Raw genomic sequence first — 144179 nt, 5'->3', positions numbered from 1 at the left:
CTTCAGCGTATACAGGATATTTGGAGTGAGTCAAGTGAGGGCTGGAATACTGATGTCTCAATGGATCCATTGGCCTGGTGCCATACAAAAACTCAGAGCAGCAGAGACATTAACTCAAGAACCCAGGGAGGGAAGCGCCCTGAAGCTCTGAGAACCCAGGGGAAGCGAGGACTGATCCTGCCCGTCCCATGCCAGGGGATGTCCCACTAAAGCACAACAGCACGTTCACAGTGTGAGCGAAGGTGCTGCTCACCAGGTGTTTTAATGTCTACTGCAGACATAGCTCACGGTCCTCCTAAAAATGCCAAGCTGAGTTATAGATGCAAAGAAGCCACTACTAAGTCCTCATTTAGATCAGCTACTAATGCAGATCAGCACATGTGAAGCTAAAAATCCATATTTACTTGTATTCCTCTTAGCTGTGGTTTCAAAGGAGAAAACAGCTTCAACTGCAGACTAAGAACTCCAGTGAAATTCACTGGAGTTTACTTCGCGTTTCACTCCACATTTACTTGTTTCAACCACCTCTGTTCTCACGATCCGTAAAGAACTATGGGTAACACCACTATATGCTTTTCAGAGTTTGAAAAATAAGTCTCTGAAAATGTGCAAAAAAGGATAAAAGTAACTTTTATCCTATTTAAGGCAGACTAAACATCCCCTTCCTCCTAGGATCTCTTATTATTTCTTTGGTTAAGTTTCAATTTTACATGCATACAGGCCAGTCCCAATCATCACATTGATGCTAATAAAAAAATTCCTATTAATTTCAAAATGACAGGGTATTCTCCTACTACATAGACTGTATGACCCTTTCCTGACAGGCTAATATAGTAATAATTCCTTACTTGGCTCCAACATTGTGCTCAGACGTTCCCTTGGAAATATTTTGTTCCTTTCTGTTGTTTCTTACCGCGGATTGAGATTCTTTGTGTGGCAATGGTTCCTTGAATTGGTTTTCCACAGCCTCACTTCTTTTGTGTCCTTCCCAGTTTTCCTTTCCGTAGATACCGAAGTGCACCATTTCAGTGAATCATGCTTTCTTCTAATAAAATATTATCCAAGTTCAATGCCAAAGGCCAGATTTCTATAAAAGAGATTCAGAGCAAGCAATAAGTACAGCAAAAAAATGATTTTTTGTTGTTCTGTGGTTCTTCCCCTGCCCTCTCATTTTTGGGGAGTCAGAGACTCCTTAGAAGACCAGTAGCACTAGAGGAACTGAGCAACTCGTTACAGCTGTAATATTTTATATCTTTAGCCTCATTTAAGAGCTACCTTTTCCGCTGGAGTCCATTAGCTAAGTTGTCTCGGGATTGCTGTTGTCCTTACGTTCCTGGGCAGGGCCGTCAGGAGCCAGTTGAGTTCCTGGGTCAATGAAATCTCTGTCCTCTTATTCCTCTGACCTTTCCCACCCCCAGTTCCTAAAGCATCTTGACAGGGAGCCCAGCGGCAGCTGCAAGGGGTCAGAGCAGAGGGGAAGGAGCCGGGGGGCCCCGGGGTAAAAGACTTTTCCTGAGCCCTCCAGGCCCCCGGGAAATCGCTCTGGTTATTCCTCTCCCCCTCCCACCTCCCCTCTTGGCAAGAAGGAGATCCAGCGCCCACTAAAGCCTTGACCAAATCCTCGGGGCAGTTCCGAGGCAGAGCAAAGCTGAACTGGGCTCCCCGGCAGCAGCGTGGAGAGCTTGGAATCAGGGATACAGTTACTGGCTATGAATAGCCATTATCCCAAAACTCCAGTAAGAGGATAAAAGTCTCTATAACTTAACAGCGACACAAAGAAGAGTTGCTGTATATGGTCCGCCGTGCCAGCAAGTAACAAAACTCATTTGTTCTGGCGTTGCACAGAGCTGCGTAACGGGCTTCGGATATAATTACTGCCTCAATGGACAACGTCTTCAGATCTTCACGGTATCAACAATGTCTCTCGTGTGTTGGTACAACGCCTCACACAGAGGAACAACTGGGAATTGCCAGCGTAAAGTGATAATAACGGCTGTCCACACATTTCATTTGATAGGGTACATTCCTTTCTGTAATATTACTGAAAATCACTAAAATATAAATGAAATAAAACCTGATCTTTTACTTACTGCTATTAACGGCCAGTCAAGCTGTCCTTGATAGCCACATATAAAAACATTCAAGAAATATCTTGAAATGGCTTGCTCTGTGATAAACTGCTATGCTATAAATGAGACTTCTGTAGATGTTACCTAAATTAGTCGTGTCCAAATACCTTTGTGATATTTAATCATAATAATAAAAGTTAGAGTGCTTTTGTTTTTCCATCAGAAACTGGTCTTATATGTTTTGCTAGTCCCACTCTATACTGGCAACGTGGTGTCGCGGTGTATAATTTCATAGACACAAAGACACTTCACTACCATAGCTTTCATTATTAAACAATATATTTTAATTGTCACCACCTTTCTCATATAGACATGGGCCAAATCTATCCTTATTGGCTTCAACTGAGCTACACAAGGGATGAATTTGGCTCAATATATATATATAAAAATACAGCGAGTCAAGTAATAAAAAGAAATGTTTGGGTTTCTTTTTTTATAGCAGTCAACGTTTTTTGCCATAAGAACACACATGCCTGGCCAGTAAAATTCCATGATAAAGGACTAAAGTGTTTAAGACTTCATATGCAGAATAGCCCATGGTGTTTAATTACAATAGCAAAAGATGCCATGTTATAAAAGCATTTCTTACCTGGAGAAGGGATCCATGCTCTCCAATGAAGCTTAATTACCCAAGACATGCTGAGTTTTTCCCTCCTGGCAATAACCTCTAACACCAATAACTCTGCTATTTCTTTTGACATCTGAATAGCTGAATATTGTTAATTTTTGTTCTAATTTCCTTATTTGGATTACAGCCTTCCAGTGTTTTACTTCCGATGAAAGTTTTGAACATTATAAGAGCCTCATTCCTGGGACATTCCTCTTTTTTTCTTCCACTTTTCCCCTCGGAATTTTGCTCTCAGCCCTGCTCTGGCACTCCTGCTCCCCCATCTCTTTACGCCTTCCCAGCAGACTTGGCTCCAGATGTACATTTATGCATTTCCCCTCTTGCGATTCTTTCCTGCTCCACTAGAAAGGTTTCAGCTTCGTCTCAGGCCCAGAAGATCCACATTTCTGCAGCATGAATTTACTTAAGACATTAAAGAAAATGCCTTGCCCGACTGTAAGTCCCAGGCACTCCTGAGTCCTTGGTTTTACAGCTCTCACACACACACCGGGCACACAGCAGTAACTCTGAACCGAGCAGCGGAGCTTACACGGGGTCATTCTTTTACTTGTGCGAAAAACCCATCCAACTGACATTATTTTGGGGAACCTGAGTCTTCATTATTTATTGAGTTATATTAGATTTATAGCTCAGATTTGTGCCGAACTTTTATTAATTCATAAGGAGAAGACTGAATATTTATATCGAAAAGCCTGCTTTTTTTCGAAGTGGGGAGGAAACCTCTCCCTTGGAAAACGATGTGATATTGAGCCATGATTTAGAATCATCACCTGCGTTATCCTCCTCATCCTCACGCCTGCATCCTCGGCTTTTGATGAAGTCAATTTCCTGAGTGCATGTGAAAGCCTGTGGCTGCAGCCTGGAACAATCCTACCTCAGTGCTCCCCTTATGTTGTTGATCCTTTAATTTCCTCCAGCCGACTCCTGCAGGGGACTAGTTCGAAGTTTTATGCTACTCTTTTGGACTAATCATTTACGACTGACTTAAAAAAAAAGAAGAAAAAAAAAAATCACTTACATACAGCTACCGCTAGATAGAAGGGTTACTAATTGGGATGTACTTCTAGCCAAATGGCAACCCAGGTTTAACAGCAATTCCCAGGAACCTAAAAATTCTGCCCAAAGCTTCATAACCAGACCAGCTATTTAGAATCTTATCCCCAAATTACGGTTGCAATCCATAAAATACCTCTGCAGTGCAAATTTTCACACCTTGAAAAACCAGGCTAGCAGAAAGTCATATAAAACTGATTAATAGAAGAAATCACGATATCAAGAGAAAGATCTCCTGTTCCGACTGGTTACGAAAATTACACACAGGACTCTCATCATGGGCCCCAGTTCTATGTGTTAAACACACAAAATTGAAGAGTATCTGAAATTACAGATCTGAAATAAAGACGCATGCTGGATTAGAAGTTTAATAATAAGTGCCTTGGGGACTAACTGGTGACTAATGACAAAACAGGAAATAAGATGAAATACAGAAGGGACGTACACTAATTTCTCCATGATTATTGAAGTTAATACTCAGGAAAATGGAGATCAAAACAATGATTTTATTATATAAGAAAAGCAATATTCATTTAACACTACTTTTGTAATAAAAACTATTAAATTCCAACCTAAATTTGAGAATCTGATGCTCATCTCTGAGACAACAACCCTATTATTTTGTTTTATCATGTTAATTATGTTACCACAGATGCCCATCCTTACAAATACGTTATTTTTAAATAGTGTAGCTTTTTTGAGCTGTGCTAATGAGGAATGTCATGACAGCAGTCACCCAGGCTTAAATACACAGACACGAACGGTCAATTTTAATAATTATCTTTGTATTTGTATACATTGTATACAGGTGATAAAATTATTCTTGAAGAATTTTTTTATTACGTTAAAGGGTAAATTTATACAACAGTTTGATATATTTTACACACCATCTACCACTACAAACTATTGTTAAACCTTAAAATCAATACAAGTACGTTACTTCAAGTGAAACCAAAGTCACACCGTGTTTTCAAGAACAGAAATGGGTTCTGCTGCTCTTTCTCTCTGCATCTGTTAGTCTGGCTCAGATTCCCTCACACGCTGTGGCTAAAAGCTGGTAATTCAACCATTTCACACGCTTATGATAAAAATCTGAGATTCAATTAAAAAATTATTCGGGCATACTAAAGCAAATGTATTCCAAAATACTTTAGGAAACAGAAAGGAGGAGATAGACAGTCTGAAGCGATCATTTACGTGAACGGTTATGTATGGCTGAAACAGAAAAATCTCAAGCAGCAGCCGATTTATACGCTGCTAATTCCTTCCTTAGACGATCAGACTTAGACTGGTCTGATTTCAGCAGGAAAATCTCTGCATAGAGATCAACACTGGTCTCAAGCATAAGATCCTAATTATTTGAAAGGCATTTGTTTTCATAGCTTTTTTTTTTTATGTGTCCAAGTCGATGGCATTTTAATGCCTTATTAAATGGTTGTTTTACAGCAGCCCGTCTGTTCAGTCTCTGTGCCCATGTCTGTACTTTGTGCTGCAGGATTTTACTTTTCATGCTAGCCAAAAAATATTTTCCAAATTCCCTATAAAAGTTTTCGATATTTCCTAAGACAAATACAGTGTTTTTTTACATACTCTAAAATGACATTGATACGGTAGATATGACATGTATGCCCCTCCATTTACGGTGTGCTTGCAAAAAAGGTGAAGGTTTGTGTTCGTTAAAGGTATATGCTTGCTAGCTTGGACCCAGCTTTATATGATTTTTTTTAATTACATAAAGAAACGCGAATGTTTTCATTTCTGTTTTTCTTTAATTCGGTTTAAATCCCAGCAATAGAAAATATGTGAACAGTCCCCTACCACGTTTTTAGCCCAGACATTGCCACGTGGGGTCTCTAAATGCACAAGAAATAAAAAAAATGAACCAATTCAAAACCAACTCGAAATAAAATTAAATTGAGGAGAAGTTTTCCTATCAAATTACTTTGAAGTGCACGTAAGGTAAACAAACATTCAAATGTGAAAAGGAAGGTAGATTTACCAGCATTCTGACAACAGTCCCAGTGAAATGTTTCTTTTAAACACATGGGGAAGCCCTTGCTTTGTTGAAGTCAAATGGCAGAACCCCCACCGACTTCAGCGGGGCCAGAATTTGTAACCAGGTAGCTCTTTCCCATCACTTACACACAAAGATTGTGCTGCCTCTCCACTGAAAGCTGAAGAATAGCTTTATTGGAGTTGGCATTAAATAACAAAGTCTTTTACTTATCTGTCTTGTTAGTCCTGATGAATATGTGGTATGGATCAGCAACAATCTTTTAAGACGGAGTATAATCTAAATTGCCTGTTTTCAGTTCTTGAGGGTTCTGCAGCAGTAAGCAATAATGAACAGACGATGGAAGCAGCCAGACCTACAAAAGAAATAGTATTTTAAAAGTACTGTACTTAGGGGAAAAAAGGTTTGCCTTTGTACATAAAGAGCTCTATTCATTAAAAGAAGTTTTTACAAATGTGGTTATTTCAAATAGTCAAAAAGCGTGAAACACACTTAAAATGAGTAAAATTTGTGGGTTTTCCTGTGGGTTAAATATGTGCCATGCTAATAAAGCTCTCCTCACACCTCTTCCTAACTCATAGTCTTTGGCCTCATTCTGCAAGATGTTTCGAATTGAGGGAGCTCAGCACTTTGCTGGAATGGACCATTAGCCGTGAAAGTCCCAGCTCTGCAAAGATTTATGGACTTTAAAGGGATCCAGAAGAAACCATCTAAATCTGACATTCAGCATGGCACCACCATGGTGTCCTGCACCAAGCCCATCGGTATGTGCGTGAGTGAGCTCCATGTGCTTACCTGGGTCTACCCCAAGGATCCCACTGCGGGACAGAGCACTGGGAGGAGTAGCTGCCACGCTGAGTAGATAAGCAGGCACAATAGAATCACGGACGCATAGAATGGTTTGGGTTGGAAGGGACCTTAAAGATCATCCAGTTCCACCCCCTGCCCTGGGCAGTGACACCTCCCACCAGACCAGGTTGCTCCAAGCCCCATCCAACCTGGCCTTGAACCCCTCCAGGGATGGGGCACCCACAGCTTCTCTGGGTAAACAGGGAAGCTCCCACCTCTCTTACCACCCTCACAGCAAAGATGAAATGAGAATGGAGACCAAGCCACACAAATCAGAAACATCAAGCAATCTCAAACCTCCTTCCTTACAGCCCCCAGCAGGTCAAATTTTGAAGCACAAATGACTTCGAATTCTGCCCAGATCTCACGTTACCCCAGAATCCAAGGACCTCCCACGTACATACATACCTGGGGCCATTGACTGAGAGGCCCCAATATCAGGCACAAGTAACAGCTAACTGAGTCTGCTATTTAATGGTAATGTGCTTGTAGGAGCTTGCAGGAGGGATTCCCACATTCAGAACCAGTTTTCTGATGCTCTCCTTCCCAGTCCTGTTTTTAAAATGTAGCTGGCACTTATGCTGTATAAAAAACATATCAACAGCTTACACACGAGAAAACCCACCCCTGCTTCATGTTTCATTAAACGTTCCCCTGCCGATGCAGGTCAGTACGACACAGTGACCCGGCAGAGTTAGATGCGAGCTCATTCAACAGGGATTTTACAGGTGATGAAAATCTTTACACAACTGTTTTTCCAGTGTTCGATCCCTCCTACTGATTGAAGAAAGCTTCAAATAGCTTTAAAATGAAACAACTGTGTTAAAACCTGATTATCCATAAGCACTCGCTTTCCTAGCTTTTGTCATTTCGGTTCTCAACTGCCCGTGATGTCCAGAAGTTGAGATACCTGTGTTTAACAGAAATGGTCTTCAAACCCATGCACTTATTTGCCTTTGCTTCTGTAACTCTGGCATCACGGTCCGTTGCTGCACACGTCAATGAGACACTAGAAATGTAACATGCCGGCTCCACGATGGTTCAGGTACAGAAAAACAAGATGTTTTGTAAAGCATGGCTTTAGATACAAAAACTTTAAAGCTGATTCTCTGTTTGCTATAGCGAAGAACCCTCAGAATTTCATAGCGCTTGGTTTAATGTAACAACAAAATTATCAGTCTATTACTTAGTTCACACACATAGACCCAAGAAACCATAACGATATTTTATAGCTAGCTAGCTAGGTATAAACACACATATGTTTCAGTCACATGGTATTGTATCCTCCTTCACTAAGGTACAGATTTTCTTTGCTTCATCTAAGAGTAGAGATGGAGACTGCAGTAGCAGCATACCTCCTTGAACACTAACAAATTAATAAAATTCGATTTATTGCAGCATACTTATGTCAGGAGAAAATAATGAATGACAGAGACATACGTTTCTGCAATATGCTTATTTAAAAAAAAAAAAAAAAAGAGTCCATAATTCTGCCCACAGCAGGAATCCCATTACAGGAGACTGCCCATCCCTCCAACTCCCTGTTCCATGGGAATGCAGATTTCAGGAGAGCCATTTTGCCAGCTGGGCTTTGGGCTACTACCAGGGTTTCCCCAGGTGAGCTGTTCCTCGTGTTCTGGAATAGGACAAGGCTGGTGATGAACCTCCAGCGCTGCTTTCTGGACAAACCTGCGCTCGAGCCTGTTTCATACCATGGGAGCACAACATTCCTCCTTTCCGTGATCAGGAGGCAACGCGTCCTTCAGAGTCTGCAGCCTGCCGAGGATTTGTCCAAACCATATATCCTTTTCCAAAGAAACAGCAGTGAAAATGTTCTATAGATTTAACCACTGTCAGATGTTCTTTGAGCAGAATATTAATTTCTCTCCCGAGAACATGAACTTTTTGTTGTAATAAGCCACCATCCTCTCAAGTCCTTTGATTTGCTCTGTCAATACTGCCCCCAGACCATAAGCGCTAGCATCTGTGTCCAGCCTGAGAGGTGTTTGAAACATGGGGAGGCTAAAATGGGAGCAGTTACAAGAGCTTTTTTTTAAAAACTCAAAATGTTAAGTCACACTATGCTAGCCACTGAAACGGTTTCCTTCTCATCAAACGCATGCAGTGGTTTTACAATGTTAACAAAGCCACGAATAAACTGCCTGAAATAGTAGCAGCAGTAATCCTTAAAAAAACACGGAATGCTTTACCTGACTGCCATTGTCTGGAGAGCCGGTCAGGATTGTCCTGCCTCCATTTTCTTCTTGTCTGGGAAAACCATTCCCTGGCCGGCTGTGTACTCATAATTAATTACTTCTGTTTGCAATGATTCACTTGTCTTTGGATTTGATTTCAGGTTGATGACTTTCAGCGTATTACAGACCATTTGTAAATACGTCAGTTCCTGTTCAAATGCTTTACTTCATACCAAGATATCCTCTAGAGATAATCTGAACCAGGCATGCTGCACCATACCTTTTCCCCATCCCCTAAAAAGCAGCAGGTGCTGAGCCAAAAGACATCTTTTTAAATTGCAGGAGGTCTTGTCCTGCTCTGAAAGCTGTTCCCTCCCCCTTTTCCCGTTGCTTGGCTCTGCGGAATCTGCTCGGGCCACCATTTGACTTTAATCAGGACTGCGAGTGAGGTCCAAAAATTGTTGAAAGCTCACTTATCCCATCCCCGTTCATTTCCTTGATGCCCAGTAGCACTTCTTACCGCTTTGCTTTTGCTAAATAGCGAGGTGCGGTGTAATGGGTTGGTTTCCCTCAGAATCAATCTGTGGTAGACCACTGCGTGCAGGCTGTATATTTATTGGATCCAGAGAACGGATTTTTAACTAAACAGTACACCGATATTGTGATCGCAGCACAGCTGTGGTGTCTTTATCCCTGCTAACACAAGTACCAACAGCAATGGCGACTCCAACTTCGGTAGAGGCTCACAAGCTCAGTGTAGCCTGAAGATACTTCGTGGACCTTTATGACTTGTATTGATCTCTGAGCTGATGTATTTTCAAAGTTACACTTACCTGCGCTGGCTGGCTTAAAGCTAAAGCAAATAAACCTACCTGCAGCATCATATGCGGCGAGGAAATCACTTGAGAACATTCTGCAGCTCTGCATTTAAATTAATTTAGAATTTAAGTTTCTTAGTGCAAGAGAAAATTAACCGCTCCTTTAGATCTAGCAGCTAAGGTTTCTGCAAGGGCTTAAAATGTGATTTTTCATCACCTTACCTTTACCTGGGGGAAAAGATACTGCAACAAGTAGCTGCTGTACTAGTTCACTGCTCTAACTAGGAAAATCTGCTCACTACAAATCAATTATCTACAAATACTGTGCTTCACCTGGGTCACATAATTAAAGAAAATTTCTGGAGATTTAATTTGTAAGGCAATATTTCCAGCATGTATTACTTTATTACTAGCCATAATGAAATCCAAATCCTTCCATAGCTTATCCATCATTTTAGTTACATTTCTTGCTCAGAAGAGGACAAATGTTCAAAATCAATTTTCCCACCTTTCGGGTGCATCATGTTTGCCAGCAGTCGCTCGCCCTGCTTGAGCCCAATTTATTCTTTTCCAGTCCACCTAGGCCAATAACTTCAGTTTGAGAAAGGGTACTTTATTCCATTCATTTCACAGATCCTAATATACATTCAAAAAGTAAACTGACCAAATCTAGAGAAAAGCTATAAGCTTTATCCTCATTCCTTTGGAGCTCAGCACTTTCAGCTTCATGTCTTCACATTTCCTGAACTGATTGAAGAACTTTCCCTAGACATTTCTGAGGCTCTGTCCTGGACAGCCTCAGAACGGCTTTTATGGCCAATTTTTTCATAAGTCTAATATTTAACCGAACTACTTCCTTTAATTTTTCCACAGCTGCCAATTTTCCTTGTTTTACAAACCAAGATTATCACTTTTCCTAATTGTACAGTAAGGCCAGGGATCAGATTAGGATCGCCCCTTTTCATCATTCATTTTATAAACAGTACTTGAGTTACAGGATTTGGCTGCTAAGAGCGCCAGTTTCTGTCCATCTTTCCAGTCATTCACTGGGGCTGTGATTTGAACAGACCATATGTGCTCCTCCTCAAGCCCAAAGCTCAGAAGTAGAGGGTTTGATATTATTTGAGTTGATCTGAAATATCCCATCCGAGTATCTGTAAATTTCAAATTACAAGTATATTTTTTCTCCTCATTTCCCATCTCACAGAGCTGTCTGACTGACAGTCGTTTTGTTATGCTCTGGACTTCAAATGTGGCCCAAGATTCTTTGATTTCATTCCAAAATTGATATTTTAATTTATGTCTTCATCTGTGCTAGGAAGTTCCAGGCTGGCCAAAACTTTCCTGCTTTCTATTATCTTCTGGTAAGCCTGCCGAGTGATGGCAGTCGTATTGCTGGACAAGACAGTGATCCTGACAAATCAGTCCTGGAGATTTATATCCAGCCTTCCCATCCGGCCAAGGAATTTGGTAGATGTCCCCAGATTTTTCGTTCTTATCACAGGTCTCGGTCCTTCCAAAAAGGGGCTTCCAAACATAGCAGACTCTTGTTGAAATTACATCTGGCCATCTTTGATTTCTGCAAGCCCTGCAGAAAACAAGGTACATGAGAAAAAAGGAAAAAAGAAGCAACAACTTTTCAGATATCAGTGTTTAAAAACACTGTCTGGATGTTCTGAATTAATATTGTGTTAGAAGCAGCCAAATGGCTGTATGCCAAGGCTCAACCCAAGGTGTATTTTTATGGCAAAGCTATAAACCCACAAAATAAGTGGTTTACAATGGAAATTCTGACATGCTTTGAATACTAAGAGCAGAAATATACTGGTTGTGGCAAGTAAGTATTTGACAGCTGTGGTACTCACCTGTCAGCTGTATGGCCTAAACAAGTCCATTTTGATGGTAGGATTCCTCCTTTATCTCATCCTGCTTCAGCCACGTAGTTTTGGGGCAGATGGACCGAGCCATATTCTGCAGTTCATTCTGGAGCCCTTCAAAACCCTTTTTCTGACTGATTTTACAGGGAAAAGCACTGCCGCCTGCAGTGTTCTGAAGCTTAGTGCACTGACTTGGCTCCAGGCAGAGAGGAGCTTTCATCATCTGAAAGATGGGAGTTTTCCTTGGACGCTGTTCCTTTCCAGTGGACTTCCCACAGGGTGACAAGGTACCATGGTCAGGAAGAACTGTGGGATGGAGCCTCCTGGCCTTGCTTTCAATCAAAAAACATCCTTGGAAACTTGTTGATACCAGGGCTATGGATCAGCCCACACACGACTGGAGAAAGGTGCAACCTCGAGTAACATATTTAGGATACTCTATGAATTTACACAGGCATAAAGATTATTGACCTGCTGTGAATGTGATAATAGTAGGAAAGTACTGGCAATGATGATAAAGGCCTAAAAAGAATTGCATTACACTGAAACATGGTACAAATAAATACCATACCTAATGTGATATGTCATAATTCTCATTTGAAAAAAGACAGGAGAGAGTTTTACTTGCACATGAATGCACGAACTGGTCGCCTACATTAGTAGCCTCCCATCAACATATCATTTACAACATATATATATATAAAGGGAAAGTAGGAGGAAAAAGTGTGAGAATGCAGAGCCATTTTTCATTAGAAATATTTAAAATGGCAGTGTTCAAAACAGCTATCTAAATGGTATTCACTGGCTCTATATCTGATCCATCTCTATCGCATGTATTAAACCTGAGATTTCCAAATATAGTTAAGGAGCTTACGGATACCTTTCCTATCCCAAGCATCTTGATTTGCTTCAGGAAACTAAGAAAGGAGTCAATCTTCGATTGTCAGAAAAGAAGTTGAGACATGCACATACACACTTCTACACACATCTTGAACTTATTTCATACTTCACACACAAGTTGGAGAGAAAAGATTGTGACTCAAAGTGAATGAAATCCAACCAGCTGACAAATAAACACGGGATGATGGATTAAACTTTCCAAGTAGCACACAAGCTTTCTACGCTATAAGATTAACTTTTGCTACTCTTAATGCACAGATGAACTGCAACAGCAAATAATGCAGAAAGCTTTTTCTTTTAAATAAAATGGAGAGGAAATTACTTAAAAATAATCTATCTGGAGATTAAATAAACCATTTGTGACTATGAATCAGGATTCATACCTTTACTTCCAACATCTTCCATTAACACCCCTAGGAAATTTAACACAATTAAATTAACGTTCTAAAGGGCACGCTGGATGGAGGGAAGCAGAGCCTGGGGCATACTAACTGGCTGCAGGCTTTAAGAGAATCTAACAGCTTAAAGACATAAGCAAATTTTACTTGCATCTTGAGGATATTATTCATAAATTTACATCAGCTTAGTTTGGTAGATTCTAAGTGCATTTATAGAATGCCTAGAAATTAAACCAAAGCCAAAAAAAGGCATTGTTTTGTTTCAAATCACAAGCAAGCTGCTTGTCTCAGATTTGAAAACCTCTGTGGTTCTCCACAGAACTTCCTGTACAAACAAAAAGCTGCCATAACGATTTAAGACACGACTGAAACGCTATTGACCAAAACAAAAAAGTTGACTACGAGGCAAGAACCAGACGGAAGTTGATGGAAAGAGAGCATATGAACCAATCTTAACAAAAACACATCTAGATACATCAATAGTTACGTAATTAGAAGTTTTGAAAGGGCTGCAAATTCAGAAGAACGTCAAGGCTCACACACGCTGGTGCTTTCCACGCTGCCACAGCAGTATTTAGCTGAACTGCCTACAGGCTGCCTGACTGTAGACTCGGTGGTTACGTGCTCTAGCGTTTTTTTTTGGAAATGCAACTGGCATGTGAGACTTAAACGCCCTGGCTTCAACTTGGATTAGGAGATCATTATATGGTAAAACATCCCCCCCAACTTTCATCAGTTATGGCCAATATTGCTTTAAAACACGGTACAACACATGTTGCCGCTCTACTTCGTCGACATATCTTTAAAGTCTGCATATCTACATATCTAGTCTATACAGCTTTCAAGTTAATTATTTTAGTGGCTTTTTTCGTGTTTGTATATAGATAAAAGGCGGATGAGGATATTTTTAATATTCTGGCAATGGAGGTTATGTTCAGGCGAACTTCTGTCACCAACAGAAAGAGAGGATCCTGCCTCCTGCCTTCATTCCACCTCTGTTCTGAACAAGTGGTACCTATTATACTTTGCTATTCACTTCAGTAAGCTTTTGAGTGCTCCAAGCATATACACACATACATAGTTAAAAATTAACATTTATTTTTTAAATACAAAATCAGTTCTGATGCAACCTGGTGAGCTGAAGGAAAATATCAATGTGTCCGTGGAAAGAGTCTTTGGCAAAAGACTTTATTTTTCTTTTTGTGGAGATCAGGCTTTTCTTTATGATTAGTCTCATATGTTTCTTGTTGGTTACTTAGGTTAATTTTTAAATATAAATTAATGTTTATGTTAGTTTAATCTTTCTATTTGGATGCTCTAGGAACGGAGCCCCAGCGTGGGTGTGTGCCCAGGTCTTCTCCAGCTGTGCCTTGCAAACGAGGGAAAGGAAGGAGATTGACAGCTCTTGTTGCTCCCCAGACCAGCTCTGCAAGTCTACAACAGCCCCGGTGCTTTCTTTGGACCAGCCTGCCTCCTTTTATTAGCTCCTAGCTGCATCACTGGGTAAGAAAACCAATGGAAAATGGATTTTCTAAAATATTTGTTTTGGTGTAAAACAAAGATAGCCCAAGAAAAGTACTTCAGTCAGAAATCCCATGACTGAAAAATTAGACTGGTAAGATTTGAAAACCAAGTTAAGAGTTAAGGGCTTTCTTAGTTTTTACTTTCTTTGGAAGACATAGAAACTAATAAACCCTTTTTTGGTACAACGATGCTCAGAGTCTAAGTATCTCCTTCTGATGTGATTTAAGTCAAGAGATTTTTCTTAAATAGCATTAACTATTAGAATATTAGATTTAAAGATAGATACACAACTGTCATCATTGAGATGTAAAAGGTTTAACAACTCAGACCCCTACAGTCCAGCAGCAGAAGAGCTGGAACATTTCCGCCATGGCATGGGAGCAGGATGTGGAAAGTTGGAAGGTCATTGGAAAAAATATGTGCCATAGGAACTCCATTTTGTACCATTTTGAAATCATCAGGGAAAAACTGAGGGATGCAAGCCATGAGTACGAATGCAACCCCAAGCAGGGGGAGGGCAGCTATTACAGAGCTGCTGCAGCTCTGGGTCTGCAGTGGGAATTTTGGGAGATCCGTTTTGTCGGCGCTCCCTGAAATGGCCAGGCTATACCACCGTGCAAGCCCCAGGCATGGCACAGAGGCGGGGAACTGATCCAGCGTCAGTGAATGTGTCGCATACAGTCCATCTGGATGAAACAGCAGAAATCTTAAAATCGCTGAGACAAAGATAAATCTGTTTCCTAGGTCCTGTCTAGACTAGGAAAAGATGGGTTCTGTCCCTCACTGCCAGGGCTGGAGAGGATGTGGTCAGCTGGGTACGTTCGATCATGTATGTGGTTACTGCACAAAACTGAAATCGCTCTGCAGAACCCGTCTTCACTGAAAATATTACTCTAACCCCAGCAGTAGCCTTGCTGGGCGGACAATGTCAACCTGCCAAATATAAAAAAAATGAGGTTTTGCTAAGCTACTTGTTATTAGCTGCTCAAACCTTGACTGCAGCTGAATGAAGAAACCCCAACATTCCCACGACGAACACACGGCTTAACCGAAATACGGGAGGTCCTTTCCTCAGAGAAGATGACAAGCCTAGGAATAATTGTTAAAATAAATACTTGAAAACTTGGCTCTCTTTCTTCACCTACACAAAACAGAACAGTTAAATCTGTAAGCCAAAGTTTCTGACTAAATTTTACAAAGTATTTCTCCTTTGAAACAGTTAAGCAGCACACTTTGATCTTTGTGTATGAAATACTTCATCTTTCAGGGTAATCATAGTCAATGTCCAGACTCATTTTAAAGTATAATTTGTGGCTTTAATATTTACAATGTTATTTTGAGGAAACACAAAAAATATAATTCAGTCAGTATTGTTTATGTCTGGTTTGAAGTCACAGATGTTACAAATTGAAGTTAAGATATTCAGAATTTTCACGTCTTTTGGAATTTTAAATTGTGCCTATGGGACAAAATGTCTTCCTGCACAAGGCTCCTTCCCTGACTGATCTCCAGTTGATTTCAGGATGATTTGATTTCTACTTGACATTAGAAGACAGAAATTGGCTAAAAGTAAATTCTGGATCATATTAAGGATTATTTGGCTTGCCAAGTAATATTATCCTGTAAGTCTACATAGTATAAACCACTACAGTAAAGGAGTATTTTTATATGAATTATTTCCATACAAAAAGAAACTGATTAAGAAATACAGCACATAACTTTCTTATATCAGTGTAACACCAGTGTACCACATCTATAGGGCTGTCTGAAAAGGTGAAGCCTGGGGTAAAGGCTGGGGTACACGGCAGGAGGGACTACTCGGAGCGTAGATTAATGGAAAATGAAGAGCATGGAGGATGTTCCCTGACTCTAGCACAAAGCACAGCAACAATTTAAACACAGATCAATAGAAATAAAAGCTCATATTGACAGAAATCTTACCTAAAAGAACAGATTCCATTTTATATTTAGTAATACTAAAACAAAAAAAAGGGAAAAGGACTGGCTCAATCCTGTAAACTCTTTAATGGGAGTACCTACAATGTTTTCACTGTCTTATTAGCGATTGTTTTAATAAAACTGGATAAACTGTACTACTTTTAATTGCCTTAGGAATAACATAACATCTCTAATATTTTGACAGCGTAAGTCATGTGATGCTCCTTGTGCAAACAAGGAGCACTGGGCAAGAAGATGACAGTCTCTTTTTTTGGAATGACTTTACTGCATGCCCTCCCCAAAAGAAAACTGGCACGTGTACCCTAGACGGGAAAATACAATAGTCCTTCGTGTCCAAAACAGTATTTTATTTGTAATGGCATTCATCCAGTTTTGAAACAGAGATAAATGCAGTAGACTACATCTTCAGAACCCATGGAGAAAAAAGGCTCACATGCCTTGAGAGCTATTGTTACCAGAGAGGGAGCTTTCCCAAGAGGCACCAACAAAATTGAAGATAGGCGTCAAAGATAAAATTAATTAAATGCTTATAAAAGAGGAATATCCACTATCTCTGTTCCTTTCCAACAAACATCCCCATCTGGAATTTATTTTTAGGATGCTCATTCCTTCTCACAGGTTCAATGCTACCCATTTCACACCATTTAACTATTGAAAGCTCTTGAAATTCCGGACCAGGGAAGCCAGAGCCCAAAGTATTTCACAGTGATGTAGCTAATGTGTCAGACTTGTAAAATAGCTCTTAGTGGTAGACCTCCATTTAGAGAAAGACGGAAACTAGCTTTAAATACTTAAGGCTTTAATATCTAGTCCATTACGCTGCAGCAAGGTCTTGTAAAGAGTCAATTATGGGATACTTCTGATTTGATCCACATGCAAGGGAAATCCGCTTCTTTGCCTTTAAACCTCTGTAGTAAGTGTCCTGTTTAAATAATTAGTGACACTTTTTCTTTGATCAAATTGATTCACATAGTTATTCTTTTATGTTAATTTAAAACTTAATCCATGTAAAATCCAAGACAGATCTTAATCCATCATTCAGAGAGCTTTTACAAAAAGGCACTATCATGAGATTGTCCAGAAAACACGACAGGTTAAAGACAGTAGTGAACAAACTTGAAGTAAAATGCCTTTTTTTTTTTTTTTTGGCCTTCTGAAAATCTGTGAATCACCAACCAAGTTAATACTAGTAGCATGGGTAAGCAGTGCGACAATTGGGAAATAATTGTGAGCGGAGACGCAAAGCTAGCAGCTACTCCAGCACAAAACCTATTCTCCAGCATATTTAACGATGACGCCAAAATCTGAGCGTTTCCTGCCATTAAAAATGTGTTAATCATGGAAAATATTTTAAAACAAACTGCAGCTACTTTAACTGATATTCTTCCTTTCTATTCAAAGCTTAGCTGTCCAGGTTACAGGGAAGTTACCAGCAACAAAGTTGCCTGAAAACCAGACAGAGCTAATTACGGTGCTCAGCCAGTGGACTATGTAGATATATGTATGCTCTCAATATTCATCACTTCATGCCCATGCCATTGTCTTTGGTAGATATTTCTATAAATTTATGAATGAGAGGCTGGTAATAAAGTTACCTGTATAAGTGCATAAATATTTGAGTTTTGTCCAAGCCCATAAATTCAATAGACCATGCCCACTCTTTACTTACTGTACACATACAAATAATTTGAATTAGTATCTCCACAGTGAGGTAAAAATTAATTACAGTCTTAACTGAACACAAACTGATAATTTCTGCATAGCAGCGTTACACTTTACCATAACATTTCAGATGCCTGTATGTTTTCTAATAATAATAAAAAAGTTATGTTTCTAGGCAGCAGCACTGCCATTTAATGACAAACGAGGCACAGGAACTACTTTGCGAAAATACTGCTCTATGCTTCTTCAAAAGGCTTGATGGAGGAGCACTTAAAGCCTTCAAGTGTTTTCCTAAAATACTACTGCAACACCACAGAAGAAAGAGTAACAGATAATATTTCACAATAATTAAAAAAATATTTGAGGAAAACGAGATGACCATTTTGCTTAACTACACGACAAAATCTTTGAGCAAAATTGTTTTGTAAAATGACTAATGGAATGTAATTGCTGCAAAATTTCCACTTGAGCATGAACAGCTGGGTCTTGAGGACCTCTGCTGTCAGGCAGCGCACTGTACAACCGACCGTCAGAATATTGTCTCTGCCTAATGGCATCGGTGAACAATTTTCCATATCTTTAGAAATTACTCTGGCTGTACAGTCACACTGAAATTTGAAAATCATTTCATCTAGTATAACAACCCGGTACTTTTGTAAGTGAGTATCTTTCAGCTATCTATCACTTATAAAGTTAGAGACTGCTGTGAAAATTTAAATAGCTGGTATTTTAATTCACATGCTTATATTTGCACACTGACGGTGAAATGTGGAGATTTGCGGATGTTGTCCCTTCACCATTTCGAATAGCGTGAAGTGAGAAGAAACTCGCAGATAACACTGGAGACACCAAGGCACCAAAGATATGGCAGATAGAGTCTGGTGAGCTGTATACTGATAAAGCAAACTGAAGATAAAAGTCTTCACAGAGTCCCTTCTGTAGAGGAATAGTCTCCATCCACTAGGACAGTGGCGAATCAAATCGTGTAACACCCGAAAGCTGGAGACAATAGCAGCAGCCCGGCAAGGCTGTCTCCGCTACCGCAGGGCGACTGGGCCGGCACAAGAACGCTACCTGTGACACAGCCAGATCGATCCGCTACTGACTGAAGTCTGTCAGCTACTGGCTGCAAACACCAGTCCCTCTCATGTACAAAGGAGAGATATCTAAGTTAGAGCTACAAATGCCAATAAGAAAAGGAATGTATTGCTATCAAAATTAGGAGGCACCTTCAGGGAGCATGAGAAAGGTAAGCATTTTATCCTCCCCTGTACATTTTGGGAACACCGCCCTCTGTAACATCTGAGCATTGTGCATACCGAGTTCATACACCATCTACTGACTTGCATGTGCTATGTACCTATAAAAGCTGCTGGGGTATATTCTAATCTTGTTTAAGCTACTAATTGTTCTTTATTAAGACATAGTTTTTATTTTTCAGGAAAAGTTGGACAGTAAAATTTGCCCAGAACTTGTTATTTGGCTTTCGAATACCATTTGAAGAATGACTGTGCAAACAGAGAGTGCCGGCAGTGTTCTAACTCCACCCGCCGTGCTCTGCCCTTGACAAGTATTCTCCTTTCAGAGGTATTAAATCTTGGCAACATCCATTGCAGTTCCCACTTAAGCTGAAGTAAGTACATGTACAGAAGGGCTCTGTCAACATATCTGAGTGGAAAGATGTTTGGATTAACTAAGAAAACCTATTTCAAATCTCAGATAATAAAATGTCCTCCTAAATCCTAATTGCAACTTTCATCTTGTGTCTTAGACCTTGCCACCAGCTGATGTGCCGATACAGATCAAGTGTTTAGTTTGATAAATGCGGCTTACCAAGGTCTTGGTATTGCTGACTGACAGAGTAGCTGAATAGGATACAGGCTTCTAAAGGTGATTATCTGCCTAAAGAAGGAAGAAGATGAGCACAGGATAACCTTGTTTGTCATTTTGCGCACTTAATCAGACAAAGCCCATAATACCAAGAGCTTCTCTATACTATCAAAAATAAAACAAAAGCAGCTTTCAAATAAATTACACTACCATTTTACAGAGGGGGAAATCCATAAGCACGCATTGGAGAATTATCTTTTAGTTGCTATTTTCCAGCAAAAGAACTTATAACTGGAACACTAAATCATATTCCCAGGGTCTTTTCCTTAGGCTGTTGTTTGGAGTTTATTGCAGCCAGATCTCACTTCAGGGCACACATAAAGCAGCATTCTAGTTTTAAACAAGATATCCAGGTAGAAAGTCACTAGATAACAATTTAAACTAAAAGGGCAGGTCTTGTTATCTAAAAGAAATAGAAATATAATGTTTTTTCAAGGAAGATAGCAGACCGAGAAGGCTAACTCACTAATGCCCCTTTTCTGTGTTGAGATAACACCAGCAGTACGTGGCCATCGCTTTATCTTTGTGTCTGTAGAAAAAGAAACACATAAAGCAATTCTAATGTAATATGACAGAGTAGTGTATTTCTCACTTATGGATTTAACTTACAAAGCATTATGTTTAAAGCAGGTCAGCGTGTAGTGTCCCATTACACCTTACTCTCAGCTTTGTTTTATGTGACAAAGAAAAGAACAATTAATTTTAATGAAGTTCTCTACTTCCAAAAGGGAAAATGTGAGAAGTGGAAAAAAGAAGATTTACTCTTGGTTCTGCTTTAGGGTTAATATAACATCTACAGTCGTGTTACGAACTTCTCTCTATTTTGTAAAATATCTGTGATATTTAATTTGCATTTCTTTAACAAAGAGCTTGCATGGAATTAATTTAATACAAACAGACGATTAAAAGCAGGTGTCACCAAAATACATACAAACAACCAGCATTTTCAGTGGGGAGCACTCCACCATTTAAACAAAAAAATAAAACAAAAATCTCAAACCTGAAGAAGCAATAAAAATGCCCAAGTAACACCACTTTAATACTAATATTTCAAAAAGAATTAAAGGGGTCAAAATCTCAACTGAAATGCATTCAATCCAGAAAAAAAAATACACATTCAGAATTGCCAATAACTTGTTATTCTCGTTATTATCACAATTTAACAGCAACTGAGTCCCTATTTCGTATTGAAAGCTCCTAGTCTTCACTTGTTTATCGCATGCAGCAAATACTTAAGCAGCCAATTTTCATAAAACAAATTCCAAAGCAAAGGCCATTTTCTCTAAACTCTCAATATGCGAGTAGGCTCATCGACACCTCCAGGACTATTCACACGAGCGCGGTCTCGCAAGGTCTGGCGTTGACATTAAGAACCGCACTTCTGGCTGTTGACTGGTATCAGAATAAAAGTACCTCGGTTCACAATTTCAAAATTTTACAACTGATTATTGGCCGTATCATTTGTTACTGTTCATTTCATAGCTGAAAGGTTTTGATTATCAACTCTGTCAATCCAAGCGACTTGTAATCACACCTAATTCTACATCTAAATCATTAGAAGGATAAAGTTGTTATACTTGTAATGGTATTTGTCCTACTTTGAACATTACCAAACTGTTTTATCTAATCCTTTAGGAAACACCATAATGAGGCTCATCTAATGGCTTCTACTGGTTAGGACGGCAAACTAAAAGATTTAGCTCCTCAGTCTGTCTCTAAATCTTCTAAGTGAAAGATGATTTACAGTTAAGCTATGAAAAATGTGACCACACTCAAGTCTGGAAAGTCTCAATCTGATTTCAACAAACTTAAATCACGAGAAAAGATTGCGTCTCACTAACTATAGATTTCCTTACCCAGGGAATCAGCATCTGGTGTGAAGCATTCATTAAGTTATAAAAGGTTTATAGACTTGTCTGAGCTTCTTATTAGGAAAAAATTGCTAGATTTTTCACTGAAAACACTGATCTGAAAGGTTAAGGTTATAGTTTCTGTGTTTGATACCTAAAATAATGTTTTCCTGTCCCACTTGCAAAAATGTTATAAAATCAACTAAGATATAATTATTGTGAGAAGAAATGGTCATCTCAATACATTAAGACAAATATTTACAGAAATTAAAAGAGAAAGTGGCGTTCTTTTTGTTATGATGAAGATAAATACCCATCCTTTTTGAATTACTTGATCTCTCCTAAGTGTCTGAAGAACAAAAGAGGATAGTACTGACATTACAGAAACCACAAAACATTTATAAAGACAGGACTACATTTTGTTTAGAACGTAAAGCAAAGATTTAGCAACTAATAGTTTCAGAGCAAGCAAATCAGGAGGTGAGGAGGGGAATGGAACCTAGGTAATTAAAATATAAATTTCTTTGTATCAGGCTTTTGAAGGTTGATGCCTTTCGCCTTGTCGGAGACCCGTGCCCCATCCTACCCTAGCACCAGCTCCAGCGCACTATTCATTCATATGAGGCTCTACTGAGCGCTCACAAATAGGTTGGAATTTGCAACACAGCTCTGCACCCAGCAGTACCCAGTTAAACCACCAACAGCTGCTTGGTATTAATAAAACTCAAGTCTCCAACAAACCGGTGGAAGCTGTTTTGTTGAAGTGAACTGAATTTTTCATTTCATAATTAAACCCCGCGCAGTACAAAAAAGACAAAACCGAACCTGCAGTCAACTCAAGTGGCAAGTCCTGGCCGGGACTGAGAAGCTGAATTTAACAGAAAGTTACTGTCTGTGAAAAAGAAAAAAAAAAATCAAAACAAAAGGAAATGAAAGAGGGAGACAAAGGCCAATACTGACCTAAATACGTGTTTAAGAAATGGATTTCAAATGTCTGTGCTGAAACTCACTTCCTGAGCCTTCTCTGGTAGGAGGAGCAGCACTAACTCCTGTAGGCTTCAGATTGTCTCTCGCCCTTTGAGAACACGGCAATTCCAGCACATACTCGCCTCTGCCAGCAAACATTTGTCATCCTCCTGGTCCCCTAAACCAAAAATCCACCTCATGGACAGTAGAGGGAGTGAGGCTGAAGGAAGCACTGGAGGTGGACTGGGAAGAAGAGTGTGGGAGGAAGAGTGGGACAAACAGCCAGAGAGAGAAAAGCCCTTGTTGCTAGAGGATGTTCTGGTGGAAGAAGAAAGTAACAGGCCCAGGTAGATAAACTCAGTTTTGCTGGTGGCAGAACCTCCTGCTGATTCAATGACAGCAGGAGCAAAACACACGGTTTCCTATACAGAGGTCTGGAAAAAATGAGAGAAAGCAACTTCACAGGGTAACCTTGCTAGAGACCCCCATTATCGGTGCAGGGAGACCTTCATTATTGCTCCCTGGTTTGCAGGGAGAACATCCTTTCCTGTCAGATTTTAAGTAGTTGTGATAATTGTTATAACTATTAAGAATTCACCGTTCTTCCTAAACACCAAGAAAACATTTTTTTTATTCTTTTATTTTTAGGCCTTGGGCTTCCTCCCTCTCAGAAGGTCTCACAGTGGATTTCCGTTCCCTATTGAAGCGCATCCTCGCTGTCTGCAGAAAGGCAGGGCTGCAGGTGCCTCCGCACTCGTCACCGGTTTCTCACTTAACCAGAGAAGTCCTGCTAAATGACACGGGGGAACCTTGCATTCTAAAGCCAGAAGAATTGGCTTTAGATACAAGTTTTTAAGTAAAACAGCCTAGGGAATATGCAAACTACATTCTCTGAAAGTAAATTTGGGGTTGATCCTAAGAACCACTCCTAATTAGTGTCAAAGAGAACTATTTCCTTGCAAAAACATTCTTCTGTCTTAAAAATAAAGTTTTGTATGTGAAACAGGAATTTTATTACTAGTTTGATGGCCAGACAATAATCACCTAGGTGTATAAGCAAGTCTGCTATAGCTGACACCACTGTGCAAAAGTTAAACCCCTACTCCCTTCCCCCACAAAAAAAGAAAAAGTAAAGAAAAACAAAACGGCTAGTAAGAAAAGCAGAATCTCAGAAAAGAAACTTTAAAGTATTTTAGAATAGAGGTGAATGCATATCCAACATATTTATTTGTAAAACCAATAAAAAGTATTTGGAATAGCCACAAGTTCATCATACTTAAGTGAAAATTAAAGAAAAGATTAAAGCATACAAGTTTAGCACCATGGGTTAATGTGCCCATTTTACCTTCCTCCCAAGAACATATTCCAGCAGAAATCTGGGAAAGAAACTCTTTTCACGGCCTGTTCAAAGGGCTAAGCATTGTGCAGTGTTGAGTGGTTTTCAGTTTGAATAGCAATATAAGCACACCTGCTGAAACATTATTCTTCAGTTAATGTTTACTTGGGGAATAAGAGTTTGGGTTTTGGAGTTTCTTGCTATGACACCATTGAAAACATAATTTGAAAAGGTTATTTCAGTAGCGCCTTTTCAGTGATCGGCATTTGACTGTTGATCTGTTCTGTGTTTTTCTCTGTTGTTCTGGTGTGCTTATCCAAAGTCTTTGTTACGAGTGATTTGCTATTCATAAAACCTGTGAAAAGTTTAGTATAACTAGTGATCAATGAAAGCATCTTCAAAAACACAATAACTTTTGTGGCACTGGGTGTAACCTAAAATTGAAAGCTCTTCAATATTACGGATCACTACTTCAGCACATTGATATAACTGAATGCTATACGAAGCCTTTATCATACATGAAAAAACCCTTCCATGCTGAAGGCATTATAACGCTCAGATATTATTTCTGTTCAATGCAGTGCTGACAACAACAGAACAGTCTGATGTATGACTAAGGCAGATGAAAACGAACATCTGAAACAGTCCATGAAAGCTGTGAATTGCTTTCTTGTTCGAAAGAATATATTCAAAGTGTGCTTTGAACTTCCCTCTGCTGTGAACGATGACTGTGAAGAATATGAAAAAGTGGAGAAAGGGCAAACACAATTCATTTTCTGACTTGCAGCCCCATTGTCCTCAACTGCACTTTTCCCGCACCTTTGCATTAGGAAGAATTACAGTATTAAGGAGAAGTTCCTTTATAGATAATCGTGGAAAGGTTTGACTCACGGTCACATTCGTATCACAGCATTGTCAATCTATGCACAGTACACATCAAGTACTTTGTATTTATTTTATAAACATTTTTATAATATTTCAGATGTCTAGAAAAAAAAATACTCTGAGAAATGGTAGATGCAATACTGTTCTCAATAATGACTCCAATGCAAAATAAGGTAAAACTACTGTCAAAAAACATACACAGGAGTTACCTAAATGTTTGTCAGAGAGACTGATTTTTTTCTCTCCTAGCTCTGACACAAATTATTCACCCATTTCTGAGAAAGGGAATTTAGTTGTAGGCAAATATGCCAAGCTGAAGCACTGGAGAAAAATACTCTGTTTAAATACAGAGCATTTTGAAGTTAATAGTAGTCTACTACCCCACACCTCCTTACTAAGGTGATTCAACACGGACCAAGAGCATCTCTATAGGTGTAACTCCTGGTTTTATCACCCGTTCATTCATCCATATTTACCCAGACTAATAACAGACAATTACAACACATAAGATTTTTCACATTCCAGATGTAACTAGGTTTTCACTCGCCTTACAAATATACACAAAGAAACCTGACAGATTCAGATATTTACTATACTGGAGGAAGTAGTTACCATTTTGATGGGCTTGGTGGAATCATACTGAGACCAAAGGACATTCTCTGGGCGCCAGTTCTTCACCGTGTCCCAGAAGTACCCGCTGCACTAACCACAGCTTTCAGAAATTAAAAAGCTGCATGAAAAAGGGAAAGAGCTCCTATCATAGAAAGGCTACAGAGAGATGTCTGCCTAATAGTGGTCCAACAGCATGGCAGCTTCCTCATCTACACAGGAGTTGCAGGCTTTAGTCCCAGCCCTTAGCCTTCTCAGGACTTGCCAGATCAAACAGCCTTCAATCCTTCTGAACTGCTAATTTTAGGATCTTACTGGTTCCTTGTCCCCAAAGAGTGGCGTGTTCTCCGTACCTGAGAGATCTTCTCCTTCTTTACAATAATTCACATGCCTGTGTCACGCAATGTTGATTTTAAGACACTGAAACGCAAATCTACTCATCAAAAGCACGAGACAGCACAAGGATTCCAGTACGGCTGATTCTTACTCTTGCTATGAGGAACAGGCGCACACAGCTAGATAATAAGCCAGTAGTAACACCTGTGTTAGGACAAATCATTTTGCGAACAATTTAACTAGACAATGTGCTCTGCAAAGAGCCCCTATTTGTATTTCCCAAAGGAAAATTCACACACACACCCCCAATACTTTCTAACCCCATCTTTTTACAGCTTGTCCCTATTTCATCTTCTGAACACAAAAGCTAACGGATAAATTAAAATACTCACTTGCAAGCAGGTTATATTTTGTATTATGGTGCCACTTACAAGTGGCATTTTCCAAAATTTTACAGGATTCTGTACAAATATATCTGGCAAATTACCTGCTTGTATTTAAAGGTACAGCAAAAATCTTGCTAATGCTTAACATTCAGTGTTCTGGCTTTATACGCAGCATATCAGTTTGACTTATAATTAAGCTAATAAATGTACATCTGCAGGCACCAGGATAAAAATCTTAGAACTTTGTCAGACCAGAATACCCTATGATACTGAAAGGAAAAATTATTCCTATTTGCAAAAAATAATTCAAGCTGCATATAAAAAAAATAATCTTTCAACAGCATTATCAACATTTATATTAATATCCTTACAGCAGTTCATTTAGACATTGGGGCTGGGTAGAAATAACACTAGTGTTCTGCTGCCACCTGCAGCTGAATGGAGAGTGCTTGTTTCTTCAGCAACAGCTGAGACCAATGCTTATATCTGAAGTTATAGACTATTTTCAACTGTTAAAATGCTCCCTCCTGGGTTATAATTCACTGATCTGTCCGAGTTTTGTTGCCTCACATTACTGAAGAGAACTGGTGAGAAATTCGACAGACTGATCCACCTACTTGAGCAATTCCTAATAGACCAGGAGGAGAATAGATACATGCAAGCTTTGAAAACTATGAAATATAAGTCAATTAAGCACACAACATTCAATACTTGCAGAAAGAATATTTCAAACTGGCCTTTATTTAATATTATAAAAGCCGTATTAATTACTGCGGGTATTGTTAAATTTCCAGTGTCCCTATCCGTACGTCCCGTTACAAGCAACTTGGCTCGTTCGGAAGCTAAGGGAAGTGTGCAGTATGAATAAACTTTCATTTTTATGCTGAACAAAACTGATTCATGTTCTGGTGAACACACAGCAGATTCCAAAAACCTGAGATACACAGCGGGCTTTGCAGCTGGACTGCTCTGTGCCAGCAAGAGTCACATACATCCATCGTTAGTCTCAATTTATTATCTGTACAGAGGGTCTTAATAATGCCTTAGGCACCTCAGAGAGCCTGAAAAACTTAAATATGCCAAGATCCCAAATACAAAAAAGTATTATTCAATACAACATTCTGCTGTATTGAACCTAAACTACTGCTGAAAACCATCGAAGATTTTCCTGAAGGACTCTAGTGGATATTGGCTGCTATAACAGCTAATCTCTATCCTTCCATTTTTAAAAAATGTTCCGAATATTCATGAGTATTCAGCATAAAGCAGAATATTAAAGTGAAAATTAAAATCCATATTATAAAAATGCATTAACACTGGCCATAAAACTTCTGTATCAGCTGTGTTAATTCAGTAAGCACTACCCCTGACTTCACTTGTACTGCTGCTTGCAAGGGAGGCAGTACTAGAGGATGCTGCAATATTCTACGCCTCCTTTTGTTCTTCTCAAAAGAAAAATGTAAGTATTTATTGCTGTTCCGTATGTGCAACAACAAACAGGGTAACACAAAAATAGACTTCTATTTCTTCAGAGCAAACTATTAACAAAAAAACAGTAAAGAGATAAAACCCACGTAAGCACGCTGTGTTTAAAAGCTGTAAATGTTCAAAAAGAAATGTGTTAGCTACTTGTTATTCTTATAATTTCTACAAGCTTTTTATCTAGTTAACTTTTCATTAATAAAACACTCAAAATACTTCTAGAGCCATCACAAACATACTTGTCACAACTTCTGATGCTTTACTTGTCACCGCAATCTATATAAATAGTTTCTTGAGATTACAGGTGCTTGTCCTGGAATGAGGCAGGAGTAAGTCCTTGTAAAGACCCTTTACAGCCTCAGACCACATCCTGATACTTTTCTCTGGGCGTGTTATTTCTAAACATTTATTAGCATTCAGAAGTCAACCCAGCTGTATATCTGAAGTGACATATAAGACTTAAGACACGTACTCATAGAAATTAAATGAACAACCTCTCACTCATCTTTCAGCATTGTGTAAAATGTTCCTAATTTATCTACGATCTTTAAAATAAACAAAGCGACTGCCAAGAAAGGCTCTGAAAGCTGCAGACCAAACTAAAACCTTTCAGTAACAGATCTACAGCTTTGAATGGGCAGTTCTGAATGGCCTAAATTCTTACATAATTAGAGTCATATAATACACACACACGCTCCCATATCCTTATGCATGTGCTTGTGTGTGTATATATGTGCGTGTTTGTGTACACACACATATCTATCTAAAAAAAATAAATAATATAAAGATATGCCCCGAAGCAATGCAGACACAAGGTATGAACAGCCAAAAAATTAAATAGGTCATATCTTGCATAACTTATCACATATCGCTTCAAGAAGATATAAAAGTCAGAAAAAATAAACAGATATCAATATTAAATCAGAGGAGTAGATAAGAAACTGGAAATAAAGCATATACTCTTTTGAAAAATTATTTTGTAACAGCAGCATGTGTTTGAAAATTAGCGAAGAACATGTGCCCAGACATCAAATAATGTGACAGGTGGTATTACCGCAGGAAAGATAAGCATCCCACGGAGGCCCCAGAAAATGCTCAGGGACTGCTTAATATTTACTGGTCTGGGTATCCCGTCAGACTGGCTCGAACAGGGACCGCACCAGTCACTGCTCTTCTGCCTCCTCTCCTTCCAGCATCAGAGCTATGAGCTCCACTGCTGCTTCTCAGCTCTCTTGTCAATGTTACTACTATCTTATAAAGTGTAGCAAACCCCCAATGGCATTATAATTTAATCATAGCAAAAAGAAGAGTGACTGTCACGCTGACAGCCAGTGATTGACATGGCCTGGATTTCTGCTGTCAAAGATTTGCATGTCAATCAATAAGAACCCATATGGCATGTGTTTACAGTGATCAGAAGTCATTTGATATCAGTATCTTAGCAAAGCTTCAATGGAAATGAAATGAGATCCATGTTCTATATTCCCAAACACACGAGCTACAATAGATGCATGTAGAGCTCTCAGTAGCTGAGTTAATGCACATTAATGCTGCGATGGGTTTGAGAACACAATGCTCTAACAACAAAACCATCAGGCAACGTCCCCTTATTAAATTCAATGAGGATGCCATGTCTGCTCCTGGCACTGTCCCATAGCTGTTCCTATTGATTTTGCAGCTTTCCATTTTATAAAATAATACATCTCTTCTGAATATGTATGTGTGTGAAACTCATCACCTCTGGTAATGTCATCAACCATGAATTATTACTGAGCCACATCTAGACTTCTTTCATAGTTCCTTTTGGCACTTCATGTGTTCACTTCCACTTTCTGTCTAAAGTATTGCAAGATCATTAGCTAAATTTGGAATGCAACTGGAGAACACTCAGGCTGACAGAAGGATCTGAACATTAGATTCCAGAGAGAAAAATAACTTATCAGGCAGATATCCTTATTGCTTTAAATATCTGGCATGGTGTTCACTGGGAAACCATTCTGGATGAAGGCCACAAAAACTCACATGAACTCATGCTGGTTTTATTGCAAATTCTTGATAGCAAAAAAATGCACGTCTGGTAGTAATCATAGTTGGGCATAATACCATCCTGTAATGCAATTCTGCGCACCCAAAGAGTGATAAAAAGTGTCTTGACCCTTCTTATTCATGACTGAGGAGGCTGCAAATTTACCCCAGCGTATTGCAAGAGCAATAAAGCTTTTCGCTCCATAAGTGAGTTTCATGTTCTTAATCCTGCCCGCACGCTGACAGATCGTATCTGAGCATTCTTTTGCACGGATATTCTCACACACACAAAAAAATAAATACACCAAGACTGCAGAAAGACTGTACAACTCCTCCTATTTTTTTTGTAATTTCTTCCTATTTCTTCACATGGAACCTCTTCTAATGAGTGACCTGCTACAGCTGCTAATGCCAGTTTTTCCAGATAAGCTGAGTATTAGCTGTATGTGACATTTAATGGCAGTGGAAAAGTGTAAAGTACACTCACATTATACATAGCACTACCTGGAGCATTCATTTGAAGATGGATAGCTGTCAGATTTCCCACGTCTCTCTAGGAACATATCTAAACATATGACCAAATGAGTTATCCAGGAGAACAGTAACAATCTGAACCTTTTTTTGAAGGAAAAACATGAAAAAATGTTAGAACTGGGGGGAAAAGAAAGGAAAAAAAAAAGAAAGGAAAAAAAGAACTAGGAACTAGCCCAGTTCTCTCTGCTCTAACTGCCAGGTCCGTGTTGTCTTGCTTGTATCAGCTACTTGCCTTTCCTGGATGGTCACTTAATGAAGTAATTAGTTCATCATTTTTAAGTCCAAACACTATGTGCCTAGACAAGTTTTGCTTTTGTATATATAGAATTCCTTCATCCTTTTATTGTCTTTAGTGCCATTCAGCGGTGACTCAGTTCATGAAGGAGAGATGCACAGTTTTCGTTTGGGTAAGAATTAACTGGCTATCCAGTAGCAGCAAGTTTTTCCTTCCTCCACAAAATGCTTTTTCGCTTTAGCACAGCATTGTTCCATTGTGATCCTAATCAAATAAACTGATGAAAGTAAACATCTGTAATTCAGGAGGCATTTGATCACCGCCTTTCCTCTGCGTTTGAACCAAGGGGTTCTTTTACAAGATAACTGCCCTCTCCCAGGGTGGTATACGTGATTACCCAATTCCTGTTGTTACAACAGACATGCTTAAACCACCTATTGTGTGTACTATCCATAATTATATTTGTGGTTTCGTTCCATACTGTCTCCTGGTCTGTGAGCTCAAGCCTCTCCTAATCCTCTTTAAATGAATGCCACAGAGTTCTAAGGCCCAGAGATCTTATTACCAACAATTACCAATTTCTGCCTTTTCACAACACTTAAGGAATCAAACATACAAAGAGGATATTAAGATCTTTCAAATACATGAATCAATAAGTCACACTGGATTAAAAGAATTTAGAAGCACCCCTTTAATAAATCTGGAAGCATTAAAACGAAGAAATATTACCACGACCCCAGGTTAAGTACAATAAGGGAATATAGATGATGAAATATGTCTAAGTATATATCTAATATGTCTATGTATTGAAATCTGTGTGCAGAAGACACACGGGAGGCTGGAAATGCAGTGCTAGGTTCTACCTCCACTTGCAAAATACAGGTTCAACAACAGAAGTGTTTTATAATGCACAGCATGATCAAAATCAAAGTTGGAGAAAACCTCCCCCTCTTTGAAGGTCAAATGATTTAATGTTTGACCGAAATTACAAAAAGATCAGAATAATAAAAATTATAGTGAATTCAGGACACAGCAAAAAAACGTATAAAAAAGTAACTTCCATAATAAAGCCAGTCTGGGGTCTGTGTCACTTCCTCGCTGTATAGCAAGTCTTACACCTTACTAAAGCTATCAACTAAACCTCTATTGATTTTACTTATTTAAACAATCAACTGCAGGATTACTGAATATATATTTGTTACATTTCGATTAACATCTAAGCACTGTGCCCCTACGATAATATTCATTCCAGAGATTAATATTTTATAGAGAGACCTTACTATAAAGTTAGTGCATTAACTACATTCTTTTCTCAAACACAAGAGACAAATTAAGCTCCACTCTATGCTGACTACCACTCATAAAAGCTAGTTAATTTAATTGGAATATCTGGTAAAGTAAAAAAAATAAATTACAGACTGCACTGGAATACTAACAACGTTTTACAGTCCATAGAATATTTATTTCTTTATTGCTCAACTCTGGTGGTTTTATTTTCTGCCCTCTATATAGAATGTTTACATCTAAGTTGTATTTGAGAGATTAGAAACTGGCTGGAAATTTTTCATTGAAAGCGGCCAAATTCTGAAAGCCCATTTAACTAAATACGTTTTAGAATGTGTGGGCAGATCCGTATGAGCATATGGGTGCACATCAGCCTATGCCAAGTGCTGTACGATGACTAGAACATACACAAAATCCCATACAGGTGAATCTAATCAGCAGTTAAATCCTGTGTCCCATCTCTAACACTGTCCAACACCACTTGATTCAGACTGCCAGAATTAAGGTAACAGGCAATCGCAAAACCCAGGTGTACAGTTCTGGACCTCCCAGTATAAGACAGACTCTGATAAACTGGAGCAAGTTGAGCCGAGGGCCACCAAGAAGGTCAGGCTGCTGGAGCAGGCAGTCTAAGAGGAGGAGCTGAGAGAAGAGAAAGCTTAAAGAGGGGGCACAACAGCAGCTTGTCAGTACCTACAAGAAGGCCACCGAGAAGATGGAACCAAGCTCCTTACTGATGTGCAGCGTGGGAAGACAAGAGACTGTGGTCATAAATTAAAACAGGGGAAGTTCTAGTTGGATATAAAGAAACAAATCAAAGAAAACAAAACAAAAAAAAATCACAGAGTATAACTGAGCAGTGCCACAGGGGCCGAGAGAGGTAGGGAAATCTCCACCCTTCCTTGAAAGTTTTTGAGATTGGACAAAGTCCTAAGCAGCCTGGTCTGAATGAAATCCCGCTTTGAGCAGGAGAGGTTGGACTACTGATCTCCCAACCTGAATAAACCTGCGATTACAGCTCTTCTGGGCCAGGCTGAACATCCACATGAATCCACAAGACCTTTCTTCTGAGAGTCGTCAGAAGTGAATATGAAGAGAAAAATAATCAGGAGAATTATAATGACCCATACCCCAGATTCCATTTTATGGACTTCCAGAGCTGGTAGGCAGCTTTTTCTTTATTAATATCGTGTTTTTAATTCTTGAAATAATTTAATCAGTTCTTGTTGCAGAGCTTTCTTCCATGAGTATTTCTAATTGCTGTTGGAATCTATTTACGCACAAGGCACATGTTACAACCCGTTTCAAGGAGTCTCACAATTTAATTCAACAATGCATGAGAAGTATCACAGTCTTTCATAGACATCAAACACTCCTCATTCATTGTTGAGCTCATCTTTTTTCTGATTAGAACCCCTTTTCTTTCTTATTATTTACAAAGTAATCAAGTTTGCAGTGATCACTTTGGAAAAAAGACAGCAGTGATAAAATCCCTTTTGGATCCATAGCAACCGATCATTTTTATCTGTTCTCTTTAAAGTTCAAATACTAGGATTAGATACAGCTAAACACGTAACACTGAGTCATTATTTAAAAACGCAATGTTGGCCTAAGAAATTATTAAGAGCATTCATAATAAACATGTTCCTTCACAGAGAGACAAGTTGCCTTATGATATGCTCACAGGCCCCATCTAAAGGCCCTTTACACCAGTCTTTCAATGGATTCCAGCAGGAATCATCAGATTTTCACTGAACAATCCATTTTACTGAACATTCCATTTACTGAATAATTCCAGGCAACAATCACCTTTTCAGGTTTGCTTTTTTTCCCCCCTCACAAGCCTACACGTAGGTCTACCAACTGCTGTAACCAGAATTCACCTTCAGCCAACTACGGCAATTCATTGCTGTTCATCTCAGCCAGGCTGCTGTCAGCCACACAGGCCAGCGGGATCCGGACACGGAGCTCGTGCAGGAGTGCACAGTTGTTTAGGATTTGGTATGGTATGCGATTTCTTATTTTGAATATATTATATCTCATTATGACAGTTCCAGAGAAGAGAGGCTAATAACAATAAAGGGCTGCCCTCACTTGTCTATCAACAGTTATTAGATACTCTTCTTCTGAACATTTGTACTAAATTTAACTTCACATTGTTACAAAAGTTGACTCCTCCCAAATCTTTCAACATCTGTTTGATTCCCTCTCATTGAAAAACCATGCTTTTCCTCTGCTGCTGGATACACAAGAAGAAACTAGCTTAATTTGCAGCAAAGATAAAGGTTGCATTTAGGAAACCTTTCAAAGTCTAAAGGTAGTGCAACACTTGAGGCAGGCAACCCAAGAAGCCAATGGAGTCTCTTTCAGTGAAGATTTTTAAGATGACAAACATTTGACAAAGATGGGCTAATTATATTTGATCTTGTCTCTGTATAAGGGGCCAAATTAGAATGGCTGTCTCGTCACATCCTGCAATGATTTCTATGATTAATGGATTCTTTTTCAAATTTCAGCTTCTGTGCATTGTGCAAATAATACTTTTACTTCAAACCACTTCAATCACTTGCTCATTCATCAGACTATAAAGTTTGTAAACACCATAATACCTAAGCGGGAGGCAGTGCATGCCATGCAAATTCTAAACATGTCTAAAGGACCTTTATGCAGTTCTAGTAAATCACAGGGTGTTTTTTTCTTTTTAAAGATAAGTATACCACTGGAATTTTGTCTTATTCTCCTTTTAAAAGTGGTCCAAATAAGCTCCTCAGAGATTTACCATTCATGCAGAGACCAGTACAGGCCAGGAAACTAGAAAGACAGAAGTTTTAAAAATGTAGTTACAGAAACAATGGCATTTACTGGACTCCCTTATTCTACTAGCTGAAGTTTGTTTTAAATGACCATGGCCAATTACTTGGCATAAACTATTTATTCCAATACGACTAATTTTCAAATGTTTTATTCAAACTAGAGAATTTGGGAGAGACGCTTTTCTTACTTTGCTTTTTTTGAGAGAGTAATGAAAGAATAATAGTTACAAAGTCTGCTGTAAAATCCTTTGATATGGAAAAAGGAAACATTATGTCCAATTAAACCTGTAAAACCAGCTTTAAACTGGGATTTTCAAAATTACTAAAATAAGAAACCTTCTTGAAAGTGCCATTATCAAAATTAATACATTTACATGTATTTTCACACAACTAAGAGTTATACCATGGAGGCAAAACAAGGCAAGTTAAGAACAAAATTATAAGCTGAACTACGAAGTTCATTGATACTTTCAACAATACATTCAATGTTACTTCAACATATTTTTAATAGAATTTCAAGTGAACACAAAAACCTGCATAGTATGTATAAACCTCCACTGGGAAAAATACTCAATTACTTTCTGCATGCATAATGACACTACATAATAATCTTAAACTTATATACCAAAGGAGTTTAAGTTTTTAACTAGGGATTTAGTCACACTTCATCAGTATCATATTTACGTGAGCTCAGCCATACACAAGTGAAAGTTTTACTGTCAACTTACTTTGCATGTTCTGTTATTAATCCATACAAAGTCCATTGAGGTGGTCCCCAAGGTACCATCAGTTTTCAAATGTTGTGAAGAGTGTTTAAAATCTAGGCTAAATGGATTTGCCGAGGTATGGATTTTGTCCTATGACAAGTTTAAAATGTGTAACACAATTAAAACCAATCTGTAATACCAGATACCAGCTTTAAAGATGACAGAGAGGTAACGCAGGATATTAAATATGTGAACATTATGTATCTGTATGGTTTCTACATGTAAGCATACTACAGATTTGTAATATAGGCATTGTAGAAATTATTTATATAATTACTATGACTACTGTTTTATTATTATTTGAAGCTGCAGATTCCCCAAAGGCACTAATTGAGGGCACAGCCCATCACACTGGTGTTGTCTGGACAACATGAAATGGGCTTTTAAGGGTTTGCCCTCGATAGACAAACCAGTCAAGTCTTATCTCTGTTAATGGATTTACACATCCTATAGATAAAAGATAAAACAACAAACACCACAAGCATTTACGGTATGGGGCAGCATCGTAAGCCTGCATACCACTACAAATGTTTCATGTATATTCCTATATAGCAACAGTACTTTTTAGCTCTTTAACTATTATAAAAAAATTCCCATGTACGCATCCCTCCGATTAAAGGTCTAAAAAGTAAGGGAACATGAGCTATTCTTAAAGTAAGTCACATAAAACCGAACATTTTAAAGCCATAAACTTCCCAGTCTATTAGAAATAAAGCACATTTGTATTTTAAGAGGTTTTCCAAGTGCAAGTGTGATTTACATTGTTCAGACACTTACAGTTATTATTCATTTCCGTGAAGCAATGCCCAGGAGAATGGCTTTGCATGATTCATCTTAAACTTGCACCAGTTCTGTACTTTCTGTTTACACCTGTGTAGATGGCAGAGGTTTTGTGGTGGTTTTGTGGGTTTTTTTTCCAAAGCTGTATTTTCCCTCTGAACTACCTCTACAAACACTATCCCCCTTATTTTACAAATACCTGCCATCCTTACAGAATATTTGATATATTCTACGTGTTAGCCCTAAAAAATTCTATATAGTAGTCAAGAACTATCAAGGTCATTTCCTTTAGATGAGTTATGTTTTGACTGGATTTTTCAATTTTTTTACTGTGGCAACATATGGCCAATCAGAATAAGAAAATCCCATCTGTTTGCAATTGGTTTCAGCTACTATGTTTTAGTCTGCTGGTAATATTTTGCATTCTAAGCTAAGTAGGACTTAAGCTAATTTTTTTTTTTTTTTTTTTAAATAGACCTCTATAAAGGAGAAGATTCCGAAAGAGTTTTAATTCAGCAGTGATACTTTCAGAAACAATTTTAAGGTTTTTCATTCTATACTATTATCAGAATCAAAATACATTTGTATAATAACAATAGTTCTATAAAAGATAAAAGCATAGAGGAAGTTACAAACCCACCTACAACTCTAAGTGTCTTTCATAGTTATATTATAGCCCAATACGGTGTTCATTGTGTAGAGAGATCAATAATCGTCTCAAGCTATGATTTAAAGCATTTAGAGGAAATAGTTTGTGACAAAGCATGACCGCTCTGGCATTGAAACTACACTACACTGGACTTGTCCAGCCAGCTTTGGGCGAAATTCCTCTCTCATCGTGTCTCAAGACGACTTCCTGCTAAACGCACACCTGGGTGGGGAGAGTCGCTGGAGGAACCAGGACTGCAAGCCCGGGCTACGTTTATTTTTACTGGGTTACTTATAATCCAACACCATTGCTTCTTTCTAAAACTCTTCCATTTATATATTCGTAGGAACTTTTAGTACAACATATCACCACTTTTAAATGCAGCTAAGCTGCTTTAAGAAAAAAAAATAAAAAAATCAAAACCGCAGTCACATTGTGATCAAATGGTATATTGACTTATTTTTTAAAAAGAGGGCAATAGTTATTATACTCAAGCTTATATTCACTACGTGGTATATTACATACCTCTACACCTTCGGAGGCAACCAACCAAGTGGTATAGCAGATGCTATGAAAGGTGACTTATGAGATTGTTACGCTTGCTAGGCATCAATGAAAACAAGTTGCATATTCACAGGACAAGGAAGTCTTTAAGATTAGTGTCTGATATGGGAGTAAATAAACCGTACACCAAACAGGAATAATAATCTAAGCATTTAAGTTATTAAACCTACTGTGCATCAAATCATCTCACCACCGTGTATGATGAAAACTTTTGAAAATAAACACCTGATAAATCATTCATGCGGAGACACAGTTAAATATAAACTTATACAACGTACACAACCAAATGAAAATTCCCAGACAGATTTATTAGCTTGTGGATGTTCCTAATTATTTGAAAAACTATAGTCTTACTACCAATAGTAACAGCAATCTGTAATAAGACTCTGAATCTCAGAAAATAAAGTCATTTATTGAAGAGATGAAGAATAAAAAGAGAGAGAGAATTAAAACAATCTCATAATGTAAGGCAAACATATGGTGGGCAAGGGCAGTGGTCCCTTGCATCAGCACTGTTATCCTGTCACTACCAACAAGGCGTACTATAAGTATGAACTCAAAGATACAATGCAGAAGGCATACCAGAAGGAAGGCAGGGGAAGATTTATTGCATTCAATTATTTTTGTTTAAAAGTTTCCTCTGGGGCACAAGCACGTAATATATTGTACTTTCCATTACCTGGTGCAAATGTAAAACATACCTGAAAAACACATTTCATGCTTATAACATATTAAAACAACAAGTAAGATGTCATGGCATGAGTTTGATAGATTAACTGCCAGTTACTGATGTTGTACTATATTAGTTAACAGCAAATTAATATCATCAGGCATATTTCCTCTCTTATACCTAAAAAATATTAGTACGAAAACAGAGATTCCCATAAATTCTTATCACTAGATTCTAGAGTTGGGTTTTTAATCTAACTTGGTACAAGATAAGCAGCAATTTATACATTTGTTTGCAAATGTATTACTCATAATCAAAACTTTTTCTACCTCAGATACCTTTTGCAATTTAGAGAATTTTTTTTTATTATAAGCCTAAAAACCTACATAAGTGTCCCCACGATTTTTTCACTGTGATACTGATTCTACTTGACACACACACACTCTTGTACTTTATGAAGTAGCTCTCAAAGAGCATTTCAACGAATTGTACTGAGTTTACGATAACTGTCCCTACCATAAAATGAGACCAGAATCTTTCATCAACACCTTTAATTTAAATTTATGTAGCTCTGTAGATTCACTGTTATTCAAAGTAAAATAATGGGAGGCCAGCATGTTCTTACATAGACTTTATATCGCCACACTTATTTACTATAATAGCCTGACCATCTGGAATGTACTCACATCTTATTTCATTTGTTTTGTTTTGTCCTCCAGATTTTTTTCAAAGCAAGGAAAGCAAAGAAATAAATAGAAAGCAACTTGACACAAAAAATCAGATGCACACTAAAGTCTAAAATGTTATCATGTTGAACATACGGCTAAGTTTGGTCTTTCATGCTTAGCATTCCACAGGCTCCACTGGATGCACATTTCAATTACAGTTAATTGTAATAAGTGACGCATTGCTACATGCCTCTCCTGGCTCCACCTTCAGAAAAAAACCTGCAGACACATTAGTTTTGGCGAAAGCACTTCAACTTCCATTCAGACACCACTCCAAACCATGTAACAAAATGAAGCTTATTCTGATATTTGGCAGCCAAGCCCTGCAAACCCGCAGCCCTAACCATGAGTTGGGCACATCCCCAGTCTCGCTGCAAGTCAAGCTTTCCTTAAAAGGCTCCTCTCCAGGACAGCTGTTCTTCCATATTATATATGTATATTCTCAAGTATAATCTCATGCTTCCTCTGACCTAAGAAGAACACAGTAGTGACTCTCTGGCATATTCCCCAAGTGCAAAGTTTTAAAATCAGAGTTCACAATCCACTGTCCCTGGCCCAGTGATAACCCTCACATCTAGTGATGGAAGTACATCCTTCCTTACAGCCCCAGTTTTGTGGGATCTGAAACTGCATGTCACCTCTTCGTGTGTATAACAGAAAGAAGTGGACACAGGGTTTCACTTGAATTTAAAAAAATAAAATATGCAGTAAACATTGATCAACATCTCATAATTTTTGAGAATTTTCTAGGCTTCAATCAAATTTCTCAAAGTTGTCCAAGACTCCTCACATCCTGCTCACATATACTGTCTGAATTGTAAGTTTCTCTCAAACTTTTTCTACCTCTCCCTCCAAAATAATTCATTTTCTTAATTATCAGAATACTATCCCATTGCCAGAATTAATAGGTTCAAATGTAAGTTCTCCAGCACTCTCTATTAGCAGTAGCTGGACAAGCCAGCCCTTCTAGGGGGGTAATGGCAACTACAAGTACACCCTATGTGACTGGATTAGGAGTAGTAATTCTATTTAGGGCAGCCTTTGGTCAGCAGTACAAGCCAGTGGCTGTGGCTCCAAGCAGCACTCCTGACCTTTGATTTATATATCAATTCCTGGCTTAGATTTCCATATCCTTGGCTGCTATTTCAGTTGCCGTCTGGCTCCAGAGCTTTGGCTCTTGAAACACTGGCTACAGCATGACTGCCTACAAGCCAATCCTTCACATCAGTCAAAGGATTTACTGCTTCTTCCTGGGAGTTCCAATTCGAAGAACTGTTTTGTCCCACGCATTGACAGCGTTTTGTTCAGTTACTATTTTAAATTGGGAATCATAGAAGTTTATTCCATTGTCCTGGGTTCTGAAGTTTTATTGCATAGAGTTGATATGATATAGCTGAGTTTACATTCAATAAAGCATTGAGCAATACAGAAATTTCATAGCCAAAATTCATAAGTTATGCATATATCATTGCCTTAGTGACATGTGCCAAAGTCACAACTCCAGTCTCTAAAACCTAGAAATAGTGTAAAATCTATGAGAATAAACTATCCATCTCTGTTTTTCAGGTTTTTAAAGTATGTTTGTATTGCTTCTTATCGTTATTGTACAGTCCTGAGTCCTAGAAGTTTAATTTAATCAAAGGAAGTTGATGTTCATACATGCTTACACACTTCTAGGAATTCAGTTGGGAACCACCCACCCACCTTACTTATCCCCACAAAGAACACTTTGGAAAATCTGGGCGCTTTGTCTCCATAGCATTACCAACACAAATGAAAGCAAAACAGTTCCCAGGATGTTTAAAAGGAAGCAGGCACCTCTTTGAAGAGCACACTGTGCCCTACCTGCACCTAAGCCTTTGCTGTCATCACCGCTGGTGGTATTTCTACATTGCAAGCTTGTCTTTCAGGCTAAATTTCCACTCCATCCAAAATTCAATCTATTTTAAACATTTTTCTTACGGCTATTTTCTGTTTTCCCAGTCATCCTTACTGACATCCAAATTATTTCTCCAGCACTTTTCCCATTCCCAAATAAACTGTGATGTCTATAATCTATCTACTCCAAAACACATGGACAGGCATAAGCAGGACTATGCAGTGGAGACTGGAGTCCAAACTCTCATGCACACTAATGGACAAAGGCTGATTTAGGTTAATGTTAAGCACTTCAATCACAGTAAGTTTTTAGTATTATCTGTGTGTGTCATTTCATCTATTCGTAAACTTAACAATTAAAAAAAAAATCATTAATAGATATAAACCCCATAGAATAGAGGTAGATCTGAGCTATGTTTTTTGTAAGTTAATTTTTCAGTGGTCTAGTACGGCACCTATGGTTTAATATGGAATGCAAAGAGGAAGAATGTGGCCTCTAAATGCAAGCATTTCAACTTTTTTCTTTAGTATGCCATGAAGCACCAAAATTACTGATATTCATGTTCTTTTGCAGAAGCAGCTAAGAACACTGCTTCCCCCTCCTTTACAAAACAACTATCTACAGTGTTCTAATGTAGATTAAGTTATGACAATACAAACCCAGTGGAGTTCAGAGCTGTGCTGTTGAAACACACAGTAATGAAGGAAGATTCAACCTCCAGCTCAGTGATGACAAGTGAGCTCTATAAACTGACATTCCTAGCTTTTGCCAAAAAGAAAATCAATAGCATCTTTAATGACTAGCAATCATCTTTAATCAAACCAAACAACTGTTGAGAACCCTCCTGTGATAGGAACGGGACTGTGTCAATATAGTAAAATATATGTTATAAAGTAGAAGAATGGGTCTACAACTCCTGCTCTAAAGCTCCGCTGCTGCCCAAGAGACAGCCGGCATGTGTAGAAATGCAGATAATAAAGTTTTGAGGGATCAGGGTTCAGTTTATTACAAAAAATATTGGTAATAAGATGATAAATAGAGAAGAGAAAAATCACACTCGAGTTATATTAATTTGTTCTATAAACCCAAATGCAGAACCAAGTAAGCATGAATGTCTATTAAATCCGTATTTTCATATTTTCCAGATCCAGACCATAACGAAGGATAGAGCAGAGGAAGTGGGTTTGATTAATTAAAAAAGAAGCAATACAAGACTGCAGCTGTTCCTGCTTAAGCACACAGCTTCAGAAAACTTCCTTCAGTTTTGCAACCTTGATCTCAAGGTGCTCCACCCTTGCTTTCCTTCAGAAGAGGATGAAGAACTTGAATAATGCTGCACAATGTACAACATGGCTAATCTTTCATTCAGAATATCTTTTGTGGTTTTTGTTTTGTTTAAATTAAAGAAATGCATTTTAAAAAGAATTTTGAGAAAAAAAATCTGGTTATAAAAAAGCATAGCTGCTGAACTAGAAAGCAAAATTGTTCTGGTAAATTTTAATTTTAATATTTTGGAGTGGTAAGCAAAAACTGTAAAAAATATACTGCATTTAGATTATTTTAAACAAAAAAGAAAGAGAAAGAAAGAAAAAGAATGTCTGTGCCTCGTTTATTTAGAACCTAATGAGTGTTCTTAATGCAGAGGGGAAAGAAAGAAGTTCTGTTCAGGCATCCTAAAAGAGCAAGTATCAAAAAACTAGTGAAATGTGCAGCCCAGTGAAAGGTTCAGTATCTAATGATAAAAGCACAGCAGTGATTCAAAAGCAAACAAATCCTGCTAGAATGAAAAATCAATGAGCTTTGAGAAATTCTGACAATGAAAAGGTCTCTCTCCCTGTGAGATCAAGTGGAGAAGCCCCATTAACAGAGCAGCCATCTGCTTTTTCCTGCTTCTTACGTACTGTACATACTTACGCTACTTTTTCCTTCATCAATACAAGGACATTCACAGTTGAGCAAACAGGCCCAAAGCTTGGGAAAAAAGAAGAAAAAAAAAAATAAAAAAATCAACTTGAGTGACACAGAACAGAGACAAAAACCAGCTTTTAAAACCAAACCAAACCAATCCAAATCCAGCACAATACTTGGAAATTAGAGAAACAACTCCTTGCTGCACACACTATCTCCAGTACCAGAGAACCCGATGAATCCGTGAGGCCCGAGCCTGACATATATCCCATCGAGGAAAATGATTATTCCCAAGCACAGAGATTAAACACTTGTGTAAATTCTTTTGTAAGAGTATCTGACACAGCAGTGGGCAAAAAGTTTCAAGAAGCCAATATCAAAAAAGCATGATTGCCCCCAATGCTGCTGAATAAACTTCGAGATGAAGGACAAATTTGTATTATTGACAAATGGCTTTATTGACCTGTCTCCTTTGATTACCCATCATGTTAGTGTCTTTCTAGACAGGGTAAATGTTTCTAATATAAAGGCTGAAATACATACTGTGGAGGAAGAAATTTTACAAGAGACATCACGTAACAAAGCGCTGGTAGATAACACAAGCTTAAAAGAGAAAGGAAGTAAAAATTCCACTCTCTTGAAGAGAAAATTGGCTCTGATTCATCCCCTGAAGGTGACACTCATAACAAAATCCAAAGCAACAAGTGGTTTGGATTTGGGGTCTGTTTTATCAACTGACAGTTGAAATCTAGCTGTAAGGAAGGAAACATTCTGGTTCCATTCATGGTAGTTCTCTTGTTGCTTTGCATGACTTTCAAAGCAACTAAATAGTTGGGAAATAAATTAATAAAAGTTAAAGAGCTCCTCATTATAATTAACATTCAGACATCTGCATTTACCAAAACACCCAAAATAAAGCTTGGTTCTTAATCACAGTCAATCATGCGGACAGTGCACTGTGGAGGAATGTAACGAATGTTTTGGCTACAGCACTAATTCTTTTCAGTGAATAAATATATTTGCTTAAGAAGTAATGCAAAACATACATATTCCTTTCCAAATTCCCCAAGTGCCTTCTCTTCTTTTCCCCTATCCTTTCCGAGAGACTGTATTTAATGGACAAACATTTCTTCAATTTAGTAGTCTTACAGCTAATTAAGAGGGTATGCCAGTTCTTTACCACTAGAATTCAGATCTGTTTCTCTTCAACAAACTTTATTCTTCAATACAATTTATACTGAAACTATAATATGAGCAGACTGACTTTATACAATGGCTCTCAAGTTTATGACATGAGAAAAACATTTTCTCTATTACTATAAATTCTAAGGATTTATTTTAAACTAGTAAAATGGGTGTTTTAGCTCCATCGATGAACTTACATTTACAATATTGATTCACCTTTTTAAAAGCATAAGTAGTCCAATGCATCAGAAAAAACAAACCCAATCATTCACTACCTTACGGCATACTGGATTTAAATTACAATAAAAGTAACCTTTATTTACATATATATGTATATTTTCACCCCAGAAATATCCTAGAATGTTAAAATTTGGCGTGGAATATATATTTGCATCAAGGAAAATGGTATTTTAGAGTGATAAAAGGGATGACAACGGTTTAAGAGATAATAATGCCTGCTTGCGTCCCAGAAGAACAAGCTGTAACCTCTGGGTAGGGTGGTTCAAACAAAATAAAATTTACTCAAAAGACCCCTCCAAACCACTCTATAAGCTACATATTTCTTACTCTTAAAAAGAATGTACAGTACTATCATGGCTTACTACAATTTCTCAGATGATTTCCAAATGTTTCATTACTACATAGTATGGGATACAATTTCTGATCCAGATGCTTAAAAGAACAAATCTAACAAAGAAATTTAATCTGAGCTAGACTTGGCAAATTTTCCAGAAAAAAAGGAGAATGATGTTTTGGAAGCTGCTCAAACAAAAGCCAAAATGGAAATATGCCTCTTTCAACCATACCCTAGGCTGCTGTTAAAAATAAAAGGACACTTACAGTTTCCACAAGTGTGAACTGCAGCTGAGGTTTATAAAATATAAAACGTAGATGTCAAAACTGCCCAAGAATAGTTCTTTACTTTTATGTAAAGCTAAAACAACCATTTTCTACACTGCATTAAAAAAAGAAATATGAGAGGTCTTACATATACATGAAAGATTCTACATCAATTAGAATAAAAACACTCATTGATTTTAAATTATTATACCTTTAAAAATAAATCATGGAAGCATGTAAATGGTAGAAAACTGACACAAGTCCACTAAGCAATAACAACGCATGCTTCTATAGAAACTTTAATCTGACTATTTCAAAGCACTTCATGAACACAAGCTAAACGTCTGTAGAAGTTTTTTCCATCTACGTAGTAGGGAACTGTAGGACAGAGCTCAAATATGTTTGGAGTCACGTACGATTTACGTGAATTCAAATGTGCTGAGGTATTGTTTTATCTGATAGCCTTATTCCTCCTCTGAAGAAAGACATGGCTAAATCTTTGTATAGCCACACATCTATCTATAAACACCATAAAAATCTTTAAAATCTTAGCCAATTTTTTTTATTATTATTATTTCAAGCCCTTCAGAGAGGAGAAAGAACCAAATTTATCCTTGGCTCCACTTACTCCAGGCAAAGAATTTGGCCAAATGTTTGTATTCCATCAAGAGGAAGAAACTATGAACTTAAATAATAAAAATAACCAATACCACATACAAGTTACATATGGAAGAATGGTGGTAATTGTCTGTCTTTCCACCCCCCTACCTTACATTATTGCTGTATGGTTGCAATTTAAGAACTAGAAAAGTTCCCAAACTAGAATTCCTAAAGTGAACTAGCCAGACATAACTACTACAGAGAATATCCCTGCCCGCTGCATACCATGGTCTGCGCGCTCCGATATCCACCATGGAGTTTAATTATGTAAATCTATAATACTATAGTCACTTTATATAAATCAATTTTATTCTAGTTTCCTAGAAAGGAGGAATGGCTTGCAGAATCCAGAGGTATCCGATTTAGAAAACATCTGCAACAAATCTAATTCACTCTTTCATTCCACTACAGCCACTTGGCTCTTAAAGTGTGAGAAATGGCTATCACTTAGTAAACTTAGTGTCAAACTACTTGAAAGTACACTCACTTTAAAAATAAAAGAAAAGTCAAATTACAAATGTTCTTACCTACCTTGACTGGAGGTTTACATTTTATAATAGAACAGAAATCTACAAGAAGGGAGAGTTCGCTATACAAAATTAATGATGAGAAGTTTAGATGCATCTAGTGAATAAAATCTCTACGGCATTCAGATGCTTTAACTACATTTATATTTTAATTACGTCACAAGGTACAGTAAAGTACAATTTAAAAAAAAAAAGACTTGAATATAATCATTTAAATGCAACGTTCATACTCTGTGGAGCTTTTCATTTTTCCTGTGCATGATTGCAATTCTGTTTTGAATTCACACCCACAATGGCCAAGACATTTCCCATACTGATAACAAAGAGGGGTTTGTTACTGCTGATTGAGGGGTCAGTGGCAGCTGCACTGCGTGGCTGACATAATCAGTATAAAATACTTGCTTGTAACAATGGCTGCTCATTAGAATATAAAACAATCGAAATGTTGAATGTGTAATTTCAGCAGCTGCTACTGTATACATTTTCAACAACTTCTAAGCATCAGCTATCAGTGCACTAACTTTCTCCTTCACATCCCAGACCTCATTTTAGTCGTAAAAACCGTCTGTGGGATTGTACAGGTTTCAGAAGCCTGAAACGAGCCAGTATAACAATAATCCCAAAAAATAGCAATATTCTTAATCCAAACCATTCCAGGGATGCATTTTGCAATGCAGCTTCTCAAAGAGTTGCCGTAATGCAGCAGAGGAACAGACTGAGGCACAAACTGAGACCCAGGAGCAGGGGAAGGACAGAAGCTTCCCAGGACAGGCTTCCCTTCAGAGCCAGCTTCGCCTGCAAAGACAACCTGAGTTTATATAAACAAAAGTTTACTCTATTTTTGCATCAATACTGCAAAGGAAGCATGGAAAATTGATTACGTTTTGCCACTCGCAGCTTCAGTAAGCATTGGCCTTGTCCGATGAAAGATGACTTGATTGTCAGTGCTAGGCAGACAATAAATCACAGTGCTGGCAACTGCCTCAGCACTTTAAGAAAATTTTAAAATATGTTGGGCAAGTCTAACACTAGTTTTTGGTTCCTATATTTTTTAATGTCTCCCTCTCTAAAAAAATATTTAAAGAAAACGTCTATATTTTAAAGCGAATTTCAATATAGTGGAATTCAAATAAGCCTGACAACTAAGTTAGCAGAATTTTTCTGGCAGACAGAATGCCAGCATGAGCAGGGAGGTAGGAGACTAATTGGTGCTTCATTTATGTTATTTATCTATTAAAAAAATAAAAAGACTACATTAAGTGGCTCTAGAAGTCCAGTTTTGAATTTAAAGCAATCATTAGCTTATGAACACCAAACTCGCCTTTCTCTCCTGCCCGTGGGATTTCTCCGAAGACCACTTTGCAGCCGTGCCCATGAGCAGGGGCTGTCACATGCCTGGCAGGCTGGTCCCCAGCCTCCTCCAGTTTAACAACGCAGTCCTAAAGCGGCAGAGGCACACGATTATGGATCTGGTACCACATGGAAATGGCAAGAAGCTCTCTGTCAGAATCAGTGATAAAAACTATCCTCAAGTAAGAGCTCATCCTGGTAAAGGCATTTCACATCAGACGCTATGAAATCATGCTACAATACTTAGGGAAACCTACGCAGCTTGTCTCTAACCCAGACAACAAAGGAAAAATAAACTTCCATGTGGGAAAGATAACAAATTATTTCATTTAGTGGCTTCTGCTCAACCACTCTCTCTCTTGCCTGGATCGCACCTCTACTGACCAGCTTTCTCACCCATGTCTAACATCATCTGACACTCAGCAAGCTCCACCAGAGGAGAAATGCGGCAGTTGTCAACCTACAGAAAGCTTTGCAGATACTGTTGTCTTATGCACCCCACTAACGACACCTTAACATGCATGAAGACGTTTATGATTGATGAGAATTAAACTATGGAAAGAGAAGAAATGGAATTTTCGGAATTTGAAAATCAGATTGGGTAAGCGCTATAAATCATTATCATGAGAATATCTGGGAGAAATAACGGATTTGACGAGTAGGAGTTGGCTTCATTCCTGTGCTTTACAGACCAGTTTCTGCATCCCTCCTTGTATTGGGTTTATGGGGCAATGCACTCCTTAACTAGTTAGCGGTTACTCAAGAGTTATCCCTTCTTGTTAGCGACCATGGAAATACGCATTTGTACAAGTAAAATTTTGAGTATCTGATACTATAATTCAAGAAGAGGAGGATAATTCATCTTTAAAAAGAAAAAAAAGACATCAAAAGGACTAGTAACTGCAAGATAGCACTCGGAGGTTGACATGTATTTCTCACTAAATGGGATTTAGTTTCACTTAAATATAGCTCTCAAGGAATTCATTAAAGAATAAAATATTCAGTCCCTGATACCTAGAGCTTTCAGCCTTATCAAAGAATAGTGTAAGCATGGGTATGATGACAAATACACAGAAGATTTTGCAATGACAACATGGCACGCACTAGTATCCAGAGCTATTTACTGAAACATTGTTTACTCTTCTTCCCAGAGTTAGAAACCCGTTTTTTCTTAACAAGGCCGTATGTTCAGCAAATAACGATATTTACAGAGTCTGCAAACAATCTTTTAATGAGAAAGGCAGTGGTAGCCTGCAAGTATTTTCAATGCATTTCATACAATTCAAGCAGCAGTGTTAGTTGAAAACAGCCAGGAACGCAGGGAGGAGGAGAGAGAGAAGGAGCGAATGCATTTTTGGCTGAGTAAAAATGAACATGGTGTCAAGACTAAGTTAAGACATTCAGACAGATAATTCCTGGGACACCAATGATTCCCGCACCAGCAAAAAGCAGCAATACAAAAGACCTTTCCCAAGGTCATCTATGGCTCTTCCCTTCTGACGGTGTGCATACAGATGCTCTGAAAATATTTAATACATTTACACTTAAACTCAGGTAAGTTCCAGTATCTGGCCTGTCTGTCCCCAGTATGTTATTTCTCAGAAATTCCCAACAAGCTTTATACAAGTGCTCGAGAACTGGTGCGGTGGACATACAGGCTTTGTATGAAATAAAAATCACACACAGAAAAATAGCAGAGATTAGATTTAGTCATGATATTTAATTAAAATTGGTAACTAAAGAGATCAGTGAAACTCCAAGTAGCAGGGAAAGAAAAAATGCAGAGCAGAAAATGTCATTTCACAGGAACAGAAAAACACAGATTGTGAAGGAAAAGGAAAAGCACGGTGTCAAACCACTGCTGATACAATGGTTTGTATCAGCCTGATTTAACAATTAGCTGCAAGGCTTATGCACGCTTTTATACAAAGCAGCGTGTTTATATTCATTTGTTTTATATTACAAACATACACATCAGCGTGCAATATTATCACTGAAAATTTAGAAAGCATTTATTAAAAATTATGATAACCATGGTTGCAGAACCTCCATATTAATAGGATACCTGTGCCTGTCCATAGCAATATATTCCCAGTCATTTCAAATAATCCAAGTAAAAGAAATAATTATTTCTGCAACGACACACCAACTATTCTCAATTTTTACCCTTCAAGTGATTTACCAAGTAAATATCCATATGCCCAACAGCTAAGAGTGCAATAAAGAGAATTTGGTCCCCGCAAAATTTAATTTTGATTTTCTGGAAGTGTAAGATGTGTCTGTCCTTCATAAATATTCAGTAATGATCTATTACACGTGGAGTGTTTAAAGAATAATTTACAACGAGCATGCCCAATTTATTTTAACTTGTATGAAGCACCCACCATATTTAAATGGTGGTATCAGCTGACATAAGCAACTATTTAACAACTACCAAATGCAGTTGAACTCTAAATTTATTTACTGTAAGTAATGTCAGATGAATGTTATTATCCTCCTGACTCTCAAAGATATTGTTTCAATGCTCATATATAATAAATAATTGCCAGTCACAAATACTCTTCTACAGAAATAGTCGCTCTACCTTTTAGGTTATATTGTCAACAGAAGTAACGTTAAGAAAATTTAAGCTGATGTAATGGTTTTCATGGCATCTTTTTGACAACAAAGCTTGTATCTAAGATCTGACCACTCACAATTTCTAAACCAGATTATAAAGCTAAATCCACGCAAACCCTTAATGGATCAGGATTTTATTTCTAGCGCTGCAAAAACTTCAGTTGTGGCCAAGTCTTATCAGCTACAGTGGCAGACAGATTACAGAAGACGGGCCGTGGATAAGTATGAAGCACCACCAGCTTAAACCAATTACACACTTAGCACAAAGTTGTCAAACTACAGCCAAATGCCAAATCCTAACATGTAATTTCTATCACGCTAACAAATTTAAAGGAGAATTATACTGAATAGCCAGCCTGTAAGAAATGCAAAATGTAGCTGGGAAAACATATGGTAAGAAGGACAGTGTTTGGAAATATGGAAGATTTTAGTGGTGTGTAAATAAGGAAACCATACTAACTCAGGAATTACCATTTCAGAATCTACAGGATTTTTTACTAGAAGCCAACGGTTCAAACTTGCCTGCGTCTATTCACTGGCAGACATATCTATTAAATTATTTGCCAGCTGAGAGTCATTTCTTTTACAATAAGCAGCATAGTGAGAGGTAACTACAAAGCAATCCATAGCTGTCCTAATTACTCTTTATAGTCAGGAAAATGTGTGATAAAATGCATGTTTTGTGATTCACCTCCTCTGGTTTACTTGCTTTGGTGCTGTTAACCTGTAGCTCCTGATGGCCTTCTACTGTGCTCTTAAACCATATGAAAAAAATCTAGAGAGACAATCACTGTACAATTTAAGGCACATAATTAGCAATTATTTCATGCACACTTCACAATAATAATCTGTTACGTACTAAGGGAAAGAAACATTAATGAGCTACTTCTGGTGCTGCTCTGTGTACTGTGTTTGCATAATAATGAGGTCCAATCTGCTGGAAAACACATAAAGGACAAATTAATAAGGTCGTCATTTTTGTCTAATGATGCTTAATACAGTTTTAGCAATCTGCTCAAGACAAAAGACGGTCACTCAGACATAGCCGATTATGCATTCGCGTGGCAGATGAAATCTTTATTAAACAGAATGATGAATCTGATTAACATGTGATAACAAATATACAGTCTGCGAAAACGACCGTGCCACCTCCTGCAAGCATCCCTCACGTCGACTATTAAGGCTTTACTCAGATTGAGGTCAGACTGGTATTCCCGATAGGCGCATTAAGATAAAAGTTTGCCAAATGTGGTAACATGATGAACAAAACAATATCCTGTTATATAAAAGCTACTGTCTCAACAGCTGACTGTCTAATCACTTATAGCAACAACTCCTTAATAAGTTTAAAAATTTAATTGTCAAGAGTTTCACTCACCTTTTAACATATGAAAGACAATTTATTATATTAGCTAAGCTAGATCTTAAAGCACCCCGAGCCCTCTACGTTTATGGTACCAGAATATTTTCTGTAAGTCCCAAAAGTACCGTCTTCCATAAAGTTGTTACCATTTCACAAAGACTGCAAACAGGAATATACAATTATTTAGGGTATTTTAAGGGATATAAAAAATAACATTAACTTATATGCCACCAATTTCATATAAAGTTAATGGAGGTTTCTAGGTCAATGGCAAACACATGATGTAATTGAATTTGTAGAAATGTAGCAGTAAATTTAAAAATCTAATTTTAAATATAAATGTATAATTGATAAAAAAGTAGTTAAAAAAAATTGTAAAAATGTAACTGATTAATCCCACCTTAAATTTAAGCCATGAAAAGACAGTGCTTCCTCTTTAAATGATTACCAAATCTAGAAGTAAATTACAGCTATTAAATCCAGTGATTCTATTTTAAGCTTGCTTTGCTATAGCAATGTGATTTCTATTACATGAACAATTCCTTGCCTTCCAGAACCAACTGTACTTGATTTACAGACAGCACATGACACGAAGTAATTTAAGATGACATATGATACCTCATGACAACGTACATGATTTAACAGAGGGTAGGCAGCAGTATAAACTACAATGTTGATTTTATCTCTACAAATACATTGCTCAACAACAGCAGGATCTTGTAGTCAAGAATATATAACTGGGAGCTAAAACTGACTTAATCACAGCTTCTTCACTTTAACGCATATGCGCTTGCTCTGGTATATGATAGCATATAATAAATCATCATTTTAAACCCCTTTCGCTCATTCTATGTCTTCATTTACATTCATATATTCCCAATTGCAAGAAAATGACAGGCATTTGATTTAAAGCAAGGAGATGATAAAAATAAAGCTGTATTTACCTCTACCATCACTCATCCCCAGTCCATTCTACCTTTCTAGATAAGTAGCATAATTTTCACACAAAAAAACCCCAATAAAAAATAGTAGCTTCCTTCCTCACCCCACAACTCTCCCACTCAAGTCCTCTGGCACATTACTCTAGGCACCAGGCACACAGTTGCAACAGATTCAAAGCAGAGATGCCAGTTCTGACAACTGTTTCACAGGTATCTTGAAGATGACGGGATATTTTTTTCCCCAAGCCCCTCTTTCAAACAAAGACATGCATTAAGAGATTAGATGTCTCTCTACTGAAAGCCACTAGCTTTCAGAATGACTCTCCAAAGCCAGATGTGGTCTTTTTTAGCCTATGTTGCTCTTCCAGGCCTAGAAGTTTACCACAATTTCTTTCTAGTGGATAGAAATAAATTATAAGAAAAGAATAGGAAAGGAAGGGACTTATTCAGAAAACCTGCAACAACTAACTGGGTCTTTCTAGCTAAAAGAAACAGAAGAAGTTAAACCTACAGGTAGGCTAAGAACATAACACTTGCTTATTTTACACTAACAAAACCACAACACTTTGAACCTAACACCAGCTGATTACACATGTACATTGATGCACCTGGGATGAGAGGCAGCCAGCCCCTTCTTCAGCTGCCTACCTCGCCAGCAGCATGAATAAAGCTGCTGACAGTGTGGGGTTTGCACAGCCAGCCATGGGAAGCAACAAAGAAGCGGAACACAAAGCTTCTGATTTCCTGGCAGCGGTACAGAGCCCTTGTTTCAAATATACAGAAAAAGACTGTTAAAAAGATAGAAGAAGAAATCATTATGCCTCAGAGGAACCCATTATTTCATGTTCTTTCGGTATACATTCTCTCAATGTAACATTTCATTATCGTTGATATAGAAGGAATCCTAAAATACCATGAAATCTTAGTAATAGCGTTCAAAATATCAACATTCATGGCATATAATACTTCATAGATTTTGTTCCATCATCACCCATATGACTATAGCGCATTTCAAACAGCCTGTACAGTCAATAATGATGCATGGAGGCCAAAACGTACGGATCATATTCAGTTTTTGACAAAGTTTTAGTCTCGAAAATCTCTGACTAAATTCAATTACATTTATATCCACAGAACAAATGAAGGAAAATTCAGGAAAGGCATAGGTGTCCTAAGGTTACCTGCACAGCTCATTCAGGATGGAGCCTCACCCTCTGTTTTTATCTTAAACTAAGCCATTGCTAAAAGTACAGTAAAAGTACACATCGCTTTCTTGTCTAGATTTCAAAGAATTCTATTGAGAATGTAGTTTGCTAACGTTGTTGGAAATACAATACCTATGAAAAAAGAAAAGTTTCTTCCTGTTGACTCCTTTAGACCTTGTCTGTGTACATCCATCAGGGTCTGATTGACATTTTTGGTAGTGCCACAAATAACATAAAACTATGTGTCTGAAAGTTCAAGCCTGACTGTATCACTTATGCAAATATGTCTTGTTCTGCTTTTCCTTTCATGAAAGACATGGATAGCTGCTGCCTATATTTTCCTATCCCTTTTCATAAGATGTAACACTATAGACACTGCATCAAATTAGCTATAGACAATCACAAATATACTAAGTGAGCTGAACTCAGCTCTTAACTATAAATTCAAATCTTTGTGGTAGAAGTTAGATGAATCATATACAATTCATATAGATAAAATAAAATTTTCATTCTACCTTTTACAGAAAAGGTATTTTAATATTTACTTATGAAAATATTTACTATGAAAATCATTCAATAATCATTTTAATATACAAAATAAACTAATTTGACTTACCAATGACTGTACTTTATTATTGAAATGAGTAACTTCAGCTCCTATCAAAGGACATGGAGAAACTGACTGAATGACACAGCTCCTGCACTGTAAATAACTTGTCAGAGAATATTCCTTCTCGTTCCAAACAGCATTTAAAGACAAACTGGCATTCAAGTCTTTCAAAAAGAAAGAAAAAGTGCTTTACATAGGCATCAAGAGACATTTTAAAACAGATAAAAGATCACAAGTTGCCCTTCACGTTTCAAAACGCAGTGTCCTTATTTTGCCAGAAAGCAACATGGTAAAGAATGCTTACTCATCTCTGCAGGCTCAGAAACTTCTACAGTAAAAGTCCTTGTGACAAAACTCATATATGATTAATTGTGCCATCCTAACACCAGAACTGCCCAGACACAAAGAAAAGTAAGTGCTTTACATTTGGTCTCTGTCACCTGAATGCTGCTGAAGGATTACACATTCCACGCTCTGGCACCTGGAATCATTTCACAACAAATACACTGAGTTTGCAGAGCCCTACTTTAACCACTGGGGCTGGAGGGTATGTGCCTCCAATTCACGGATTTTAATTTATTGTAAGAAATGTAAATGATTCTGTTCTCATTATCTTTATCTTTTCTTTTTGATCAGAATAATATACAAGATTTGGGAGCGGAGGGTAAGCTGGTAAGCATGGTCAGTGTTTGGTTAAACATGGAGAGTTTAACAGATCTCAGTGAAGTTTCACCTGCTTCCAGTCAACAGTAAGTGTGTGGCACTCCTTTTGTGTGTCAACCAATTCTCTCTCTCAGTTTGATGGCTGAAGGAAGAAGATAATATCTCAAAGGAAAAATCTTACCATCAACTTCCCAAAAGGACAAAGGCAAGGGCTGAAAGTCTTGTGAATGGCCCAGTTAAGAGAAAATAAGTGTATATAATAAGTTTTCCTGGCCAAGTACCATTGTCAATATCTGATTCTCCAACTTCTGTATTTCCAGTTTCCCAAAAAAACCCACTGACCCACATGGTTTGCTGTTTATCTGCTTTCTAGCCAAATGCTGTGCCTTGGACAGTATGCCTGTACTGCCTTCAGCTTCCTTGTTCCATAAAATAATCAAATTTCTCCTCATAAGCTTTAAATAATCTTTCTCATTTATCTAAGGTCAAAGACATAGTTTACAATTGTCATTAACACCTTTCAGCATGGTAGTATTGCTTTTACGCTTGTTTCATCTTTCAAATATTTCCTGGGATTTTCAGCAACATTCACAATCCTTGTCAAGAGGACACAAAACCACCAGTATTCATTGAAAGATTTGATATTTTCATTTAAGAAAAAAATTTCATTTGCTTTAAGAAGCAAAATGTTCCTTTCAATAAGCTATGAAAAGGAAAGATGTCCTTGAAGGAGAAAGCAAATGGCCAGAGCATTTAATTCATATCCAGTAAAGAATTGTTGGATATTGGACTTCCTTCAAACTTACAGAAACTAAAGTAGGAGCAATGGAAAGATGTGGAAGTTAAAGAACAATGCAGACTCAATCACCACACTCTGGCAATAAACAAAATATTGTTAAAGTATCTCTTCAACAAAGATGTAATGAAGCAAGATACTAAGCGATGAAGATCACCAAAAAAATGAAGTCAGAATTACTGACCAATAGGTAGGCAAAAATCAATACCAAGACCTTACTGACACAAAAAAGAAAAGTGTTTGCAGGAACTACACTCAGTGAATTGCGAACAGAGAAGAAAACCAGTAGAATGCGTGATTTGTAACGTGGTAGTAACCAATGTCACTTACAAGGAGGAAATTTCCTAATAAGGAAACAATTATAATAAAGCTTTAGTACAGTTTTAAACACTTTACATAACAATTTAACAAAAGACAGGCTATAGTCTTTTTGAAAGCTCATGTATTTCTCGTGGCTTAAAAAAGCTTTCCATTAAAAATATCTGCAAACCCTGTAAGAGTGCTATTTTGGAGAGTAAGTAGTAGTGGGGCAAGAGGCTCGTACTGGTCCTCTCCATAGGAGATTTCACATATAAATCAAGGGATACAAACATGTTACCAAAATCAAAAGCATCTGCAGGAAAAGAAAGAAAACAATGTGTTGTATTTAACTTAATGCTAAAGGACTTGACAAATGTTAGGTGGCATTTATCAGTAATCAGTAAGATTTACCTTCACTTTTCACTGGCATCTGATAAACCTTCAAAGTTTCTTTAAGGTGACTAAGACTTGCAGCATCCGAGATGATCAACATCGTATTATCATCTTCTGAAATGGCATCTAGTTCACACATACAGTTATTAATGGCTTCTTTACTACTTATATTAGTATTCCTGAAGAGTTTCCAGATTAATTTCAGTTCAATATGTCTGTAGCAAGCTTTTCTCAAAATTCCTATAATTTAAGAAGTGGGGTGTAAGACTTATATATACATGGTTTTGAATACAGTACTGTTCGAACATACTGCAAACTTTCCACATTTACAAGATGGTAATTTAGGCCCTGATCCAATACTCACTGAAGTCAGTGAAAAGACTTCTATTGATGTAAATGGACTTTGGAAGAAGGCCTTATTTAAATTTTTTAATGTGTCCAAAATTTACTTTTCAACAGATAATTTTCCCCTTGTTATTACTCCCAAATTGACCAGTGAGTTTGAATCCACTTTGAATAAAGTCATTTATTTTTCATTTTCTTCAAACTGTGGCAGATTTTTTAACTTTCATCAATCAACTGACATCTGAGATTCAGTTTACACAGCATAAAACTTCCCGCTGACAACGGACACCTTGGTCAATGTAGGCATTAAAGTACCTCAGTGATTCACAACGCTTTCATTTAACACATAGTGATTCCCTTTCACAGATCCTATACCAAATTGCAAAGATATGATGATGCTGATAAATTGATATTAAGAAAATGAATGAAAGTCTACTGATGAGATTACACAAGTCTTAAAGGAGATAGATACATTATGGTTGCTCTAGGAAAAGAGAGGGGCAACAAGTGGCCTCCATCACCTGGGCCTCCCTTTCTTTACCCATAAGGCAACGTGGACTTTGCTAGCTGGCATATGACTTTGATAGGTCCAGAAGCAACAGAGAGATCTCCCACTCCCCCTCAGGATCAGGTTTGGTTTGCGAAAGAGGAGACTTGTCCTTTCTCGATTTCTTCTGATCCAGATAACATCTGGACCTTCACGACCTGATGTCGGGTTCAGCTACATCACACAATGGAGTCATCAGCCGCTAGCACACAGTTCGCGCCTACTAAGCCCAGCCTCCCTAAGCATCTATATCTAATTGTTTCTACTTATAACAGATGATTTTGTAATTAGGTCATTACCACACATGGCCCAGTAGCCTGAAGATAGAATACGTTTTAAAAAGTAGCAGAGTTGTTATTACCATTATCAGCTTTTAGACCTTCCCAAATTAAAGTGCCTCACAAAAACGTAGAGACAATTCCCAAGAATAATCCACATTTCCTACAATGGGTCAACCAAGGACTAAAACCCAAACTAAATTAATATAGGTAGGTTACATAACGAAGAATTAGTGTGATCATCGTTTTTCAATAAAACTTTCGATAGTTTCATTAAAACATGTATTAGATTCACAGAGTTACTGTGCCAAGATATTACCAGACTTCTCACAGCAACTGGTAGCAAATTAACACCTAATCCTTAGAACGAACATACCCCAGTGAACGGGCCGCTATGTTACAGATACTTTCTTTCAGCCTCCCATAAGGCCAGGAGCAGTTACCTTCAGTTAACTCTTAAATAATAGCAGTCAGATTCCTACTGTACTTCAGGACAGGTCAGTGTATGAGGACCACTGAATCAAGCAACAGAAATATGCCAGAAAGAAATTACATTAACAGTAACTTATTTTCACTGAAATGCCAAGTAAGAATAGTTGTGTTATTGTGACAACTCTCTCTTTCTCCCCCAAGAAAGATTTTCTGCAGCTCTCCAGTACATTTACAACAACCCATTTACCTAGTTACCATATCCAGTGGAGAAATTAACCAATTATTCCAAAATATCCCTCCAGTATCCAAAGCTGAGAAAGTAAAAAGATTGATTAAAAATCCTGTCATTCCCAACCTGAAACAAAGGACCAGTTACATAGATCTTACCCTCTGCTTTTGGCAGTATTTCAGCTCCACAGACAATACAATAAAGTCCTTTCTTGCAAGGCTGGTGCTGTGTCTCCTTCTAACAAGACAATACGCAAATTCATGTAAATACTAGCTTGCATATAGTACCTATGTAACTATGCAGATTGAAGCATTTAAATATAAACAGAAAGAAACATATCAAAACTGCTTCAGAGGAATATACTACTTGAAATACTCAAATCTATTTGAACCTATGTTTATCATTTATATTAGCTAATAATTAAGATACACCTCATGCTAAAAATACTTAACCTAACTTAAATAGAAATACTTTCATATAAAAATATGAGGTATTTTATAGTCTATAACGCTCCAGGCTATCAAAGATTTACTTTGGAATTTTGCAAAGGAGTCTAGGACGATAGGTGCCCAACTCCTATCGAGTTTCAGTTCTATTATGTTCTTACACTTTGCAAACTTTGCCCTAAAAATTACAGACTAATCAGAAATTGGAAGCACGGCTTATATTGAAACAGGAATCACATCTGTAATGAGTTTGAGCTGGACTCTGCAGGTTTCTGCCTGCATTAACAGGGCTTGAACACACTCAGCCTTTTTGTTTCCCGTGAGAAGCAAACGTGTCTCTTCAATGTGTGAATCGTAAAGATCTAGAGCAAACCATGCAGACGATGAATAAACTATTTCATCAGTATTATTTCACTTAAAAGATCATATAATAATCTTATTTCCCTTGCACCTTAACATTCAACAGCAGCCACTTAAAACAGGCCCTTTATTCTATCCACAGGGTACCTTTCTTTCACAGGTGCTGCCACTTTGCCTAACTGGAGCTTTTCTTTGCCTGCATCGTCTCTGAACTTTCAATCCTTTAATAAAGTCAAGATTTTATGATTATTTTAGATGGAACAGATCATATCTCGCTAGCTATTACATCAAAGTGCGAGAGGACTTTTCAGTAATATAGCTTTTATAGACTTGGGAAGTCCAAACAAACAATTCTAGGAAAGTTGCTACATTGACTCCACTTCCCTTCTATTTGCAAGCTGGGCAGCACGGTTTTTAATTTAATATTGGGAATCACCATAAATACATTAACTATAGAAATAAAGAATATTCTTACCAGTAACATATTAAATACCATAGTTAGTTAGATATAAAAACAAATTAAGATTGAATTTACACAGCTTTTACACCAAAAGAAACTGTCCACCCCTCACCCCCCAAAACCCAGTAATACAGAGGATTATTATCCATCCGTTGTCCAAAGCAACACAGCTATCGTCAGGATCTGAGTTTGGTGAATTTGTGGATAGAGACTTTTCAAGAAAAATTGAGTATCTAGTAGGCTGAAAGCTGATACTTCAGTACATATTTCTTAAAACTAATGGTTAAGGAGTAATTTTATATAAAATGTAGACGTTGTAAACTAATGCAAAATATTTGACATGAAGGCGGCCATGTCTTAAAGGATTTCTAATCAAAGTAAGATGTGACACAAGATCAAGAAGGGAACAATCTGCTCCAGATAAGGAAAGGAAGATGGATTTCTTTTTTTAATGATACGGATTTAAAGACAGACAAATCTTCTGAAAGACAAGGGGTAATGGTCTATGAGATGAGCAGACAAGCCACAAAGCTTAAGTGATGTCTATTATCTGTTTAGATATACATAAACATAAAAAGTGGTTTGATACAGAAGGCCTGTTTTAAGAAAACTGAGCTATCAGAGACTCAAGAGGATGTCGGAGTGCAGTTGCAAAGTCACCTGCCAGAGGCTGCCCCGGCATTTGCTGGGATATGGGACGCTTCTAGTCCAGAAGCCAGTTAAAAACAGAAGCCCGCCTACCCTAAGTCCTGATATTCAATCAATTGCTTCAATCTAAAGTAAGTATTTTTGTCTTTAGATATGTCATACGTTTAAACTGCTGTCAATACTAGAGCCTGCTTCTGCCCTGTCAACCAGTTTAAATCCATGAGCAAATGATTAAACGATACCAGGAAACCTAAACCAAGAAAACATGATCCTTACGTGGCATCAATATAACAAAAAGTTTAACTAAATGCCTTATACCGAGTACTGCAAGATAATGCTTGTTAGAGAAATTCAACAGTATTCTTACCATTCTTGCAAACAGAGTATATAATTTTATAAAGATGCATTTATTACGTAAAGAAACAATATAATTTAAATCCTGTCAATATGAAAACATTCACAGGTCTGTAGGTGTGGACATCAGAATGTTATTTAGATGAAATTCCATGGAAAATGACCAGTTAACAATTTCATCTCTGCTCTCAGTCAAAAGATACAAATACTTCTGAACCAATCTTAAGACTGTAAAAATCCTGCATCTTCATATTAATATATGATGAAAATGGACAATCTTTTCTTAAAAAAATCAAGCATAGTATGTTTATTACAGAAAAGTCCTGGCTGTTTTGATTGCAAGAAGTGAAAGTAATGTTTAAAATATTTTAAAAAAAAAAAAAAAAGTAGACTGAGGAAGAGTTAAAGACCTTTATGTACAAATTTACATTGCGTAGAAAATGTGTTTGTAGGGCATACAATTGAGTACATATTTTGATATGAATACATACAGAACCTGACCAAAAGAAAATTAGATCCTCTCACAAAAGGAAATTTTAAAGAAACTTCAGCTTTTATGTAAAACAAATAAAGGCCTCTGAAGAAGCCTCTCATCATCATCAAATATCAAAATGTCCAAATACTACTACAACACAGCTTCCGATAGACATCTTCACAAAAGAAATTTGAGGGAAACAAGATACTGAAGAATATAGCTATTTCAGTATCTAGGCTCAATCTATCAAATTACTTGATCTGCAAAGATGCTGTTCTACATATTTAATTCATAAAAAAAGGCCCTAACAAATGCAGAAAACCATAATTTGATTATATGGGTGTTTTGCTTTCTGAGAAAAACCCAATTGTTTGATTGTATTTAATGGCGGATTAATTAAGTCTGTAATAGACAAACCTCCTCAGCCTACAATTACAAGTCAAATGCTACCTGGGCTTCTATTCAGAATATCCACACACATGATGTCCTTTTGCCACGCAGTTATGATGAAGAATCTTAATTATATCTATAGAAAACCGCATGTAGCATAACCTTCACAATGAAAACCAAAAAAGTATAATGAAAAATTGAGTCATAGTATTAAATGAGAACTAGAAAGGCATCGCTGCTCTCTCGTGAGGCGATGCTGTAAAGGCTGCTCACTACCTTTCCTCCAGAAGCTGTCACTAAGTGCTAGTATTGTTCAATAGAAAAGAGGACACACCTTTATTTCGTGATCTGGAAAGACTGATTTTCTGTTTCTTGGTGTCTGTTTCTTGAGATGCTATCTGCTCTGCTTCTATTTCATTAGTCATCTCTACATAATTAACTGCACTATTCTTACTCCTCTCATTTCGCATTATTCCATATAAATTTGTGCTTCCGCCATCATCAATCTTATTTTTAGTCACACTTAGCGTTTCTGAGGTGTTGATGGCAAAAAGATCATCAGCGACTGTGGAGTTTCCACATTCAAGCCAATTCTCATTTGTATTACAGGTTGGAACCTGTGGTTCAATTTTCTCTTCCTCTGATTCTACGTCATCATAGAGTTCTGGTGTGAAGTAGATGCTCTCATCCTCATCTTCAGCTTCTGCAGATACGTTTAACTTCGCAAGTTCAGATTTCCCTCCTGCTGAAGGGAACTCACTGCAGGGCTCAACTCGAAGCTGTAGCTTATCAGAATGGTCTTCAGCAATGGGAGCCTCAGCATTTGTAACTGAAAAATTAGTTGTTTCCAAACATGATTCTGGTACACTTTGTTTACGTTCTGAAATTAACAATGACTGGCATTGATTTACACTATCAATAAGTTCACTAGCCCTATTCACATTCTTTTGTTTGCTACTAGCTGTGGACATGCAGTTCTTTGCTACGGGCAAAGGTGTTGAAGTCAGTGGTTTAAGGCAGCAATGTTCTTTCACAATATCAGAATTAGTCCAACCATTCTTTTTTTCTCTCTCTATTTTAGTTGCTGGCATTTTGGGTGTGGCGTCCACATGTTTTCTTCTTTGTGTCACATGGTGAGAATGACTCCCTGCATCAACTTTCTGGCCACCTGTGAAAAATCACAAAACATTAATTAATTGTATATGCCTTCCCCCTGCTGATTTACAACATGTTTAGCACATCAAAATTACCACTTTTTTATTAGGTTTACAATTATTTTATAATACTCATTAAGGTCCAATACAAACAAAACCACAGATGTTACAACTATCTTTGCACATCACTTGTCTTAATTAAATCAATAGATTAACTGGCACATGTAAAGTTAAAGTATGACTGGATTTAAGATTTTTATTTTTTTTATTATTGTGCTCTTATGTTATTTACATCTTTCTTGCCTGAAATGAAGTCATAAGCTTTCCTAAAATTTAGGAATGGATAGATATTTACTTGTAAAGCTGTTACCGGAAGAGATTATATGAAAGGTGTCTCACAGCAATGTCTAAACAACAGATGTAGCTTGAACCAAGGCACTCATCTTGCAATAACACTAATCTTTATGTGTTTCAAGTATATTTTAAATTCTCGTCATAATTTTCAATTCAAAAAGAAATTTAAGTGGAAGCATTTTTGATTCCACTATCAACTTATCAAACATTTTCAATTGCTTCAAGACAACCAGATGGAATGACAATTCATTTCAGTCTGTTGAGCACAGCTCATACGCATTTGTGAATAATTATCATTTTGCACCACAGCACTTCTGTAATTTTAAAAAACACTTGTTTCTCCCCAAAAATATGCAACTTCACATTTAAAATTGTTAATGAGGTTTTTTTTCCACAGGAAATGAACATACTTGGTTTCATTGTTGCCATGATGTTACTTGGCTGATTTGATGCTGTAGAATTAACTGAGCTGATGGTTGTAGTAAAATTAATTTCTGAAACCAACTTTTGCTCCTCACTTTTAGCAGGAACATCTGGTGGCAGATGAATAGTTGCATCCCGTTGAGAGGCTTGTGACAGGTCTTTTGAATTTGAAGGTACATGGAGAAATTCACTGCTGCACACTGATGGACCTTCAACGCCTTTCTGGTTCCTCATAGCAAATGCACGCAAGGATTCAAGCGCAGTAGCAAACTTTTCATGGTGCTGGATTTGTTGACGAACCCATTTAGATAATCCTAAGAAAAAGACAACAAAAAGACGACAGAAAAAAAAGAATGTTACTACAAAACTACATCGTCTATACCAGATACTCCACATCAGTAAATATTACCCTAATATTGCAAATACTTCTACATATGCATAGACAGATTCATAAAGATTTCAAGAAGTTGCTCATGGAAGTAAGATAACGTTTGTCTTCATTTCCAGGGCTGGGAACTGGATTTAATCAATAGTAGTATTTTGATGAGTAATACTAACAATATTATTCGTTTTTATTAAAAGGTAAAGACCTTTTTCACTAATACTTTTTTAAGTTCCTACTGCTGCATTGCAAAAACATCATTATATTTCTTCTATGCCCAGGTGTTCATTTGGCTTGTTACCATGAATTATTAAAAAGTAATTCACATACAGTACAGCTATTTATTATCATACCAACAGGGCCTGACAAAATTAGAATATAAAGAAGCTTTTACAATTGTATTTCAGATTAAGTAACAGTAACTCAGATATTCAGAAAGAATCACAACTGCTAAAATATAATGCAATACGTTGTTACCCACCAATCATTTTTACAATTCCCAAATTATCAGGTGTCTTGAGCACAACAGCTGTTTACATGATGTTGGAACACACAAGAGTGAAGTAAAAACTAACTGTCTTGATTTTTAAAAAATGTTTTTAAACCCATTTAAATATTCTTTTAGTATTGATTAAAAAAAACCCCAAACCCAGAGAACTTGAGTCTTCTGTAAAGTTTTACTTTTTAGAAAAAGTGCTAATCTTACCAAATTCTGTGCATATAGATTATTTGTATTGCTATATGCATTACTTCTGTTTACTTTGACAATTTAAATGTATTTTTAGTACAGACATGTCAGAAAACGGTTGAACTTGTATTACAGCAGCTGAGCTCCACCTGCTGACTAGACTGCAACAGCATCTGTTTACATCATCTTTTTGCCCATCGCTTCTAAACAGGGCAGGAACAAAGATACGGCACGCGTTCCTAAGCAACTTCTTTTTTCATTTTCTAAAAAAAAATAATATTTAAGGTAGTGTGTACCACCTGGTTTATCTGCATTTATTTCTAGCCAGTATAAAACTACAAATAGAAAATACTTTTTCCATATTGAGCATTTAGTAGTTCCATGTTAGAATGGTACAACCTTTACCCCTTCTTACCTAAAAAGCCAGAACGCTAAATTCAGACTGCAAACCCTAATCACTACAGCTCCCTACAGGCAGAAAGTATACGTCCACTAGAGACTTACTCAAAGTCCAAATAAAAATCTAGTAAATACTTGGTTTTAATATATACATATATATACATGCACACATTTGTCTATATACATTATATGTATTTAATATGCAAAGATCTGTCCTTAAGTTTTTATAGATCGCATTTTAAGAAAGAATTCTCAAATTCTGCACACTGAAATTTCTGTATCACGAGCTGCATATGCAAAAGGGGAATGAAATTAAGTTGACTGAACACTGGTATCAACGCGTTTCGGTATATTTAATGAAACAGCAATACACCAGGGTAGAGTTTTAAAATTTTCAGTTTCAATTGCACAATTTTGAGTTCAATGGATGTATTTCATTATGACTTCTACTCATCTGTATCTGTACAACCATATTTATGTAATCTTAATTTTTCCCTATTTGTTAATACTAGGATCTTTTCCAGAAAGATTTTTACAGCTTACCAGTTATGTACTTATTAGGGTTATTCCGGAAGCGGTCATCAACTAAAATAAGAGCACCCCAGTCGTTCCTATGTCTTATACACCTAGAAGTGAGCAACAAAAAAGGAGTGTATATATAATTAGAGTGCATATAGTAAAAAACTGTGGGGATTAGACAACAGGGATTGCAATATGCAAATATATACAGGAAATGCTATCCTTCTGTCTTACACAAAAAATTGTTATGATGTCATGGAAGCTTAATTTTCCTTCAGTTTCTAAATTTACTGTACAAAAATAGGTAAATTAAAAAAAACCCACACAAGTATTCAGCAGCTAATCAAATCACGTGACATTTGTTTTCCACTCTTAACTGGGTAGTGTAAGTACTGAGAGAAGAACATGTAAGTGTAAAAGAAAAGAAAATGGACTGATGCAACTGCAAACAGGTTTTTAAATGACTAAGCCATATGTTATTCCTAACTCTAATAACAAAATGAATAATGCTACAGCCCAAAGCTGCGAGCGATACCGTTGGGTTCATAATTCAGTTGTTAGAGGCCTACAGAAATAATCCAATAGTCACTTTGCATGCACTGATACTATTTTTAACATTTTTAACATGGATTTCTCTACTGCCTGCCAGAAAAAAAATAATTAAAGAACAGTGATAATATAAATGAAATATGGAAAAGAATCTGTCAGTAACAGTTTAGGATTATCAGCCCCACTGTATAAGAAGAGGACAACTTTTAAAAATTATGTTTACAAATGTACATAAAACCACAAGTGTGTCAGAGTCAGGGCTTAAAATGGGAGCAACAAGGCTGGCTCTCCAAAGAAATATTATTTATTTATATTTGAAGTCCCTTCACGATAAGAAAAGCTACCGAAACATCTTTAAGAAACAGATTTCTTCCAACTTCTCATTTTTTTCATTGCTTTAATAAATGTGGTTTTAAGTCATAGCTTAAATGAATTATGCCCACCGGAGACATATCCTACAATTTCAGAAAAAGTAGCACTGCAAGGAATTCATGGCGTGACTGTCACCTGGCCATACACACCATCTGTTATATTCCCAAAGGCTGCTATTTCATTTCATGGAATTGTGTTACTCCATATAATGTAACAGCACTAAATTAAGAGAAAAGTGCCAGACTGAAGAGTGGTACGCTTCTGCTCACTTCTACCCCTGCAGGCACCTTTGCAATAAGAAGCTTGCCTATCTACTATTAACTTAGGATCAGCTTAGTAGACTGTTCTGGTTTTATGAAAATAGTCATCATACGCTGTCATCCTTCGCCAAATCTCAATTTGCTAAGAGCTTAGTCCAATGTTATTATACACAATTTACACATTTATGTTAAAATCGAAGTCTATTCTTTCCACTTTAGACTAGCATAACTTCATTCAAATGATAAATTATATCATAAGCAATTTTTACTAAAGCTAGATTTAAGTTAAAACAAAAGTTCAAAACAATTTCTTATTATTAGCATTCCACCACTTTAACTTCTCTGAAAAAAACCTAACTTTCTCTCCAAAGAGGAATCTAAGAAATCAGACCTATAACAAGAATTTACAATGAGATTTTACTATATGGACTATTTTCTCTCAGTTTTCTTTTTAAATCTTCATTTACGTCACCGCATTTGTATTAGGTCCAACTCAAATAACAAGAGTCTTCCAGCTGATGTTTCTCCTCTTATCTAGAAATCTGTGGCTATACCTCTATGACAGATGTACGGCACCTATGATAGCTAGCTGTATCTATCTAAGTATATGATAAATTTTGTTGGAGAAGGATTAATTAATTCTATCCTGTTAGTAAGATTTGGGGGAATTTTTTTCATTCCAGTAAGCAAGCTATACCACTTCTTCTAAATCTGGAAAGAAATCAGTGAGCGTGATAATTGAATTGACCTTTTGCAAAGGTCTGAGAGCACGCCCCCCCATTTCTCCCTTTCAAAAACACTTGTAGCCTAAACATCAAACTACTCTAAGCCCACCGAGTGCGTCAACAATTAGTACATTTGAAAAGACCTAAGAATTTTCATTTGGTTTAGAAGTTCAAGAACTGTTTGTCTCTGCAAACGCTTTCGTTTCTGTGTATCTGGACCACAAGCAATAAAACCTGCACCCAAACTAAAGTGGATTATGAATGTAAAACAAGAACTCTAATTATCACAACACTCAAAGGCAAAACAGACTGAAAATAGACAGTTGCCAGTACAGAAGAGCTGAAGACCCGATTTCTACAATATGAGGTTTTTGGCCTGATTCATCACCTTTGTGTTACGAGTGAGGAATTAATCCTTAAAGACGTCACATCAAAAAGAAGTTCTACAAATATATATGGTTTTGATTATGTTCAGTTTATCTCACCTTCCCAGGGCTTGGTTCAGAGCCCTGTAAGCTTGAATTTCATACCACTGACTCCCTGGTAAAAGGCCTCTTGTATTTTTATGCTGGTCATTGTATTTCCTCTTTAATTCAACCTAAGAAAGAAATCATAAAATATTGTTTTTAATAATGATGTTGAAAAGGAAATATTCTAAAAGGGGAAAACAAGCAAAGGATGATTAAATAAGCGAATATTCAAAGTGTGCTTCAGTGTTTCAACTTTGTATTTTGCATACTAACCAATTATGGCTTTTACCCTTCTCAAGTTATATTTAACATGTGATCTATTCCAATAACTTCCATGCGTTAACACAACAAGCACACGCTTACTCAAATCTCAGTGCTTGCAACAGAAGGATAACCTTTTCACATGGCCAAAAAACCCAGATACAAGTAAATGGACTAACTAGACCACAGTTCTATTTGCTCATCTGGAAATAAACAATACAATGGAGATCTTTACCCTTTCCTTTATCACAAACGCTGACTCCTGATCTATTGCTGGGACCAGACCATGCTTTTCTCAAGTGAGGGTTAAGCAAATATAACCCCTTCTACAGAAGCTAAGAACGAACTTGAGGGACAGAGTGGCCTCGCTAAATTTCCAGAAGCCACCAACACCAGCTCTAATTCTGAGCTTGCCATCACCTTCTGTGGTTTGGGAACAAACTTTCCACTGGCTAAATCGGAAGCACAGGTGGCAGTGAAGGTCTGCAGGCCCAGGGCTCGCATAAGGCAGAAAAGAACATGCTCGTCTTTTTAAAAAATGCCCCCTCTCTGCTGCTTCAAAAGGAGATCTGACATCAACCGCACAAGAAATCCCTTGCCTCCTCTTTCTAATCGTGCGGATAACTACACATACAGTTCCTGATCTGAATTTGAACAAGAATTTGTATTTGGCCATTATACACAGTTCCAACATACATCAAAAGAATTTATTATTGGGAGGTGGCACAACTGAATTATATTTTGTAAAAAATAAACAAACACAAAAATACACCAAAAAAGGGTCTTTCCATTGCTCTTTTGTACAGTATTAACCTTTCTAAACTGACAAGTGAAAGGACACGCTTCAGGAGAGAAAACAGCAGACTTCTAACCTCTTCTGACAGGTAACTTTCAAGTCGTATTTGGATAAGAAATTTTATTTTGCGTACTTATGCCCTTTAAATTGCCTGTCAAATTTACAAATTCAGTCTTTACAGCCAGAAAGTAAATTCAGTTTGATTTCACAGATTTAATATTTGTTCCAGTCACTCAGAATTTATTGACTGGCACGTGAGGTTTCCTTTGTAATTTTCAAAACAGAAGATGATTCCTTCTGAATGTTTCACGAACATTAAAACCATTCTTTAAAAATGAACTTAAGCTTATCTGTGCATTTCCACAAATGGAAATACCGCCTGGAGAAACAAAAGGGTACTCCTCACCATTTGAAATGAGGGATGATGTCGGAAAATTTCACTAGATCTTTAAAACATAATTAATGACAATATATTCCCGAACATACATTGTATTTTTATTCTCGTCTTCGTATGTTCTCTAACAATTTCTGCTTTTGAAGAATTTCTGTCATCAGTAGGATTTTGGCCAATTGTAACAAATGTAGCTTTACCACAGTTTCTTACTTCGCTAGCAGATTGTTCAAAACAGTATTAGAGTAACTAGTCACATGTCTTACACTTATAAAAATGACACCATTTTTAACTACGTGCATAAATCCACCGAAGTAACAAGAGAACGCAAACCAGTCAGATCACCTGCATTGTATTGCGTTACCCTGCGATTAAAAGACTTTATTTATACAAACTCCTAATATGATAGCATTATGCAAATGTATACTGCTTGAATTGCACATCAACAGCGACCTCTCATTTCTCAGATTATACAAAAATCCTATTCTCTTGGTCTAAATGTGTAATGTATCTTTAAAACTTATCTTTTCTATCTTAAGAAAAGGGTTAACAGAAAATAAACATTCTGTTTTCTCACTTAAACGATCATGTCTTAGCAGGAGATGACAACTTACATTGCTGAGAGTTCAGTTTTCATTATAAGTCTACTAAAGGTAAAAGGCCAGGGCATGTCATTTTAATGCAATCAGAATCCATTTCATTGTATAACTCTTACATTATCAAACATCAAATCAACGCCCAATTCAAAATGACATGTTACATATGTGAAAAAGCCAGTCTCTCCTGCTAGCAAATATCGTAAATGTGCAGTAAACCACAGGCTAGAAGGGATTAGTTAAAATGTCAGAAGACAGCCTTTTACTTTTACCTGTTCATCCTTAAAAATATACTCTTAGCTATCAGGCATGCTTTACAGACAAATAGCTTCAGCAAGCAGCAGCAGAAGGCCCGTGGCAAGCTCTGCCATCTTGTAGCTGTCAGACAGATTAGTCTTTGATCTATCTGGGAGGTCACGGTCACATTCACATTCACTAAAGTCTAAACAACATTATACCTGCTAACCACTCGTTATTTTAATGCTTAATTAGTTCAACATCTTCCACTATGGAATATTAACTGAGAAATATCAACAAAAAAATAAATGCCGTGAACAAATATCTTTTTTTTTTATGACTTGGAAAAAATATTTTGATGCAGTTTCTGCTACAATTCAAAAGAACTTTCAAGCATATTTTTCAATCAAAAATAGCAATACAAGTTTTTCTTCGATGACAACAACAACAACATGAAACAACATTCATTATATTAGATTTTAAGTGTTTGATAAGCCACAAAAAAAGTTACCTGTGGTAACATTGCTTCACATGAAGAAACTCAGATTTATTCAGGATTCAAGGAATATATAAGTACATAAAGTAGATTTATACTGTGATGACCATGGACGATATCAGGTAGCTTACGACACAAAGGTCAGAAGACTAGCTCAAAAACTAAAGCTTGTTTTTGAACCTGCAAATTCAGATACTGAAGCCTGCAGAATGCCTTCTTGGCACCACACCAAACTGAACCAGATCTATTCAAAATTAACAAAAACGTGGTTATATTTAACAGCAAGGTATACAAATATCAATCTGTAATGAACTATTTGTTTCTACAGAAAAATCAATGGCTGGACAATAAAATTAAAGCACTATTTTCTCCTTTAAACAGAGTTCTTTCCATTCTGTAAATATAAGGCTTCGTGTTTTGCAGTCATAATTACAACTGAGCTACGGAAATGTGAAACATAACTTCAGTGCGTTTTAGGTATCTTCAGCTAAAGGTCTGCACAGCAGCCTACATGCTAATTTACCTGTTAAGAAGTTTTAAGGAGAAAGCATTTAACCTACAAAGAATAAGAACTACTGTGCTACACCATCAATTACTTTTTAAAGTTTTCCTTCAGTAAACCCAAGCAGATGGTCCAGCAGACACTCAGACGAAGAACATGACCTTAGACATAAAGAGCAAAGCCTAGCAGGACTGGAAACATGCATTTGGGGCATTTACATTCATAATCAGAATACTTTAAATCTATTTATCAAAATGAAGGCTGAATGGGCTAAGCCACAATATGCTTTTTTATTATTATTTTGCAGGATTTAAATCAGCAAAATAAACTGTTTGGTTTTACTTCATCTGGCAAAGTTTCAATATTTTTTTAGATGTATTGCTTTATTTAACCAAATGTAGTGCTATACTTTGCTTTCTAAAAACAAACAAAAATCCCAAGCTGTTAGTAATAGTTAACAAGGCAGACCTGCTCTTTGACAAGCCATCACTTCACAAACATCTTCAGTTGTCTCCTATTTTCTCTGGTAGATTAAAAATGACCTGCAGTTTGTAACCTGTGGGATTACAAACCAGATTACCCAGAAATCTGAAGACAAGACAGAAACTCAAGAATACAATGGCTCTATTGTGAGCTGTTAAACAGAGCACTCATCTAAACCCGCGTTTCTCTCTACATCAGCACTTAGCAGTGTTGTGACAGCCCAGGTTAAAGAAAGAGACAATTCCTGAAAGGAAAAAGGCAAATAAATCTGGCACTGTGTCAATACACGCATACACATGTAGGTAGGTACATCTACACACGCGTGTAAACTCATGCCCTTCATTCCCCAGCACTCTCCTCCATCTATTCCCCATGTGACTAAAAGTCAGAAAATGAATATAAATGTTTTCTGGCATTCCACTGACTTGTTTCTCTGGTTTTATGAGAGGAAAAATAGTAATGAAAACAAAGACCATTGCTCATATCATCGAAAAAACTTTAAAAGACACATTCATGTTTAACATCTACTAATTCCCCACCTCCTAAAAACAAACAAGCAAAAAATACCAGGTGGTCATTCCCTGCTTCCATCCCCCCCCAAAAGACATAAAAATGGTTTTTAAGCAAATCTACCATCCTAAAAACCTCATGTGTCCAGTTAAGAGTCTCTCTTCCACCTGAAATAGCAATAATTAGAATTCTTCGAGAACATACTTGCCATCTACTTTCCTCCTGACGAATGCCAAGTAATCATAAAAGTTTGTAAGTGCAGGAAAATAAAAGACATGAAAACCCATTTCTTTTCTTTCACATCTGAAAATCCTTAAATGGAAGTAGCATTAAATAGTGCAGCATTTAACTTTCCCCCTCCTCACTTCAAAAGCAGTAACAACGTCTGTGAGATTTAAGACTAAATAATGCACGTGTAAAGACCTGGGTGAGTCATAGAACACGCTTCAAACATCCTTGCTCCTCAGTAGACCTACTAAAAGCTGTATCTAAACACAATGGCTCAATTTATTAGCCCAAAGGAAAAAGATACGATGGCAGGATGTTATCTTTAAACACTCCAAGCATTCCAAGTGCAGCGTTAATACATATAAAACAGTATGAAATAAGCAAATGCTCATTACCTATAATTTTTTCAACTAGATTCTATATATTACGATAATATGAGGCCATTCTAACCATCTCATATACCTAAAAGACTGTCACCAGACAAATACAACACTCTCCTGCTTTCACACACGAATACCTTTATAAAGCATTTCTTTATAAAGCAACAAGAAAACCCCAAAACTGGGAGCACAGCAATACCATATATGCTGTGAATAAGACTTTATCAGCTAGTGACACGAACAATGCTTTGTACTGCTCAATTATCCTGTAGGTGCGCATTTCACAGCCCCATCCTATGAGAGTGTCCGTAGCAGATGACTTGCTGGGAGGCTGAACCCCACACCTGCCGCCCTCCAGCATCTGCCCCTTACAGAGGCCACCAACCCAAATCAACAGCTCCTGCAGCAAAGCCACGTAAGCTTAAAAATAGTGCAGGTGACCTTTTCTGCCTGAAAATTTCTATGCACACTTCAAAATTTGCCTTGCTCCGCCAACAGTGAATAAAATAAAGAAATAATATCTCCGCAGATCTAGATCTCAGAGTAGCCATATCTTGCAGGCTGTTGTATCCGATCGGTGCACCTGAGAAGATACTGAGCACCCATGGGATCTGAACAGTGCAATGTTTATTGCTTCAGTGAAGATAGAATCAAAACTATGAAAAGTTACCAAAAATGGGGAAAAAAAATAAATCATGGAAATGGCATGAAAGAAACTATATATACGTAAAACCACAGATAGCTTGTTTCCCCATAGCCCAAAAGCTTAAATATGAGATACGATTTAAAAAAGTAAAGGCAAACAACCCAACAGAAAACTCCTGTCCACTGGAGTCTACTAACTGGCCAATGCCACCTTCTGGGGCAGAAACACAGCACTGCCACTTTATGCAAAGCTGTATTTCTCTTATTTTGAACTCAGAAGATATTTTATGACTAAATGCTTCCCCAGTATTCTCGCCCTTAATCCCAGTGTTAGATGGGAAGCTTATGTAATGTTGTAACCACTGAACATTTTTAGTATTGTCAACTACACCACGTGGCATCTCAGAGATCTGGAAGTTTTACGGTTTGACAAATCTTGTAGCACATTCACCCCAGGCCCATCTACTCATCTCGGTCTTGTAGGCTTTGAGGGACTGCGAACAAGTGACTTGATTAAAATCTAATGCAACCAAAACTCTCCTCTGAAGAGAAAATTCAATCCATTTCCAGTGAAGCAGAAGTGAAAAAAATCAAACAGCTTCCCTTGAGGTCCAACGCTGCTGCATACGCTCAGCGTCACTGCGTCTAAGGTGAAGTGGTAAGTGTCAGTCATCCTTACAAATCCCCAAGGTGATAGCTTCACTTTTAAAGCTTTCAACATACTTTGACAGTAAAGTAAAAACTTAAAGGTCAACGTTACTTGCTAAGGACAAGATAAACACAAGAAAATCACTTTGGAATTTTTTTTGTGGATCAGAAAAGTAAACTATTAAATGGAAAGGAAAAGTTTTGATTTTCTGTATTATTTATCCAAAGGCTTAACTTCCGGATATATTCAGGGATGATTTCTGTGATCTGTGCCAACATATTGACATTAGCCTTGCACCAGTAAAGAGAAATGCCATGCACTAGCCTTACATGCTAACTTAACTTAAATGTTACCTTAGCTAAGGTAAGCCTCTGCCATCAATGTTTTTCTTTCTTAATTAATTCTATGGGATGTGAGAAGAGTGTGGATAGCTTTGACGTTTTGCAACCATTCTTATTTCTGGAAAAGTGGGAAGTGAAAGGTTTTTGAGATATCTTACTGCTTCAAACTGATGTAAGAAATTGCCACACCACCACATGTTTACTGCATTGCTTGGTTTTCTGTACACAGGTAGCTGTACCTCCTGGCATTTTCCTTTGGGAAGATGGGAGATAAAAAAAAAGTGACGAAGATCTGCACTATCCAGCCCGTCGTCTGGTACGATTCTGCACACTTGCACACAGCACTACCCCTTAGTAAGCAGTTATCACAGCAGACTGAAATAATTCACAGCGTACTGCTGCAAGCCCAGAACAATGCTGGCTGAATGATACGAAAGCATGCTCTTTTACAAAATGGGAAAGTATATTGTTTCGATAATTGTTATTTAACACATAGAATCTTGCTGCATAACATCGTACATCTCAATGCTGCAAGTATATTTCTTATTTACATCCTTTATCATTTCAAAAAGCTACTTTGTAATTAAAATACAAAACAAAGTTGAGTGTGAAGTGGGGCATGGAAGAGAGACAAGTGTGTGTGTGCATATGTGTACATATACAAACACGTACACACCTTGCATTTTTACCCTATTCAGTATTGCCCTCTCAGAGAACATTCAATAAATAATATAACATCATGTTTGGCTTTCCTGTGAAAGTTCCATAAATGTTTTCCAGCTCCCCGCTTTACATTTGTAATTTTTTTCACAGTAATGTAGTGAAGAAGAAAGTAGAAGCGTCAGGTTTAGACAACCATCAACACAGACAATCAAACAAACACAAAATTCGATCACTTTTTAGAAACATTTAAATTGTACTGAAAATGATAGCACATACTGTCTCAAGGCTTTTACAATGAATGTCAGATTTGACTGGAAAGTTGTGGCAAAGTTGCTCCGAAACATTCACCCTGCCTAAAACAATCACATCAATAACAGAAAGTCAGTCTTATATCTCTAAAAAAAAAAAAATATATATATAAAAAAAATCTTAAATTCACAGGGAATTTTCAAATTCTACTAAAGATAAACACAACAATGACCTTCCCATAAAATGTAATTTTCCGTACTAGTTTGCCCATATTTTAAAACAACACTTTATTTTGAATAAGTAGTGAAAATATTTTTTAAGTGATGCAAAGCTATGACGGAACTCGTACAGTGCATGCTACATTTCTCAATTCAGGTTAAGCACCTAAAATAACAATCCTTTTCTTAGAAATTTTTCTTTTCCTAGAACATAGGTTGCAGGAAATGAATTATTTCAGCAACCATTTATCCAGCACGAAATTCTTTCTCCTTTCAATGAAGAAAAAGCATATAGGCTTAAAAACTGCCACAAGGACTAGAAATTAACTTAAATATTCAAAAAACGCTATTATTTTGAAATGATACAAAGAGCTCAATTTTAAAGAAAGGAGAAAGAAACTTCAGCCTGATAACTGCAAACTCCTGGTATCATTAAGTTACATATAACCCAGCAAATTGTAATGGAAATGATGTGTTCCATCATGTTTCCCAAATTATGTTGCTGGAAACAATAAAGTATTTGCCTTCATAGCTGATATTCACCCCATAGCAGCTATGGGAAATACTTCTCATTAATGGCAAACTCAGCTACATCTCTCGAGTAATGTCACTGCACAGAGATCCTAGCCTTATCAAGTTTATTTTCCTTGCGCATCTATTGATGTAGAAGGGTTTGACTGCATTTTCCTCTATATTTTGGTAAAGTTCTCTTAGCTGTTACATGATTAAGTACACTCTACTGTACTACGATCAAAAGCATCTGGAAAGGTGGAAGTGAAGAAATGCTCTCTGGGAAAGTTAGCTTAATGCTTGCACTTCAGAGTCACCCATTATCAACATTTCATAGCGAGTTTCTTTATTTTCAGGTCCCCAAGGTAAGAACAGTAAATTATGACTTGAACTAAACAAGTCACACTTGGCTCCAAAATCAGATTTTCCTACCTCCAGTTTCAGGTCCCAGAGGTGGGCAGAGGAAATCCTGGTCACAGCCAAAGAAGTCATTTTTGGCTCTGAAATAAATTTTCCTGCTTTACTAGAGCCAATCCCTACCATTGAGAGTACCATAGCTTTAAGCAATACTTTAACATTTCTTTTATATATTTTGCTTTAGCAACCTGATTCTTCAGCAATGTGACACCATTTTCAATAACACAGAATTAGGGGTTTCGCCTCTCTTTATAAAATCAGTATTGTTTATTATCAAGTATGCTTCTGAGCCTTAATCATTTCTTTCTCTCTAACACTGACAGAGTGCTTCAGACTTCTCTGTGAAAATGAGTGAATGCAACACATTACGTATCTAAAATTTTTAAGTGAGGCAACTGGAAAAGAAAGTAAACTATATTCTTTAAAGGTTTTACAGAAAATAATGTAACTTATAAAAGCATACAGTTACTTAAGGAGACCAAATACTTGCCATTTAATACCAGAAGTTGTGGCGTATATTTAGCACAAACATATGGAGAAAATAAAATTGGATATTATGCACAACACTTGACAATGAGCTTCTTGCCCATATAAAGACCAATGTCTGAATCCAAAGTGCTACAATTCAAAATATATAACAGAAGTTAATGAATAGTATGTTAGCATCAGATAACATGCATATGGGATTACACATCTTTTTCTGTCACATTATTTATGTTCTCTAATATTACAGTTCACTGGTATTAGCATCAAGTTACAAATCATAAAATATATTTAGAAAGCAGGTTGATCACAGATGAGTAATATTAGTGGAGATGAGCCAACATCAAACTGCCAACATAAAATATTGGTCTCCAATGGTACAATTCTACAAACCCCTGTGATTGTGCTCAGTCCTAGAAGTATTAAAGGGATTACTCACACAAGTAAAAGCTATGTGCAGGAGTAAGGGGTTATGGAATTGAGTCTTAAGAGGACTTTTATTAACCCAAAAAAGCAGACATGCAAGTGCATTTTCATGTAGAAGCAGAACACTTTTTCATGATTTAAACCAATCCCAGAAGTATATAATTCAGGGATATTCCAAGGGAATTGTTAATCTCTTGCATTTCCTATTTTTCAAGGGATGTCGCTATTAATCATCTTACCAGTTTCTTCGCTCAGTAATATCTACTAAGCACCTATTCCTATGTAAAAGTAACAGATGTACCTGTATTCATAATTTTACGTCTATATACATCTAACGTCACTGTGTTTTGAACTTTCTTCTGTCCGCTCAAAATTCAAGCTCCTCCCAAAACTTCAAAGCTGGAATTTTTAAAATTTCCAAGTTTTAATCAGTTTTCTGGTTAGCCTACAAGATCTAAAGAAACATTAACTGACTATATCATAATAGCAAATGTAACTATCCGATAAAATTTACCTGTTTAGTTTGGGAACTTAATGTACTCTAAAATCCTACAAAAAAAGATAAACTGTACAATGTCCTCTAATGTTTAAAAAAAAAATCTGGATTCTTCTAACCCCAGGAGGAAAAAAGAATTCCGATAGGAAAAACATTTAAATTAAAATCAGCCACCCTAAAAGAAAGTCACTCCGTTGAACTTCGAAGGGAGATTTTGTATCTTCTCAGGGGAGATTTTGTATCTTCTCAGTATAATGAGCACTACTGATATGCTTTGAAAACAATCCTGAATAGGAAAAGGTACTTGAATAAGACACTGTAAAGATATTCTTCCTGATAGTTCCATCATAAATTATTTCTACTGTTTAACGCAAGGAGTATTTGAACATCAGCCTTCACTTTAAAACCCAACTCTATTCCCACCTCAGTTCCAAAGGATTAGGATTTGATTATAAAAGTACGGTTAGAAGACAAAGTTCCATCATAAGCTGGATGACACAAGTATAATTTAACCCCCTGGCAATTGGGTTGTAAATTTTGGATTCTAACTGCTAATGAAATAGTAATTCAGCCAGCCGAACTCCACCTGGTTAGGACAACAGGTTAAGGATTAACTATAGACAGTTGTCTGCAATTAACAAAGAATCTCTTTTCATTTCAGGTAATACTAGCAACTATCTGCTACATGAGAGCATGGTTTATAGCATCCCTTCCAGTCCCTACCAACTTCAAGCACCTTTTTTTCCTTATTGAGAAATTAATACTCCTTCAGTTCTACAAAGTTTTACTCACTGAAGAAAATTCCAAAGCATTTAGAAGAATTGTAATAAAGTTTACAGGAATAAAATTTTGTTTTCCTTTCTAATGTTTAGGTAAGGTCTGTTGGTCTAGGGGAACTGAAGCAATAAACAACAATTTGCATTTGTTAATACACACAGACTATTAAAAATAAGACATCACATTGGTTTTATATAAAGTTAACAATTTTTTTTAAATGTAGCACTTACTCTGCTGTACCCTTTTATAATACATTTGTTTCATTCCATTCTGGGAAGCAATACTATTGAATATTGAATACTATTCCCTGCTCTGGCGGGGGGCTGGACTAGATGATCTCCAGAGGTCCCTTCCAACCCTATGATTCTATGAATTAGCTCTCCCAGAAATATACACAAGGAATAGTTTCAGGTGAAAACTGGTGTCGTGTCCCATTCTACTTCCCCTCTCCTCTTTTTATGTTAAATTTTACATGCCAATCTTCACTATCAACAGCCAGTTTTCCTTAAAAATATAATTCCAATTCCTTTCCTGAGCTGACTTCTTCAGAGAACAGTGACTATCCTTCACTCTATCCTACTTCATGCAATTGAGCTCAACCAGTAGAAGAAATGTGCATTAATCCAGAACTTTTTGGGCTATCTGATAAACCTAAAGCCCTGGGAAAAAAAACCCCCACCATTCAATTTTGTGGAAGTACTGCTAGCTGGATATCACTTTGGATCCAAATTCTTGAGCAAAAGACACATTTACAATAAAACCCATTTCCCCTAGCGTTATGGCGCGTGCAGTGCCATGCACCAGACAGCTCCTCAAATCTGATGCTCAGAGACTGGTGCATGCCCTTCTCTCATCTAGAATTGATCACTGCAGTGCTTTGTGCATTACCATATCTAAATATATACACTCAAACCTTTAGCTGCTTGCAAGTTGGCAGCTAGTGTTTCTATCCTGACTTAAAAATGTAGAGGTTTTCTGCAGTCTAATTAAAAAAAAAATAGTTTAACACAACACTGATTTTTTGGAATTTAGTTATCAGTAATGGGATGTACTGCCTGCGATTCTATTATATTACATATTACGTTGAGCTTAAGGTAAAATCAAATACACTATTTTAATCTTAAGGAACATAATCCACTGTGAACATAATTCACTCTTGACACATTCTTTCCAATTTAATTTTGTATCATTTAGAATATAAAAATAATGACTTCCTGGAAATCATTTGGAGTAAATTGTAAGAGTTCCAGCCACACTGCAAACCAAGTATTTCCAAAATATCATTTCAGCATATCCTTCTAAAACAAAGAATTTCTAACTCCAGAAAGAGTGCTAAGTATTCTTTGAATGCAAATGTTTTTATACTAAAGTACAGTGTATTATATTTTACTAAGATAAAAAATGTTGTGGCTGAATAAGTGCTTCAAGAAAGTTATGCAAGCATTGAAAGAACATTGCAGTAGGCAGCCACCACTAATATAACCTTACGAGTCCTATAGGATGTGGGTTTTTTCCACCCAGGCTGTAATTAGGCACACACTGTAGACAACAAAGAAGTCTTTGGTTGTTCACTTAAGCTCAGAACACATCTCTAAACCCAAAGCTGAGTCTGTTTGGGCTTTCAAGTGCAAACCTATGTTTTTCTTGTTTGATTTAGCATTACTAATAACCAGAATCCAGCTGTTTCTGGTACTTATTTATTCTGCGATACTTCATTTTGTTTCTTAGCTTCACAAAGCAGTCCCAAATAGCTCTAAAAGGTACGCATAAGATAAAGTAGTGACGATGGCTATTATCACTGGGAAGAAGTGTGCCAGCAACTGGGTGACTAAGTGGCACGCCCAGACCACTAAAAAATAAGTGGTCTTACAAACTCGTCAATAATAAATGTTCTTTTTTGTAAGTAGAAAGTAAGTCCAGAAAAGCATTTTTCCGTATTCATTGGCTTTCTTTTCCTTTATGAATGCCTGGCTTCAACTACGAAGTGCCTATTCTAGTGGAACATCATCTGTCCATAAGACAAGTCCTGTTGAAGTCAAAAGGAAGGTAGCGTTGATGTGGGTAATTACACAGCAGTGCAAACAACAGGATGCTACTTTGCCCACCTGCTGAAAAATACAGAGTCTCAAATTCCTTTAATTGGAGGCACTTCAGGATACTATCTTTAGAAGGCACTTAGAAGTGTTTGCTAAAGTTAGACAAAGCTTGAATTATCAAGAGACTAATGTCCTCAGTATCCAGGAAGAGGTTCTGTTATGTCATAATTTCAAACCTCAAAATTTCAAGCTAATAAAGCAACATTAGCCTGGAAAAGGTTTACAATTTCACTCTCCGTTTAAGTGGGTAGTGTCATACACACAGTTACACTAAAGAAGGCAATGGGAATTAGAAAGGTGATATACTGCAGTCAATAATGATCTTGTGTGTGAAACACATTGCTTCATTATGTTATTATTTTACACTATAACTATCTTTATCTTTCCACTTATTTTCTGAAGTAATCTTTTGATCAATCCGAATGCCTTGAAGTAGTATTTTCCCAGTGTTTATCCTAGATCTTCACATTCAAACACCCCACAACAGTAAAGAGTCAGGAAGTAATTTCATTTTTATACAAATAACACAAGTTTTGGTGCATGAAAACAGGCAAGTGAAGATGGAAACATGTACTGTTGCTTGGCAGCGTATGAAGTTAATGAGCATTTTAACAATGCAATAGCCTCCTATAGCAATGTCAGACAAAAATTTAAAATATCTCTAGCATGATATTAACTTATTTAGAATGACATAAATGAGTCCACAAGACATGCTACACTGTTCCTCCTCTTACCTGTGTAGAAGGTAACTCAAAGTATGCAAATGGGACCGAGCGGAATCCAAGAGTAAACATGTAGAAAAAAATATTTTGTGCGTATTTGGTGTTTTAAACATGACATAAAAATAAAGTACAACTCTTTCAATTAATATCCTACCTGAAGGTCTTTCACATTTGGAAACGGAATACCTATGGTTATAACTGCCCGGGCATTCTCATCACAGAAATCCAAGCCTTCACTAACTTTTCCTCTGCACACAGCTATAAGGAGTGCTCCATCTTGAACAAGCCAGAGAGGAATATACAAATCATTCCCAGTGATATCGGAAGAAAGTTTCACCAACATCTTCTAAAGTGCTAAATGTAATACATTATAATACACTGTGTATCAGTCTGGAAAAGGTGAGTGGATATAAAAATACAGACTTATTTGTTAGAGGGATGAGATTAACTCCACACTTCTATCAATAATGTTGTGATTTTGCATATCAACTAGCAAAATAATTTTGCACTATATAATATAGTGGTACTTAATTATGCAAGAACCATATATATCTACAAAAAAATTTTAAATTTTAAACCTTAAATTTTGCACTCCAAAAATCATGCTATTTATCGTCTAACATACTATCATTCTTTATTCTCTCTACTAACATTTAACTATTTTGAGAAGAAATGCTATAGTGGCTGTAATATAATATGGTAAATCACAGTTATGCAATGTACTTTAAGTTCGATTCTTTGAGAAGCCACTCTGCGCCCTGCTGGACACACAACTGCACATCCCTACACAGCTCACTGCCTTTTGAATATCACTATTCGGATTATGCATCCTCCTGTACTTCCCTATATCTGTATGCAACAACATAAATAGCAGTCAATTTTCCTCATTTATCACAATAACTTATTAAGCTGAGGTTGACTTCACTGTTTATCCATGCCTTAATCTAATTGTTAAGCATGTTAAGAATCTTTTTAAAAAAAAAAAAAAAAAAAAAAAAAAACAACAAAACTTGAGGAGTCTGTATCAACTATTTTGTATGCTTGAAGAACGTACCTTTTTCTCCTTTACATTTTATTGCATCATAGTATATTTTCAGCAATTCATCAAAATCACTCTTTGCCCCTCCTTGAGGCTCCACAATGACTGTCTTAACCAGCTCCAGGTTCCTCCATAAGCCTGTGTGCATCCAGCGATCTTTTAATTTATCCAACAGCTGAAAACAAACAGAAAAATCCAGAAGAGCTGTCATGAAAGGTCAATCACTTGAACTGTTCAAATAAAGCACAAAGACAATTATTTTCGTGAAATTGTATTATCCAGTTTTTGTATTTATGAATAGAAATTTCCCTACCATACAGTGTTCCACAGCTACGCAACACTTAGTAAACATGATAGCCACTAATTTTGCTAATTAGAAACAGTGCAGATTTGTGAGTTATCAAAGCAAAACTCTCTAAATTATGACACTGGTCACTAAAGAATATCTTCTGGTATTCCAAAAAGCAAGAGAAATGTCATTCAAAGAAATTACCTGTTTTTCTGATTACCAAGTAAGAGATCCACAAGTAATACTGGAAGCAAATTCTAAATTAATTTGAAACAAACCTGTATACTTTAAATTTCTACAATATTTCTGTATTTTAAAATTTACATAGATAAGTTGAGGGAGGAGGCATTGACGTAGGAGCCTCCTCTGCTTCTTGAAGGGCCTCTCAGCTTTGTTATATCTACCAGATTCTGAACTGTGCACATTTCACTCCAAATCAGTACGTGTTCAAATCTTGCAAGCAAATAAGCTTGTTCCACATTTAGTGCAAAAATAATGAAAATATGTATTGCATTACAAAAAGCAAAGTCTAAAATTGCCACAGAAACTGAAGTCAGATGGGTGGGGGTCATTTTGCAGTTAGCAGTCATTCCATGCCCTTTGCTCATCAGTTTCTAAACTGAATTTCATCAAGAAAGGGAGCAAAAAAAGTCACTGCTTCACCTGACGTGTTTGTTTGATGGTGCACAGCACTGCCCTCAAGACAAAAGCAAGGCAATCAACACATTTTAGAATGAACTGAGCAGATCTGGTTCAGTGGACAGAAGTAAATACATTATTTCACTCTCGCTGTTCATTAGCATGTCACTAACTGTTGTACAGTAGCGTTGCTGAGCTTCATATGTACAGAGATTTTAAATTCACACATTCTGTAATACGGGTTATGCTCTTAATTTGTCTGTACTTCCCTCAACTGCACTCACTTAAGACTTTCCCAGTATTTTGCTCCAGGCTACGTAAACTGCTCCATCTGGAACCTACACTTGCCCCAGTTCGCTGCTCAAAAAGCCACAGCATCCCTTAACTCCAACCCACTTGGCTTTCTGATGCACCCCAGCCAAGATCTCAGGATCTGGAACAGTTAGATTGTTACAAAATTAATCTGTCCCGTGTCCAAATATACAGTTTAAGTGTTATTGTGAAGCAGAACTAATGGTAACTAGTTGTTGTCACATTTGAGTTTACAGGGAGAATACCTGCAAATTTATAGTTTACAAGAACCCTTGCTATTTCATGTTCTCAGCATTAAAGGTCTGAGTGTTAACTCATTCTCTGATGTTCAGTATTTGGATTGGTTCCTTTTGAGGTACACGTGGTTCAGAGGGGACAAATACTATTTTATTCTTGAATTTTCACTAGTTTTGCTCAAGCTAGCAAATCTCAGGGAATTATAGTTGCTTACTACCTACACGACACCATTCTCAAGCAAGCACAGAGAGACCAAGTGATGACCAGTAGGAACAGTTTCCTACGCACGCAGATGTTACTGTAGAATAAATCATCTCTTCTAAATGTGTCTGTCCTACTGTTTGCCCCCTTCTCTACCAGCTCTGTCATTTCCTGGCAGCATCCTGTCTGTAATCTCTTTTTATATAAAAGGTCGTAATACTATGACCGAGCAATGACTGTCCATCTTGCCATCCACAGCCTGCCACTATGTCTTCAGTTCTTGGATATCATATGGAGATAATTCTGGTAAAGAAAAGAATCAAACAAATTATGCCTGTAAGTACATCCATTTGGGATCTGTTAGAGCTGCCAGTGACTGTAATATTATTAGCTTTCCAGATTTCATTCTTCCTGCTGTGAAAATAATGTCTGCCTGGGCATTCACTTAGCAGTCTATGCTAAACTCGCTTCTAGCGCTGTCTGCTCTTTACCATGCAGGAAGATAATATAGGCAGGATATATTTGGGATACAACTGAATTTGCCATTCACGTACAAAAAAACTACCCATGCTTTGATTTCTAAGGGTCACTTGCTCCTCCTCCTATCATCTCAGCTACTGAAATCAACTGGTATTTTTCAAACACACCCTCATGAAGCATTCATAGCAGAAAAATTGTTTTCTTGATTTAAGAGAACCAAAGAGTGTTGACAGTCTCAGAAAGGGCAAGATTCCTTACAAAAATTACTTAATCCCTTTAGTGCCACTGTATTTCTCTCCTATTTGAAAAGATTATAACTTAAATTCATATTTGGAAAGATGGCAGTAGAAAATCTTCCTCCAAATTCATAAGAAAACATCTTTTCTCTTTTGTGAGTTACCCAGCCCCTCTGGGTAAGGATCTATTAGACCATAATAGGTTCAGGTTCCTTGTTTAATTGGCAGCAACCTTCACAATAGAAAATCTACAATTTTTGATGGAAATGGGTGAATTATTCATGAAAATCTTTGGCAAGAATGAAACAATTCATTTAATTCACACAAAAGTTATTACCTCTTCCACTTAATGGAGTTTGCTAGATATGGAAACTTTCTTGTACCCAGGAAAGTATGCGCAAACACACACAATACCCATGCTATAGACACAGACACTAAACCAACAAGAATTATGGACATGACTGAATAGAAATAAATAAAATATAGAACACATACATGCCTCATAAGAGCTAGGAATCAAGTGCGGGTTTCTCATAAAAAATTATTTCACTTCGGGTTGAAAAAGTGCAAATGGGAGCAAGATATAATGCCAGGAATCACAGGAAGCAACCATTAATGCCCACACTCAGTCACTTTTTCTACCCAAGGGAATAATAGTTTCTGCAGTGGAAGGCAGTCTGTGTATATTTTATTAAATCCCTTAAAAATGGATTCTCAAATGGTTTATTAACAAATGGCCTTCCTCCAGGAGAGCAGAAAATCTTGTTAGAAAGAATCTGTCATCTTCCCATGCACTGAAGGATGTTTACTTTGATAGCTCTTTCCTTTTTTTCCTTTCTGCAATTTAAAGACACCTGTAAGCTATGATCCATAGGAACTATGAGCTCAGTATTTAGATTCCCCATTCGCCTTTGTCAGCATCCTCTTTTTTAGGCAGCTTTTGAAGCACTCTTCAAGCTTGGGAATGGGGGAAACTGTTTTCTCAACATCTCTTGCCATTCTCTTGCACTCCTAGGCAAAATCCTCTCATTCTGTGTCCACGAAGGAAAAGCTTTGCCCCTTTCCATTTGCCGCTTTGTTTTATTCAGTGCCAAAAACTGCATTAGGGGTTCCCCGTGTCATGAAGCAAGACCAAAGATTTGTTTAATGTATTTTACCCTAAGGCAAGTTCATTGTAATTTCCAGCATCTTAACGAAGTTGAGAAGTTAACTTGCAGCAATCAAGTTGCTGGGAATGCACATTTTCTGCAGTACTCATTACCTCCTGACAGTAATTTTCCAGGTAGCAATTACCTGAGGTGAGGGAGGGTCTAACAGAAAACACTGTAACATGATGAGTTACTTATTCTGGTTTACAGTTCCCTAGCTCTTGTCCTGCTACAAGCACCTGCTACTAAATTTCTTTACATGGAATATTCCTTAAATATTTTAGCGTTGACTCACGTAATGAATGGATCTCACCTTGCCAGCAGAGTAAAATGGCATCACAGAAAAAATCCCTCCATCAAAAAGTGCTTGGGAAAGCAATGGAACACTTAAAAACATGAAAGGATGCTCAAGAGCAGTACAGGACAAAAAGGATAATGGCCTAAGCAGCATCTGACAGCAGAGTAAAATAACTCTGGCTTTATTAGCTAGTTTAACAACTATTAACTATTTAATAATAACTGTCAGTTACAATTTCAAACTATATGCTGTCTTGTTACCCATACATTTATATAATGATAATTGAACAAAAGGTATTTCAAAGTGCCCAAAATTTACACAAATATCTTTTAACCCTCTTAAAGGTCTGCCATGATACACTAAAATCCCCACTTCTCCAAACTTTGGTATTTTTTCATCTTGTTTCTATGTAATATTTTTTTTAATGATATGAAGTTCCGTTTTTCATTGTTATTCCAATACGAAGGGTAGCTGGGGGGAGAAAGGAAACAGCCATTAGTTTTTTCATAATAAAAATCACAGTATTGGCACCACTGTTAGTGCAAAAAGTCAGAGATTCCCAAGGGACTAACATTGATCTAAAAGCCTTTTCCCAAGCAGAGCTCTTCATGTGTTTGCTACCAGAATTTTCTTTTTGAATAAGCACTGCTTCAAATCAAAGTGTGTCTTCAGTGGGCTGGAAACGTGTTTGAAGGGTCAAATAGAAGTTCTACATCCAGTCAGCACAAAACTTTAGAAATGGAAAATAGACCTCTATGGCCAACCCCGAGGCTGAGCAACAGGAGTGACTTCCCTAGACTCCGTTTTGGTAGAACTAAGAGGGCTGTGCTACACTTGGGACTAAAAGGGCAGTCACTTGCAGAAAACAGGGTTATCATCCAATCCACCAATATGTAAAAGTCACACACAAAGACGTACAGTGCTGCTATAATGATGTACTCCTACATCATCTTTTAAGTATCAGTCCATTAAGGTACATGCTACATACAGACACCAAAATTCTATTTACATGAAACGGAGTGAGGAAGAGGTGGCACCAGTTTTAGAAACAGCTAAAATCATGTCATACAAACATTTTCCCCTTGATTTCAAGGCTATGTTACATGGTACTGTGTTTTGGTTTTTTTAAAATGTAATATAGAGATATGCATCTTAAGATCATTTCCAGCTATGGTTTGTAAAACCTGAAATGTCTCAAGAAACACGAAACAGAAAATACTGGCCTGGGCCATTCCCTGCTGAATACATAAAACGTACCCGAATACCTACCTGATTATAGAAAGTATTTCCAAAGGGAATCTAGACTAAACTAGAACACTACAGACATGTAGATTAGGGACTTCAGACATGGAATAAAAGGAGCCCCCAAAGCTCTGGCAGATGGAGAAGAATATACTTTTACATCTACAAAACTGAAATACATCATGCTATTTTCCTAGTACACAGACTAGGGAAATTACAGATTATCTCATTAAACAGTTTCTTTTTCTATATAACTTTGGAACTGTCTTACAGATTTATTCTTTTTTAACTTTGCCATACCAAAAAACATTTTAAAAAGCTGCAGATATATGTGCCCACATCCAGCTGCACCTCTCTCCTCATACAGGATGAGCAACTGTTTTGGCAACCATAATTCAATTCAGAGAGACAAGAGAACCTGCCAAGTTGAATTGTGCTCTTCTAGCCCTTTCACAGTCCTATCTTGTGAAAAAGGCCATAAATTCCCCATGCAGGCAAAGTCAACTGCAAAGTAAGGAAAATGCATCCAAAGGCAATTCCAACTGCCTAGAAATCCAGCTAGGATGAGGGAACAAAACTAAAACCTACTCATTTAAATAAAACAACAAAACTTTTTGCAACACATGGTGCTCTAATTTTAGAACTAGCACTCCTTCCACTCTCATCTGACTCATACTTAAACCTAGGAAAATGAAACAGGTATCCCTGCATATTTTAAACATACATTAATAAGGTCTTATACCTTTCCAAAGTATGCAACACTTAATGTCTTACCAGCATTTCAATTTCAATAACACATTATAAAAGAGAACAAATACATCATAAAATAGACCGTGGGAGATGCAAATCTCCAAGTGGTGGTATTGTAAGTGATTCAGTCACCAAAAAAAGCTAAATAACTTAGAGACTGTACTCCAAACATCTAACAATAAAACTTAATAGTATTAAATGATTTTGCTCTTTGCAAAATTTTTTAATTAGGTTTTTCATCTGTCATTAAGAATGCGCATGAATCAAAGTCTTTTAAAAACATACTATTTAAGATAGACCTCACCAGCAGTGTGCCTAACATTTTAAATAGCTTTTCTTTAAATTTTATACTAGATGTAAATGTAACTTATACCTTCTTCAGTACAGAAGACTTTAATTTCTATATCTTTCCCCTCCTCTTCTTCCACTGATCTCATAAACTCTGTTTTGCTTCAAGACATTGAGTAACTCAGTCCTTCAGCGAGTGCTTTTATCTTATCTAAGCAACAGGAGGAAGCAGTGCAGTGGAGGAGGCAGAGGAGTGCAAATACCTAATTTATACATTGAGTCTTATCAAATGTTTTTGCTTCAATGCACTGCTTGTATCTTGACAGAAAAGTAACAGGTGTCAAAACCAAACAAATAAGAGGCCTTTCCCCCCCCCGGCATCTACTGAAAACCCTTGCATTCAGAGAGAATGCAGTTTTCTTGTCTTACTACAAAATGTTTCCCACCACTTGGACTGTCTGCCAAACCAAAAATAGTACACGTTGCTTTATATATCACAGGACAACTCAACCAGCATCTCCATCAGCTGCCTCCTCTCTTCCTTTCAATAAAAAAAATAAAAAATTTAAAAAAAAAAAATCTATACACTCTGACAGATCTTTCTGCAAATTTAAGCTATTAGGATGGAGGACATCACATTTTCCACTAAAGTAATCCTCTGATGATCTCAAGGCACAGATGTTTTTATAATGTATCTAATTCCATAGGTATTGCATTACCTTTAATAAGTTTCCAGGATGATGCAGTTTGCTGAGTCAGCTGGTTAGCTACAGCTGGAACGTTTTGTTCAAACCACTCTCCCACTGGTCTCAAAGCTCTGGTCTGTTCAGCGTGATGGTTAATTACCTGGTTGAATGTTCGACTTCTATTATGAACGAATGAAACTCTCTCTCTATTAGTGATAATCCCAAAATATATTCAGTCATTAAATAAATGCATTTAGTACGTTGCTTAAACACTAGTGGCCTTAAATTCATGTTATTTCAAAGTAACCCTGAAGAATGTATCCGGCCAGACTCCACCCACTTTTTTCACATCGCTTACATACTGTTATTCCAGGCTCGTATTAAACTAACTTCTTCAAGAACTGAGATGTTTTGCAAAAGTACAGAATTAACGAAAGTTATTCGATAGTCTCTGAACTAAAAGAGTTGCCAAGCCTCTGTACTAAATGACCCGGAATCCTGAATGTAACTGACCTCCAGGACTATTGGAACTCTTCAATTTGGGGGAAACAACAGTTTACCATGTCAATGTGGTGGCATAGGATCAGTAATTAATTCTATTTCCATCTTTAGTAAAAAAAACAAACAAAAAACAAACAAAAAAACCCAACCAAAAACCCAACCAAAAAAGTCCTTTGAGGTTAAAAGTGAGCACAAAGGAAATAGCAGAAGGAAGAAATCAAACAGAGTAATGAAATGGGAATAAAAGATTGAAGGGAAAAGAGAGAAGTGCCTAGGATTCAGGTGAAATGAAAAAGCCAAGTTGCCCTCCAAAAACGAGGGAAAATATTTGGGCCAACTAACCAATAAGTAATTATGTCCATTATCCAAATCTTTAAAATAAATTTGGAAATAGCACTCTAGATCTATTAAAAAATAGTACTATAAAAAGCACAATGTCCCTTAATAAGAATGAAAGGTCACATGTATGAAAAGAAAGCAATGAAACCCAGTAACATTTATCAGTATGACCAAAAATATTACATGCTTTCAAAAGGACTGAAAGAACATGCGCCTTTTAGCCACAAGTCATTTACCAAATTGGCCGAGCTAATTTACATTTCATCTTTTTTTCCTTCTTTTTCTCCTTAATCAACCTGTACGCCTTTTCAACTGTCATTTCATTCTTCATCACATTCCTCACCAAAAAACAAAACACCTCAATTTTGCTTGACACCCAGACATTTGCACCGCACTAGGCTGGAACCACACCAGCCAAGAATAACTTAGTCCATTGAATTATTTAAGCAGTTGTTCGCACTCAATTAGATTTTCATGAAAGGTTAAGCAATAGACTGATTCGCAGAAACCTCTTCATGTTTATGGGAGGTATCTAACATAACACAAGGAGGTATTTAAAATTCATTCTTTTGAATGACTAAGTGGATACAAAATACTAATGTATCTATTTAAAAAAAAAAAGTATTTTAAACTTCAAATTCCGCTTTCTCCATTTCTAATTAAAACACATTTCATTTAAGAAGAACATGAAAATATGTCCTTTGTGAAGTAAAATCTACTTTCAAAATAGAACATTAATTTCCCACTGTTAATGGGAAACTGGAGAAAAATACCAAATGCCCATCTAAATATGCACAGGTAATCTTTTCTTTATGTGCCAAAAAATAAACTGATTTAATGGAGCATTTTAATGGAAACAGGCCACACAAAGATGCTATTCTTATCGAGGAGAGGCTATGCCTCCTTTCTACTGCACATTTCCCCAACTATTTATTATCATCGTGGGGCTACAACCAGCAATGCCCAGAAGTGTTCTTTTGAACCAGACTTGCTTTACAGAGCACTAACTCCAGATCAATTTCTGTCTGATTTCCTTTCCCAAAGTGTTACAGAGCCTCTGTAATGAAAAGCTCCACAACTGCAAAACAGAAAATATATTAAAAAATTATTAAACATTTTTTCTGCCAGCAGGAAAAAGAAAGCATTCTATTGTAAAACCAATAATTAAAGAATACAGGGAATATAATATGTTCAGACTTTGATTTCTTTTTTTAAGGAATATGAAGACCAGGCAAGGCATAGAGGAATTTTAATGTGGAAAGACCTTAGAGGAGCACTGAAATAAAAGTAGACATTGGAAGGAATGAGACCAGAGTGTATGCTCACCTAAGTACAACTTCCAGAGGAAAACACACATTCCTCACTTTTTTCAGAACCTCTCCTTTTCAGCTGATGAGGAAGATTTTCTAATGTGTATTTAACTGCTAACCCTTAACGTCTGTTACCGCAAAAAATCAAATCAAGTGCATAAAATAAGAGCATGTATATTTAAAGCAGAGGTGGTTAAAAGGAAAGTGATTTTAAAAACTTAAGCTTACACAGATAGTCATGATTCCAAAATTAAAACAAAATTGCTGAAGTTGCTCAATGCTCAGCAGATCATTATTTTCTATAAGAAAACCTAAATTTTATTGGAAAGCCTTTAACAGTCCAGAGATGGAATCCAGGAAGTTGTGAAGGGACCTTGACGCAATCACAAATTTATTTAGTTTACATTTCTTCCACAGTTACGAAGAAAGATCATACAGCCTTTTAATTTTCCTAACAGGTAGTCTAGATCATGGAGTCTTTCCTCAACACAACTCCCAGGAGAAAGTCACCCTCGGTTGGAAATCTGTGTCATCACTACATGTGCTATTTCAAGAGATTTTTCACTTAGATCTCTCTCATCATTTCTTCACAACAGCAAATCAGCTTGAAGAATAAAACTTTAAAGCCACGTGTCTGTGATTTTCAAGAACTTGTGTGGAAAAATTGTCTTTTTAAGTTTGGAAGTACTGATTTTGTCAAGGAAAATTTTAAACAAACATGATAGACAAACATTTAGGACTCCTGTGTTGAGATACCTATGTACGCTAGTAAACGTGGGGTAAAATCTGTGCTAGCCCAAACAGGCTTGGCAGACATACTGGGGGGAAGGGGGGGAGGCTGGGAAAGAAAAAAAAAAAAAATTAGATAAAGGCTACCATGCAACTCAACTACATAATTAAACTAAACCCTGAACATGGTGAAAAACTCTGTATTATGAACAAGATTCTGATCACCATGTGCACACTCCAGCACAATCAAAGGTGAATAATTCATAATCATTTTCAAAGAAAAAGTATGCATCACTCAACTTGGGGGAAACACAGGGGATTTCACTGGTATGATTTTTTCTTTAGGGACAACGACAAAGTGCCGCTCACCAGCAGGAAACTGAAGCACTGAACTGTGTTCCATGTGCCATAAATCAACACTGCAGCCTACAGGATGTCTCTCTGGTACCAACATGCCATCAATTTTTCAATAACCTCCTTAAATAATGGAATATGTGAACGGCGACAACAGTAATGAAAAATGAAATGTTTTGCACGCCAAAGACTCTAGAATAACATGGTTAATACGTTGCTTCTACAGTTAAATAAGGTTTTTAATATAAAATCTTTTCCCAAAAACCCCAACATGTTTTACCACAAAATCTGGATAGCCTTTGAAGTATTCAGGCTTTGAGCTCCATCGCAGCTGTTTCTAAACAACCTCGTTCAAAACAGGGTTTCTTTTGTGGTTTTAAAATTAACCAAGACAACAGCTTTCTGTGTTACAAGAACTGCTTGTACATTCACCCTTGGCTATCATTACACTTTCACGTTCCGTTGAGACAGCAATCTTTCACGCAAAGAAAGCTCTCCAGAAAAAATTCTTTTTAACAGTATTATTTAGATCCTGGTCTGGAATCAAATATGAAATTATTAACAGCACATGAATGAAGTCAGCATCCTGCTGTCCTCTTCTTCACCAGTCAAAACCCAAGCTCAGTCATCTTTGACCTCTTTTTTTCCAGAACAAAGAAGAAGGGAAAAAAAAAAAAAAAAAAAAGAGTAGGTTGTCTTAGTGGCCCATCAGTAGTGAGGCACAGAACCATCTGCAGAAACGCATTCAAAGAGACGTGCGGTGTGGTCCTAGGCATGAGGGCGACCAACCTGACAACGCTCACAGAGTGAACGGGGGCAGGCAGATGCCTGTCACGGGGAACTGACTCCACGAGTGGAAGACTAACAGGTTTTTAGCATTTAGTCTTCTATTAACACTAGCAGAGAAAATATGTTTAAATTTATAGAAGGCATTTTATACCTGTAGTTATTAAATAATTTTAAGAAATGTGAATATTCCCTCTACTTTCTCAGAAGGGTTAGTCATTTTTCCTTTGTTATACAGAATATCAGTGCATGTAAAAGAACTAAGGCAATTTCTCAGCAACAACCATGTATGTTATGCACAATGTTTAGCTCTGAATAGGTATTTACATAATGACAAATTATGATAACAGGGAATGATATCAGCTCTGATTCTTCGAGACATCTAAAATTTCTCATGTGGGAAGCAGGATCACAAAACAGAAAAATCAGTACAATTCCAGACCTCAGTCAAAGAATGATGCAAATGTTAAAAAACAGAAATGCAAAGCGATAAATCTTTCCACAATCATGACAGTGTGGATGATGACCCTCACCAGTGTCACCAGGATTAGAAACATGTACTTCAGTCAGCAGTAATTAAGGGGGGAACAAGAAGCAATTAATCTCACACCACAAGAAGCTCTTCAATGACTTTACTGAATGAAAATTCCACAGCAATCTGCCAAAGTTAACTAAGTATATAACATTTCTATAGCAAACGAGAGATAAGATAGTGTCTGTAGATAAAACAGCATGAATAATAAGAATGAATCGTGAATCTATCCCACAAAAAGAATCCGATGGTGGGGAGGAAAGCCTGAAAGCATGATCCCTAAACACAGTTTATCATAAATTTAGTGACCTCCCCAGAACTGTGCTAAGTTATGCTAAGTAAGGATTAAGTATCCTTCCTTCTCAAGTGAAAAAGAATTGTCTGACCTCATGTAACTTCGACCATCTTTTGTCCCACAGTAAATGCTTGATGTATCTTCACTATACATACTACACAATATTAAAAAATAAAGAAAGAAAGAAAAACACACTAGTGTCAGTATTTCTTCCAAGTGGACAACTCTATCCCCCTCCCTCCTTCCCTTCTCCCCCACAAAAAAACATAGGAAGAGAGAAGAATGACAGACTTCTCAAAATAGCTGATTCTTAGGAAAAGAATTTCTTACGTCCTGATCAAAAATAGGAAGAAAAAGCTGAAAACAAAGTTTTAAATGTTAACACCCTGCAATTTGGCAACCAACAAGCCAAGTGGCTCATTTGTAAGTCAAAACCAGGAGTTTTAAGTTTTGTGCAAGTTATTAGTTTCAAAACATTTTTGCTTAAAATAATCCATTAATGAGCTGTGAACTGAATCAAAATGCAATGAATACTCTTCAGAATACACCATCTCACTTACCCAATTAGCAACTAAGTCTAAGGCATGATTTTCTGAGACACGACTGATAGGCTTCCTGGCTTTCCAATGAAGAAGAGTTTTTCTGAATTTAAAATAGCCCAAGTATCCCTTTCAACACATTTAACATTCGAATTCTTGTATATGCTGTTACATTGCTGATACAGAACATGGTACCTAAATATATGCTTTCAAGTATATTTTATCTCATATATAGTGTTTTCCACACATGAAGAAGTCACATCTCTACCACATCAGGCACTGAACATCTCAGAAATGCCAAAGGGACCAGGAACTCTGCAGGTTGCAATGCTTCAGAACAACATTAATGTCAGAGTAACCTGTGCAAGGTACACTTTCTTCTTAAAAATAATGTTGCTTGTGTATATTCTTCCCTATTAATAACTACTGTTTTCTATCCTGCTTTCCCTCCCCTTCATTAAAAGCTCTTGAAGAAAAAGTTGACTGTAATTGTTATTTACTATTTGGACTCTATCACTCACAGAGTGCAAACTTTGTTTGCAAAACCCATTCACAATGCAGTTACTACTTAAATGGTAAGAAAACTATGCAAGCAGAAAGTGTTAATTACAACGGAAATTGGAGCATGTGTTAACTAGATACAACAATTCAGCTTGCAGCACTTTGACAAGTCAGAGCTCAGAAGTGAGAAACAATAATAGATTTTTAGTTTATTTTCTTGATGCTGTATGCTCAGGGTATTTAAACTAACAGCATAATAAAATATTAAACTGCACAGCTCACAGGGTGTGAAATTCACAAGCAAAACACTCATCTACCAGTATGGCATAAAATTTTTTTAGACATAATACCCAATAATCTGCCACAGACTGTCACTACGGATTCTACTTTATATGACGTGCAGATGCTATCAGAAAGTCTAGCTGCTCTATGTAAAAAGCAAGTGCCACGGGGCACTTGAATAATTGCACATCCCTTGCTGGTCACCGTAGCAGTTCAGTAAGCCACAGAGTGTATTTGTTCATTCTTTGGAGCTGGTAATTCAAAAAGATAAGGTGGGACCCAAATCACACCTAGAAATTTCCCCTGAGCCAACAGCACTGACCTGCTGGACCACTCAACCTTAATGGCCGCCGTGTACTCGAGGAGCGGCCGTGTGTCAAATGTCTGATTGCAGTAAGTTGTACAGACGAACAGCAAACGGCTCCTCCATTCCCACAGCTTCTGCGGGCTTCCACAGAACGAGAGGTCAGAACAGTTCATTCTTTTCATATCACCTCACCCAAATTTCCATTCACCCAGAATATTCACCTGAGTAACTCTGGTTTATTTGGTTAATGTGTGGTAAAGACAGACCCAGTTAACAATGCTGAAATTTCATACTAACAACTTTATAACAGAACCCATATTTCATAAAAAGATCAGAATTTCCAAATGAGTATCTTTATACTTATATTAAGGTCACCCGTTGAAAACCATGTTTTAAAAAAAGCACGGTAAAGTTTCATCCCTGAGGCTGAGCTCTATCAGGAAAAGGGATGATCACGCTCCCTTCCTTGAGTGTGCATCATCATCTCTTCCCCTGAGCTCTGGCACTTCTCTCACCTCTTGATGAGCCAACTCAATTCACAAGGCCAGCAGAAAACTAACCAGGGATTTAAAAAAACTTTAAAAAAAAAAAAAAGGGGGGGGATAAAAACTTTTCCTTTGCTCTGGAGATCTGACTCAGATGACACAAAATTCAGAGTAGCACAAGAACAATCACAAGGAAGGGGTAAGAACCTTGTCATTCCACAGCAAGCTGCTGGATCATCTCCTCCAACTTCTCAAGTCATATTTAATGTTTGGATTGCCTCTAATTTCCCAGAAACCAGAAAAATCACTCCGTAACCAGTGCATACCTAGGATCCTGTCATACTATTTAAGAGCGAAAACAAATATTGTGCAACTATTCCGATTGTCAGTTACCATCCCTTAAAGATAAAATTTTATCTTTGACATAGCCTAATGTTTTTCTTGGCCTGCTTTGTAACACACATGGCTGGCCAAAACTAAAATCAGCCATCAGTAACCAAGCAGTGGGGAAAAAAACCCACTCCAAAACCAAAACCCAAACAACTCAACAGGTTAAAAAATTCTAAGTGAAAACATCGTAATAAATCCTTATAATAAAACAAGCATCAGCTTTAAAAGTTTAGGAGAACTTTAACTACGCAGCACTTCAGTTATTCTTTTGGAGCATAATTCAGGACTATTCTGGCTTTCTTCTTTCAAGGAGATATGTTTGCTGTAGCCTCTATAATTACACAAGAAATGATCTTGCCAGGGTGCGAACTGACAACTCCATCTTCAAATTTAGTTTGGCAGCGTAACTTGACTGAACTGACGACATGAAAGAAGGAGGCTCACCAACAGAGTTTGAGGATAAAGATTGTATACTTGGTATAGAAAAACTCTAATTCTTCTAATTCTTCACTCTTCCTTCTGCTCCTGTTCTTCTCTATTTGAAACAATACCATCACAATAGTCTTCAGTGCCGAGGGGAGAAAAGAGCATCATGATGGAATGGCTGAAATCTTCATCACACAAAGTGATTTTTACATACATCTCTGCTATGCTCAAGTCAATGGGAAAAACAGAAACTGCAGACTTCAGAAATCACATAAGATTTACAGGAGCCATTGGAGCTCTCAGAAGACACCTCAGATAATGCACACCAAGCCTGAAAATTATTCTTCTGGATGAGTGTGAGGGCCCCAATAGCTAGACAGTTTATATTACAGACATTTAAAAGTTTAAATGATGGAAAAATGGAGAATAAAACTGAAAGTAGATATCGTATATGGGATTTTTTTGCTCCCATTAATCATAAAACATGAAGCAGCTGAGATAAAGATCAGAAAGAAAACTACTAGTGCAGAGTTACAGTGAAAAACAAGCAATAGAGAAACAATAGTGGACAACAAGTAAAACAAAATTCCATTTACATTTATTAGGTAAAAGTGTTAAAGTGCTTATTTCCTGAGTTATTAGAATTCGGCTTTTTTAGACCACATTTTCCCAAAATTCTGGGCCATCAGACAGAAATCACTTCACTATGATTGTCAGAGTAAGGCAAAAGACACAGCTTTAGAATCTGGCAATAAGCCTTTCTTTTCAAAGAGAAAAAAAACAAAAACAAAAACAAAAAACCACCAAGAAAAACCAAACCCAAAGGGTCACTTCAGTGTCACGAGCCCAACCTCAGCCCTCTGCAGTCACGGAAAAAAACCCAGTGACTTCCAGAGGGCATTGCACAGAGTCGTTAGTGCCAGGAGAGAGACACGGAGTGCTTCTTTAATTCCTGTGTTGTTTAATTACTCTTCCATCATTTTGCTCTACTTTTATTGTTAGGTACTTGCACATAATTTGAGATAACAAGGATGGCAGAATTCTATTCCCTGAAGTCTTTTCTTGTTTTTAGGGTTTCTTACATACTGTAATAGCACCGTTGCAGCTGTTTGGCTCAAACAAATAAGGCTTCTGGAGTAAGAGAATGCCTTTCCCTTGAGAGCAGCAAGCAAATGCTGTGCAGAAAGTGAGTATCATTATTAATTTACAATTATTTCGTAACTTATCCCTGATATGCCAGCCTGTTTAAAGGCCTCCTTTCTTTTCGTCCCAATGAATGTGATGTTGGATATTAGCTATAGTTACAGCATCTAAAACTAGATCACACATTGAAACATTCTGCTTCCTGTACCATTTTAAAGCTGTAACAGTGTAAATTACATTCTCTAACATTAAAATGATGCAGCAAGTTAATGTTTATGTTAACTTCAAAGAACAGATTTCTGTCATAAAACACACTTGGTGTGAACAGATCCCTACATCCTGCAAATATTTACAAACGGGAGTAAATCTCTTCCTCGACGTACTCCTACAGCTGTCAACAGGAATATCAAGGAAAATATTACTCTCGATAAAGCATTTATCCATGCATATTATACCTAAATACACCTAACAAAAATTTAAGCAACCTTATGGAACCCACCCGATGTAACTAGATAATTCCTCACTTAAGCACTCTGCAGTCACTGCAGCTGCACCATGGAGCAACCATCTGTGGTGCAAACAACTATTTTTCTATTTAATTTCAAATTCACCTTTTAACTGCACAAACCTAATGGTTTCCAATTTTTCCTCCATACGCATTACAAGCAAAAAGACACTGTGGAATGTTTATCTCTTATCTGGATATTGTCATTTTACTGTCTCAAACTTCTTAAAACAAGCTTTTCGCTAGGGAGGAAATCAGTCAGCATCAGACCTAGTGGGGAAACCCTGCACTTGCTCAATGTCTATGGCTCTTACATAGTTCCAGATGTTCAGAACATTAATAATGCACTAACTCAAAACCTCTTTTTGAAACTTTAGAATGTGCAAATTGCATTAAAACCTCTTTGCCCTCATTAATGGTATTGTTACAATCCCAGTACTCTGGAAAATGTTTTTTGGCATTTGTTTAACTTTGTGATATTGCCATTTACTCATTTTAACAGCCAGTGCTCAAATCTTAATGCTTTTAATAGGCCTGGCTAAACAGACTACCATCTTTTGTAAATTTATTGAAGTAATTTATTAAATAAGTAAAAGTTGTCTGAAGGCAGTGTTGGGGTTTTTTATTGATAGCAGAAAAAAATGCGTTTCTTATAATTCATTTACAAAACTGTGTTTCAGGAAAGTTTTAGAAATGAAAATATTCTGTTCTTTTTTCAGTGTTATGACCAATTCATTTGCTGCCCCTCTGATGTAGACTTCTTTAAAAAAAAATAATTTCTACCAACCTCATACAAATCTCAGTAAGAAAAGGGGCCTGTCTTAAACTAAGAAGAGCCAGACATTCAGAATTAATACTGAAATTGTATCCCTCCCTCAGTCTGTCATATACAGGGGTGGCACATTTATGTCCAGGCCAGCAGACAGTATATTTGAGGACTTGGGCTCATATCCAATGCAGACACACTGCTGTGCAACGGCAGAAGAGTAAAATAGTCAGAGGTTAAACTGAGGTCCCTCCTGTTTATTCCAAATAACTACTTAGACTGAACCTGAGGATTCTCAGTCTGTTTGAAAACAGCACAAGTCAGACCTATTGCCGTGCTCTGCACTGCTCAGAGTTAATGAGCATTGTTAAGACCTGCTTGCCTAAAGTTGTGTAATACTGCCAAAAATGGTTTGTCAACAGAATGGTAAGCAGCGCTGGTCTGCACCTTCACTATAGCTTTCGTTGATACCTTAAACATGGAAGGGAGCCAAGACAATAAACAGAGGTGTTCCTGTCCAAATGGATTTGCTGACACCAATCTGCCTGTTCTCACTGAAGAAAACACAATCAGCCAAGGCAAGGAGAAAAAGGGATGAGACTGAGAGAACTTAAACTCTGAACTAGCAGCTCTTAAAATTATGAGATACATAGAAACTCAAATGTGAAATTCAGCATTTATTTTTTGCAAGTGACAAAAGTTACTATACATGTATCATTATAACCTTACCCCAAAATTCTCAAGGGAAACAGCAAATGCAATGCAGCATTAATTGGTCTGTACCTACATGTTAATAGTTTCGCCTTCCTAACATAGTACTTGGCAATGCCAATTTATGATGAAGGACATTTTTTCATTAGTAGTAGGATTGAGACTGCCAGATGTATTCAAGATTGGATATTGAACGGTTTTGTCTCAGATTTATTGTACACAAAATTAATGACCTACATGCATGGAAAAGTAACAACTAAACGTTGCTAGAGCTGACTGTATTGCAAATATTTACCCTTATATTTAAACCTCAAGTTCAATAGCATCTGTGATAAAGTGACCTAAAAATGATTTTTCTCATGGTTTTGGTTGCTTTTAAATTATACTGTTAGTTACAAAAGTGCTACTTCAATAACGGAGCAGTGCTTTCAATTAGCCTTGTAATTCCTGTTTCCTCTTTCACTTTGTTCTGTTGTTCTTTTCCTCAATTCCAGCTCACAGCAAAGGGCAGGAACAAAACTCAAACCCACCCATTAATATAGGATGTATAAGAACCTTCTCTAGGATATACCAACTAACCTTACTGGAAATAAGTCAGTCTGAAAAAAGGTAATTCACAAGAAAAGTGCTCTAGGAAACAAATGCCTTAGACCACTTTGTTCCAACATAGTATTTGTTAAGGTTGGAATCACTGCAGTGCACAGCAGAAGCTCCAGACAGTCCAACAATTTTCCAGCACATACCGTTTAACTGTAAGAAAGTCTTTCTACTTCTTCCATGATTCTCCACTAAATTCTCCTAAAACCATTAATTGATTCTTTTTGTGTGTGTAACTTCCAATGAATGTTAACGCAATATAAGAAACACTTAACAATTCTGCATTCATTTTCTTTTCCACTTCTGTTATCTTCACTGCTTCTGCAATTAACTGCCCATTAGAGGTAAAATTCATACGAGACCATAGCTGTAAACCTCAAACAACTGTCACCTGCATTTTAAAACAGTAAGACAACTGGCATGAAAAAAAATAGAATCTATTTTGCAGACATTTGGATACAAACATTTCATAGAGAGTATAGCAAATAATTTTTTTTAATGTGGATTTAGACCATTCAGCTACTTCTAAGAGGTTCACGACACAGACAACAAAGCTGTTACTATTCCTATCTTCGTAGGCTAGTGTTTCTTGAAATTCTCTTCATTTTTCAAAGATATTTCCCCTACAAAACTATTTAATAGTTTTGCATTTGCATATAATGCAAAATACACAGCAACACTGTGCAACTACCACGTAAAATTGCTATTTGACCTCAAAAGTGAAAGCCTTTTTAAGGAAAGCAGATACAAAAGAAATATGATTAATCTGAAATGATGGAGAACATGACATCTTAAAGGTGTAGGAGAAAAAGAAAAAAGCAGTAAACAGATCTTGGATTCTCAAGTGAAGAACACATCAGTTCGTAAGTTTTACTGATGAAAACAGGCATTCAAAGCCTTTTAAGCAACCATCTTATTTTAAAAGCTTTACTTCCAAGTTATGGCTCAACAATTAGCAGATACAGATTAACAAACAATGCCTCTCAGAAAAAAACAAAGCAAAAACAAACCCCAACACACCAACATTAACATTATTGTCCAAAGCTTATTTTGTAAAAAAGCTACTAAAGAAAGGTCAGTTAATTCATCATGATGGATTATCACTAAAATTTATAAGCATTAGCATTTTTCTCCTTGCTGGATACCTTGACTTTGATATGACACATATTGAATGAATCATCTAAGATGCAGGCACCAGGCAAGATATATCTTAATGCAGACAGGTTGGCGACATGAACCCTAATGGTCTTTATCTTAATCTTGTTTAAAAGCATCTTAGATTTCTGAGTAATCTTTTCACCTTCTGATATTCTCTTTTATAGAGTGTTTTTGTTGGAGTTGCTACTGATTTTCACATAAATGCATTTTTGTTGCATAGTATCACCAGCCTTAGTAGCCCTAAAAATGATCTAGGTTTGCAATTTGGTAGATGTTAAGATAAAGCTTATTTTTAAAAAAGTCAATGTACCAGAACTCCGATAACGACAATAAAAATTTGTATGTTATTGTAGATTATCCCATTCATGAAAGACGGCATTGCAGCTGTTCATAACATAAACATAAACCTGTCAAACGTGGAGATGTATATCTGATGCATTGTTTTCTTCTCATCCATATGTTTTCCTCCACTGCATTATTAACCTTGGATATTTGCCATGTGTATATTTTAAACTGTCACTCTTCAACAAAAAATATGTTTATTCAAATACCTGATTAAAATAAAAGCGAGTTTATCTACTATTGCTTTTATCATATTCACATTGCATCTAGTAATTTTCAAATTACACAGAGATAACAAGGTGGGAGACTTTTCCCACAAACTTGTACTGAGCTCTTTCTGCTACTGCTGCTTTGATTAAAAAACAAAACAAAACAAAAAAAACCAAAACCAAAAAAAACCCCAACAAATGGGATAGAGGGGCACAGAGGAAGATAACAGGTGAATTATTTTTAAATCAGTTTTTTTTTTTTTCGCAGTAACAGCAGTTCATACATTAGGTAAAAAGGTCTTTGGAAGTATTTTCTTAAGCTGTTCATTAGGAAAGGATGCAGGTTTACAATGTCGTGGCCTTTAAATTCTTTACAAAACAGTTGAGTGACATTCTACAGATTATAAATATCTTGTTGTAAGGGGCACTCCAGAGCAAAACATAGACAAGTGACTACTACCTCTTCCTGGCAGTAGACAGCTTCTTCAAAGAAATCTAGAATCTCCCAGGAAATATCTACCTGAAGAAACGCTAATAGAGAAAAATGCAAGCCATTAATGGATCCTTTTTGCCCACATTAGCACTGGAAGGAGTATGTGCCTAAAATGCTAGCTCCTACAGCAATGTACTCTACTGACATTTATAACGTTCGTCCCAGATGTTCTATAAGCGGCATCCAGTTTTCCCATTTTATGATTAGGTTAATGTGGTGACATTTAGACATTTTACTTGCCCTCTATTTATTTGCACTTGGAAACTTTCTAGTAGGTTGTTATCTCTTCTAGGTGAGGATGAGATATTTTTTCTCTCTATTACACACTTCAAAATCTGAAACAAATCATTACATTTCTGCCAGAGTCTATTTCTCTACCTCTAATATGAATACAGGGGTCATCACTTTCACCAAGTATTGGTAGATTACTTCTTTAATGTATACAAAACAACCTAAATTTCCAGACCAAACATAGAGAAATAAGTATTACTCATGAAACCCCTCAAATTGCAGACTGAGAAGTTCAAATGGTAATATTTTCTATTTCTGCCATAAATTTGTTTTATTTCTGACATCATGTAATGAAGTTCTGAGTAACAGGACAAGCAGGCAGGGAACACTGCTTGGGTGCTAGCTCTAGGGTCCCAACATCGCTCATCACAAACTGTGTCAGGCAGGGTTCTCAACTTCTGCTTCCTGGAGCAGGTGTTACACCCTTCATTGTTCCTACTCCCATAGACCAAGGCCAAAAAGTGTTGATTTACCATTCTTACAGCAAAAAAGAACATATACCTATATTTTACTGAAGTGAACAGAAATGAATGAAAGTGCAGTTAGATGCTGTTTCCGTCTCTAGCACCTTATATAGAAACAAGGAAAGTAACATACAATCTACTACCTGAATGAAATTAATAAAGGGCTTTCCAGAAAAATAAAATTAACTTTTTTACAAAGCAAAATAATTAGGGATAATTGTCAGAGGCATTTTCAGGCAAACAGGTAAAAATGTGCAGCATGAACGCGGAAAGTGAGGTAGTGAAACAGCCAGAGGCAGGCAAGAAGCAGGGCTTCTGCCGGAGGTGCAGAGCAAAAGGGCATCGTTGTTGAGCCACAAATTCTTAAAACTAAGAGTACGTTGAACTAAAAAACGCATCTCTAAGAGTAACCAAACTCAAATCCAATGTACATACCTAAATTCAAGCTCACCAAATTACCTGGATAGATGGGACTCAAAAGTCAGAGCACTGCCCTCAGCCTTCCAGACATTTAAAAAAAAGCTTTACTTTTCACCTATTCCAAAGTTGAAACTCCAATTCATAAAACAACCTGAACCCTCAAAAAAATCTGCTTATCTCACAATATTTAATATACGTGGTCATGTACCTCACTAAATTAATCAGATCTTGATTGCCTTGAACAATTTCTTTAAGAGCTGCAGTTTTTTTAAAGAGACGTAGCAATTTTCCCATGAAAATCTCTGAAAATCAGTTTTGAAATGCAAATGTGCAGGTAAGCAATATTCTGTATGATGATGAAAAATACCTTGTTTTCCCTGTACTAATATGCTTATCCTTACATTATTCTGTGCTTTCAACATATTAGTCTCAGACTCAAAGGCAACACAGTCCAGAATAAAAGAAGTAGAATGAAAAAGGGCATCCATAGAAAAATATTGGCAATGTGATTTTAAAATATCATCCTTCAATTGTCTGCAATTTATATTTATCAATACTTTCGCTAGGATCATGGAAGTGTTCCCACAAAGAAAAAAGGCACTCAACGTGTTTAGCGAGGTGACCTTTCAGTAAAACATAAGGGCAGCGTGAGGGGAAAGGGTACCAGAGCTGTCCAGCAATCTCTTTCCTTCTTTATTAAATGTCATTACAAAATCTCTCTATACTTTCAATTCAGATTACTAGTCTCATAAAAACTCACATAAATATTTTTCAGGTCTGTATACATAAGATCAGCAATCACACACTGTTCAACATTAGAATAACGATGATAGTGAAAACTGAAATATGCCATTTCAATTTTTAAATAAATTGAGTGCAAAATTTATTTTCAGATTGTTAACTTCGCATACAAATGCGGAGTTTTGTGAGCTAGGTTAAAGAAATTTATAGTCAGTAATCTGCTTTTTTCAATTACTCTACATTACCTGGTCTAATGTGGTCACCTAATGGTCACTGTCAGTAATTGCACTGATGACTGCAATTTTTTATATACACCCAGTGAAGAAAACCCCCTCGCTTTGCAGCCTCTTCAGTTAAATAGTAAAACTAACATGAAGGTTTTGTAAAAAAGAAGAAATCGGTTTTATTTCATTTTTTAAAATATCCTCTGTTAAGGATCCTTAGAGATGAGAGAAACGGTCCGAAACCTTTATTTCCATTATGCTTGGGTTTTTGTTCATTTGGTAGGATTTTTGTGTTTGCTTTTTTGAAAGGTTTTAGTTTTGTTTGTTGAGAGGATTTTTAAAAATATCATAAACAATGGTATAAATGAAAAAAGTCACACTCTTGCAAGCATTACAAGAAAAATGGGCATGAATTACAGAATTATATTGCGGGTTTATATTCCTGTTCCTCAGAGCTGACCATAAATAACAGTAAGAACTAATGGAGTAGAAAGCAGAACTACTGTGAGGTACAGATTAACCATAATTAGATATTTGTTGTCAGTGAAATTAGATATTACATGGTTTGAAATTGAGAAATTTGATTCCTTTCAGCCAATGCCAGTGAGCAATTCTCCCCGACTCAAGAAAAATATACTACAATCTCCAATGCAGTGAAATGGAACAAGAAACAAGGAAGAAGAAATTAACTGGATGAATACCATATTCAAACAGCATACAAAGAAAATGCAAAGGCATTCTTGCTGCTGAGTTATAAAAGTTTCCTTTCAAGATGTGTGCTTACATGGAGGAGATTTTGGGGTGTTTTTTTGGTTTTGGTTCTGTTTTTTTTTTTAATTCTAAAACAGTCAGGGAAACAATTCAGAAAAAAACTGCAGTTCAGTCTCGCTCTTTTTTTGGTAAAACTAATTGAAACCATTGTACTCATTAACTAAGATACAGACATCTGTCAAAAACGAATATGAACATGTTTTTTCATTAAAACAAACTTATATGCCAGTCAATATGACATCCAAGAAATTAGAATATAATATAATCACAGTGTGTTACTACAATACCTTTATTTTATAAACATTTATGTACGTTGATGCATAAAGCAAAAGATTACACAGCAGAGTGTGTTTTTAGAGAAAGAATATGAGTTCAGATTTCCTTACCTTATAGGATGGCAAAAAGCACAGAATTCCTTGGCCAACTGTTTGACACACTGAAAGCAGAAGTGCTCCCACCTCATCTTGGAACTCAAAGGTCTCTGTATGCTGGAACGTGGCACACAACTTCCGACCGTTAGGGCCTGCTCCAATGGTGCCAACCCAAACCTGGTGCATTTCATATTAAAAAAATTAATTTGAAAATACGCAACACAAACTGTATTAAATTACATTAGGTTAAAAAAAAAATTCACATGTGAAGGAAAATATTGAGATATTTCTAAACAAATTAATTCCAGTATTTAAAAACAGAAGAGAAATTGCAATAACTGACATAAGATGGCTATTACCAAAATAGCATGACTTTGACTTTTCCAGGGGAGCATGCATCTAAAAATTGCCCCTATTTTCATTTGAAAATGTCCTTTACAATTGCATTAATCCAAGCAGTAGACTGTTCTGTACATTTCTTTTTACTTACAGAATGGGTTTGTCATCATTTTTACTTGCAAGTTATCCTTTCTTTTACAATAGCCAGCATTACAACTCAGGAGAGGGAATAACAATGCAGAAGTTTACCTGTGAGTTCCGAATAATGTGATTTGCCTCCAACTGAATCGAAAACTTCACGCCAAGCTCTGAAGAGAATGAATCCATTGGAGAGAGCGTACCAGATGTCAGAACAATTGTTCTAACATCGCTTAAGTCTGAAAAAGCCTAGGTTGGAAAAAGAAAAGGAATTTAGAAAAACCAATACAATCACTTTAAGATTTTATATGTATTTGTTATCACTCAAATTACTTCAGACCTTCTACTTCACGCTCAGCTTACCACAGCAGGATTCAAGCACCAGAAGTTAAGCATGTGGACTAAGGTTTTCTGACGCAAACTCCTTTTATGCTTGGGCCGTGTAAAGAACGCACTTGTATCTGAAACATCCAATTGGTTTTCATTCATCCAAGTGTAAGTTTGTTGTAGAGCAACTCTGTAGTCATCTGCATACCTATATAGAGAAATATAAATATCAATAAAAACTACAATTAAGCAATCAAACTGTAAGCATTAAGCTCATACAAAGCAAAGACAGTGTTGCTACAATGCATTTATCATTTAAGTATAAAAAAAAATTTATACTTTCAGAAAAAACAGTGAAACTTTAATTAATATTCTAAAATAAGGTTTAAATCAGAAATTTTTAGTAACTGCTGGCATTAGTAGTCAAGCTATCAAGACAGTCAAATGATAAGTGCTATGCAGAAAAACAAACCCCATGCATATTTAACTTGGCAACACATCAAGAAAATTTACACCTAACCTTCAAATAAATTTCTCCAATATTTGAATTCATCTGTGAATGAAAAAGAAATAATTTGGTAGTATTTAAATTCTTCCCACATAAATAGATTTTCCAAAGCTTTATGAAATGTAGGTTTTGCTCAGAAGCACCATAACTGAGGTGTTGCATAAATGATAGAGGCATTTTGGCAAAGCAGCTGAATTAAAGACAACCACGCAGCTCGGGCTATGTATTTGCACTGACCTGCTCTTATCTTTAAAAAGATATGAAAAAACCATGAATAACCCTTTCAGCACAATCTGAGTGGCAGGGCTCACAACTGGTATCTCAATAAGTTCCTCTTTACCAAGCATTGATATTTTTTCTTCTTTTTCCAGGACAGTAGCAAGATGTTTCTGTAAGAGGCAAACAAATTCCACATTAACAACCTTCAAAGCATCTTCTCAAAACCAAAACTAATAGAGATACAAGACTATCAGCACACTGTTTCAAAAGTTCGCCTAAGATGTTAAAATTAGACCGAAGACAGAATTGGAATGGGAAAGTAACAACGCTTTTAATATATTTGGCTTACACAGAAAGGAGGGATAGACTTGAAAGTAGGATAAATACATTTCAGCAGTCAATAAACATGCAGGTGGATAGAACAGACGAAACTATCACGGACTCAATAGTTCGATTTAAATAATTGCACATGATCAATTATATCCTTTAACACATTGATTCTCCCCAAATTCCAGTAGCTCAAGTGGATTACTCCTGGTTTTCATCAGGTACCATTTTCAGACAGCTTTTCAATATTGCAGTAAATTAAATGATGTGTTAGCATTTAACTTAGCATTTTAAGATGTTTAACAACATCAATATTATGCCCTCTGTGCTCATTTACACAGCATACAACATTACCTGTAAAATGGGAAAGGTAATATCAGTTATTCCCATTTTGTGCAAAATGGTGAGCATTTCTTTTCCACTCCAGACCTTACAGGAAGTTTCATACCCTCTTTCTACTAGTTGACTTGAGCTCTCCTGTAACCAGCTGAAAAAGAGAGAAATCAGAAATAATTCCAGTATTAATTTTAGAGATTTGGAGATACTTTGCAGGTACAAACCAAACCTCAACAATTGCAGCAGACTTCTATGAGGATGATAAATATTTTACTACATCTAAGTAGAGAGATTCTGCTGTTCCTTATGCCAGTTTTCCACTGTTGAACTAACTTCTACGGAACTGCTCTTGATGCAGCTCATTGAAGAAGCAAATTTGTCCCTATAGGTTTATATTTTATCATCATGTAATATCTTTACAATATAGAAAAACAATTAAAATATAATTTGCTCTTATGATATAACATGTCAGGCTCATTTAAGAAAGATCTCTGCTGTACTTTTAAAGCCACTCATTATTAGTGTAACTGATGCGAGTTGGTTTATCATCCCTGTCAATTGTAGGCTTTCCTATTACGAATAAATCTCAAACCATGAAATGAGTACATTTAATATTTATATACAGTAAGGGAAAGCGGGGGCAATAAAAAGTGCATATTTTAATAACCTACCTACAGGTATTTGTAACTCTGCTACATTTTGAAAATTAAGCAGAATTATAATTGTATGTACTAAAAACATGCAGATCATCTCATCTATGGCAGAGATTTTTCTCTAACCGAATATGTCCTCCATCATCCCTGCAGTATTATAAGACCTTCCCTCTGCCTAGAAAAGCAGGCAGGCTTCCTCCCTCTCAGGAAATGCCGGAGCTGTCTGCTTCATCAACCAGCAGGAGGCATCAGAAAGACAGCTGTCATTTCTACAACAGTTCAAAATATTTACCTGTAAAGTCAGTTAATCATTATCAACTAAAGCAACAAGGCTTAGTGACTGTTTTGGTTCCAGATTTCCTGTCCTGTCGCTGCAAATAATCTGATCAATGGAACGATTGAAAAAAAAACAAAACAAAACAAAATCAAAAAGACCCACACAAAAAAAACACAAACCCACTAACTTTCCTTTTGCCAGTTAAATGCAAACAAAACCCCATAAATACTACCATAGCACTCCTTTGCTTCTTTGGCTATAATTTACTTTATCTTATTAAGGAATGATGATCACTAACACAGGCAGAACTTCACCAATGTAGTACTCTGCCCCATTTCCTCAAATGTAATATCAAAAAGACCTGGAACTGAAATTAAGAAAAGGCCGCTATGACAGAAACAAAACAGATTTACAATGGATAAAACATTTCAGGAAATGTAAAACTTCTGTTTCGCTGTTAGGAACTTCAAACACCATCACATACTTTTCGAAATGGTCATGCTATAAATGCAAATAGAAACTTAACACAAGGACCTTTCTAGTACTAAAATATCACAAAAAAGCAAATTCTAGAATAGATTCCATCCAGTTAAATCTAATGTTAAAGCAATTACTTCAAATACCCGTTAATTTATTTCTAGGGTAAAGCAGTAAGAATAAATAAAATTAGCTTGATTCCCAGAAAGATATCTATGGTTTTGAACTGAAAATTGGTGCATGCAATATTTTCAGGAAAAAATCTAACAAATGTTACAAACATGCCTTCAATTCAAAAAAGTGTATTTGCTCCTTCCCTCCCTACCAGAAAATCCCATTGTTGACACAGCTTACTCCATTGAACAAAGCAATTTGTCCTGGTAAATCTGCACCTCATCAGAAAAGCTCGCCAGAATACCTCTATTGGTATATCTTCAAATTCCTCCAAAAGGTCATTTTAGCACCTCTGTGGCACTAAGCCCATACTTGAGTGCTTTCTGGAATGAGGGGCCAGGATCTTTATAACTGAAATAAGATTTGTCTAATTACCCATGCATTTGGCAAAGCCATGTCACTATGCAACGGCATTTTACCAATTACTGGCTATTTACACCCATTTTTCTGCTTTCCAACAACTGCTTTTCATGCTGTTGGCAGATTTGCCAAGACAATCAACCTTAGTTTTTCTGATAAGGTTATAAGCTTGAGGCAACCAAATCTCCAGCCATGCTGTACTCATCTTTTACTAAAACTTAACATTTGAAATATCCAAGGTAGGAGAATTTTCTTCTGAAAAAAAGAAAAACAAAAGTCACTTGTCTTGTGACACATAAACATTAACTCTCAGAATAGAGAAACGATAGGAAAAATGGTGAACTACTTGCTGTAGTGTACTCCAAAGTCTATTTCACCAACCACTAGCGCAACAAAATGAGGTGACATGCACTGAATCAGAGTTCAGCTAACTTTGAAGCCACCTCTATCATTATTTGCTTTTATTCTGCTGACACTGCTGTTTGAGGTTTCATTAGCAGTGTGTGCCTGAACTCTTTCAGTGCCTCTCAATCCCTCACAAGAAGAGGTTCAAAAATCGAGGGCGATAGAGCTAAATTCCAAATTATTTTGTGGTGACAGACTCTTCTGACACTGTTTCAACTTTCTCATGTTCACACTCTACCCAAAAGACTTGGGTACCCTTGACTTCTTGTTTCTTTCCCTCCTTCCTCAGCTTCTGCCCCCAGTCCAATTCCTTTTATTCCATCCCCTCTCACGATTTTCAACTTTTGCTCAGGTCTTCTTCCCCTTCCAGTTCTGTCTCCATAGTTTCTGGGTTTTACCTTCTTTTTTGTTCTTACTACCTTTTCCTCTATGGGTACAGAAAGAAGCAGAGAAGACAAGAATGTTTTCTGTTTTTTCATCTTCTTTATGGTTTATTGATCAATTCTTGCTTTCAAAACCACTCCCTCAATCATCCATATTTCTCTGTCCACTGAACTCCACGACCCTTGCGTTCCAACAAGGCAGGTACTAAGAGATTTAGCACATCCTTGATTTCAATTTCAGGACAAAAACAAATCATTAAAACCACATTTTACTGACACAGTCCAGGGACAAAGAATGATCAGAAATTCCGTGTGGACAAACTTTTGCCCGAGAACATCAGAAATTCAAAGAGGATAGCGCATGCTCTGTTCAAAGAGTTTGCTACCCGAATGCTCTAAAGACTTGTACAAATCTCTTCTGAGAATTTGCACGTACCCCAATTTTGCAGACCCTTATCTTTTTGCTCATCTTCAAGTTGTTTCAAAGGGCAAACAAAGGGCATGACTGATAAAATTCACTTTCAGCTACGATGAATCTGTTCCAAACAGATTCCAGTCTGATTCCAAGAAGAGATTCTAACCTGTTCCAAGGTTTTGAAGACAACTTATAAATATGAAGTAATTAATGCTTTGACAAAATAATGCTATTACTATTTGTCAAATAAGCAAACAGAAGCACGAGAAAGATAAAAAAATATTTATCTTAGGTAAAATTTTCATACAGAACTCCACAAACTAGGACAGCAAGCCCCACAAAGATTAGCACATCATTCAAGAGCATAACATACTTTTGAAAACAGAATTTCAAGGCTTCCCTTTAAGACAAGAGTATTTTTTAAATAGAACAAACCCCTCTGGATTCCTCAAATGCACAAAGATCAGGTGGCTGCATAGTTTGAATTATACCTCTGTTTTATCTGATGTAACATAGGAACCAGTAAATTGCATCAGCAAAAGGAATCTAAATTTAATTTTAAAAAATACTAATTGATACAATGGGATTAGAAAGAGTTGCCTTACTTTGTCAAAGAACAGCACACAGCCCGTAGGGCCTCATGATCCTTCGGCCTGATGTTGTTATTGACCATGAAATCTAGCTCTTCTCGAGTAGCTCTTAGTTGACTTTCTGTAACACCGTAGCTCACTGACTCCCGAGCACAGTCCTCAATATTATGGGCTTCATCTAAAATGACTACTTGGCCTTTTAGGTTAATTTCCATCTAAAAAAGAAAATTATTTTCTAGTAAAACAGAGTGAAAGACATTAATGAGAAATAGCAACTAACAGGATCCTGTTAAAAAAGTGCATATTTTGCACCATGATGTAAGCAACAGGAAGTTTTAAGCTTTTTGATCCAATTTCTGTAATGTAGAAAATAACTAGAGGGAGAAGAGAGAGGAAAAAAAGGCCTTATCTCAGCCTGGATGAATATAATCTGAACCTTTTTTACAATGAGGGTAGTGAAACCCTGGCTCAAATTGCCCAGAGAGGTGGTGGATGCCCCATCCCTGGAACCATTCACGGTCAGGTTGGATGGGGCTCTGAGCAACCTGGTCTATTTGCAGATGTCCCTGATCATGGCAGAGGGCTGGACTAGATGGCCTGTAAAGGTCCCTTCCAACCCAAACTATTCTATCATTCTATTACACTCTCCATCAACCAAACAACTGTGAAGTTTGCAAGGGTTTCTCTTCCACCGATTGAAAAAAAAAAAAAAAACCCAACCATGTGACTGATCAGCTAGAGTATGGACCAGTGGAAACACTACTTGGAATACAGAAATGGTCATTTGGGAGGGGGGATAGTGGGAGAAGGGAAGAGAAAAAAATTAATTCACGCAAGAATTATTTTGTAGATAATATTTTGGATATAAATCAGATTTCAGTTGACCATAGCCACTGAACTTTACGTTTCTAACTTCCCTTTAATTTCAGTTATTGTAATCTTCTTACAAATATACTTACACTCTCCCGTATCTGTGGGTCTAGCAGATAATTATAAGGACAAAATACAATATCTGCTCCCACCATGAGTTCTCTGGCTGCAAAATATGCACAGGCATGAAGCTTCTTTCCCAGGCTCACTAGATCTTCGATGTCCCAAGCATGATGCATCCTGTGTGCAGACCGTAGGGCATGGTGTTCACTCAGTTTATGTACACCATGATAGTAAAGACAGGACTTGCCCTAAAAGCAAATAAACACAGATAGTTCGTGGTTACAAAAAATAATGAAAAACAAGTAAACTTAAATCCTCCAACTTGCTACGTGCAATTGACTTTATGTCCTGGAAGCATTTCTAACAGCTATTTTTTATATTGGACAATAATGAAAAACACATCATGGAAGGAAAAAAACAGGCAAATCTATGTTCCTAAAATGTATATCAATAAAGGACACTTCTTTCTTCTTCATCTATAAAACCAAAGACAATTTAAGTCTTAAGAGCATTAACCTAGCAGTCATAAATATTATTCGTATCAGCACATATTTTTTCAGTATTGATACCCTCTATCAACTTTTTCTAACAATTAGTATTTAAACCAAATTACCAGAGACATTTAACTAATGTAGTATAAAGAAGTCAAAAATATTACTCATTCCAATCGTTCAACTACCTTTCATTTTAATATGTTTAAATGAGCGCTCATTTTCTGAAACAAAATTACTCACATGTTTTCCTTCCAGCAATTCTACACACATTTCGTTCCTGTTACCAACACTACTAGATACCACTGGATGAATACAGGTATAATCCCGGCTAGAAAGAATTGTCATAGGGACACTGGAATACGCTGTTCTCTTCAACTCTCTGGTAATCTGGGATATTTGCTTGTGTGTTCGTGTCCCAAAAAATATTTTGGGAATGAATGACTGATCGCCATTTTCTTTCTTCTTTGTGTTACTAGTATTTTTATCAGTTTTTTTTCCAGAAGAACAGGAACACTCAGTGCAAGGACCAGAAGACTGCAACCCAAAACAAAAAAAAAGATTAACAAAATCCCACAGTATGATAGACCATAAGCAGATTTAGTATGTTTATTTAGAAAATGCCCTCTAGGATAGTTCAAGATAGCCTGTTAAATCACCAGGTTGGCACACCAAACTGCAAAACCTTTAAAAATGTTAAAGCATAAACACCGTGTCCTCATGCTTGAAAATCTAAAAAAAAAAAAACTTCTAGCAATCACTAGAAACAACATTATCATAACCCAATCATAGAAAGAATTATTATTCCAGTAGAGTATTTGCACATGTGAATAATACAAATAAACTTCTCACATTTAAGCTTCAGCATTAGAACACTCCTGTTACAGAACGAGAAGTATCCAGCATCCTAAATTAAGAAACCGACACCCAAACTAAAATACTGAGTACACTTTTTCTTGAAGCAAGTAGAAGAAATCTGGACAGTTTAAAGAAATCTATTGGCAGATAAAACAGACTACATTATATACACTCTCCATTAGAAACACGTTTGTCATGCCATTACCTCAAAGGTCATCTAGTAACTATGGGAACAAAAGACAAAATAGGGATTAATTCTAAACAAAACCTAATCCTGTAGATTATTTCTTAAAAGACAACTTTTTTCTTCTTGAGAAGGACGATCTTTCATAATATAAAATACTGGAACAACTGTCATGAAATTGTAATAATTATTACAAAGAGACACAAGGAAAACTAAATAACTGGTGAGTAACCATGTCCTCCCATAAAAAATAATGAATTCTTCTAGTGTAAAAAGAGTTTGTATTTGGTTTTCAGGTGACAGTGCAAGTAACAACATGTACTGCCCGCTCAAATACTCCTCCCTCCCCTTTTAATTGTAATCAGTAAGATTATCCATTATAAACAAATGCTAAGTCATGCTGTGTGTTACACCACAATTCTGGGGATCAAGCTGTCTTTTAGCCTCCACTCTGAGAAAAAGCAAGTTCGTGTTACCCTCAGTCCCACTCAGTCTTGTCCGCCATTAAATATTACAATACATGATAGAATGCATGTAAATGTAACCCTTCTGGAGCTGTCACTCACTGGGATAAAAGGTTCACTGATGTGCCAAATAAACAGGCCTCAAAGCAGATAAAGTTACACCCATGCTGGAATTGTTACATTCCCCTCTCAGGTTGCCAGTAACAGCAGATTTCATTACGGTGTGCTGCCACATTAAATAGCCAGTTCCAAATATCCTGCCTTCTATATCGAATAATTACTTATTCACCGAAAGGATAAAAAGAAGAGTTATGAATGGGGCTCTTGTCACCAGCGAAGCAGGAAACAGCTGACATGTGGTATATGTTACATATGTGGCAACACTCAACTCTGTCTGTACTCACAGAGAAAACTGCAATGCAAATTGTGCCTTCATATTTCTATCAACTATATTCTGTTTTGCTCTTTGAAATAATGAAAACCACATTACCACGCTAACAATTAATATAACAGAAGCAGTTTACTTACTATGTAGGGCCTTTAAAAACACATTTATCTTTTAATTCTAATTCACGTCAGAGTGTGTTTTCAGGGGTAAAAAGAACACACAGAATTCAAAGATGATACCATATCACTAATATTTCCCTGCTAACGCTAAGCCTAACATTTAGTCTGCCAAATAAAAGTAATAGAAAAATATTAGGACCAATTAGGCAGCTATTTCGAAGAAGTTGTTCTAACGGCAGGAAAATGCAGTTCAAATAAACATATACATAAATATGAACAGTAGGCTCTTCTATGATGGGTTTTAAAAAAAGAATTAACTTGTTCTTATATGCGTTTTACAGGTGACCCTAAAAGTTTATCTTAAAAGGTTTAAAATTGGTATAATACTGGCTTTAAGAAGCCCTTTACCCAGTATTCCAGTTTTAAAATGTTACCTTTAACTTTGAAAATAAGTGTGGGTTGTTTTTTTTTTAAATCATCATTGAGAAAGCTGTACACTCAAACTAATTTTATAGTAACAGTAAGAGTATAAAACTGCCTGCAGTAGTCATAACATTTCTGAAAGCCATAGGCACCATTAGTCCAAAATACATAAATAAATAAATCAAGACTTTTTAAAAGGTACTTTATAATGAAGAGAAACTTTAAGAAAATTGTAAAAACATAGTTTAAAAGGTTGAGCTCTTAATGTTATTTGCACATTATTCAAGTGGGTCAATTTGCATTTGAATTCTTCCTATCTTTTAGGAAACGGCTTGGCCATCTTTAAATTTTATTAAAACCAAACTATTTTAATTATGTATTTCCATAAAAAGAATTTACTGTTGATATCACATAGCAAAATCTAACATGGTGTTAATCTCCCACTACCACAGCAAAAGGAAAGAGAATACTCTCCGGCTGAACAAAGCGCTAACTCCAATATGGCCGTTCCCATAGCAGCGTTGCCTCATAAAGTACAAATTTTGAGACTCATAACACAGAGATATTGGTTAAACTATAATAAAATTAGAAAATCTTTCAATTTAATTATGAAAGAATTGGGGCGGGGCGGGAAGAGCTGAATAGAAAACTATTTCATAATACCCTCTGGCTTCAGGACTAAACCTGTTTTCAGCTGTTTGAATCTGGGATAGGGATTTTCATTTGGGAGAGGGGGGGGGAAAAAAAAAAGATACTTCTCTATTTTCTGCAGTATTTAATCAGAAACATCCAGTAACAGATGCTGTTAGAGATCAGATATCAGACTATATGGACCTTAGGCTAATCCAGCTTGTTTTTACTTCTGTCAGAGGGTAGATAATACAGCCTATCACATCAATATTTATACAGCAAAAATGTGGAAGCCTGATTAAAAAAAAAAGAATAATCAGGTCCACCAACCTGTCCTACCTGTAAAATAGAGCTAAACAAACACTGAGGCTATGATCTTTGAAACACAAAGAGATAAGAGGAGTTCTTCATATCTTCATCTACATTGCCCGCTTACAAAGCCATCTAAATGATACGGCAGTGAATACCTCTTGTGTGAAATATCACACAAGCACAATCTAGTAAGATATCAGCAGTGACATTACCAGAGCTTTTCAACTATTCCTTTATAAGCTCTCAAAAAGCACAGTATTCTGCTGCTGCTGCAGCCTCTTGATTAAAGTACACAAAGCAGCTGTTTATCCTCTCACAGTAACCAGCAGGTGAACCCAGTTCAATATTTATCACAGGCTTTCACAGATCACTGCTAACCAAGCAAACGTTTTAATTAAGCTGGAACTTGCTTCAAAGAGCTCATTCAAAACGTCAATCAGCAGGAAAAGGATCAGATACGGTGTCAGGTGAGAGCGTGTAATACAAATCCACAACTTTCTTCATCCCATCGTGGTAAATTAGCCTATTCTGGAGTCCAGACCCTGATTGTAACAGGCTGCCAGTCTCCTGGAATGTGTAACAGAAGTCACTCAAACTCCATTGTGAAGGTTGTAAGCAATATGTTAAACTGCAATGGGCTAGCACATTAAGACAGATTCTTTTCACAGTTGTTTTTTGATACCCCAAGTGTTTGTTACACTACTCTCCATTTACTGTTTACTTTTTTTACCTAGTATAAATGGGGATTCCTTAACCCAGCTGCCCCAGTTTCTCAGACCCTATGCTTTGACAGGAGTAATCAAGAGTGTACCGTAAGGGTATAATTTCTCATTTAAACTCACCCTAGAACTGCCCTCTCCTGCAAGAATTAACAGCAGAAGGGCAGAAATGGATTTCCAGTCTCCAGACCCAAAGCGGCTAAGAACAGGCTGTCACCTTGGGCATAAGATCCTCACCCACTGGATCTACGGGTGTCATTCTGATGATGCAGCACCTCTCATGCTCTTACAACTACCAACGCAGTCCCCCTCTGTTGGGCTATAAAAGGAATACTTGACAAGGAACTAACTTTGCTTTAAGCACAAGATTGACTACAGTAAAACACAAGATATACAAAGGGAGGGTTATCTCATTGATTAAGAAAATATTTCGATTGCATTATTGTATTATCCTAAATACATAGTCCGTTACGGTAAGTGTGGAACATAACCTCAGCTGACTTCATTTCCTAAGTTGTGCTAGAAAAGCATTTTTATACCTAACAGCCTATGCTGTGATGATATTCGTGTCTTAAACTTAATGTAGTTAAACTGCAGAACTACTAATGATAAACAGGGCCTTACTTTCTGCAATTCTTTACTGATAGCAGACAATTTCTCAGTCTGCTGAAGTAAAAGTTCATCACACGAAAATACTACCTTATTCTTTCTTAAAAAAGAAACTTTGTTAAAAAAACAAACAAACAAACCAGTACTTTCATTCTTAAAAGAAACTTTCACAAAAATAAACACTTTTATTTCTTCTTAGGTTACTTCTTTCTAAAGGAGTAGTAAACAGTATAGAGTTTAAACTTTGAATAATATGCTGTATTGTCTATCTGCAAAATCAGACCCAAGGACAGCACATTATAACAGCTCAACTACTCATGTACAGCTCAACTACTGTTACAAAAATAGTCGTCTTAGAAAAATCAGACTGTGATTCAGTATTTTATTATATATCAGTTTGTTGATCTATACCAAAAGTTTTCAGTTTTCTTCGCTACGTGAAATTTCCAGAAGTTGTAAATCAAGTTTTTCAGATACCCACAGCAAAGTACCAACACTAATTTTACAATCAAGGAAGGACAAAAGGTCTTTTTATTTGAAAATCAACAGCACACTCTACTGGCCTTTGTATTTCAAACTACCAATTGAAGTTCAGGGGCACAAGGCATTTCAAACCCTACTCAAAAATCTACAGAGCTTTCCAAAACTAGTAAAAATTACTTCCCATCAAATGACCTAGAACACAGATTCACTTTTGTCAAGAAAAGATCTAGCTCCTAGCGTCTTAAAGTAATACCAAAGCTTTTGGCTTCTTTTGTGGTAACTTTAAAACGAAAAAAACAAAAAACACACCCCAAAAACGACAGACAAACAAAAAAACCAACCCAAAATGTAAATCTGTCACAGTAACACACTGGATTTTTCTTCTTAATCATGTGAAATATGTATTACTCATTTTTTATTATACTATATAATAATGATCAGCTCTAACTTTCTCCATACTTTTTAGATCTTTTTAAGGTCTAAAGGCACACATGTTAATATTAAATGCTGTCTTGAATTTACTACATATGCCACAAAACAATGAATGGCAAGTTGAATGAAATCTACAAACTCTGATGTCACTTAATATCCATGGTCCTAGTTTAAAGTTCTTCCATAATGCCATAGATCTACTGTAAATTGGAATATAACACACAGATTTATATCTGCTGTACAACTGCTGTCACGTATTGGAAGTTTACAGGCTGAATTGCTGCACCAGATTCTGTGCTATTGGGGAACCATGGTGTAAAAAAGTTCAGCCCACTGTTTAGAAGAACAACTTTCACAGAAATAATCTACACTTTGCAAACCATGTTGGTTAGACAGCACCATTAGGAGTAAAAGCCACTGCAGTTCTCGCTATTGCTAATGACAGTATATTACTTTAAAGCAACTTACATACTTGGGAACCTTTACATTAGGGTGTAATGCAGATGGAGGTACAGTGTTTTCTGAAACTATATTAACAAGCTGAATTTCATGCATAATCCTTTTACAGTAATATTTTTTTTAAATTGGTCTTGAACTAACAGTCCTGATGTAAAAGATATTACTATATTACTTACTGTTTCGGGAGAAAAAGTAGTGGTTTTCACACTTTTTTCAGAGTGAACAATCAGCTGTCCATTTTTTCTCTGATGATAAACTTCTAAAGCATCAACTAGCTGTGCTCCTTTTGCAAAGCAATGACGTTTTCTAACCTGCTGGGAAAAAGAAGTGCTGTGTTCAAATACACCGGACAGAACTATGTGCCTACACTAGCAGTCAGTGATTTTGTTCCAACTGTTTTCCACTGAGTCTGTTTCAGTATCAGTGCCTCACTAGTATTCGTCAAGAGTTTAACCAAATCTAAGCCACACAAAAGTCATTTGGGAAAAGCTATAAAGTTTTAATTACAAAATTCAGCAACAACAACAAAATCTGTAATTATTGCTGAGCTTTCCTTCTTTAGTTTCCCACTAATACAAAACTGATAGAAATCATAATACTATCTAGATATAAGTAGAAAACTTCCATAACTAAAACAAGAAATAAATTCAAGCCATATTGATCTAAAAAGTTGAACAAAAGTAACCATCTGAGCAATACTCTAAAAGCAATAAAAAAAGCTATTTACAGTGCACATCTGAATACAAGTACTAAGTCATGTGATGCCAATACTGACACAGACAAAAACTTTACAGAAATATTGCACTCCACATATTAGGCCAGAGATAATTACATTTGACAGGATATAAAACAGAACTCTAATACATTGACAGTATTACTTGAATTTCTAATATGTATTTGGAAGAGCACTTTCAACTCTAGAGTCTCATTCTTTGACTTAATATTACAGATCAACTGAGGATAAATACATTTTGGGGATATTAGCTGTTTAAATATGCAAGATATAATTTAGGACATGGTTATTACAAACAATTTAGTGCAACAGTGGACTCCTTTGTAACAAGTAAGAATAAAAGCCAACAAAAACCTGTCAATTTATACTATGACTGTGACATGACTCAACTATTCTCTATGCCCCTCTCTGGAATGTTGATTGGTATTTGACAGCTTTGTTGAACTACACCTGGATTATTTTACTGCCAATAAAATTTGCTCACCTGCTGCTCAGTTTCTAAAGGACGAATCCTTTTCCTGTCTACTTGAAAATCATCACTCTCCTTGTCACATAGAGATAACCTTTTTTTGGCAGACAATTTTGAAGCTAGCGTTTCATTTTCCTTGCATTCTGTAATTAAAAATAAAAAGGTATGTTGACTACTAGGAATGCATTAAATAAGAGCACCGTTTTAAAAATAGAGTTTACGATTCCTACATGTGATGTAGGAAACAGACATTTCTAGACCTATTCACTATCTCCATACAGATTTCCATGCAGGGCAGAATCATGTAGCACTCTGCCATTATGATGGTAAAAAAAAAAGTCCCTGACTTGAAAGCAAAAAAAAAAAAAAAAAAAATTTAAAAAAAAGTGACATCACTGGCTACATATTTTACTTCCAGAACAGATTTTTAACTGCCTATGTATGAAGTTACCTGTATTTGTTAGTGGGCTTCCAGGTTTTATGGAACTTCCTGTTTCATAATTATCAAAAGAACAAGAAGCACCATGATTCACACTTGTTGCAGCCTCGTTGCTCTTAGACTGGGAATGACACGTGCAGTGACACAGTGGTGAGGTCTCTGGCTTTCTGTCTTCCTTTTCACATGACGATGTAAGTGGCGATTTCTCTAAAGGACACAGTCATTTGTCTTCCATTAAAAACTACTCAAGACTGTACATGAGAACTAGACTTTCGAAACAGTTAAGATGAAAGATTTTATTTAGGCACCAGCTATAAACCTCGTGTCTCTACAAAGTCTGAACAAACTCTCATCACCCTTTGAAGAACTGCAGTGCAAAGAACTGTAACAGCTTGCAGAAACGAAAAATACCCTTCTTTTTCAATTCAATCTGCATAACTATAATCCACAAGTATTTTCATTCAAAGTTTTCTTTCCAATTCCCTTATGATAACAGATCGCTAAATCCAGTTTAGCATTACTGGCTTACGTTGCCAATCAGGCAATACGTATAACAGTGGACAAAGACCTAGTTAGATACCTGAAATCAAAAGTTTAAAGTCTGATAAACAACAACAATTCATTATAATATATTTTGGTAATAAAAACGGGGCAAACAGACACTAAGACAACTTACCATACAGAGACTGCTGCCATGATAATGCAGAACAAAGTAACGCCAGGCTTTTGCCACTTCCTGTAGGGCTCTCCAACAAACAGTGTTGCCTGTTATTTAAGCCCTTAACAATCTTTAAGGAGAATAACAAGAACAAAACCAGAATTAATAGGAAAAAACAAAGCAGATGTCTTTAGCTAAGCTAAAAATAACTTCTAAAAACAAATCAGAACACCTGCTGTCTTGTAAAAAAAAAAGAAAAGAAAATCAAAACACACCTCCATCACCTTTAATAACAACAACAGGTCAACGAGCCTTAGCTGTATTTTTCTCAAGAGGAACATGGCTATTAGCAGCGCTCAGAGGTTCACTTACGGGGGCTGTGAAATACTTACCTGCTAACAGCAATACCTAAGGGGGCTAGCTAGCTTCCTTTAGTCTTACAGAACCAAAACATCGCAAACATCTGTTAGACAGCCAAACCATTTGTCCCACAGAGAAAAAATGTTTAAAAATGGATAAAACTGTGTAAAAATGTGTAAAGTGTAATAATTCATTTTTAAAAACTCTCCAAAAAGCGAAAACTTACTGAAATACTACATTCTGTTTAAAAGACAGATGTTTTACTAAATCATTCCTTCTTATATACTTGCAAAATTATATAACATTTCTATTACGGTATATCTAGTTAAATAATCATATATATTACGTAACACATAATTGTTTCTTAGCTTAAATGTTCACAAATCCAAAACCTACTTCCCACTCCCTAGTCATGGGCCAGATATCATTGTAAGATCAGGAAGTTATGTTACAACTGAAATTCTCAAGATATTGGTGGCTCTGAAAACATAAGCTATTAGTTTAGCAAACATTAATATAAATTCTACTTACAGAATTCATCATAGCAAGTTGTGAAGGGTAAGCCTTGCAAGGGAATACAATCTTTACTCCCCCAATAGTGTATTCTGACACATCAGAAGACATTGCTACTTTTTCCTCCCGTTTACTTCAAGTTTTTTAACTGCAATAAAAAACAGTATTAACAAGTCAACGATAACAACCATGCACAGCCTGAAACATATGGCACCAAAACCAAGCAGAAACTGCCAACCTGACAAGGGGGCCAAGTAGCTCAGGATATTACCAGAACTGGCATATAGGAATTTACACACTGTCAGTTCAGACTCGGTCCTGAGAAAGCAAGTTACTACCATCCAATGAGTAATATCAGCAATTTAATTCTATTTCTCAGACTGCATATTGTTAGGGTAAAACCCCAAATCCTTGGGGGAAAAGCATTGCAGGATATTTAACAAATAAACAGCCAGTTTTTCAATTCTGCAGGTCCATGAGCTTGAACTCAAAAGATATTGCAAGCTACAAAGATGCAGCTGACAACAGTAGCTTGTATTGTTCATTCTCTAACAGTGAGAAAATAAAACTGGACACTGATTTTTAGAAATAAGATTTAAACCAACTTCTTTTTCTACTAGTAATACAGTAATTATTCAGGGTAAGACGAGGTGTCATTCACTTTACTATCCTGTGAGTATTATCTTGGATTTCTCTCACTCTGGATAATAAAAGAAAGTAAATTTCCCTATCATGCTAAAACATCAAAACTATTGAATTAAAAATACTGAAAAGGCATAGATGGCTTAAAAAAGGACGTTTTTTAAAACGACAGCATTTTTTTCTTACAGCTTTTCAGTATCTACAAAATAAAAGAGCAATTTTAAATTGGCAGATTCCCTGTGATAAATTAACTCACTAACCTGTATTTTCATCTGACTTTTAATGAGTAAGCATATATACCAAAAAAAAACCCCACCGACGTGTGGCATGATTCAGCTTCATCATCAACTTTCTCAACGGGAAAAAAAAATCCTAGCAAAAAGAGATTGCTGACACGAGTTTACATCCTACCCCTCCTTCCAAAAACGTCACCGCACCCCATTAAAAGGCTTTTCCCTAACACATTCGGGGGGAGGGGCCGTCGCTCACACGAGCGCTACTTCGGAATTGAGCTTTGCCCACGAAACACCAACGATCGGGGACACCGGGAGCGCGGAGAGACCCTTCGTCCCGCTCTGCCCCCGCCGCGGCAGCGCCTCCGGGGCCACTCCCCGGCGCCGCCTCGGCCCTACTCCGGCTCCAGCCCCGGGAACGACGTTTCTGCCTCTCTGCGGCCGAGGGCAGGGAGCACCAAGGAAGCTGCTGTCATTCTCCTTCGTGCCTCAGCCCACACAGAGGCACTTAGGCGTTTCCTTTATCTTCTTTAAGAGGTGGGGGGACCCCAGAAAGCCACTTTCCGCCCTTCCCTTCCCTCCCAGCCCGGTGCCCTCAGAGCCGCGCTCGACTCCGCGGGAGGCGCCTCACCTCAGGCGGCGACCCCGGCCCCCTTCAGCCTCCGTCCTTCCCGCCTCCGCCCCGGCGCCAATCAGCTGACAGGAAAGGGCCCTGAGCCGCCAATTAGCAAGCGGCACACTGAGCCGCTCCCTCCTTCCACTCCTGCGCTGTTAGAGCCAATCACGGAGGGCCTTGTTGGCTTCCGCGTTGTACTCGTTGCTGGGCAACCGCGGGGTGAGCGTGGGGGAATTCTATTGCAAAATATTTTTAATACTTTTAATTATTTACCTTGTTTTAGGCAGGCCGCGGCCCGAGGGCGGCACAACTTCCTCCTGTTGTGTGGAGAAACGCCCCCCCTCGGGTTAAACCGGGTACAAAACCTAAAATCCATCCAGGCCCCTCCCTTTGCAATCAAAAGTATGAATATCTACGACTTGATGCAAAGCAAATCATACGCTGTTGCGGTTTTTTTATTTAAATACCAGTCCAGCATATAAAATTACACTTAGAACAGAGGAGGAAAAAAAATACATACATTTAGATTATTTACATATTTTACATCAGGATGACAAAAATACACTGGGCAGCCAGAGGGTGCTACGGGAGGGTGAACCCAGACGCAAACCCGCGTGTTTGGCAGTTGGGTATCAGCCTCCATCAGCCACCGGCCACCGGCAGCAGACGAGCAACGCACAACTTTCAAGGCCTCGCTAAAGCATCAGATCATTATTTCTGGTTTTAACTGAAAAAATATTTTACTTATTTAAGGACCCTGGGTGCTGTGAAATGAGCAAGTGCTGGATTGACAAGTTTAGCAATGCCCATGTGTTGAGTTACTACACTTAATTCTGGCACAACCACCAAACCCTAATCTTCTTTCTCTGCCACAAAAGCACGTGCTGCCTCGCGTTTGAGCTTGTGCAACCTTCAGGAAATTCCCAAATATTGCATCACACACCGCCTTCTGCAATGGCACAAAACACATCTGTCGAGGCTAAATCCTGCAGCTTTTGTGCAGGAAAGAACAAACAGCTTCATGCATGAAGCACAAAGGATTCCGCCTTCTCGCCCACTTGAGCTGCATGTAACCCCTTCGGTATGGCCGAAATCTGCCGTTCCTTTCCATGAGGGGAAATTTAGCTTCAGTCCAAGTCAGCCTCGACACTAATTTCTTTTTTTAATCTTATCCTGATGACAACTCGAGATACCTTTGCACTTATTCTCGAAGTCTTTCTCATCTCTTTTACGCTAAACCATCTGAGCGGCATTAAAAATACACATTCTTTTAAAATCACATTTATACAGCCCATTTTCAAGTTCTAGTACTTTTTTTTAAAGAAACTTTTAGACCAGTTTCAAACTTTTAACGAAGGCTGGCTGATCTTCAAATGAAGCTCCTGATTTCACAGACTGAAACTTTGACTAACAGATTGAAACACACCTAAAAAAAAGTTAAAGCATTTTCTTAGTACTCAGTGTGATGGTGCAAGTTACTTACACCACTTTTTCAAGTCTTCCTTGGAGTATTTAATTTCCTCTTGCTCCACAAGACTCTGGAACCACAGTTCCTTTAACTTAAGCAAAGGCGCTTCAATCTCAATTTTTCCTCACCCATCATATTGCTGTTTGCACAACAAAGTATTCACATTTCAGAGTGTTATAAACCCTTTTCAGGTGCGTTGCTGTATCACTTCAGAAACCAAGCAAGCCTGAAAATCACGCTCAGTTTCACTGACCCCACCAGCCTCAAAAGTTTTCCCTGGAAGCAATATAAGCCTCTTTAGAGAATTCTTTTCTTTTCAGCCATAACCGAATCAAACGAATGAAAACCACGGACTTCTTGCGCTCCAGTTCCTCAGTCCACTTTCGCAGCTTTCTCCAAATTTAGGCACCCCAGACCGTGGGACCAGCTACAGTACAATTTCATTTGCGTTCTTCCTAAACTCCACTTACGCTCATGTTAATTATTTCAATGATAGTATTTTCAACACACTGGCATAACCGAACATCAGGGTCCATGCTTGCAATGTCTCTTGAACAGCTCTTGATAGATGAATCTTTACAAAGTCCTGACACTTCATGCGGTTTCTCCTTGAGTTGCTGGAGACCTAGAAAATTAAGTAGAAGCAGCAAAGTACATCTAAATAAATAAATAATTTTTAAAATTGTTATATTACACCCCTAACACAAACATCTATGCTATGAAATTGCAAATTTGAGCCATCACTATTTCATGCACCAGGCTTAACTCTATGGATTATTTCTACAAACACTACAACATTTCTTTTTATCTAAGTCTGACTCCTTTGGGGTTTTTTATATTACCCTCTTACTTCTTTTAACACAAATATACTAGCATAGATAGCATCAGGGAACCTGGTAGCACGCGGAGAGAGTGTTTGTCTTTAGACAAAAAAAGAGACAAAACCAGGCTAAAGATCAACTGATACACTTAAACAGTTAGTCCACGTTTACACAATCACTATGTATTTATTGAACCGTGCTATGTCATGGGTAAAACTCCAGGTAGCTCATTTGACTTTCCTACAGATTAGGAAGATTGATATGGCCATTATGCCTCAGCTGAGGGGTTGAAACGTCCTTGTGTTCTCAAAAGGCAACAGCCTTCGCTCATGTCTTTCGTCCTTAGACTACAATGGCAAATTCTATGCACAACACTTGCAATACAGGGATACATCTTGAAATCACACAAGCAGGGAAACAAAACAGAAGGCAGGCAGTACAAAGCTAAATAAGAGGGGTACTTTCAGCCCTTTTAGCATCTAAACTCTCTCCTCCAATCCAATAAATCCACCTACCCCTACGCTTTCAGTATTTCCAAGACGACAGCAGTAAATTTCATTTCATTTCATTCCAGCTACACTCAAACTTTGGAAACATTAGCATAATTTTCTCCCTGGGACCACAACATTACTTTTGAAATAGAAGATACTTTACTTACGTGTAATAATTGGGTCGAAGTCTCTTGTCTGCGTAGCAACATCAGAGGCACAAACTTGTCCTATTTGTATCAGCAGAGACATAATATCCTCATACAAAGGAGGAAAGGCTTGACAGAACGACACCAAACACGGCAGGGTCGGCATAAAAAAAGCATAGCGCTTCGACTGGGTTAAAACTATCAAGGAAAAAGAAATGGTTAAGTAAAAAGGAATTATAAAAATTCAGTCAAGAATTGTTGTTACTTTTACAACTGTAATTAACACAGCGGCATTTAGACAAAACTACCTTCAACCTAGACAAATAATTCTAATTTACACAAGAATGTATTTAGTGGTTGCTGGAGTGCTTACCTGTGAGTAGGGTTCCCATCACATTGATAGCTAACCGAGCCACGCTGAGAGACTTAGGTAGTGCGTACTGGATACACAAAAATGAAAGTAACTGGATGGCAAATATCTGTTCAGTAGATGAAAGGCAAAAGAGAAATAAGCCATAAAGTTACAGATTGCTTTGCATTTTCTATCCAAAGCTCTTCACGTAACGTGAGTTAGTAAATATTCTCTGTTTTATACTCAATATAAAGAACAAATGAAAGTAATTATTGAGAAGTGCTTTTACTCATGTTCTTGAAGGTAATATTGAAATTCATGAGTATTTTCTGAAAAAGCGTCCAAAGATACATGAGAGGAGTTGTCACAATCCCTGTTTGAAGGGGATTTAAAGGCCAGGCCTTTAATTTCAGGTAAAAGCGCTACAGATGTTACCTTAATATCCTAGGCAAGTTAGAACAGGACTTTTTTTAATGATCCTTTTATTTTCTCCCCTTAACTGATACTTCATCAGAGTTAACTACCTACAGTGATTCTCAAACCAGATGAGTGTACAGCACCTGTTTTTCAAGTTCAGGCTGGGCAATGAGCTCGGGTATGAAATCCAGACAGATGTGCATCGAGGGAATCCCCGCCACTGTCAGAGCCAGAAGTTCACATGGATAACCCTGCGTGATTAAGAAAACAGATATGTCAAAGGTGGTTTAAAAATTCTGCTTCAATTAAGATTTTAAATTAGATCTGCGTTAATCATAGAATCTTCACGGTTGGAAAGGACCTTTGAGATCATCAAGCCCAACTATACACACACAAAAAACAAAACCAAAAACAAAACACAAAAAAAACCTGCAAAAAAACCCAACCCCTACAATCTCTGTCACTACAGCATGCCCTGAAGTGCCAAATCTACATGTTTCTTAAATACCTCTAGGGATGGTGACTCAGCCACCTCCCTGGGCAGGCTCTTCCAGTGCCTGACCACTCTTTTCAGTAAAGTAATGCTTTTTTCAAAACTAATATACTTGGAAATCTCTTTTGTTCAGAATTATAAGCAACAGGCCTGCATCCCAAGGCAACACGAGGCAGGCTCGGTGACAAAACGAGGGTAGGAATCAGTTCTTTATCCTCAATACTCAAGGTATGATTTGCACATATGCTCCCCCCTTCACCCCCCCAACTAAACCAGGCTGCAGCGATGGCCCTCTCTTTCTGTGTCTTTCCCGTGTTCCAAACTTCACCAAAGGCCCCAACTTGCTTATTTCACAACTGCAGCATTATGACTTTTTCAGTCACTTAATCAGTTCCAGATCAAGGCAAATTAACTCCTTTTAAAGAGACTGCCATCTGGCAACCAGCAATTTAACACACGCTAAAAACACATTTATATTAAAAAAATTGTTTTTTTGAAGGCACACAGCTGTTTTGGCAGGAGCAACATTTCTCCTTCCACTCTAAAGAGATAAACTGTGCCCTAACCAAAAGGAAAGATAAGAAGATTTTTACATTTGAAGCCAAAATACAGTTTTGAATAATGGGTACACTAGTTTAAAAACACGGCCAGAAAAAAGTAACCCATAAAAGATGTGGAATAAGTAATTATAAGATGATTAGGCCAGTTTTCCTTGGCCTAGAATGGATAAATTACTTTGATATAAAAAAGGGCAGAGGCACAATGCAAGCATGTGATTAATGATGAGGAACAGGCATAGTTTAGCCGCTCCCTTCTCGACTACAGCACAGCCCAAGCACAGAAATATGGAGAAAATGTAGGTACTGCAAATTTGGCGAGGCGGGAAGCAGAGAAGTGGACCATTATAATTTCTGAGGAACACAACAGCAGCATTCAACATCCTTTGACCACTTCATTTGGCTCTTTCTTAACCAGAGAAACCATGGAAAAACTAAAATAGTGCAAAGCACACCTGGAAATGAACTAGTTTGACTATGTTGGGATCAGCTATATACATCTGATGCAGCAGACAGCAGATCAGACACTGGACCTCTCGAAGATTACACAGCAAGCTATCTTCTTCTTCTTCGAGTTCTGGACTCTTAGGGCTTGTGGTACTATGAACGCTCTTCAGCAAACTGTGGATATTACTGCTCTGGGCTTTCTCTTCTTCTGTAGGTAAGCAGATCTCTAGAAGAATCTGCACAGCAGCACTGTCCTGTGAAGAAAACAAGCAACAGAACATGCATTAAAAACCCCAATGAAATCAAAGAAATCAAATACAAAGCAATGACAACGGAAGAAACGGAAGACTGTCAAGGTGGCTAGAATTTCTAGCTATAGGGGTTTTTTTTCTGTACAATAAAAACAACTCAGTTCAAGAATCAAAAACCCCGAAGAACGTTAAAAAACCCCAACACTTTATCTGAATCAAGACTCAAAGAACAGCAGCTTAATCTAATGGATCATCACAATCACAGATCAAAAGAGTAATTTCAAAGAAATCTCAAATTGTTTCAAAATAAATATCCAATGGTCCCTTGAAGCATCCAGATCAGAAAAAATTTGCACATGGCCATGTAATTCATAGTGTTCAGAGGAGACTACACTACTCATTTAAAATAAAACTTCCTATTAACTCAAAAATTATCTTCTAATAGGGACTACCTATGTGACACTCTTCCAGAGAGAGGTAAGCGACTGTCTGTGAAAACAGGATTACCCAAGAATTCCCATAATGTCAAGCTAGAGTAAGTTAACTGTTCTTCAGCCTCACACTTTACAATGCTGGCTGCTTCTCTTAACTAACACAGTTCAAACGATCACACGTAGGTCTGTCACGTTTATTCGTGTTTTACTGCTGCAAAGCTAAGTACAGAAAGAGCCTCTGGATAACACAAGCAACAAGGCAAAGGGGCTAGTACGCAAAACTCTTCTGTTCTAACAGAAAAGAACACTATCAAAGCAGTTAACCAACACAATGCTTCAGACTAGAAAACAGAAGACCGAAAATATTTAACAATTCAAATACAGAAGCGGTTTTCTTTTTCATTGTAACAGAAGTTGGTAAAAAAGAAATAAAAAGGTCTTCTTTTTTAATTTCCTGTTTCTGTATTTCTGTTTTATCTTTGTCTTTCCTCACATCATTTAATATCCATTTCTTCCCCCTTACCTGTGCCGCAAGCAATGCATTTTTTAGTTCTTCCCTTGTAACTTCTGGGGCCTCTGGACCCATTGCATTGTTTTGGGATGGCCTAATGTCCTGCTCTGCTGTTTCTTTTAGGTGAGCGTTGAGATAAGCTTTTGAAGCAAGAAGATATCCGTTCAACATGTGCAAAGTTATATCCATCAGAGGAGGACTCCTGATACAGGAACACATGATAAAATACAGGCAGTTGAGTAGGCAGAACGGTAAGACAGTAATAAGGTGAACAAACTAAAAGCACTCCTCTAAGGCGGGTTTGGTTGATGTTTCATACCAACGATGGTTCATACTGAAGCTGTTTTCCCTAACACAGCAAAATACCAAAGGTCACAATCCCTTCTGCTGCCCTGCCATTCAGTCCTACTTCTCTCACGCGCACACATTTATGGGTACACGCCACAAAAACAAGGAGCTGCTGAAGAGACTAATTTCAGATGAACAAAAGAAACCTAAAGAGTGTTGGCGGTACGTGAAGTAAGGAAAAATAATGACCTGAATGATGAGGAAAAATAGGGCAGACAAGCTCTGAACTACTTTCACAATACTAAGATGGTAGTTTTCAAATAACATTGCATTATAAATCTCCCTAACAGTTTTGGAAATGTAGGATTTTCAATTTGCACCCAGGGCTGAAGGGACATACAGTTAAAAATTTCACCTATGGGTTGGGGATTAAAGATGTCGTCAGAACAGAAATTTGAAATCTAGCCGAGTTGTAGCAACTCAAATGAAAATTGGCTCAATTGCTAAAAGGCAAGAAGCGACAGATGCATACAAACAAGAACGTGAAGAATAAATCAAGTTGACTATTAGCCATTTATTATGAACAAAAGGATAATACAAAAGGGGAAAAATAAACCACAACTGACAGAAAACATGAAAAAGAATACAGAAGGAATAAACTTAGGGGCTGAAGTACATTTAGAATGATTAACCGTATCTTTTTTTAGAATAACAGATGCAATTTTCTTCATTACTATGAAAAAGCAAAGTCATAATTTACAAATTCTGACTTATTGTTTGCATTATTTCATATTCTCCTTAAAAGCTGGTCCATTGCTATCAGTTATGATCATTTTCACTACTAAAATCCTCAGCTTATTCTTCTGCATCAGAGCCATAAAGCAGCACTACACATCCTCCTCTGTCATCACTGACACCTAGAGGAAATAATTTCTAAGTCCTATTACAAGACTTTCTTGGGAAATTAAGCAAATCTACCCTTGTCGTATCCATCAAGCACCCACTGGCAGAAACTGTTACCCAGAAGGATGGAATACGTACAGGCCCACGAGGGACAGCAAAAGACAGTGTGCAGTGCAGGGATGTCACAGCTACAACCTCAACCACCACCACCACCACGTGGCAGCAGCCATTTTAAGCATGCTGCAACGTCTATTTAGAACAAATTCACACGCACAAATCTAAAATGGATGATCTGTGCACAAATCTCAGTTTCCGAAACAGAACTGAGTGTAAGGCTGTCCAACAAGACACTCGGCTGGACAGCATGACATGCTGAACCAGCCCGCGCAGCTCGCTCAGTCCTCCAACCAACAAGCTTAATACAAAAAAGATGGAACTTACAAGCTCATATAATTAGTTTGAAAATATGTTTTGAACTACTGAAAGCTTTTAGAAGTATTCTGTGAGACAGCTTTACGATTAGCATTCTCTATGTATCAATGTAAGTACCACAGAACGCAAAAAGCTGCAGGAGGGAGATGCTTACCTGTGAACTCTCTGATCGCATCTTAGTACAATCAAAGGATCAATCATCAGATCATTCTGCGTGTATTTCTGCTGTCGGACTATTTTTACTGATGGCTGCAGAGCATTAACAGTCATCACCCACAACCTAAAATGAGATTATTTTTACAATTTTTTTTATTAGATAATCTGTAAGAGAATAGGGATCACATAAGCATCTGGATGCTCGCTTATCTCAATTAGCTGTATTTTTCTACGCCTATCAAGGAGCAAAAAACCCCATGATTCATTTGCAGCCCCTGAAGTTAACCAAGACGTAGTTAACTCACATTCACTGGAATTACAGCGACCAAACTCTTTTCCCTGCAATACAGCATCCGGTTCCTCAGAAAAGGCACATTCTTACCAAAGTGAGCTTACCAAACCAATGTTTCAGCAGCAATTTGTCATACACAATGTACACTATAAACCCATACTCCTGTATTTTAAGTGAACTGGTGACTTCCCTTCCCCTGAGAACAAGAAGTACCGTCCTTTTAAATGCAAAGGTTAAAAATCTCAAGAAAGCAAAAAGGAATGCAACTCCAACACATTCTATTCAGTCACAACCTCCAGTTTCCCAGACAAAAGCATTGTGCCATTATTTTTGAAACAGACAGTGGCATTCCACAACAAACTAACCCGTATTTTGAGCCTACCTTCTCGGCATCACAGTGTTCAGAACCATCCAAAGCTTATTGACAGTCTGAAGAATCCTCCGAGGGACTCCAGCATTGAGCAAGTGATTCATATTTGATGTCAACACCTCTGCGTATGGGATCAATTCACCAGCTGAGAGAAGTGTTAAATGTTCTAAGATTTGCATCAGCTGGGTGTGATTTCCAGGCAGCATGGAAAATGCTGTAAAATAAAGACAATGGGATCTTGGTAAAACTGGACTTCTGACATTTTTTTCTGACTTGGCAGCAGAACATTTCCATGACACAAATGCACTACGATCAAATGAATTAAATGGCTGTACACTTCCAAACCCACTCTATTCCAACCAATTTGGAAAGAACACTGCTTACTTCACACGAAGTTATTTACCTTCTTGGAGCTGTTTGGGAGAGTGATTCTTCGCAATGTTTGTAAGCAGCATCCTCCTCAGTAAGGCATCAGTGCCCGTGATCTGCTCCTCACAGATCCAGTCTTCCACAATGCAGAGGTGGGGATAGTTAGTTGCAAGAAGGCGTAACAGGGCAGAATGCAAGCCTTTAGGGATATTAAGAAAATATACAACTTAGATTTGAGTGGCTATGCCTTTCATCTGAACATATTCGTGCCTATCATTTCAACAACAGGCCACAACTGAATCCCTACTGAGAAGTTCAATGAGCTTGCGTGTTTATAGCCTGATATTCCAGCTCCAACAGAAAGGAAAAGTTACCTTTTGGAAAGCTGGGAGGACCCCATAGTAATTCTTAAACCTAGTCTGGAATAATTATCAATTCTCAGGCAATTCCTACTCCAAAACCTACCCTCGGTAGGCAAGGCCTACTCTAAAAAGAACCACCTTCCTCAAACTTTCACTATTACTCTTCAAACGCATCTGTAATCTCACTAGTTACTACAGACAGATTTTAGAAGAAAAAGAAAGGAAGGCACAGTGAAACAGACAACAACCACAGAGCTGGAAACACACTTAGCCTGCCTTCTTCGCGCACATTAGACTCCGACACGCAGATATACCTCCCAGTTCCTGCTGCAGCCCTTGTGCCTGCCGGATGAGGTACTTGATTGGAATCTGATCCATTAATGCTGAAGAGTAAGACTTGGGTTTCTTCTGCATGGCAGCTATAAGGGAACAGGACAAGAAACCACACAGAACAATTACAGTTGGAAAAAAGTACTTCCCCAACTGAATCAATAGAGAAAACGTGAAGCACTTGTCTCTGTATTATCCAGGTAAAATAGAGAAAATCCCAAATAAAACACTTCATTCTTGTTAAAGTATTAAATTAAACTCTTCAGGAAACCATTTCTGTGAACACTTCCATTTAAAGATTATTTTAGCATTTAGATTTGTTTGCAAGATTTCCATACTATCTTTGACCAAGTCCAACTGATTTTGAGATCATAGTTCAAATCTGCACTTTCTTTATCCAAGGTTTTTTATTCGTAAAAAAAACGGTTATCAGTTGGTATATAGCATTCAAATTGTTGTCACACACAACACCCTGTAGTAAGGTGGAAGTTATAAATGCAGGAGGAACTGTAATTGATTTTATAGGATTTCAGTCTTTCTTGAATTGCATGAAGAAAATAGCACGGGTGAATGCTGGAAGTTTTGCACCATAAAAAGGGCAGGTAAAAACACCAACAAGATATAAATACTATGCTTTCACTGAAATTAAACTCCATCAATAAACTATACAACATTCTTTTAGAATTGATTTAAAGTTTCAATTTCAAAGATAAAACGGGATCATTCGGTATTGTCAACTATAAAATTGCCAACGCAAAGAAATGTGTCTGCAAGTTTGATGACATGAATATATGAAGATCTGAAGTAATTAAGAAGTCTTTTTTAATTGTTGCTGTATTTATCAGATGTTCATAAATATTTCTGGTAACTTTCTGGCCAGCTTGGATCTTTTTTAATTTGGAAAACAAGTCACTCAACTAGAGCGTTTTAGCAGAAACTTTACAGCAATGCTGTATTTTTTGCAAGAATCTAAACTTTCTTTGCTGTGCTTGAATCTGACAGCAAGATTAATTTTGGTTATTGTAAGAACTCCTCTCTTTGCATCTGATTTTCAGTTAATCTGTTTTCCACTGATGCACTCACATATACCTAGTATCTTTGTGTTGGCCAGAAGCGCTTCTTCGTACGACAGGACATAGTAGAGGACAAGTAATTGCGTTGTGATGCTGTATCGTTGAGGAAGACGACTATTTTCTCCCTGTATATAAAACCACATACAAAGGTCATGTTGCATTCCTGATTCTTGAGAACAAAAATTTTGATTTACCTGCAAATATGAAGACAGATAAGGCAGTAGCCTTGTATAAAAACAGCAAGCCATATGGGCTCCAAGCAGAAAGTTGCAGGTAATTTTTTTTATTTTTTTTTCCCCCCAATAAACTTGTAACACCAAACGTACTTTTGATATCTGAGGACACTAACAAGGAGTAAGCCCAGGACTCGAACACAAATCAACGCTTCCCACTCACTCTACATGTGTCCAAGCCACCATTATCACACTTGTATCAAAATGAAAATGCTTCTTTCAGAAACAGCTAGAGTGCTCCAGTTAAATAGTATTTTTATCTAACAAGATCAAGTCGGTACAAAAATTATACAAATCCTACATAAACACCTCAATTTTCCAATCCATGAAGTGCTTTTCTTCACATTTTTAACAGCATGAGCTGATCGAGGTCCCAAGGAAAAGGGCAAAACAGGGACAAATAGCAATCCTCTGAAAAATCTGAGTAGCACTAAGAAGATTCACTTCAAAACCCCTGACCGTCCCTGTGGTAGGAGGCAGCTCACTATCCAGGCATTAAAGACAAAATGCGAGGCAACTTACAGAATCTGCATCAAGCATATATACAAAATACTGAACCACATGTTCACACTGAAGTCCACGAAAGAAGCAAAGAAATCATTTACCCCAGAGAGTCCTTGAAAAACATTCAGTATCTCCTGCTCCGTGACGGGCTGATTGGTGGCCTCTGGGTTGGATTTAGATGCAGGAGTAAGAATAGAGTTAATGTAGACATCAATAAGAGGAAGCAGCTGAGGATGGAGTGGAGTGGTGGTTTCACAGAGCTGCCGATAGATCCAGTCCTAGGAAAAAACCATGCCATCAGACGTTCAGTTTCAAAGCTGGAGGGCAATTTTTTTTTGTCTGCAAGTACATCGCCTCTTAACTAGTTACAAAAAATGTAATAGAACGAGGTTTTGACTTTGGAAAGCATAATACCAGTTCTGAGTTGGGCCTGGTCATAAGCTGTGTACTCTGGACCCTGCTCTGCACAGACCCACCAAAGAAACCTGTCCTGGCTGGAAATACCATTCTGACTACGATTTTATTAAGTGCGGGCAGGGGGAGAGAGGTAACTTTTTAATTATTTTTAACTTCATTAAATTGTGGCCTCTGGATTACAGAGTTAAAACAGGGTACCCTAACTTAATACACAGTTCCTTCTTAAATTACATGGTAATAGGCTCTAAGATTCATCAAGAATTCTGTTCCTATCATTCAACCAAAAAAATCAGCCTGCAAAACCTAGTCAACATTGAAAATTATGAAGAGAAATAAAATGAAGGTCATACCTTAATGGATACTTTGTGCTTGGTGAATGATCGACTTTTTAAAAGCTGGTAAATGCAGTGAATAGGCAAAAACCCTGTAATGTTGGCACTGAGGTTGCCTGTAACAGGCACACGAACTGCATGGGCTGTAACAACCTAAAGGAAAGTTGTAATTAACAAGAAAAATACCACAAATATTCACCTTATCACAATACATAAGCACAAGGTGAGAAAGCTGCACAGCTACATTCTTTCTGGCATTTACATATTTTTTGGTTGTTTGAAAGCTGAAGAACATTTTTGTATAGTTTAATACAGCATGTGTAAAACTGCAGCACACGTACTACATTTGTGAACCATTTCCTGCCACCGCAAAAAATAAGTCACAGCGGACAATTTTTCTCTTTTGCTTCCCCATTATTCAAAAAAGCCAAGTGTTCAAAAAGCATAATCAGATCAGAGTACAAAAAGAAAGAGCCAAGGCTCTTCAGTACCAGCAGGGCTTGGATTCTTTTTGTAGGTCAAACTGAAGCAATTACAGAAGAAAGAAAGAAAAAAAAAAGACAAAAAAAAAGGCAAAAAGGCTTAAAATACCTGTTCAGTGAAGATCTCCTGTGTGAAGATTGTCTTCATTCTGCTGAGTGAGCTCGGCTTAATGACAATCTGAAACAAAAAACAAAGTACTTGCAATTTTAAGTTCTAGCTTGCTTATTTATAAGTACTGCAAATTTATTTTATGAACTGCTAACTTTTAACCTTCTTAAACTTGTCTTCACTGAGATACCAGGAAAACATTCACATCTATACTCAAATGTAAACCAGAAATATTTTCAAATGTCACAAGTTCATCATTCTATGTCTACCTTATCCTAAAAACTACCTACCCAGCTTTTACATTTGATGAGACACTGTTTCACGATAGTAAATTGAAGGCAAGTCTCCCTCATTAATTTTCAAAAACTAATTATTACACATATAGCTATTTCTTCAAACTATTTAAAATAAAAAGTTTGCAGCTCAGTTTGGAAGCGTCTTCAATTAGTCTTCTCAAAGAGGCACCTTCTTGCAAATGATGATTTCAACAAGTCAGCACTTTTTGAAGATACATTGATCATAACATTCCTCTGTACGAGGAGGTAGGCACAGAGAATATTTTTCTAGAGGAACTAATTTAGTTAGTTACTCATTTTTTTACTTTACGTTTGCTTTAATTAGATTAGCAAAACCAAAGTTCTTTATATTAAAACTAAAGTAAATACAAAAGTATAAATACACAGTAATGCTAATTTGAACAGAGAAATGTACGTGCTAGGAACATTTGAGGATTTACCTTCATTCCCAAGGTGGAGCAGACCAAATCAATGATAGCGCTGAGCTGATTACTATGGAAATACATGGCTACCAAGAGAAGCATCTCTCCAAAAGAAGCAGAGACCCCAGAAATGCTAACAATAACAAAGAGGAAGAGTTAATTTCCAGTAGAACATAAGTAAACATGAGATTACTGGAATCGTTAAAACCAAGAAAATCCTGCTCTCACCTTTCAAAGTAAGCTTCTTCCTTTATCATCCAACTAAGCCACATTACCATGAGTTGCTCCTGTTCCGGGGTGCTGCACAAAGAAAATCCATAAAAGATCCTTTTCCCATGAACCACTGCTAGTTTCACTAACAATTATTAGCAGAAAAGCCAGTACTTGAGGCATCTTAAGCCAGGACACTTTCTGAAGCTTTCACCGTAGCCTCAAACAGCTGATACACACTGATAGTTAGCACAAACTTCAGCCCAATGGTCAGGCAATTTCCTGTCTGGAATGGACACACCAGAAAGCCGCAGCCATTAAATATCCATATTGCTGTTCTTTTGAACAGGGTCCCTAAAGAATTTAGCCATGAACTTGTTCCATGGAAAAGCGAACTAGTAAGCCCTACTTTAGCCTTCAAAAACCATTCCAAAATAAGCTAATGCTGACACTCCCCTCTCAAGAGATTTGCTATAAATAAGAGGGAGAGCAGGGTGGAATATCAATTTACTCGCCATGGCATGAGACCAATCCCTTCAATCAACATATGGAGATTTGTATAAAGAATTATGAGAGAAAAACTGTGCAGCCCTGGGGAGGCCATTGCCCTAACGGTGCTCAAACAGTAACATCTTTATAAAGCTCCTCCTTTATCGAGAGTTACCTGACAAGAGTGGAGAAGGCCAGGAGCATGCAGAAGGAGAGAGACACAAAGCGAACACCAGCTGGAGTTGCAGGAGGCCGGCTGGTCATCAGCTGCAGTAGCTGCTCCGCTTCTTCATCAGTTGGCCTGAACAGGAGGGAAAAAGAACAGAACCCATACTGCCAATTTAAAAGTGAAGAGATTTCCAATCTCATCACAATGGTTAAAGATCAAATTTTCTCTGTTTCTTAATCTGTTTATCAAGTTGCCATCAACAAATGAGTATCAAGATTAACTGGCATTTCTCTTTGAACTTAAAGACACAAAAATCTCTATTAGGAGATAACAACAGTGAGAAAACTTCCCCGGGATATAATCTTGCCTATTAGTATAAAATACCTAAATTAAAATTAACAATGCATGAAGATGCTATGTTAGCACTCTCTAAAGAGTAAAAGAAGAGGAACAGAAATTCTAAATTTACATAGTGTACGTTGCTAGAGTTTTCAGCTGCTCTCTTCCACACACTACTGCAGCCACTTAGGCCTAGACTTCTTCTAACAAGTCAGCAGAACTGACTTTGAAGCGTTAAAGAGAGCATCGTGTTTCTCACGTTATTTTAGACTCAAAAAAAACCACCAAAGCCGATAAATACATCTTTACCATTAGAATGAAAAAACTTTTCTGTTGAGAATAGCACTGGAAAGGAAAAACCGTATCTGTCTCCACAGAGCTTAGCACTACATAATGTTTGCTCTCTGCGCTGTAAAGAAACTTCCACCAACTGGCACCTCCAGCCCTCAACACGTGAGAAAGGCCTCCCCTAGCACTAGAACTGGCGAGTCCTGCCAAGACTGTTTCAAGCCCAAAGCTCTCAACCTCTGTTTAAATGGACAGACAGTGAATAAAAAACCCAAGAGCATTAAAACATTCCTTACTTCAGCCCAGCGATTCCCATCAAAGCGCAATAGAGGCGTAACAATGCGCTGGCTTTCACGACATGCTCTTCCTTCAGTCCTGAATACACAGACACATTTGGCTCCATATCAACATCTGCTTCTTCAACAATGTGCGTGCTGCGAACCGTGGGAAGGATTCCCATGAGCTCCAGGAGCAGCTGCCTCCTCATTTGCCAAAGCACAGAACTGATATTATCTCTTTTTCTCTGTGTAAGAAGTTAAAAGATGAGAGCAGCAGTGTAAAACTCATCCCTTCAAACAATATATTATGTAAGAGCTTCCTCAATGATGAAGTCAAGGAAAAAAAAAGGGGGAGGTAGGGAGGAAAAGGAATTTTTTTTTAAATACAATTTTCAGTACTAGGGCAACCGGCAACACACGATCATATTACACCACCTTATTACATCAAAGCACAAGCTTTAACTAACCCAAGCAACTAAGCAAGTCAAGACAACTTCCTACTGCGAAGGATGAAGATATTTATCAGGAAAACATTACAAACGTACAATTCCCTGGTTTCCATGCCTATTGAATCACCTACCTAAAAATCTCTCAGAGGAACAAGCAAACAGCTGCCTTCAGGGATGCTATTTATAGACCTGATGGTCCTATAAGAAGAAGCTGCCTTGTAAAGCTTGCTCCAAGACATGCAACAGGATTTATATACATTCAGGCAAACATAGGTGCCCATATCCAGAAAAGGTACAGCAAGCTATAAGAATATTTTTTTTTTTAAAAAAGCAGAATATTCAAAGATTTTCATACCTGTTGGCCATTTCGGATAAAAGTTCCAAACCAAGTTCGAACCTTTGCGTTTGTTCCAAGTAGCAAACCACTCACAAAACACACCAGGTCACTCACTCCATCATCTGAAGATTCGTTTTTGGTGTGATCCAAGGTCAAAGCCACACCAAGACCTGGCAGATGACACTCTTCCACCTAGATAAAATGCCCAGGCTCAATCACCTTTTTTACTTTTAAGGTTCTAGTAAGGATCATAATGATGATTTTCGTGGCAGACTTACCACCATGCCTCGGACCCTCAGAGCTTGGGAAGGGTTCATTTTGCACAGGTGACGAAGTGCTTCTGTTCTCCGACGGCCTCCAACACTTTCCTCATCCTGCCGTTCACCATTCTTAATCAAACCCCTACAGACTAAATGTCCACCAGGAGCTGTAAGTAAATGTGGCTTTTCCAACAGAAAGCCACAAAAACACACACACAGACACACAAAGCCAAGGCAATCTGTTCAGCTCACTATGACTTATTAGCTGGGCCACGCAAACCTTGTCCAGGCAAGAACTCATGATCTACAGTGTATGAGCAGAACAAGGAAATGGTCTTTCTCCTCAGAGAAATTACAGGGTCAGAGAAATTACAGATTCACGCATCATCCAATTACTCCTCATACTCTATCTAATGTAACCTGTGCATCTGGCAGCCCTGGAGACTGAAATCTTATTGCGAGGTAAGGGATGCTGAACAGGCACCGACAATGCAGATTTTTCACTGTGGAATACGGCTCAGTGTGAGGGACAAGAACTATTAAGCAAGGCTAGACCAGGTTTGCAGCTCCACTCACTCACAGCCCGATTCAGCCTTTACAACAGTGACCTAGAGATGAAAAGCTGCAACGCGCGTACAATGAGCCTGCAGGTAGGCTGCAAAAAAGGGGAATCGACATGATGAGAATGGGAGCCCATCAGCACCTCTAGGTATAAATGCATTCAAATTAGATTTCATAAGCCAAACACTCTCCTGTTCAAATATTTATGACACATAGTGTAGCCCAGAATTAACTACATTGCTAGAAAGAATTTCAAACCTTTAGAAAAAGTAAGCTGGACAACAAGAAAGTGTAACTCACCCTCATTAAAACTATCAGGAACATTGGCCACCAGAAGGCAGAGGAACCAGGCTCCGTTTTTAACGTGCAACAGAGCTTCAGCCACATCGACTATTGGCAACAGTGATGGCAGCTCTGGAAAACAAGAGGGTTTTAAAAGTCACAGCATTTCACTGTGATACAAGTAAAACCTTGCTTTTAATACGCATTAAAATAACATGCTCAAATCAATAAACAGAAAATCAATCTGTGATCTATTCCTCTTTCAAAGAGCTAGACAGCCTAGATTAACCTTAAATCAGCCACAACTGCTCCAAAAGTTATTTTGTTACACTCTTAAGAGGTTAGAAAACACTATAAACACAGAATACTACACCTGCTTGCAAAATGCAGAGAACATCTGCTGCCTCCTCCAGATAAACAGGACTCTCGAAGAGCTCAGAAGATTTGAGGAAAAACTCACCATTTGATTCTGACACCTACAAGACATTATTCACCATCACCCAACAGGTTTTATGAAGCAGTTTGTCTAATCAGTCTTTTAGGGCTTTAAATTCAGCAGATTGAAAACATTAAGAACTGTCAAAAATGTACAGCTATAAAGACAAAACAGGCAAGAAAAGTGTCTAGAATAAGAAGCATTTACTAGTGGAAATACTTCAATGTAGCTGGTATCATTGCTTCTTTCCAGAAGACCTTACTGACAATGATAGAAACATAGTAAATTTACACAAGCAAAATAAAATGCTGGGGCGAGGGTGGGAAGGGAAGAGAAATATGGTGTCTAATATCCTACTGCAATAGGAATAAAGAACTGGATGGAGAAAAGTCATAATTTCATTTTCAAATATGATTTCTGCACTGATGTATCACAAAATCACATTATATGTGAGTAAAGCATATTACAGAATATACAGGGCCCATATCATATTAGAAAAGATTACCCTCGTTTGTCCTGAGGAAGAAAGACCTCCCCTAGGAAGCCGGGGTCATAAGGAGTTTAATCAGAAGCCACTATTCAATCAGACTGAGACTTCACATCTTGGTGAAGCAGGTAAGAGCCAGAGAAAACAACTCACACACAGCAGCAGCACCAAAACAGAACAGGCAGCACACTGACCTATCGCGAGTGCATTTTCCCTGACATCAAATTCACAAGGATCCAGATATGGAGAAGCTTACCTTATTCATAATTGCTAGTAATTCGCTAAGTACAAGGCGAAGCCGACGAGGCGAATCGCTGTGTTCAAATTCCAGCGTCAGCCCATGCTGAAGCTGCGACACCAAGATGCTTTCTCCGCTCCCTCCTCCCAGCTTGTGCCTAATGGGCAGTTCAAGACAACAACTATTAAATGTTTCTGCAAACACAAAAATTTTATCAGTTAAATGAAGACTGTAAGTCTGTAGGCATTTCTTCTATCATGCTAATAATCAGAAAAGACTCTTATAACTATAGGATGTTAGGAAATCTACTTCAGCAGGTTACTGAATATGAAAATATTACGGAAATTCCAAGGGCCCCTGTTCCTCAGCAGCAGGGACAGCACCTGACCCGTGTCCTCGTCTCAGGAAGGAGTCCCAGCCGCCACCCTGCCCTCACAGCCCGGGCAGCTCCCTGCGAGCCCGGAGGGGAGAAGGCCCCGGGAGAGACCCAGGCCCAGCTCCCTATCAAAAATGGTGTTTTTCCTCAGAGATCACGAGGGGACCCGCGCAGCCCGGTCCGCCTGGCGCCTCCACAAGACATGAACCACCGCCGCTTTCGCCAGAAGAGACGCCACTTCTCCGCGTTACCGGAGCTGCTGCTCCTTGCTGGCGTCCTGCTCCAGGGCGTGGAAGTCGACGGAGAGCAGGGCCACGATGGAGTTGACGGCCTCCACCCCCGAGAGGAGCCGCAGGATGAGCTTCTTGTCCTGGGCCCAGCTCTGGCTCTGGTCGGCGGGGGCGCAGAGGGCCATGCGCACCAGGCAGGGCAGCAGCAGGCGCAGCTCGGGGTCGCTCAGGGCCGCCAACCGCACCACGTCCACCTTCTGCATCGCCTCGAAGGCGTAGGGGCTGACGAACTGCAGGCCCGAGCACTCCGCCATCCCGCCTCCCCCTTCGTCCCTCCGCTTCCGGCGCACGCCCGGCGCGCCGCGGAAGTGACGTCACGGCGGCGCGCCGCGACCCCGACCCCGCCCCTCCTGGCTGTAAATAAGGCGACACCACAATCAAGGCTTCATGAATAATTTATTCCATTTGAAATTTTTTTTTTTTTTTTAAAAAGTATAAACCTTTTTTCATTTTCCTCAATCACAATTTGTACAACTCAGTGTTTATGGCATTCGGCAGCAATAGTGTTTGTTCCTTAATCGCTTTCATCATCATTATTATTATTAATTATTTTTTTTCTGTCACGATAAATAGGGCGGCCGGGCGCAGGGCAGCGGCGCGGGGCCCTCGAGGGCGGGGAGGCGAGGCGAGGCAGCGTCGCCCGGCCCGGGCCCGGCCTCCAGTTCTCTCCCAAAAACCTCCGGCTCCGTGAGTAACATCCCGAGAGAGCGACCCTGAGGAGTGTGGCAGGTCCCAAATCCAGTTCTACTGTAAATTAAGCTTTACTCCACTGAAAATAAAAAGTACACCCACAAACAGTAATTAAAAAAAAAAAAAAAAAAAGCCCAAGTATGAAGCGTAGTCCTGTGTCCTTTACTAACAAAAATAACACCCCAACCTGCCCAGGTGGAGGTTGTGGGGACAGCGATGGCGGACAATGTCACCTCAGCAACGACTTCTCCAAAGAAACCCAGATGAAAACACTGTTGATGCAGCATTACTGTCAAACCAGACTGATATGCTGTGCCATACTGTTGTGCAGCAAATTATATGGTGCAATAGCATATTATTTTTTTTTTAACATTTTACTCTTATTTTTTGAAAGCTTTAAAATAATGTAACATAATATTTTGATATTACAGTATTAACAAATAGTGCTTGATTAA

General features: G+C 37.4%; 2 protein-coding genes across 4 annotated transcripts; both read right to left on the bottom strand.

Moving 5' to 3' along the window:
- Positions 1 to 60529: 60529 nt before the first annotated feature.
- On the bottom strand, positions 60530 to 123858 carry BRIP1 (BRCA1 interacting DNA helicase 1). 3 transcript variants are annotated; one of them, XM_074595652.1, is made up of 20 exons: positions 123803 to 123858; positions 122315 to 122444; positions 121442 to 121553; positions 120778 to 120972; positions 120342 to 120469; positions 119301 to 119435; positions 113288 to 113581; positions 112580 to 112801; positions 111636 to 111835; positions 107905 to 108037; positions 107242 to 107393; positions 106533 to 106704; positions 106281 to 106418; positions 105708 to 105869; positions 81920 to 82079; positions 81020 to 81141; positions 67309 to 67421; positions 64942 to 65024; positions 62917 to 63243; positions 60530 to 62166 (listed from the first exon to the last, which is right to left on the bottom strand). In XM_074595652.1, exons 2-20 carry the CDS (start codon positions 122405 to 122407, stop codon positions 61295 to 61297), a joined length of 3813 nt encoding a protein of 1270 aa, XP_074451753.1. In that variant the 5' UTR covers positions 122408 to 122444; positions 123803 to 123858; the 3' UTR covers positions 60530 to 61294. The 3 variants fall into 3 exon arrangements, with proteins under 3 accessions (XP_074451753.1, XP_074451751.1, XP_074451752.1); XM_074595650.1 differs by having other exon boundaries at positions 119301 to 119438; positions 123803 to 123850; XM_074595651.1 differs by having other exon boundaries at positions 119301 to 119438; positions 123199 to 123809.
- Positions 123859 to 124210: 352 nt separating this feature from the next.
- INTS2 (integrator complex subunit 2) lies at positions 124211 to 143423 on the bottom strand. Its single transcript, XM_074593923.1, has 24 exons — positions 142996 to 143423; positions 142387 to 142525; positions 141581 to 141683; positions 141226 to 141339; positions 140383 to 140513; positions 140123 to 140296; positions 139337 to 139563; positions 138420 to 138545; positions 137774 to 137845; positions 137564 to 137678; positions 136828 to 136896; positions 136255 to 136389; positions 135589 to 135765; positions 134767 to 134875; positions 133662 to 133766; positions 133020 to 133184; positions 132629 to 132830; positions 131953 to 132078; positions 130188 to 130377; positions 128988 to 129233; positions 127626 to 127733; positions 127087 to 127192; positions 126735 to 126911; positions 124211 to 125880 (listed from the first exon to the last, which is right to left on the bottom strand). Exons 1-24 carry the CDS (start codon positions 143286 to 143288, stop codon positions 125711 to 125713), a joined length of 3579 nt encoding a protein of 1192 aa, XP_074450024.1. The 5' UTR covers positions 143289 to 143423; the 3' UTR covers positions 124211 to 125710.
- Between the last annotated feature and the right edge of the window lie 756 nt (positions 143424 to 144179).

The sequence above is a fragment of the Larus michahellis genome, chromosome 7 (assembly GCF_964199755.1).
Source record: "Larus michahellis chromosome 7, bLarMic1.1, whole genome shotgun sequence".
In the NCBI taxonomy this organism is placed as follows: Eukaryota; Metazoa; Chordata; class Aves; order Charadriiformes; family Laridae; genus Larus; species Larus michahellis.
Note: the sequence above shows the minus strand (reverse complement) of the source record. Positions and strands in the feature narration are given on the sequence as shown.

Excerpts from the sequence above, each read along its gene's own strand:
- INTS2 (XM_074593923.1), bottom strand. The coding sequence starts at position 143,288 with ATGGCGGAGTGCTCGGGCCTGCAGTTCGTCAGCCCCTACGCCTTCGAG. Across the intron at positions 140,297-140,382 it reads TGAGGGTCCGAGGCATGGTG|GTGGAAGAGTGTCATCTGCC; the intron begins GTAAGTCTGCCA and ends CATTTTATCTAG. Across the intron at positions 134,876-135,588 it reads TTTTTCAAGGACTCTCTGGG|GGAGAAAATAGTCGTCTTCC; the intron begins GTAAATGATTTC and ends TTTTATATACAG.
- BRIP1 (XM_074595650.1), bottom strand. The coding sequence starts at position 122,407 with ATGTCTTCTGATGTGTCAGAATACACTATTGGGGGAGTAAAGATTGTA. Across the intron at positions 81,142-81,919 it reads AAAATGTAAAGGAGAAAAAG|ATGGAGCACTCCTTATAGCT; the intron begins GTACGTTCTTCA and ends GGCTTGTTCAAG. Across the intron at positions 62,167-62,916 it reads CATGGCAACAATGAAACCAA|GTGGCCAGAAAGTTGATGCA; the intron begins GTATGTTCATTT and ends GATTTTTCACAG.